The sequence below is a fragment of the Oryza glaberrima genome, chromosome 7 (genome assembly GCF_000147395.1).
Source record: "Oryza glaberrima chromosome 7, OglaRS2, whole genome shotgun sequence".
In the NCBI taxonomy this organism is placed as follows: Eukaryota; Viridiplantae; Streptophyta; class Magnoliopsida; order Poales; family Poaceae; genus Oryza; species Oryza glaberrima.
In genome coordinates, this window is record NC_068332.1 from 1169451 (window position 1) to 1290400 (window position 120950).

Sequence of the window (120950 nt, forward strand, 5' to 3'; positions counted from 1 at the left end):
TGAGATTCAACGCTTATATGATGCTGGTTTTATTCGTCCTTGCCGATATGCTAAGTAGATTTCTAGTATAGTTCCTGTTATCAAGAAAAACGGCAAGGTTAGGGTATGCATTGATTTTAGAGATTTGAATAAAGCTACCCCAAAGGACGAATATCCAATGCCAGTGGCCGATCAACTGGTTGATGCTGCATCAGGGCATAAGATTTTGAGTTTTATGGATGGAAATGCTAGATACAATCAAATATTTATGGCTGAAGAAGACATTCATAAGACAACTTTTAGGTGTCCCGGTGCAATCGGATTGTTTGAGTGGGTTGTAATGACTTTTGGCTTGAAAAGTGCTGGAGCAATGTATCAAAGAGCTATGAATTATATATACCATGATTTAATCGGCTGGTTGGTTGAGGTCTACATTGATGATGTAGTTGTTAAGTCTAAAGAGATAGAGGACCACATAGCCGATTTGAGGGAGGTTTTTGAGAGAACCAGGAAATATGGCTTGAAGATGAATCCGACAAAATGTGCTTTTGGTGTGTCGGCTGGTCAAATCTTGGGATTTCTTGTTCATGAGAGGGGAATTGAGATTACTCAAAGAAGTATCAGTGCGATTAGGAAGATTAAGCCTCCGGAGGATAAAACTGAATTGCAAGAGATGATCGGCAAGATTAATTTCGTTAGAAGGTTTATTTCTAATTTATCTGGAAGATTAGAGCCTTTTACACCATTATTACGATTAAAGGCCGATCAGCAATTTACTTGGGGGGCAGAACGGCAAAAAGCTTTGGATAATATTAAGGAATATTTGAGTTCTCCTCCAGTTTTAATTTCTCCACAGAAAGGAGTACCTTTTCGGTTATATTTGTCGGCCGGTGAGAAGTCAATCGGCTCAGTTTTGATTCAAGAGCTTGAAGGAGCAGAAAGAGTTGTGTTTTACTTAAGTCGTAGGCTCTTGGATGCTGAGACTAGATATTCTTCTGTGGAAAAGTTATGTTTGTGCCTATATTTTTCATGTACAAGGTTAAGGCATTATCTGTTGTCCAATGAATGCACTATCATATGTAAGGCCGATGTTGTTAAGTACATGTTGTCGGCTCTAATTTTGAAAGGAAGGGTTGGAAAATGGATATTTTCCTTAACTGAATTCGATCTTCGGTATGAGTCGCCGAAGGCAGTCAAAGGGCAAGCTATAGCCGATTTCATAGTTGACTATCGTGATGATTCGATCGGCTCGGTTGAGATTGTGCCCTGGACTTTATTTTTTGATGGATCGGTTTGTGCTCATGGTTGTGTTATCGGCTTAGTTATAATTTCCCCTCGGGGGACATGCTTTGAGTTTGCTTATACTATTAAACCTTACGCGACGAATAATCAAGCTGAGTATGAGGCAGTTCTTAGAGGGTTGCAATTGCTCAAGGAGGTTGAAGCCGATGCTATTGAAATCATGGGAGATTCTTTGTTGGTTATCAGTCAGTTGGCAGGAGAATATGAGTGCAAGAATGATACGTTGATAGTTTATAATGAGAAGTGCCAAGAACTGATGAAGAAGTTTCGGCTAGTGACTTTGAAGCATGTATCTCGAGAGCAGAATATGGAGGCCAATGATCTAGCTCAAGGGGCATCGGGATATAAGCCGATGATCAAAGATGTTCAGATCGAAGTTGCTGTCATAACGGCCGATGATTGGAGATATGATGTGCATCAATATTTACGAAATCCATCTCAGTCGGCTTCTAGGAAGTTAAGATATAAGGCGTTGAAATATGTTTTGTTGGATGATGAGCTTTATTATCGAACGATTGATGGAGTATTGCTTAAGTGTTTGAGCGCTGATCAGGCTAAAGTCGCAATCGGCGAAGTTCATGAGGGAATTTGTGGTACTCATCAATCGGCTCATAAGATGAAGTCGCCTGGGGATCGCCTTGCGCGTCGGAGGAATCGCCGGAGAGAAAGAGGGTAAAGTTTCGCTAAAGCGGTGAAGACGGAAGTCACGGTGTGAGATTTCTAGGGAATAACGGTTAGTATTTGAAGTGCTAGGGTAACAATCGGAAAAACGGCAGATTGCGAAACTTGCTCGGAGTCGATACACGGCAAATCCGGAACATTACCAAATATCCCGGACTTGGGGGGCATGTTACTAGAAGGCAGCCGATTAGGTTAAATAACGACGTTGGCTTAGATTATCTGAGATATCCACCACTCTATGAAACATCCAGCGGCTTGATTGTCTAGATATTGTTCTTCTTTTCATACTTAATGCTGTATCAGTTGAGTTTGATCTATTAAGTCGTGCTTAGAATTTCAATCTCTAGCCTGCCTACTGGTTGCCGATTAGGGTAGTATCGGAGTTTCAGCCGATCTTATATGATCTAATTATCCTATGTGCTCAATTAACATGTTAGATCTGTCCTTTATGTCAAGATCTTGTTGCATTTAAGTATATTAGGTTTCTTCTTAGTATATTCTATTTGCTTTAATATCTTAATATAAAGTAGTATCGGAGTATTAGCCGATACACGCTAGATCTATCTGATCGGCTATGCTATGAACATATATATAATCTCATTATTAATATATATTTCGATCTAAGTGATTTATACTGTCTCGGCAAGGTGACCAATCTATCCCAATCACTTGATTCAAGTATATATCGATATAAGGATTATATATCGTTGATATCTAGAGCCGATTGTGTAGATTTAGTTTTGATTTGTTTACTTAACAATTGCCGATCGATTTACATATGACATCGGCTCAAAGATAAATGATATGTCATCGGCATCTAGCCGATCGGCTATCATTTATGGATTTAATCACGGTTTCTTTGTCTTTGTTTCTTGTTGATTGCAGGATCAAATCAACTGGCACACTCATATATCCGAAGGCGAGTTTTGGACCTGCACTAGAGTTAAGCAGATCTCCCAGGCCTCGTGTTTTCTATCACCAACTATGTATAGATCTAATGTTCCAGTGAACTCAAACATTCTTTCGCTATTTGCTGAAACATTGTTTTTATATAAGGTGAAACAACACCCGATTTAAACGAGTGAAATATTTTCGATCTACTTAGTGAAACAATTTCGATATACCTGGTGGAACATCTTACAACATTTAAAAATAATTCAATAATAAGCTAAATTTTTTTTTGTCGGAATATATCCATGTGTGGTCTTGTTTTGAAGATTTAATTGCAATGAATTTAATAGTGTAATCAGATCATGATTTGGATAAGTAATTTAGGAGAAAAATCAGTTTAAAGTAGTTTTGCACGTAAATCAGACGCTGACGTCATGCGTCCGATTTTGCTCCGAACGGATCGGTCGCCCGAGCCGTAGGCTTGTCCAACTATAACAATAACAATTTTTCCTCCAAGAGACTCTGTTCTACTCAAAAAAAATTAGAGGATTTTATATTTAAAAAAATAGTCATCTACTTTTTTTTGTTTTTAAGAAGGCCCACCAGCCGCTAGCACATCGCCCAAAACCTGCATGCCACGAAGGACAAGAGCACCATGGTCAGAGCCATCAGGTGCATTCCTGAAGCCAGCCGGTGATCAAATTGTCCGTGCAACGACATACTATCTCGGTTTGACAATCATCTGGTCGGCAACGACGAGAGTAATTGATTTTCTGAAAATTCCTTGGCATCTCTGCTGCAGATGAAGGCGATCTAAGTGCCACATGCGTCGCCGGAGGAGTTGCTATCCCGAAACGTGACCGTCGCGGCTGTGGCGATAGATGGAAGGGAGGATCAAGCCATGAACGAACATTGGGCTGTGCTGTTTGAGGTGGAGGAGTTCCTTCTACCAGGCATTGACTCGTTGTCGATCGCCAAAGCCACAACCACGATGCGGTGGATGAATCGTCGACGCACGAGGTATTCTGGAGGTCCCACTATGGCATCACCTAACTACCTCTGCGTGGAGAAGATAGGTACCAAGATAGCAAAATGCAGGCCGACTCAATGGCTGGTCTGTGCTCCAATGTGGCGACTGGTGGGTGTTAGAAGGGGAGTGCATCCACCCACATTTGACATGCGTGTGGTAAAAAGTTTGTCTACCATACAGTACAGTACAGGCATACATATAGCGATCCAAAATGAAGACCTGATTGTAAATAACCAGATCGTTAGGAAGGAATGATAGCTGCGTAATTGCCTGGTGGGCTTTACTTGGGCCGCGATGGACTCTCTTTCGCTGACAGCTGGGCCACACCTTCGTCTCCAGTTTACCCTCCTCGCCGACCACCATCATCCGCCACGGCCATGGCCTCCGCCGCCGGACGATCCGCGTGGAGTCGTGGACCCGCGGCGCCGCCGCAAGGAGGTGAGGTCCGGGATTGGCGTTCCCTTGCTCGATCCTCTGCAACCACTGTCTCCATGGGGCGCCACATATACGAGCGCGTCCTCCGGCGATGCGGAGATGGAGGAGACCGATGTTTCCCCTCGGCGGCCGCGGCGCAATAGCTCGAGGTGAGGCTACGTCTCCCTGCATATCACTGCCTGATCACGTTTATTGCGCGAGATCTATTCAACCGGTCAAGAGGAGTAGCTGGAAGCCTGGAAGTGATTGCAGTGAGCCAGTGACAATGATTTTTTCTAAAAAACAAAAAAATGTTGCAGTGACGAAGAGAATTCATCTTTAGCTAGCCTTTCTGCAAGACTGGACAGTCAGCATTCGGAAGCATAGTTGTTGGTTAAGTCGTGCGGTGCGCCTTATTTCTTCTGACTGACTAGTCTGTGATTGAGACTAATCAATTTGTCACCAGAATCTATCGTTCAATCTTAGACTTTTCTTTTGCTAGGTTAATTCATATTATATCGGATGGATCCTTCCACAGATGAAGACTTGTCATCTCTTTTTGAAACAACTATGGCACAATTTTCTCGGCCTGAACATATGTATTACTCAAAAGTTGATTCAGTTACAGAGTATTTGGAGAAATACAGGCGGTGTGGAGGGAAGACTTGTCATCTTGCTATCACGGTCATGTTAATTAATTACCAAATTTCTATATCATGACATCAATTCCAGCACAGATGTACTCAAGGACCTTTCACTGTCCCATTGTGAATCAATTGAACTCCCCTCTTCACCACACAGATTTATGCTCTTCACAAGTCACAATCGCAGTATGTTTGAAGCACTAGTTTCAAGCAGCTTGGTGAGGTGAGTACATTCCGTGCTACATTCTTATAAACCTCTGTATCTCTAGTTCTGTTGTGAATATAATTGTAAGTTGTAACCTGATCTTTCCATCCCCTTTTACAAGCAGGCTAGGGTAATCGACAAGAACATCCTGATGTCTGAAGTAGTTGCTTCTGCGGTAGTCAGCGAGGCTGTGAGCAGGATCTCCACCTTCTTCATCGACAAGCATAAATGGAAATTAAGCGAGGAAGATGGCATGGAGAGGCTGGAGATTGCACACATCAGAATGGAGGCAGCCCTCGAGATATCCAGCAGGTGGCCTCGGGTCACAGACGCCTCGCTCCTGCGTTGGAGGAAGAAGCTAAAGCGCGCATCCGATGAGTGCAGCCAAGTCATGGACAGATGCAAGCGCCGTGCCATGGAAGACGATGAGATGGAACAGGAGGTCAGGCAGTGCGCCTTCCCTAAACGGATCGCCCATGCCACAAAATCGTTCATATCATCTTTCACTGGCCAGAAGAAAGTTGATAGCCTGATCACCACTTCAACCATTCAGAGGTTTGAAAGGTTTGCCAATGGTGCCGGCGAGTTCCTGAGATTCATGGAGTTCGGCAGCATAGGCAGGATAAACTATATGCCTGTTGATCCTCTCACTGGGCACCTTCGTGCAGGCAAAGCTCTACAGTATGAAAATTCTCATGGAAATCAGTACTACCTAGCAGCACGGCCAATGCGTTTTGCAGAGCGAGGACAAGAAGCCGGGGTATTGCTTCGGTACCAAAACCATGAGAGGCCAGAGGAAAACTTCATTCTTGGAATTATGCTACGCTTGGCAGCAAGCACAAATGTGACTGCAATTGTAGCTAGTTGCTTGGAGTTGCTACCACCCAATTTCAAGTCTGTTGCTGAAGCTGCAAAGCAGGAGCTCACTCAGTTGCACCAGCGAGGCTTCTACTGCTTCCCGTTTGTGGATTCTACTGATCCAGAGTACTGGAGCATCCACCATGCTGAGACTCACCGTGCTCGACCAAACTCTGCATGCTGCGACTGCGAAGAACACGAGCACCATGGTCGAAGCAGAAGCAGTGACATGGTTGAGCCGTCAGGTGCATTCCCGGAGCCGGTGATCAAACTGGCCGTGCAGCGCTATGTCTCTACGAGACAGATACAGAAGCAATCATCGTCTTCATCGTCATCTGGTTTTTCTGGAAATTCGGGGCCACCTCTGCTTCAGCTGACGGCCGTCTTCGCGCCACACGCGTCACCAGAGCAGCTGCTGTCTGGGGCTGAGAGCGTCACGGTTGTGGCGATCGATGGGAGGGAGGAGCAACCCGTGCACACCAATGTTGGATTGCATGAGTTGGAGGAGTTGCTGCTGCCAAACGCCGTCAATCACCTGTGCCACGAGGCGGCGGCTTCGGCGCACGAGGTGTTCTGGAGGTCTGGCCATGGTGTTGCTTACCTCTGCGTGGAGAATGTGGTAACAGAGATGGAAGGGTGCAGGCCGACTCATTGGCCGCGCTCAGCTCTGGTGCGGCAACGAAGACGGCGTGGTGGCTGGTGGCTTGTGGCGGCGGCCCGGCGGGAGGGCTGGAAGAGGGGAGTGCGAGCGCCCAACCATCGACTTGTGAGAGAGAGCTACATGTAAAATTCAGTTTTGGTGTGGTACAGCGGCAGAAGGGGGAGTGTGTACATGGAGACCTATATGTTGAAAACAAATCCTACAGGGGTTTATTTCCAAAAATATTTATCTTTAGCTAGCCTTTCTGGAAGATTGGTCAGTCAGCATTCAGTATTGAATATTGACGATTGGTCAGTCAAAGTGGGCAGAAACCAACTGGAGAACAGACTAGAGCACTAACCAAACTTGAAAGAGAACCACCTTTGGTTTGCTCGATTCTCTATCCACCGAAGACATGTACTTTCATTCTCGCCATTCATTCAAACCAGTTATCGTCTGCTAGATACTCTGTGGCTCACCTGTTTTCCCTCAAGATCTTTCCTACTAATTCAACTCAGAAGAAGGTTGGGTTCACAGATAATTCAACAATGCACTTTGTACTTATCAGGAATTCACTGATCTATCTTTTGTTTTATTTGAGCATCCTAAATGATGTATTGATCTAATATATTGACGTGCAATCCTTTTGCGATTTCGCAAAAGATTGATGTATTGATATATCTTGCTCTGTGCTGACCAGGAAGAGATTATTGAAGACTAGTAATCGTGCACGTGCAATGCACGTTCTCAGCTATATGTATCATACGATACATAGTTTACATAAAAAATACAAATTTTGCATGATATAATATAAACCAAAATACATCAGTGCATAATTGCTCCATAGACCAATCAGTATAGCTATATAGGAGACAAGCTTACCTAACCATTTCTTCAGTTACAAAATGATAAACCAGAACAAACACATCAGTGTCCTTTAGAACAAAAAAAAAGACACGTGAGGGGCAGCAATGGTCATCATTTATTTGATTAAATCCAAAATATTAGCAATATGACAATGACCATATTTACACTTGAGATACATCAGAAGTTGAGATTTAACCTACAATATTACAAAATACAAGTTTTTAAGTACTGCAGAAAAAAAAACCTTAAATATCTTAGGTATGTGCATTACATTGGTAGTCCACATTCGTCAGAAAAAAATCATTTATATCAGGCCAGTGCTCCTTTGATATCTTACTTTAGGTTGTGTGAAAATCTTATTTAAAAATAAAAGAGAACATTTTTTCAGTTTTATTATTAACTGAGTCGTTGACTGTGTAGATAGAATGTTATGGACTGGAGCTGTCCATCTGGACAAAATCAAAAGAATGAGTACCCCTTGCATCTGCCAAATCAAAAGAAAGAGTACACATTCATTAAGGAATTAATATGCATGATGGACTCGGAAAAATATTTCATCAAATATAATTTTTAATAACTCGATAGGAAATCACATCAGCTTATATCAGAAGAACTGCTTCAAATTTATTTTATCTAAATTCACAGTTACCAAGCAGGTGCATCTAACCTTTGGTTGGTAAAATCTAAGGCAATGATAGAGTTGTCATATGTGAGATCGTACGAAGCCGCCATTGTGTCCTTCCCTGAGATCGTGTTCACCAGCTTCCAACCTGCTGCTACTACTGGTCCAACGGCGGAGCAAGAGAGGATTGGACCCCCCCCCCCCCCCCCCCAATATTCATTATTAAGAGATCCACAAACAAAAGCTTATACTAAGGATCTTACTTTTGAAAATAAAAGAAAACAGAACTATACGGACAAATTAAAAGGTTCATTGTGTTTTGATAAAATCACATTAAATGTTGTCCAGAAAATTCATTCATTTTTACAATTACAAAATCAATTTTACTTTGCAATTACTCAAACCAAAATACATGATTAAATTGAGAAATGCAAAAATTGGAATGCTGAAATTCTGCAATTGAATAGTTTGTGGTAGTTGGTTATAATGATCCGCTGCTGCTTTGGAATACTGTATTATTCAAATTAACATAGCAAAATTCAAATAGCTCAATCTGAAATTTCTAGAGCGCATTGAAGATTACGTGACAATTTCTAGCCATAAGAAATGTTCCATCAGAAACTGGTTGCAAAAAAAGAAACCAGAGCAAAGAAATAGAGTGCTTAAAAATATGGATACCAGTAAGCTCAGAACATAGAAGCACTGGCCATAAGAATATGGTGCCTTATCACTGTGATGAGTGGAAACCATAAGGATTGCAAGCAAATTTAGAACCTCTAGTGACCTGAATATTTTGATCAGTGAGGCAAGGGCCTTATAATTTGAAAGCTCAGGAAGACATTAGCAAGAGACATGCTGCATGTTCGAATGGCTCCAACTCCTGGATTCCTGAGAAACCAAACAGGGCATTAGAAATTTTCTCCTTTAACCACTTTTCAAGCAAATTACTTCCAATTGAAAAGAAATAACAGAACTTGCCATAAAATTTATGCACTACATCATTAGTAACTAAGTCATTGGCATACTGCAATATTCAAAATGCTAGAGAAAACACGTCTTTAATTGAAATTATCGGAGGAGAAATAGGAAGCATCAGAATCCATGCTCATGACTTCCAGGATAATCACTGGATTCACCTAATGCACTCTTTCAGGGATATTAAGGCATGGTTTCATTGTCTGGAGCTCCAAAATTGATCACTAGTATATACAAAGGGGATATTCCAATTAATATCAAGCAGTTGGCAAAAATTATCTATTTTTGTAGGTGAGATCCTAGGTTTCCAGATGTCACTGAAGGGACTGCAGAAAAAATGATAGCTTCAGGACAGAACTCCTGAAATAAATATTGTCTGTACTTTGTATGCCTCTACCCTGAAACAATTAAAGATGGAGGACTCGCAATCCCAGCATATTCACCCCAGATAAAATTTCACTAAATATTCTTTTGAGCTATCTTAAAAACATAATTATTGCCTGCACTTTGTATGCCTCTATCCTGCAGCAATCAATCGTTAACATCATCTGAAAATTAGATCGAGGTGTTTGAGCATGATACAGGCATACATTGACATTCTCATGGAATAATTTGTTCGTTGACGAAAAAACCAAAATAATAATCTTGTAACTTCATGATTTACTGAGGAACAATGAAAGTTTTAATTAAAAACAAAATAAAATAATGATATGAGCTCTTTACCAAGATATGTAATTCCTAATTTGCCTTGAAGTAATTCAAGGTGTTTTGATTGGGTTGTAAATCATTTAATCACAAAAAAAATGTTTAAAGGTACTAACTTATGACAGTAAGCGTGAGATTTGATTACGCTACTATGTGCGGATCAACTTTACCATGGCCATCATGATATGGATAAATGGTACCAATAAAATGGTCCTCTCCTTTGTGACATGAAGCAACAACAGAACTCTGATAATCCCGCATACCTTAAAAGCATATGTACATGTGTCGCCCAATCACATTCGAGCATTTTTTTTACTGCTGCTACAGCAGGAGGAGCTTGAAATACAAATCAATTATCTGGTTCCAAATTGACCCGAACAACATGCAATGCACTTGTGTTAGGTAAAATTATAATATTGTGTTTAGTCTAAAGAACATTATAGGCAATAGCACTTACATGGCAATACCTCGAACGTTCTCATATCAGCAAGAAATATATGAAGAGATGGCTTGCCAGTCCTCACGTCTAGAACATCCCCCATGACAACATAGTACATCAGTGCAAGCATCAGTCTAAGGGGAAAATGATGCAAACAAACAAAGAAGTAATTAAACTGATTCTGATTTGAAAAGCTAAAGGTTGAGGGCAAATTACCTTGTTGCAATAGCCATTGGTATTCCGTCAATTTCATCCAAAAATAATAATTTCCAGAGGGGAAGATATGTGGTGCATTCAGATCCAATGCGGATGGGGAAGAACTCGGCTCCGGCGGCAACTGGGGACGACGCCGGCTCCGGGGAAGACCACGGCTCCGGCGGTGGCTGGGGACGACCTCGTCTCCGGCGTGGGCAGCGGGGGTGGCAGCGGAAGGGGACGACCTCGCTGCCCCGTCGCGAGGAGGGAGGATGCGCACGGAGCGAGGAGGCGGCGGGGATTCGCGGGCGCGGAGGAGAAGCTAGGAGGCGCGGGGATTCGTGGGGCGGGCGGCGAGGAGGAGCGAGGAGGCGGCGGGCTATGGCAGCGGGGGAGGAGCGAGGAGGCGGGGGCGGAGTTATCGCGGTGGGGAGGAGCGAGGGGGCGGAGGGGATTTGTGCGGCATAGTCATCGCGTGATTTCTGAATTGGTGGAATCGCTCATCGTGCGCACAGTGAGGAGGATAGCGGATGATGAGATTAGATCAGATGGCTGATGGACGGTAGGGATTGATCTGGGTGATTTGGGTGATTTGGCCTGCAGGATTGGAAGGGCTGGATTTTTCACATTTTGGTCCTTTTGAAAAACTTATTTCGCAAATAGACCTCTAGAAAAACTTATCCCAGAAATGGTCCTTTTTGGGGCGCCACGACGGCGCCAGCCTCCCCCTGCTGACGTGGCGGGGCGATGCTGATGTGGCTAGGGGGAGCGCGCCAGAGTGGCTGGCACCCCCCCTAAATTTTTTTACTTTTCTTTTATTTGTTTGATATTTTTTTCACGTTTAGGGACACACAAAAACCAACCATAGAAAAAATAAACTCAAATGGACGTAATATGTGACCTGTGCAGAGGAGAGATGTGCAACTTTTTTATTTTTATTTTATTTTTCTGATATTTTTTTCACGCTTAGGAACTCAAAAGAACCAACCGTAGAAAAAATAAACTCAAACAGACAAAATATGTGGCCCGTGGAATTTTCCCAAGCTCTACCGAAAAACTTCTCTCCTCGGAAACACAATCTTGCAAGCGGAATTTGGAGGTTTTAATATCGCCAAACCTGGCAAAGCCATGGAGAATCGGATGTAACTTTTTCTGTAGATGTCCGTGGATATATTATTTGCCAGATTCCGAGTCCGTACGAGAAAGTTACGCTAATTTTAATAGTTGACATATTTTGTCCGTTTCGGTAGAGCTTTGGAAAATTCTACGAGTCACATATTTTGTCCGTTTGAGTTTATTTTTTCTACGGTTGATTCCTATGTTCTCCTAAGTGCGAAAAAAATATCAAAAAAATAAAATAAAAATAAAAAAAATGCATCTCTCTGTACTGTTTAACTTATGGCTATCATTTCATGCGGTTATATTTTGAGTTAGATTAAGTAATTTCATATAGTGATAGAGTGTATTATGTTTAACATGTTAATCAAAGGGTTTTACTAAAGGAGTTATGGTCTAATTTTGTTGAAGGTGCAAAGTAGGCTAAGTGGTATGCTAGCTATTTTCAGACTTAGCTAAGTGGTATATTCCGTTCGAGTTTAAATTTTTTTGTGGTTGGTTGTATCGTGATCCTAAGTGTGAAAAAACATCCGAAAAAATAAAATAAAAATGACACCTTTGCAACTCCATAAAAAGAAACAGGAATAGAGGCGAGAGGTGGGGGGCGGCGCCAGCATGGCTGGCACCCTCCTCCTTAGGGCGGCGCCAGCCACGCTGGCGCCCTCCCCCTGCCACCTCAGCATCGCCCCGCCACGTCGGCAGGGGAAACGACGCCAGAGAGACTGGCGCCGTCCCGTTGGACGACAGCGCCAGCCACTCTGGCGCCCTAAAAAGGACCATTTTTGGGATAAGTTTTTCTGGGGGTCTATTTGCGAAATAAGTTTTTTAAAAGGACCAAAATGTGAAAAATCCAGATTGGAAGGGTGCAACTCCTCCTTTTTATATTAGTATATAGATAGATATAGATATAGATATAGATAGATAGAAGAGGTGGTTGTTTCTGCTGTGGTTCATGAGACAGAGGATCATCTGGGTTGATTGACAGCTGGGAGTGAAAATCAAGTACAGTGGATCATCTGGAGAGGTTGGAGATGGCACAAATCAAGTTGGAGGTTACACTTGAGACATCAAATAAGTGGCGGATTACTGGTGACCCGATATTACGTCGGCAGAAGAAGCTGTGGAAGAGTGTGATAACAAAATATGCAGGTGTAGGCAGCACGTCGAGGAAGAAGAGGCTGAACAACTAGTAAGGAATTCATCCTTTCCTATGCAAATTGTGCATGCCACCAAGTCTCTAGTATTGTCCATCTATAACGGCAATATCCATGAGCCAAATAGATCTGTTGTTCGAAGATTTGAGTGGTATGCAGATGGAGCTAATGATTTTCCGAGATCTGTGGAGTTTGGAGGGACACCATGCTATTATCTATTCTTCGACCCTCTTGTTGGGCACGTTCTTGCTGGTGAAACGCTGGAGTACAAATTAGTGCAGGGAAACAGGTACCACTTGTTTTTGATACAGGCAAATAACATTGTAGAACGAGGAGCATAAGCTAAGTTGATCTTTGTTTACAATGATAGAGACACACCTGAGGATAACTTTTTCTTTGGTTTGATGCTTCAACTTTCAGCAAGTACATACATAGTTGGCACTATAATTAAGTATGTGCAGCTGAAACAGTTAGGAGTTTATGCAAGTGAAACACAGTTTTTTAAGATCATGATTAACATGACATTGAAGCATTACCACGAATTTTCAAGGAAAAGGATTGCGGTGACGAGGATAATTTGTCTTCAATAGCTAGACTTTTTACAAGATTGGGACAGTCAACGAGGCAGCTTTTTAAGTTTTGTGTGATTGTGACAAATCAACTGTACATTCAAATCATCAGACTTGTGGTGTTGTGAAGGGAAGACTAGTCATCTTGCTATCACGGTCACATTAATTACCTAATGTCTGTCAACTTCATGACATCACTCATGGTACAGATGCTCCTTCATGACTTTTCACTGTCTAATTGGTATCGTGAAGACTCTGAACCATTTCCATCTGGATTCAGGTTTATGCTGTTCACAATCTGCAAAGCTATCAGTTTAAAGCACTAGTTTCAGTTTCAACCAGTTTGGTGTGGTAAGTATATTTTGTGCTGCAGTCCAGTATCTCTAGTTCTGTGATGAATAATTGTCACCTTACCTTTAATTCCCTTTTTAATAGAGGGCAGCAGTGATCACCAAGAACATCCTGATGTCCGAGGTCATCGCTTCTGCGGTCGTCGGTGAGGCTGTGAGCAGGATCTCCACCTTCCTCATCGACAATCATAACCGCAAATCAAGCGAGGAAGATGGCCTGGAGAGGCTGGAGATGGCACACATCAAGATGGAGGCTGCCCTGGAAGTGTCCAGCAGGTGGCCTTTGGCCATGGATTCCTCGCTCATGCGTTGGAGGAAGAAGCTGAAGCGAGCCTCCGACGAGTGCAGCCATGTCATGGACAGATGCAAGCGCCGCGCCATGGAAGACGATGAGACGGAGAAGATCAGTCGGTGCTCTTTCCCCAAACGGATCGCCCTTGCCACAAGATCATTCCTCTCCTCCTTTGCCGCTGACAAGAATGTTGATAGCCTGAACTCCACTTCAACCATACAGAGGTTTGAAAGGTTTGCCGATGGCGCCGGCGAGTTCCTGAAATTCATGGAGTTTGGCAGAATAGGCAGCATCAACTACATGCTCGTTGATCCTCTCACTGGGCATCTCCTCGCAGGCAAAGCACTGCAGTATGAAAGTTCTCATGGAAATCAGTACTACCTAATATCAAAGCCAATGAGTTTCGCAGAACGAGGGCAAGAAGCCGGTGTGTTGCTTCGCTACAACACCCATGAGAGGCCAGAGGAGAACTTTGTTCTTGGAATTCTTCTACGTTTGACAGCAAGCACGAACGTGACTGGGATTGTGGCCAGGTGCTTGGATTCACTTCTCCCTAGTTTCAAGCATGTCGCTGATGCTGCAAAGCAGGAGCTCACTCAGGTTCACCACCGAGCCTTCTACTGCTTCCCCTTTGTGGATTCTACTGATCCGTACTGGAGCATCCACCAATCCGAGACTCACCGTGCTCGTCCGAATCCGGCATGCTGCCATGGCCAGAGCAGAAGCAGTGACATGGTTGAGCCGTCGACGACAGGGACGACATTCCCGGAGCAGGTGATCAAACTGTTCGTGCAGCGGCATGTCTCGGCGCGACCATCATCATCTGGTCACGGCGGCGACGGCGAGAGGAGGAGATCCTCTGAAGATTCCGGGCCGCCGCCTCTGCTGCAGGTGACGGCCATCTTCGCGCCGCATGCCTCGCCGGAGGAGCTGCCGCCGTCAGGAGCCGAGAGCGCCGCGGTCGTGGCGATCGATGGGAGGGAGGAGCCAGCCGTGCGAACGGACATCGGATTGCGCGAGGTGGATGAGTTTCTTCTGCCTGGCGCCATCGATCGCCTGTGCCACTGCCACGACGTCCATGGCACGGTGGATGGATCGTCGGCGGCGGCGGCGTACGAGGTGTTCTGGAGGTCGGGACATGGCGTCGCCTACCTGTGCGTGGAGAAGATGGGCACGGAGATGGCAAGGTGCAGGCCGACTCAATGGCGGGAGTAAAGGTAGAGACGACGGTGGCGCTCGCCTCCTCTGCTAATATGTGGTGACTGACATGTGGGCCAGTCAGAGAAATGTTGGATCTAAAAATATATGTATAGTAATATTTTTCCACGTCATAACTGTGAGTAAAATTACAGCTGAATTTGCCATGGTTTCTGCGGTGAGGATGCATTGGTGATGCACGGAAATTTTTACTCGCAATTGTGACATGAACAAATCTCAAGCGTATATATATTTTTTTGTATTAACGATAGTTTTCAGATTGTTTACATTAAATAGTTTCTCCATTTGACCTGTGTGTAAAAAAGTTTGTGGGATTGATTTGCAAAAGGTCGGATCATTACCATATAGCGATCCCAAATGGAGACCTGATTGACTGGTTGTAAATAACCAGATCGTTAGGAATGATATAGCAAATTAGCAATCCATACACTCCGTATCATTTAAACATTGAGGGACCTGGTTGTAAAATTTTTGGGTTAATTGGATCTATGCCACTGTAATTTGCCAAATTAAAAAATTGCTACTGCTATTCGTCGTATCGGCTATATGCCACCGAAAGTTATTAAAATTAGAACCATGCCACTCCAGTCATAATTTCTGTCCTCCTCTCTTATGCCGTCTCTATTCCCGTCCTCATCCCCCTCCTCTCCACGGCTCCGCCGCCTGCGCCGGCCGGCCTCCTCCGCTCGACGCGCGGCTCTGCCGGCTCCACCGGCCCCACGTGCCGTGAGCGTGGCACGGCGCCGCCACGCTGCTCGCGCTCCCTGTCGCTGCCTGCACGCCCACCTACTGTCAGATGATGCCCTGATCATACATCCCTTGCAGCAGCAGCGGGTCTAGCTTGCCCGCCCATAGATGCATTCTGTCGTCGATGCGCTTGACGTCGGCAAAGTCCACCAACCGCGCGAGGCCGACGTCGTCGGTTTGCTTGGCGGTGCTCCATGTCGAAGAAGCGGCCAAGGAGGATGGCGAGCACGACGGCGACGTCGGAGCATAGCTGCGTCCACCATGGGGTAGAGTGTGGGTCGCCGTCGGTGACGAGGCGGTGGACGAGCGCAAGGCCACATGCGGCTCCACGGCCTCCGCGGCCATGCGTGGCCCCTCCGCCTCCGCCGTCCTTGCGCGGACCCACGCGCCTCCGCCTCCCTTGCAGGCCCCCCGTTGCCCGGTGCACCTCCACCGCCCCGCCGGCCTTGCGTGCCTTCGCGCGCCCTTGCGGCCCGACGCGGCTCCACCGCTCCCATCACCAACAACCGCCGAGAAGGCCCTGCTCCATGGCCGTCCTCCTACTGGGTTCCAATTTTAAAAATTTTCAATGACATGTAGCCGATATGACGAATAGTAGTGGTATTTTTTTAATTTGGCAAAGTTGCAATGGCATGGATATAATTAACCTAAAAATTTTTATCTCATACGGGCTGCGTAATTATTGCCTGGTGTTAGTGTGGGCTTTTTTGGAGCCGAGATCGGCTCTCTTTTGCGTAAGCAGGCGACACACGGCCGCCACCGTGGCCGGCAGCCATGGCCTCCGCCGCCGGCTGGACGATCCGCGATGAGGCAGGCTGCGCGTGGACCGGCGCCGGCGGCGCAAGGAGGTCCGGGCATGGCGTTCCCTTGCTCGATCCTCTACCACTACTGTCTCCACGTGGCGCCACATATACGATACGAGCGCGTCCGCCGGCGATGCGGGGATAGAGGAGGAGCCCTCGGCGGCCGTGGGGCACTAGTTCGAGGTAAGGCTCGATCTCCCTGCATATCACTAACTGATCATGTCTATTGCGCCAGATCTATTCAACCGGTCAAGATGAGTAGCCGCCTAGCTGGAAGTGATTGCGGTGACGATGATTTTTCTTCTTTTCACTACGTGAAATTCAAGATTTCTAGCATTTTTTTTCTGTAATGTTATTAAGAGGAGTATTTAGAAACCAAAAATAGCAAGCACGTTTCATCAACTATATACCAAGATTTTACTTTTAAAATCTTATGTAATCTGGAGGAATATTACCAAGAACAGGCTTATTACCAGCGGAATGGCAAGCAAATGCCAACTCTGGAGTTGCAAACATGTCTGCTAATTGAGGAATGCATCCTAGGCATAACTTAAAAAAATTAAATTAGCAAGCAAGCCTTGGCAACTCATTACCATGATTCCAGCTTCTGGAATGTGGAAAATTACCATTATGTTGTGGTTTCAGCTAGCCTTTCTGCAATATTGGTCAGTCAGCATTCGGAAGCATCGTTTTTGGTTTGGTTGCGGTGAATGTCTTAATAACAAAATTTACTATTGGTCAGTCAAAGAGGGCATAATCAACTGGAGAATAAGGGACCTAACGTCCACATCTTTGATTTACTTGAGTTTTCTCTACCAAGGACATGGACCTTTATGCTCACCGTTCATTCAATCCAGTTATCGTCTGCTGGCAGCTGGGTACTCTCTGGTGCATCTGTGTTCCCTCAAGTTCCTTCCTACTAATTCAACTCAGAAGGCACCTGTGTTCCCTCAAGTTTCTTCCTACTAATTCAACTCAGAAGGTTGGGTTTACATATACTTCAAAGGTATATTTTATAAGTACTTATCAGGAATTCACAGATCTATATTTTGATCGATGTATTGATATATCTTGCTCTGTGCTGATCAGGGAAGGATTACTGAAGATGGAAGAGATAGTCGGTTCTGCAATCGTTCAAGAGACGGTAAACAAGATCATATCTGGGTTGATTGACCGGTGTGAGCGAAAATCAAGTGCACAGGATCACCTGGAGAGGCTGGAGATGGCACAAATCAAGTTGGAGTTCGCACTTGAGACATCCAATAAATGGCAGATCACTAGTGGCCCGTTGATACGTTGGCAGAAGAAGCTGAAGCATGCTACTGAAGAGTGTGATGACACACTACGGAAGTGCAGGCAACATATCCAGGAAGAAGATGAGGTGGAACAACAAGTAAGGAATTCTTCCTTTCCTAGGCGAATTGCCCATGCCACCAAGACACTGGTATCTTCCATCTTTCACAGCAATAGTGATGAGCTGGGTAGATCTTCTGTCCAAAGATTCGAGTGGTTTGCAGATGGAGCTAATGATTTTCTAAGATCTGTGGAATTTGGAGGCACACCATGCCGTTACTTGTTCTTTGACCCTCTTATCGGGCACCTTATTTCAGGTGAAACGTTAGAGTACAAATCAATACAGGGAAACAAGCAGCATTGGTTTTGGGTACGGCCCAATAACTCTGCAGAGCGAGGAATAGAAGCTAAGTTGTTCTTTGCTTGCAATGATGGCAGTGCACCTGAGGACAACTTTTACCTTGATATTATTCTACAACTTTCAGAGAGTACAAACATAGTTGGTACTACAATTAAGTGCTTGCAGTTGTTTACTCCTTATTTTGAGTCTACAGCTGAAACTGTTAGGAAAGAACTTATTCAACTACCTACACAAGACTTCTCCAGGGTGTCACATTCTCACTCATACGGTTGGGAGAACATTCATAGTATAGCTACTGAATGGTTCCGCCCAAATCCACTGTGTTGCAAGCATCATGGTCAGAAAGTATGTGGTAGTGGGAACTTGCACAAGGTAGAATTAACAGATATTTCTCTAGAACCCATCATTGAAGTGAGTTTACTGTGCCAAGTTTCACCTCCTGGGTTCAGAGAACAGGGAACAATTGTTGAGGGTAAATCTTCACTTAAAGAATTTCCGCATCTGAATGTTATCCTTGTCTATACGCCCCATGGCTCTTCAGAAGACCTATTCCCAGCAGTTGATAGTACTGTGATTGAGGTGATTAATGGTAACGAGCAACATTGCTTTCACACAAATGTTCCCTTGGAACAAATGGAAGAGATCATGCTGCCAAGGGCTGTAGATTGTTTTCGTCAGAATGCAAAAGCAACAGCGTATCAGATGCTTTGGAAGTCTAAACATGGTGGTGCATTTCTTCAGGCTGTGAAGGCAACAATGAACATGCGGAGCACACGGAGAACCATTCGAGGAGCCAGGAAAGCAAAGATGTTGCGACGACATGATCGCCGGACACACAATCACAGACATGAGGTCGCTGACTTCCTCAGCCTTTGGGCTGTGCATGCACCTGTCCGGCTTCAGGGCTCACTCCTTGACTGGATTCGGAAGGAGAAGAAAGTAGCAGGTCCTCTACTGACATTTTAGATGATGTAATAGGGACTAGAAGGGAAACAGGGATAATTAAAATTAAAAGAATGGGGGAGAAAAGTGACATGTAGGGAGTTGGTTTCTAAGTACTTAGGAGTGTATTCATCTGAAATGTTCTACATATACTGCTGTTGTTTGTCCAGCTCGTCAGTTATGTTGGCAAATGGTGATAACATGATGTTCTTGCCCTAGAAGTCTAATGTACCAGCCTTGCTCATTCGATGTGTCTGGTTTCATTTGAATTTACATGAGTCTATCATGATTGTGGGCTATAAGAAAATTATCATTTCTCACTCAATTGCCTGCTTTCTCATATTCCCATGCACATTCTTTTTATTTTGTTATTTTCATCCAGTATGGCTTATTTACTGGAAATTCCCAGTTTGACAGCAATAACCTCTGGGTGGTTTAAAATTCTAATATTTTGGATAATTTCAAAATGAAACTAGAAAACACATGAATATTTATTCTAACTTTGTCATGTACTGAAACGCAGATGCAAAGGAAGATGCAAAAAAAGAGCAGCAAGGGGAACAAACTGATTGGTGACTTGGTGAGCCCGTGGATGGGGTGGGTGGTGGACATGCCAAGCCAACACAAGACTAATTCATCAAGTAGACAGATATTCCATTACAGTTGTTCAGAATGATTTCCAGTCCATTAGCAAAGCTTTACGGTTAGTTGCGGTGCACCTTATTTCTTCTGACTGACTAGTCTGCTATTGAGACTAATCAGTTTGTCACAAGAATATATCGTTCAATCTTAGACTTTTCTTTTGCTTAGTTATTTCATTTTATATATTTGATGGATCCTTCCACAGATCACAGATGAAGACTAATCTTTTTTTTTTTGAAACAACTACAGCAAGCAATTTTCTCGGCCTGAACATATGTATTACTCAAAAGTTGATTCAGGATAGAGTATTTGGAGAAATACTAGCGGTATGAAGGGAAGACTTGTCATCGCTTTCACGGTCACATTAATTAATTATCAAATGTCTATGTCACAACGTGTATTCTGGTACAGATGTTGCTTAAGGACCGTTCACTGTCCAATTGACATTGTGAAGAAAACTGTACTCCCGTCTTCACTAAACAGATTTATGCTCTTGACAAGTCACAATTGCAGTATGATCAAAGCACTAGTTTCAAGCAGCTTGTTGAGGTGAGTGAATTTTGTGCTAACTGCTAAGTTCTTGTAAACCTCTGTATCTCTAGTTCTGTAGTGAACAATTGTAAGTTGTAACCTGACCTTTCCATCCCCTTCTATAACCAGGCTGGGGTAATCAACAGAGCATCATGATGTCTGAAGTAGTTGCTTCAGCGGTAGTTGGCGAGGCTGTGAGCAGGGTCTCCACCTTCTTTATCAACAAGCATAAACGGAAAGTAAGCGAGGAAGATGGCATGGAGAGGCTGGAGATGGCACACATCAGAATGGAGGCCGCTCTGGAGATGTCCGGAAAGTGGCCACCGGTCACAGATGCCTCGCTGCTGCATTGGAGGAAGGAGCTGAAGCGCGCCTCCGATGAGTGCAGCCAAGTCATGAACAGATGCAAGCGTCGCGCCATGGAAGACGATGAGATGGAGCAGCAGATCAGGCGATGCTCTTTCCCCAGACGGATCGCCCATGCGACAAGATCATTCTTCTCCTCTTTCTCCGCCGACAAGAATGTTGATAGCCTAATCACAACCTCGACCATTCAGAGGTTTGAAAGGTTTGCCGATGGCGCCGGTGAGTTCCTGAGATTCTTGCAGTTCGGCAGCATAGGCAGCATCAACTACATGCTCGTTGATCCTCTCACAGGTCCCCTTCTTGCCGGCAAAGCTCTGCAGTTTGAAAATCCTCCTGGAAGAAGTGGATACTGCCTATCGGCACGGCCACTACGATTTGCAGAGCGAGGAGTAGTAGCCTGTGGTTTCTTCAGTACAAGAACCATGAGAGGCCAGAGGAAAACTTCCTCCTTGGAATTTTGATACGGGTGACAGCAAGCACGAATGTGGTCGGGATTATGGCCAGGTGCTCGGAGAAGCTTACCTCCAATTTCAAGCCTGTTACTGAAGCTGTGAGGCAAGAGCTCGCTCAGTTCCACCAGCGAGGCTACTACTGCTTCCCGTTTGTTGCTTCTACTGATCCAGAGTACTCGAGAATCCACCAATCCAAAACTCACCGTGCTCGCCCAAACCCGGCATGCTGCGAAGAACACGAGCACCATGGTCGCCGCAGAAGCAGTGACATGGTTGAGCCGTTAGGTGCATTTCCAGAGCCGGTGATCAAATTGGTCGTGCAACGCCATGTCTCTGGTACAGGGCAGAAGAGAACATCGTCATCTTCATGTTCATGCTCATGTGGTCATGCCAACATGGGTTGCTCGGGGCCGCCTCTGCTGCAGGTGACGGCCGTCTTCGCGCCGCACGCCTCGCCGGAGGAGCTGCCGTCCGGAGCCGAGAGTGTCGCCGTCGTGGCGATCTATGGTGGGTCGTCGGCGCACGAGGTGTTCTGGAGGTCCGGCCATGGCGTCGCCTACCTTTGCGTGGAGAAGATGGGCACGGAGATGGCAAGGTGCAGGCCGACTCAATGGCGGGTGTAAAGGTAGACGACGGTGGCCTCAAGCCCTGAATGAGTAACGATTTTGCAACGACATGACCTTGAGCTGGAGCCAAGCAGCTGTGATCTCTGAATTTCTAGAGTTGTGGGTTCAGGGTAGTCCTGTCCTGATGCAATTCTCAGTGGTGGACTGGATTCAGGCCCTACTTGCCGGAATTGGAGATTCTGAAAAAGTTGAAGTGGTGGTGAAGTGAAACCTAGATTCTGTTTACTAGTTCAAAACCTTGAAATGTAGATTCGACAGCTACTGAATCTCTCTTTGAAGCCCCAGCTACTGAATTTCTTAACCTAGAGGAAGAATATAGGCTGTTTATGGGAGTTGGAGACACCGTTGCTAGAAGCTCCTTCAAAAAGGCCTTGGAAAGAGGAGAAGGAAACACAGATGGCACCAAGACCACTCTAGAATTCCAGACTATGTAACAGAGATTGATCAGGGTAGCAAGGTGAAATAAAAGGAATGGATAGGAAATATTCCAGGTGAGAAATGAGTATGTCCAGTGTTACTTTCTTAGTTTCTTCCTAAGCCAACAAATAACTTGGTATGTAAATATGAGCTCAACATGGTGTTGAAGCTTTGATGTGTAATCGATCATTTTGTCTGAATTTTGCATGCCTCACCCTGTTACCTTTTAGTATTTCAGATCTCCATGCAACTTGTCTTTTTATTATGCAATTTGTTAGGTGATCAGACATCAATTTCATGAGAATTCTTCAAGCACGACAAAGGTTTTACATGGTCCAGCTAGTCTCCATTTGATCAAAGAGTTTAAGATACTGAAGACTTGATTATTCCCATCATGATCATCTGCTGGCAAATGAACCGAATCAAACAGCCTAACATAGAACTAGCATCTCGTAATGCTGCTTCTGTAGGATCGAGGAAGGCTGTGTTAGTTCCGAGAAGAAAGGGGAAGAAAAACTTTGTTTTTTTTTCATGTTTTCCAAATTGCTTAATGGTGTTTTTTTTAAAAAAAATCTATATAAAAGTTGTTTAAAAAATTATATTAATATTTTTTAAATTCAATTAATCAATCGCTAATGACTTATCTCATTTGGTGTATTTTTTCCTCTCCCGAGACACATCCGAAGGAAGGAGACATATAGTGTAGGCGAATGGGTTGTGCATTCGGCCCAACTGGTAGTGAAAGTACATCCTAGGGCGGCTCAAGAAGCCCATGAGTTAGTGGGCTTAAATTGGGCTTCAGTAGACTGGGCCGAGCTATCACTAATTCACTATCACTCGGGCCGCACCAAAGCCCTTCGTCTCTCCACTCTCCACTCCGACCACCACGGCAACCACCGCCGTCCACCGCGCGAGCAGGCCTCCGCCGCCGCCGCCGCCGACGACGACGAACGATCCAGGCGAGGCCATGCCGGCGCAAGGTGGTCCGGGGGAATGGCGTTGCCTTCCTCGATCCGCTGCTGCTGCTGCCAGCCTGCCACTGTGGGGGCGGCCATTTGTGCGTGCTCGTGCGGCGAGAGCCCGGCGATGCGGAGAGGAGGAGGCCAGCTTCTTCCTCGCGGCGGCCACGGCGCGGCGCGTTGAGATCGAGGTACGGCTAGGTTTCATCGCATCCCGCGATCTGTTTCGTCCAGCTTAATTTGTTGCTGTTCTGTTTAGGGGATAGGTTAGTCCACTGCACAAGCAACGTGTCGCAGATAATTCGTAGTCGCCAATAATGATTTTTTCAGACCAAAAGACGACTTCAAGTCGCCGATAATATAGTTATCGAATTCCCAGATCCCTACCAGTCAACACAAGTAAGCCGGAACTGATTTCACTAGGATTTTTTTTTTTAGGAAAAGGATCGCAGTGACGGCCTGACGGGGACAATTTTTCTTCAATAACTAGCCACGCTGCAAGATTGGACAGTCAATGAGAGCTTTCTTTTAGGAAAAGGATCGCAGTGACGAGGACAGTTTTTCTTCAATAACTAGCCACGCTGCAAGATTGAACAGTCAATGAGAGCATTGTGCTCTCAACTTTCAACAGGTGTGGTATTAGACCATACATTCAACAAGACCCGCCTAACTTCCATGAGAGCCCAGCTTTGCTTTGCTCGTATTTTCTCCCCAAAGTCATCAACTTTGATGCTCACCATTCATTCAATCTAGTTATTATCTGCTGGGTACTCTCTGGTCGCACCTGCGTGGCTTCGATTTACTTGCGACTAATTCAACTCAGATTCTCTGAAGGTTGTGCTTTACATATTTCAACGATGCGATATTGCGCTTTGCTAGTTCTTATCAGAAATTCTCTCATCTATCTTTTGATTTTAATGGGCATCATGGTTGATGTTTCGATATATCTTGCTCTATGCAGATCAGGGAGGCTAATCTCGCAGCTGAAGATGGGAGAGATAGTCAGTTCTGCGGTCGTTCATGAGACAGTGAACAAAATCATATCTGGGTTGGTTGACAAGTATGAGCGAAAATCAAGTGCAGAGGAGCAGATGGAGAGGCTGGAGATGGCGCAAATCAAGTTGGAGATTGCTCTTGAGACATCCAATAAGTGGCAGATCACTAGTGGGCCGTTATTACGGTGGCAGAAGAAGCTAAAGCGTGCTGCTGAAGAGTGTGATGACACATTACGCAAGTGTAGGCAGCGTGTCGAGGAAGAAGAGGAGGTGGAACAGCAAGTAAGGAATTCATCCTTTCCTAAGCGAATTGCCCATGCCACCAAGTCAATGATATCATCCATCTTTCACGGCAATATCGACGAGCCAACTGTATCTTCTGTTCGAAGATTCGAGTGGTTTGCAGAAGGAGCTAATGACTTTCTGAGGTCTGTGGAGTTTGGAGGGACACCACATCGTTACTCATTCTTCGACCCCCTTATTGGGCACCTTCTTGCAGGTGAAACTCTAGAGTACAAATCGGTGCAGGGAAACAAGCAGCATTTGTTTTGGATACGGCCCAACAACATTTCAGAGCGAAGAGTAGAAGCTAAGTTGATATTTATTTACAATGATTGCAGTGCACCTGAGGATAACTTTTTTCTTGGTATGATGCTGCAACTTTCAGAGAGTACAAACATAGTTGGCACTACAATTAGGTGCTTGCAGTTGTTTAGCCCTTATTTCAGTTCTTCTACAACTGAAGCTGTTAGGAAAGAACTTACTCAGCTACCTACACAAGACTTCTCCTGGGTGCCACGTTCTCGTTCAGTTCATTGGGACAGCATTCACAGAGTAGCTACTGAGTGGTTCCGCCCAAACCCACTGTGTTGCAAGCATGGTCATAAGGTATGTAGTAGTGGCTACATGGACAAGATAGAATTTTGTGATGTTTCTCTAGAACCAGTCATTGAAGTGTATTTGGAGAGCCAAATCTTCCAATATAGTTGCAACAAACAGAGGGCAGATGTACAAGGAAAAATATGTTCTCCCAGAAGACCGTCATATCTGAAACTTGGAGTATTCCTTTTGCCTCATGTTTCTTCAACCGACCTTCTGCCTGCCACTGAGAGTTTTGCAGTAGAGGTGATCAATGGTGAGGAGCAGCTTTACTGTCACAAAAATGTTACACTGGAAAAGCTTAACAGGATAATGCTACCAAAAGCAATAGATAGCTTCAATCAGAATGCAGAAGTGACAGCGCATCAGTTGCTGTGGAAGTCAAAGCATGAAGCTGCATTCTTTCATGTGTGGAACACAAGAATGAATATGTCAAGCATATTGAGTACTGCTAGGAAATCAACGTTGTTGCAACAACATGATCACCTTGAACTGGAGAGCCGAGCAGATGTGATCTCTGAGTTTCTCAAGCTGTGGGTTGATCGTGCTCCTGTCATGATGCAGTTCGCAGCTGTGGACTGGATTCAGGCCCTACTTGGGGAAGCTGGAGATTCTAAAAAGTTGCTGATGAGCATGTAGCTGTTGGGAATCTGGAGGAAGTTGGTGAAACCTAGCTTCTGGTTACTAGGTTCATAAAATCTAGATTTGGTGGCTACTTAATCTCTTAACCTGGAGGAAGAATATAAGCTGTTTAGGCGAGCTGGAGATTTGCTAGTGTTGCTATAAGCTCATTCAAACAAGGCCTTGAAGGGAAATACAGTTGCCACCAAGATTATGGAATAGAGATTGATCATGGTAACAAGGGGAAATGAAAGTAATGGATAGGAAATATTCTACTCCCTCCGGCCTGCTTTGCTGCTTGTTCGCATAACCTTTGGAAGGCCCGCAACCACAGTACCTTCAATTCTTCTCAGCAAAGCACCTCCGCAACGTTGAATCTGATAAAGGAAAATCTGCAATTATGGGAGCACCGCCTCAAGCCTTGCCTTCGAGCACACATTACTGCTTGGGTGGTCAAATTTGATTAACCACCCTCTTTTCTCCACTTTTGTATTTTTGTATTATTTTTGTATTTTCTCTTCCTGCTTTACATCTTGTATTTTCTCCTGTTTTCCTTTTTTCTTCTTTCTCCTTTTTATCCTTCTTCTCCCCCTGTAATGCTCCTGTTCTCTTATTTGGCTTTACCAGATCTCATCTGGTTTGACCACCATTAATACAATGGTTACAAGGTAGAGTCTCTACCTTTTGTGTAAAAAAAAGTGGATGTGTAATCAATATTTTTTTATGTGAAATTTGCACGTATATGCTGCAACCAAGATTGAATTTTATCTGAATTTTTCATGTCTCACCCTGTGGACTTCTATTTCAGATTTCCATGGTATATCAGGTGATCAGACAGTCATTGGCTCATTTCATGAAAAATTCTTCAAATAGACAAGGTTTTACGTGGTCTAGGTTGCTTTCATTTGATCAAGATTTTAAGATACCGAAACCTTGGTTAGTCCCATCATGATCATCTACTGGTAAATGAACCGAATTAAACAACCTAACATAGAACTAGCACTCCAGTGTTGCTTCTGCCCCAACTTCTGCAGTAGGCCAAGGTTGTTTTCTTCGCTCAATGTTCCCAACCTCTGCCTCTCATGACTCATTTTCTGCGCGCACGTTTCACAAACTACTAAACGGTGTTTTTTGCAAAAATAATTCTATAGAAAAGTTGTTGTAAAAAATCATATTAATCATGTTTTCAATTTTTTCGCTAATACTAATTAACCATGCGTTAATACTTGGGCCCTCCAAAAGAACGCAGTCGAAGGCCGCTGTGCAGCCTAAGCAGCCCATGGGCCTTTACTTGGGCCTCTGTGGGCTTGTCCGAGTTTTCACTGTCACATATGGGCCGCAGCGACACCTTCGTCTCCACGCTGAGTCGCTGACCACCATGGCAACCACCACCGTGCACGCCACTGACGCCATGGCCGGACGGGGCCTCTCCGCCGCCAGACGGGGATTGCTCTGCCGCCGAAGGGTCCGCAGCGAGGCCGCGCCCACTCGTGGATCGGCGGCGCAAGGCGGTGCCGGAATGGCGTTTCCTTCCTCGATCCGATGCCGCTGTTGCTTCCACTGTGAGCCGCCACCATACACGCGTGCTTGTGCGGCGACCCGGCGATGCGGAGAGGGAAGAAGGCCGCCGCTTCCTCGCGGCGGCCACGGCGCGCTAGATCAAGGTACGGCTCGGTTTCCTCGCCTCTCGCGACCAGCTTGATTTTAGTTACTGCTGTTCTATTCAGGGGAGAGGCACTCGCACTACACAAGCAACATAACCCGAGATTCCCAGCTATAATTCGTAGTCGCCGATAATAATTTTCTCAGACCCAACAAATTAAGTCGCCGATAATATAGTTTTACAGATTCCCAGATTCCATTCAGTCAAGAGTCAAGACAAGAAGCTGGAGTTTCTAATAAGAAAAATGATTACAGTGACGAGAGGAGAATTTTCTTCAGTAGCTAGTCCGCAAGATTGGGACAGTCAGTGAGAGCAGATTTTGATTTTAAAATTGTCTGTGTGTGACAAATCAACTTGAAAGTCACCGATAATAGTTTTCTCAACAGGTGCCATATTAGACCAGCCTAACTTCCAGAAGAACCCAACTGTAATTTGCTATTTTTCCTCCCTGAAGTCTTATACTTTCGTGCAATTCATGCAATCCAGTTATCTTCTGCCGGGTACTCTCTGGTGCACCTGTGTAGCTCCATTACTTCCTACTAGTTCAACTCAGAAAGGTTGGGCTTTGCATATGCTTCAACAATGCACTTCGTTAGTACTTATCAGGAATTCACTGATCTATCTCTTGATTTTATTAGGCATCATGATCAATGTACTGATACATCTTTGCTCTGTGCTGATCAGGGAGGCAGCTCTTGCGGATTGATCACTGAAGATGGGAGAGATAGTCAGTTCTGCCATTGTTACTGAGACAGTGAACAAAATCATATCTGGCATGATTGATAATTATGAGCAAAAATTAAGTGCGGACGAGCTGATGGAGAGGCTGGAGATGGCACAAATCAAGTTGGAGCTTGCACTTGAGACATCCAGTAAGTGGCAGATCACGAGTGAGCCGTTGCTGCGTTGGCAGAAGAAGCTGAAGCGTGCTACTGAAGAGTGTGATGACACACTACGCAAGTGCAGGCAGCATGTCCAGGAAGAAGAGGAGAAGGAACAGCAAGTAAGGAATTCCTCCTTTCCTAGGCGAATTGCCTGTGCCACCAAATCACTGATATCATCCATCTTTCACGGCAATATCGACGAGCCAAGTAGATCAACTGTTCAAAGATTTGAGTGGTTTGCTAAGGGAGCTGATGACTTTCTGAAATCTCTGGAGTTTGGAGGGACACCTCGCCGTTACTTGTTCTTTGACCCTCTTATCGGGCACCTTCTTGCTGGTGAAACACTTGAGTACAAATTTGTGCAGGGAAACAAGCAGCATTTGTTTTGGATACGGCCCAATGACATTGCAGATCGAGGAGTAGAAGCTAAGTTGATCTTTGTTTACAACGATTGCAGTGCACCTGAGAATAACTTTTTCCTCGGTATGATGCTACAAATTTCAGAGAGTACAAACATAATTGGCACTATAATTAAGTGCTTGCAATGGTTTACCCCTCATTTCAAGTCTACAACTGAAACTGTTAGGAAGGAACTTGCTCAGCTCCCTACACAAGACTTCTCCTGGGTGTCACATTATCGTTCATACCATTGGGACAACATTCATGGTATAGCTACTAAGTGGTTCCGCCCAAACCCAGTATGCTGCAAACATCAAGATCAGAGCATGTGTGGGAGTGGCAGCATGGACAAGGCAGAACTGCTAGATGTTTCTCTTCAACCAATCATTGAAGTGTATTTGGAGCGTCAAATCACACAATTTAGATGCAACAGTCAGAGGGCAGCTATACAAGGAAAAAACAACAAACAGAGAGCAGCTGTACGAGGAAAAAGATGTTATCCAAGAAGGCCTTCACATCTGAAACTTGGGGTTCTTTTTTTGCCTCATAGCTCTTCAAATGACCTTCTGCCTGCAGCTGAGAGTTCTGCAGTAGAGGTGATCAATGGCGAGGAGCAGCCTTGGTATCACAGAAACATTACCCTGGAACAGCTAGACAAGGTCATGCTGCCAAAGGCAATAGGTAGCATCAATCAGAATTCTGAAGCAACAGCACACCAGCTTCTCTGGAAGTCAAAACATGAAGCTGCATTCTTTCATTTGGGGAAGACGAGAATGAATATGCCGAGCACATTGAGCACTGCTAGGGAAGCAACTGTGTCGAGACGACAGGAACTTGATCTGGAGAGCCGGGCAGATGTGATCTCTGAGTTCCTCAAGTTGTGGGTTGAGCGTGCGCCTGTCCAGATGCAGCGCTCAATTGTAGACTGGATTCAGAAAGAGAAGGAAGTGCAGTTAGCGCCAACACCATTCTAGAATTCTAGATCATGTAAGAGAGATCGATGAGGGTAACAAGGGGAATGGATAGGAAGTTCTTCATGATGAGAAATGAGCCTTGTTCAGTCTTAATTTCTAAGCCAGCAATAACTTGGTATGTACAATGGGGTTTCATGAAAGTGAAGCACAGTCTGTTCAGCTCAGCATATAAGCAAGCTGGTAATAACATGGTGTTGAAATATTACGCGAGAAATCCGTTCACTGGATGGGTAATCGTTCTTTTTATCTGAATTTTTCTTGTCTAATCTTTTGCCATCATTGAAAGTGTGATGATGATATTGATATATAGTTTATGTCTCTAGTCTCAACCTGTTGGCTGTTACTATTTCGTACTCAACCTGTTGCCCGGCATTTCAGATTTCCATGCACAGTCAATGGCATGAAAATTCTGAAAACAAGTCCAACGTTTTACTGGTCTAGCTAGTTTCTTCTATCACTGATATTTCACGGCCCTTCTAGAAGAAAAAAAAAAGAAATTCTAAACCGAGGTACGACTTGATCAAGAGTTCATTAAGATAATAAAAGACTTGATTAGTCCCTCTCCCATCATGATGATTCCCTGGAAAATGAAACAAATTATAACTAGCACTTTCCAGTAATGTTGCTTGTGCAGGAGAAGAAAGGTTGCCGTTCTTTTTCTCGTGCTCCATGCAGATCGAGGAAGGAAACGTCATGCCCAGGCGATCTCGCCGGCGCAGCTTATCGATCCCAGATTATTCTGCGGCAGCGACCACGTCGGCGGCTCCGCCATGGATGATTGGCGAGGAAACGTGCCGACGAATGGGTCGTGTATTTTCTTAAAAAAAGAAAAAACCGAACCAAGGGGTTCGGAGATTAAAACTCCGACTCCTCTAACCCTCACCTTTTTTTTTTTAGTGGAACGATGATTTATCGCTTCATTTTTCTCTCTCCCTGCAGAGAACCGAATGTAACTAATCGATTAGAGAGCAATCCTGCATGCAATCGACCAAAACCCAATTAGCGTGGTCGAAACCATCTTGCCGACTCCGGTGGCGCAATTGGAACAGCTGCACGGGAGATGCAACGACAAGCGGCTCAATTCCCAACACACTCACTATTTCTTCTTAAAAAAATATTTGAAGTAACGTCTCTCCATCCAAATCTCGTTTTTTTTTTTTTTGGAACAGCTGCACGGCAGCAAGATTGTGATCGACCCATCATCACCCAGGGCGACCTGCAGCAGAAGAAGAGTGCCTCATTTTATTTTTTTTTCGCGCAGCTCACTTCTGCATAAGAGCACCTATAATTGTTTTTTTTTTAAAAAAAGAATTCTACTAGGAGGGTCGGAGATAAATATTCCGACAGCCAAACAAATAGAGAGCAGAGCGTGGCGAGTTCGGTGATTCCATAAGAGGGGATTGTTTTTTCTTTTCTTTTCTTTTCCTGAAGACGAACGAATGCAACCAATCGATCAGGGAGCAAATTCGCATGCAATTTACCCGATGAATCTGACCGAATCCCATGAAATTGACGAACTCCGACAGGTCGGGCACGGCAAGCCATAGAAACCTCTGTCCTCTGCACGGCGAAGATTGTGATCGACGCCACTGTTCTTGATTCCTTGTGAACATCAGAAGAGAAACCTATCTATTCTTGTAGGTTTCAGCTCGCCGACAACCTGAACCTGTACATCTAGCCATCAGGAAGTAATAGGGAAAGAGATAATCAATCAATTTGCACTGCTAGATACATATAGACTGATTAAGATCAAAGAAAGGATGAGATTAGCAGCACATTCTCTTCTGCACTATATACTGAATGAAGTACTGAAAACATTGAAGCGACGACAAGAACAATGCAATCGAAAGCATTGGTTCCATTTCTGCAAACCGATGAACAGTCAACTCAAGTGGAGAGTAGAATATTTGGCTTGGAAATCGTCCACGTAGGTGTCATCAGAAATCAAAAAGTCATGCAAGACTTCCAGATTTCCAATTCAGAGACATTCAGTGGGCTAAACTACTCCAAAACCAGAGGCATGTCCCCTGATTCGCCTTCTCTGACTTCAATTCTCCTCTCCTCTTATTATATAAATCCACCCGTCTGATGTCTCCTCCTGCTTTGCTGGTGCCGACCACGCTTTCATATCTTCCTCTTTGTCCCCCCTCCTGTACTGAAAAAGAAAGGGAGAGCCCGAGAAGAAGCTCGAATCCGGCTCAAAAGTTCCATCTTTTGTTGCTAATTCAGTTCAAAATTCGATCTCCTCAGCCTGCATCGAGACTGATGGATGCTTGGTCGTCGGAGCTGGCCGGGAGGATACGGAGCTGCAGCAAGATCCTCGAGGCCATCAGATCGGCGCCGTCGCCGTCGCCGCCAAGCGATGGATCGGTGTCAGACAAAGGGCTCGACTGCGGCGGCGGCGGCGATGGTGCCATGCCGCCGCCGGCGAGCTCGGCGGCTGGTGGTGGCGGCGGCGGCTTGGGCGCAGAGACCGCCCTGTCCATCCTCGTCGACTGCTTCGGCCACTGATTATATTCCAAATTGGAGTATTTCTTTTTAGTTCATGTTTTATACTTTTGATATGTATAATCGCTGCAGCGAACGAGATGTATACATGGATCATGGATGAGATTATTCGAGATCTCTTATAGATATAGGAATTTGAGTTAATTTGATTTGATTTCGCTATTACTTTGAGATACATGTATCAGTTCTACTCCCGTGTTGGCTCTCGTTGCAAGCAAGTTGGCAACACGTTTTTTGCGTTGACATCTTTAATTTTGTTTTTTTTCCAGTCCTAGACCATGAGCAACTTTCACATCTGATTTAGCAGCCTATTTGAATCCACCAAATTTTATTCAATAACAAAGCAAACATCAACAGAAAAAAAAAAGACATCTGAAAATTTGAGATGAACCAAAGATACAGTATTTTGGCGAAATTTGGGCATCCCTCCAGATTCCAGAACATTGCCAAACTGAATAAGGCTGTGTTCGTTTGAGCCTCTTCTCAACCCCTCTCCCTCGTTTTCCACGCGCACGCTTTTCAGACTGCTAAACGGTGTTTTTTTTGAAAAAAAAAGTTTCTATATAAAATATTAGCGTAGAAATCGATCAAATTTGCATAAAATTCTCACAAATTTTGTCCTTGGAGTCCATTCCAAATGAAACATGCGAAAGCGCATGTAGTATAGTGGTTGTAGTGACTTGAATAGCATTATAAGGTTTGAGTTCAAATTCGCCGTAAAAAAAACCCTTCTCTAAAAATAAAAAAAAACAAACGAAACGAGGATTAAAATGGCATGAACAAGATTTGGGCCTAAGTTGGAAAGCCCAACTAGGCCCACTATTGCAGCCATGTAGGCCCAAGTAGGCCCAGTCCCAATACGCGGAACCCGTTGGCGGCAACTCCTACATATCCCCGAGAATTCGCGCTTCCGACCCCAAAATTTCCCCATTTCCTTCCCCTCTCTCTCTCTCTCTCTCTCTCTCTCTCTCTCTCCACTCGCTGCTTCCGCCGCCGCCGCCGCCGCAGCCCATGGCCTCCTCGTCGGAGAACGTGGAGGCGCCGCGAGACGAGCAGCGCGACCCGCCGCCGTCACCGCCGAACCCTAGCGAGGAGGCCGGGGCGGGCGAGGAGATGGAGGCGGAGGGGGAGGGGGAGGAGGAGGTGAAAACCCTAGAGCGGGCGGAGGAGCTGTTCGAGAGGGGGTCCAAGGCCATCGAGGAGGGGGACTTCGTCGACGCCGTCGACTGCCTCAGCCGCGCCCTCGAGATCAGGTGAGGGGCTTTCTCCGCTACACCCCCTCCGCTTCTACGGTTCCATTTCCCGACCTGGCTGGTTCGATGTGGGGGAATAACGTAATATTTGGTTCAGTGATGCTGTGGATTTGATTGTGTTGTTGCTGTCATGTGGAGTTTGTTATTTTGCCTTGTGTAATTGGGGAGGTGAGTCGGGTAGGGTTTATGAGGTTCTACAGCAAGCTGTTTGTTATTTTGTCTTGTGTAATTGGGGAGGTGAGTCGGGTAGGGTTTATGAGGTTCTACAGCAAGCTGGAGGCCATGATTGGCGATTGGGTTTCTCTTGTTTAGCAACGTGGCGCAATGGATTGGGCTATCATGTTGAGGAATCAGTCAATTCTCCTCTTAGCCTCGTGTTAATTGATAGCACTAGCTAGGAGTTTGTTTTATCTCTTGTTATTGTGTGTGAATTGCGACTACCATAGCAGCAAAGTGCGATTACTCAATTCTTGATATCTCAGAAATATGTATGTATGCTGCTCCACTACTGACTAGTTGGAAATATTTCACTGAGGTCAAGTTATATTAGTTTGTGGTTGTGCTTGGTAAATAGACAGAGCAGCTACCAATCTCGAACTACTGATCCATCTCAGTTTACATTATGACTCAATGAACTTGTACTATAACTTCAGTGCTTGCGCCCTAACAAATTTATGCCTTTTGTTGTCATCAGGGTTGCACATCATGGAGAACTTGCTCCGGAATGTGTTAGCACATATTTTAAGTATGGATGTGCCTTGCTATACAAAGCTCAGGATGAGGCTGATCCTTTGGGTAATGTTCCCAAGAGTTCATCTAATAAGGAGTCCATGAAGAGTACTACTAACAAGGATGATAGTGGAAGCTCAAAGACCCCCGGCAGCAATACTGAGGATGCTCCATCCACGGATAAAGCTGATGCTGAAGAAGGTATACCATTATTGTACCATGTACCTATGTAGTTGTTATTGTACACTTATGGCCTTTTGTCTTACCCTGTTCTTATATACTATGCATAAAAACAATATCATTAATATGTTCTTGTTATAAAGTAATGGTATTTTTTGGAAAGTGTTCAGACTTATTTCCTCCATTAGTCAAATTATCATTATCATTCCATAGGAGGCCATTTGGTCACAGTGGATATATTGGTTGGTCTGAAAGGGCAATTATATTTTGTGCTATTGATAATGCGTGATTCCAGAGGCAGAAAAAATGTTTTGCGGTTTGTAAAAAACCATTATATGGCCAGGCCATATTTTGAATACACCTAGGTTTATTTATCTGTATTCCTTTCTTACTTGTGCACTTGGAATAGAAATGGCAGCTTAAACAGATTAAGCACTTCACAGGATGCTTTTGCAAATTTACGAGTTTCCTTTATTTGAGTAATTATAGTAGCGTGTAATAATGTAAATAGTTCTTCTTACTTTGCTCAAGATTAAATAATTGGTCTTGCGTTTCTATAAGAAACCTTACTAGTTTAATTTTAATTGAACAAACTTATTGGTCACTATTTGGTTGGGTGGGATCATTTGTGCATCTATATGCATCTAACTGCTCCCTGTAGCAGGTTGCTATTGTACTATAATAAATGATGGCCACACTCCATGTGCTTTTCTTCCTGGTTTCTGTGGTAAGTACTGATATAGTTGTTGGTTAGGGCAAAACTCAAATGGAAAAGGTCAAGAGGAGGAAAACGGTGACAGTGACAAGGATGATGATGAGATGGTGGGAGATGAAGATGATTCTGATTTGGATCAGGCCTGGAAAATGTTGGATATTGCAAGGGCTATAGTTGAGAAGAGCCCAGATGACACTTTGGAGAAAGCAAAAATCTTTTCTGCTCTAGCTGAAGTCTCCATGGAAAGAGGTCTGTCTCCACTATCTTAGTTACTCTCTAGTTTTGATGGTAAATGGTTTTGGTGCTAATGCCCCATATTTCATTTTCAGAGGACATTGATAACTCACTCGGTGACTACTTTAAAGCTTTAGCCATATTGGAGAAATTGTTTGAGCCTGATCATCGTCGAATTATTGATCTGTATCCTTCTTGTTTGGTAAACATAATACTACCAAATTATCTGCCTGCAACCTGCATCCTTCTGCCATATAGCAAGTATAAAACAGCATTTGCAACCCAATGCTGTAGTGCCTGCAACCTGCATCCTTCTCGACTTAAGAGTTAGGCAGCTGAAGGTGTGTTTTAAATATTGTTATACATGTATATTTTCAATGGGAGTTCCACCCAAATCTGCATGGTTACCTTCATTTTCTTACATGTACGTGTTTGTCTAAATGTGGACATGAACTGTGGTATCCAGTTCATAGGAAAGGTGACACTAGTATCTTTTATTTTCAGTTTTTATTCCTTTGCTTGCCTTAATTCAGTCCTAGAAACTTCCGCATATGTTTGGTCTATGAGTTGGTGTCGAAGATTTCAGATGCAATTCCATATTGCGCTAAGGCTGTTTCATTATGCAAGTCACGCATACAAAGCCTAAAAAATGACAAAGATGCTTTGTTGGCTGGTAAAGATGATAACGCATCAGCTGCTGATGGAGGCTCAGAAAAGTCCGCTCCTGAGGGTGAGATAGAGCAGCTCAGTGGCATTTTGAGTGAACTTGAGAAGAAGGTAAAATAAACTTGATTTTGTCTATATGAATACTCCTTTGACATTGCCATCTTATTTTCTTCTTTCATATATGAATGCTAAATACGTTCATTTGTGAAAATAAGCTTTATTATTTTCTTCATACAAATACGCCTTTCACATTGCCAACTTCATTTTGTTCTTGAATATGTATGAATTGTTTGAATTCAGCTGGAAGACTTGGAACAAGCAATGTCTACCCCAAGCTCTGTTATGGATGAGATTATGAAGAGGATTGCCTCAAAGGCAGGTGGTGAACAGAATGCTACTGACACCATGCCAGCGGCTGCTTCTTTCAATTCTTCTTCACAGATGGCTGGATCAAGCAACGGCTTTGATTCGTCAACTCTGTCTACGGCAGCTACAACCGGAAGTACTGGAAGCACTGTAACCGATCTTGGGGTTGTTGGTAGAGGTATCAAACGTGCTAATATCAAGCCAATCTCTGCTGAACCTCCTCCCAAGAGAGCTGCAGCTGATTCGCTCTCAGTAAAAGGTGATAGCAGCAACAACAACTCAGATGTTCATACCCCAGCACAAGAGGGCGATGATTCTGTATCAAAGTAATGCATTTTACCCTAGGTAGTAACTTAACGGAATCTATTCGGTGCCACAATCCTGTCTTGCTTAATATGTACTGCTGCATGTCCATTTTCTCAGAAGAACTGCCAATAGGGATTGCATGAACCTTTTACCTTTTCAGAGCTCAAACCGTGTCTTAAATTGATGGTTGACTTGATTGTTGAGTGAGTTCATGGTGGACTACCATCCAACTCAATTGGATCTGATCATAGTATTTCCCCGTTTGAAATCTGCCAGTGATACCGTATCAGCGTTGCTAAACTTGCAAGGCCTATTACGATTCGATCGCTGTCAATGTTGTTTATATTCGCTGTATTGACGATCTTTGTACACAAACAGATCAGAGGATTGCCGGCGTGAACTCATCTTATCTGATGGTATTTATGGGTATATACCACAAAAATACAGCTGAAATTCTCTTCTCTGAGATCCTGGAATTATTGGAACTCAAATATCCAATTTGCGTGCAAATCTCCTCTCAACAAATATTCAAACATTCACCAAACAATTCCCTGTGGAAAATATGAAGGAACACTGCAATTGGGTCACACTCCAACCCATCTCCTTCTTCCCTCTACTTCCCTCACCGGCCCACTACCTCCGTCACTTCTCCCCAGCCCAATCCTTTCTCCCCTTCCTTCCCCCTCCGCTTGGGCCTCAACCTCAACAGCCCAGCCCTTTCCCCTCTCTCTCACTCGGCCCAGCCAAGGGCCGCCTGCCTGGAAGAGCTAGCAAATCTCTCTCTTCTCTTCTCTATCTCTATCTCTATCTCTACTATTATAAAAAGGGAAAAGTACGGTCCCTCAACTTGTCATCGAGTTACGAAATCGTCCCCAAACCGCAAAACTGGGTATATGACATCCCTCAACTTATGAAACCGTTCACTTTAGGTCCTTCGGCAGTTTTGATCCCGGTTTTGTCTGACGTGGCGGCTGAGTCAGCGTGGGACCCACGTGGGCTCCACATGTCAGGCTGCCACGTCACACCCCCTCTCTCTCTTTCCCCTCTCCTCTCCCTTCCTCTTCCTCCTCCTCTCTCTCTCAATTTTCTCCTCAACGGAAAGCCAGCCGGCAGGTGGGAAGAGGGTCGTCGGGGCAAGGTGGGAGAGGAGGTCCGGTGGCGGGCGATGAGGCGGCGGAGGCAGGGCCGGGCGACGTGGCGGTGGGTGACGACGGGCGCCGCTGCGGGGGGCGATAGAGGCGGCGGTGGCAGGGCCGGGTGACGCGGCGGTAGGCGTCTACGGGCGCCGCGGCCGGGGGCGACAGAGGCGGCAGAGGCGGAGCCAGCCGACGCGGCAGTGGGCGTCGACGGGCGCCGCTGCGGGGGGCGACGAGGCGGGGCCGGCCGACGCAATGGTAGGCGTCGACTGGCGCCGCGGCAGGGGGCAACAGAGGCGGCGGAGGCAGAGCCGGGCGACGCGGCGGTAGGCGTCGACGGGCGTCGCTGCGGGGGGCGACGAGTCGGCGGAGGCGGGGCCAGGCGACGCAGTGGTGGGCGTCGACGGGTGCCGCTGTGGGCATTGCGGTGGTGGGCGCAGAGGCAAAGGCGAGGCCGGGCGCTGCGGCGGTGAGTGCAGACGCGGGCACCGCGGCGGTTGGCATGGAGGCGTGCGTCGCGGCAGTGGATGTGGAGGCGGGCGCCGCGGCGGTTGGCATGGAGGCGGGCGTCGCAGCGATGGTTGTGGAGGTGGAGCGGGCGCCGTGGAGGCGGCCTGGCTACGGGGATGACGGCTTCCCTGTTTTCTTCACCGAGACCAAGTGCACGTCGGCGCCCACGTGGTCCTAGCACTCTTCAATGGGTTCCTCTTCACCGCTGCACCGACGGGCTTCGCTTCGACCCTTCGCTCCTCCATGCTCGGCCGCCGCGTCCCCGACCTTGGTGGCTCATGGCGTGGCCGGTGGCCGGCAGGGGAGAAGAACGGCGGCGGCACTCGGTGTTGAAGACGGGCTGAGGTCGGGGAGACCGGAGGCCGCCGCCGCCGCCATGCTCCCCCTGTGCTCCCGCCGCCGCCACCCTACCCTTCTCCCACGTCGCCGGCCGGATGCCCATTGAGGTGAAAAGTGAGAGAGAAAGGGGGAAGGGAGAGGAGGGGAAAGAGAGAGAGGGGTGTGTGACGTGGCAGCCTGACATGTGGAGCCCACGTGGGTCCCACGCTGACTCAGCCGCCACGTCAGATAAAACCGGGATCAAAACCACCGAAAGACCTAAAGTGAACGGTTTTGTAAGTTGAGGGATGTCATATACCCGGTTTTGCGGTTTGAGGACGATTTCGTAACTCGATGACAAGTTGAGGGACCTTCGGTGTACTTTTCCCTTATAAAAATTGAACATGTTTTCGCGGTCCGTCATCCGTGTTTAAGTCGGTTATAAAAATTGAAGATTTTTCCGCGGTTCGTCATCCCTGTTTAGTCGGTTTTAATTTTATGTTTTGGTTTTAATCTATATAGAGAACTATTATAAAAATTGAAGATGTTTTTGCCGGTATTTTGGTACGTCATCCGTGTATGAGTCGGTTTTTAATTTTTTTTTGCTTTTGGAAATACATATCCGTATTTGAGTCGGTTTCTATAACGCTCCGCTTTTCGTCAGACGTTAAAAACTAATTCGGCAAAATCCTAATTGCGAAAATTTCGTTCTTTGAGTGTGAGTTTAAGTCGTGCCATGGATCTCAATTCAATCTCCATCGTTGTTCCCTCTCGTCGCCATCAAAATCGCCCACCTCAAGATTCCAATTCCGATTCAAGTCTCCAAATGAAATTCCAAAATTCAAATCCTATCTTGAAATCCTCGCCAAATACATGTCCCCGTTCCCAAAAATATCAAAATCTCATTTTGAATCTCTTCCTTGACTTCTCCGCGAGTCTCCCTTGATTCCACCCTAAACCCTCGAGTTCGAATATCAAATTTTGAATTCGAATCCAAACCCTAACCTCAACCATTCAATCCCTCTGATAAAGTCTATTTTGCCTCCCTCAAGTTTTGTGGGCCGATCATGTTCCCTCTCGGCCCATCTCCCCTCTGCCTATCTCCTCACTCCTCCTTGCACGTGCTGTGCATGTGCGCCGCCCGAGAGAGCGTCGTCTCTCTTTCTCTCTCTCTCACCTGTCGACCACCGCCGCCTTGCCGATTCCTACCGCCGCGGTTTGAACCCTCCCGCCGCTGCCATTCGATTTTCACCGCCTCCGCCGTTTCCCGCGCGCGCATGCCCTTGTGGTGGTCGTCGCCCGGACGCTGCCGCCGTCAGCCCTGCCACGCATGCGCTGCGCTGCCGCCGACCCCCACAGTCCTGCTACCGCTGTCGCACCACGCCGCGTGCTTCCAAAACCGAGAGGCAGAGCGCCTCTCTCACGCGCCCTCTCTCCTCCCTTTTGCACGCCCAAATCGGCAAGGAGCAGAGCTCCCTTTTCCCCTCCTTTTCCACTTTGACCATGCCGCGCAGCTCCTCCCGCTCCCGGGATTCGATTTTCGCCGTCCGATCCACCGCCTTCGCCGCCCAACGCATCCTCGTCGTCCACCGTTCTCGCGTCGCCCGTGATCACCAGCCGAGCACCAACCAACTCACCCATGCCTCCCAAACCGACATCGCCTCCACTATAAAACCGAGTCCCCCTCTCAATCCCTCCCGCTTCACTCTCCACCGCTACCGCGCCATCGTTGCTACCCGGCTGCTCGCCACCGTCGCCGCTCCTTCTGCCGACAAGCACGAGAAGCCGAGGCACTCCGTGGTGCCGACCGCCCCATCCTCGCGCCCCCTCTTCTTCCCCGGCCGCGCCGTCGCGGCGACCGTCCCGCCACGAGCAGACAACGCCATCCGTCCCGCCTCAGCGTCGAACCCGCCGAGGACATCCCTGCCGCCGGCGCGTTCCTTCCTTCCCGGTGAGCTCCGCTCCCCTTCTCCCCTGTAAACGGCATAAATTCTCTGGGCATGCTCATTTACACGGGAGATTATGGAGTTGGGTCGTCGCCGTTGCTCTATTTTCGCCGCCGGCCTTCCCACTCGCTTACGCGCCGCGCCGCCATGGCCGCCTCCCCTCTCACTCCCTCGCCACCCGCCTTTTTCACCGCCGCCGTGCGCAGTTGCGTTCCGCCGTCGGCCTCCCTCGTCTCCTTGATTCCCGGCGCCGCCACCATCCCCGAACCTCCTCGAACCTCCCCGGCGCGCCGCCGCGGCCGCCCGCCTCGCCGGCCGCGCCCGCGCTGTGCCACCCATCCCGCCGTCGCATGGCCGCCGTCGCGCCGCCTCTCCATGATCCACACCGTTGAACCAGTTCCCCTTGACCTCCACTTGCTTCCAGTGCACGCCGCCCCTCCAGGTTCGCCGCCACCCGCCGGTATGCGCCGCTCGCCGCCACCCGCCGGCCTCCTCCCTTGCCCATGCCAACGTGGCTGTCCACGTGGACGCCACGTCTACCTGCCCGGCCCCGCAGAGACCGATCAAGGTCTCCCGGTCCCCTGACCCACCCCGCGCCTCTCGCGTGCACCTGTTCCTCGTGGACCAGGCTGCCGCCATGTGGGCCCCATCCCTGGACCCCACGCGGTGGATCCGGTCCACCGGACCGCCTCTCTCTCCCCACCTGAGCCCCATTGGGCCGCCTCCTAGAGCCCGCGTCCGGCCCAATCAGCTCGGCCGCGCATGCAAATCCCCTTGGGCCACACCAATGCCACCCGAGGAAGTCTGATTGACATCCCTCCTTCCTTTTCGTTTCCAAAGGGATTATTAAATCCTTTTCCCTCGTTCCATAAATCAATTCTTTATTCCATGAATCATTTCCTTTGGTCCCTCATATCAATGACCATCAATAATATTCTTGAGAATATTATTTCTATAAATTCCATAAACCATTTCTCGTAATCTAGAAAATTTCGATAAATCATTTCCTTGTCCGGAAAATCCCATTCGAGCTTCCAAAATTCATATATCTCGATCCGTAACTCCGATTGACTCCGTTCAGCTTCCAGTATTTCCGTAAAGTTGAGATCTATTTAATGGCACTATTATTTAGTCTAAATAGGACCTTTATTTTGGTCTTTTGTTTAGGTTTTCGATTGTTTGCGTATAGTTGTGGTTACCGGATTTTTCGTCGATCGTGGTTTTCTCGAAGATTCGTGATGCTTCGTGAAGACCTTGAGCAAGGCAAGTCACCCTTTGATCAATTGCCCCTATAATTGAAAATTCATTATTATTTTGTTTGCAACTTGCATTATTAGAATCACACACTTAACTTGCTTGGCCTCGGTTTGCGTGCCAAACCGACGGACCTACCCAGTAGTTGCACTAATTTCCGTAGGTCGTACTACCCTGATTCCTTGTCGCTCCACCCTTGTGGTACCTCGGTATTCGTGCTCTCTGAGCACGTATACCAAATATCCCACATATAACGTTATTTGTCGAAAACTTGGGAAATGGGTTTGTGAAGCCTTCAAAACCCGACATGTGGTGTCGGTGTGTTTGAAAATAAAATGAATTGTGAAAACTCACGATGCGGGGGTTGTGCCTATGTGGCACTGTCCCGTATTCGCATCTAAGGACCGATTCCTGTGGGAAACTCATCGAACATAATCAAAGTGCAACCACAAGGTGGAATGGGACACCCTGGCTAAGTAACTAGTCGATTCAGGGAAACCTCGCATGCCAATAGTTGGGAACGCCAGGGCGGGGTCGGTTGGAGCCAAACCGGGTTCCTGGTAATGCAAGAACGAGAAGCTTGCTGAATTAAAGATCGAGGTGGTTGGAGTTTGATTTGTGAACGCCTAAAATGGCCTATGTTTATGTGAGGATTTGATCCTTCTATGTGGCATGAGGTATCCCTGGGTCGGCTTGGGAAAGGCTTTGTCGCGAACCTCTGACACCGGCCAGTGTCTGGAATAAGTTCGTGTCTTGTGGGTAAAGTGTACCCCTCTGCAGAGGTTAACTAACTGTTCGAACAGCCGTGCCCACGGTCATGGGCGGATGTGAGGTGGTTCCCGTTGCGTAGATTTGATTGCCTGTGCTTTGTGAAAAGTTGTTGTGGTGTGGGAATCATTACCAGAATCAGCCTATGTGGCAGATGGATGACCTGAGTGGTCGGAAACGAATCTGTGTGATTCAGGATGTCTGCGGGCATCATAGACTAGGCTTCCTGAGTGGAAGCGGATTGTTGTGCTGCTGGGCAGCTGGACTCTGGGAGTCCGAGAAAATGAAAAAGGCTCTAGGAGCCGCTTAATCAAGTGAAATGGCTCCGGGAGCCGAGAAGTAATGATCTGACCCAGGAGGTCGGTACATTATCAATTGCGTTGTTGAAAAGCATCTCTTAAGTCGAATCGAGATGAAAGTCTCCTTTCGACCCAAAGTTAAAAAGAAATAAATCACTTAGTGATTTCAAAAATGATTTCAAACAAAGGATTTGCAAAACAACCTTGCCTCTCTTCCAAGCTTGCATTAAACACCTAAATTCCCGTGACTTGCTGAGTACGAAAGTACTCACCCTTGCTCTATATAAATATATATATATATAGTTCCTCTGCCTTTAAGTGAAGATGAAGTGAAGTGAAGATTAGGGTTTCGTCCTGGTTCCCAGCCGTCGCCTATGGTGTTGGGTGTTAGTCCATTGGTTCCGCTGCTGCTGCTGTTGTTGGTGTTTCCTCGTCTGCGTCGTCGGTTGCATTCTCGGGCTGTTCTGAGCTGCAACCTAAGTTAAGGTAAATAAGTCCTCTATTTATTTTAAAGATTGCAATGATTCATATTTGTCACCATGGGTACCAGCGCTATGTCCTGGGACTGGTACTGAGATCGCGGTTTCGTAGGAAGCGGTTCACACCGTTTTTCCTACGACACGCTCCTGTTAGGTGCCGTTGTACGGCGATGCCAGATTGGGGTGTGACAGTTTCTAAGATCGTTTACTTTTGGTAATATAGAAGGAATCATATAAGAAATCTGTTTAAAAAAACTCGCATGCTAACTTGAGACGATCGGACTCCTAACTGTAGCTGATGATTTTCTAAAAAAATATATATCCAAGCGAACTCCTACAGTGAATTTCATCTTAACTAAACCATATAACAATAATAAAATTAGAATAGACTTCAGCCATTGCAACGCACGAGCATTTTTTCTAGTCAAATTAAAGTGATAACATGTTGTAAACCACGCGTCTATTAGCGGATCACCGGATCTGTTCCCTATCCCTTCTATAGTAGTAGAGACGTGAGATGATGTAAAACACCCGTGCCTTTCTTTTTACCCTCAAGAACATTGCAGAAGTAGACAATGAAAACATATATAGAGAAGAGCTATGTCTTCATTATATATCTCGTCTGGAGTACATGACAACTTTAGATGTCTCACTTTGTCCTTATATATATAGGGGTTCTAGGAGGAGATAAATCTTATCTCTACTCTAGTTCCGATTGATCCACCAGAATGGATCGAGAAAATATTGCATATAAAAAAAATTGCTTAAAAAAAAGATGAGATCTGTGAAAGCCTGAAAGTACAAAATTTGTCAATAGGTTCCGTTCCTCGGTATACTGATCGGATCTCCTCGCTGCGACATGTAATGGACGACGTCGTGGAAGAGATCCTCCTCCGTCTCCCGCTGGACGATCCCTCGTGCGCCGCCCGCGCGTCCGCCGTCTGCAAGCACTGGCGCCACCTCCTCGCCGACGCCGGCTTCCTCCGCCGCTACCGCGCGTTCCACCGCCGCCGAGCGCCTCCGCGGCTGGACTTCATCTACGACGCCGGCTCCCCCTTGGCCCGGTTCGCCCCGACAACCGCATTCCGCCCTGCCGATCTCGACCACGATGGCTGGAAGCCCATGGACTGCCGCCACGGCCGCGCCCTCTTCCGCACATCTGGTGCATCTCCGACTCCGGCGACGACGAGCTCACCGTCTGGGATCCCATGTCGGGCGACGTGCAGCGGCTGCGCTCGCCTGCTGACACCCTTGCCTTGCGCACCAACATCGAAGCCAGTGCGGTGCTGTGCGCCGTGTCCGGCTGCGACCACGGCGGCTGCCATGGCGGCCCCTTCGCCGTGGCCTTCGTCGCCAACTATGTCATGGAGGGGGAGGAGGAGGAGATCACGTCGCCGACGTCGGCATGGCTGTACTCGTCGGAGACCGGAACATGGAGCGCGCCTTCCACTGTTCGCCACCACAACGCCGAACCCTTCCCCAAGCCCAGCGTCCTCGCCGGCGACGGCGCCGTCTACTTCCTCACCTGGCACGGTAGGAACATCCTGCGCTACGACCTGCGCAAGCTGGACCTGACGGTGATCGCCTCGCCGGAGATAGACGACGACGACTTTGAGAATCATCTCCTCATGACGACGGAGGACGGCGGGATGGGGCTCGCCCGCTTGGTCTCAGGTCACTCCCTCCAACTCTGGTCGTGGAAGCCGGTGTCGGCGACGGCGGCGGCGGCGTGGGTGCAGCTCAGGGTGATCGACCTCGACCTCGTGATTCCCGGCGACGCCATGCGACCTCGTCTGTTGGGCTTCGCGGAGGGCACCGACATGGTGTTCGTGGACACTACGTATGATGGTGCCCAGGTTGTCCAGCAGATTGAGCTCAGCACACTCAAGGTGACGAAGGTGTTGGACGAGTGCTACGCCTCTTGTGTTCTTCCTTACATGAGCTTCTTTCTCCCAGGTACATGATCGATCGACTCATATGTTCGATTCAATGATTTTTAGCATTACTCATATTTATATAGATGTTAACGAATAGGCATATATATATATCAAGATTTATTAATATATATATATATATATGAATGTGGACAATGCTAGAAAGTTTAATTTATAATATGAAACGGAGTAAGTAGGTTTCTTTTTTAGTGATTTTGGTTAAGTATTGTCACTGTATTTTTTTTTCTTTTTCTTTTTTATTGTCAGGTCGTCAAAAAGGCAAGTTGCCACCTTCAGCAATTACACTGTAATTGATTAATCTGGCTGGCAAACAATGTCACTCACGCGCCGATAGACAATGTGTGAAAAAGGAGGGAATATATCCTGAAGAGCGGATGTTTTGAGGCTTCATCTGTTTATGTTTTCTGCTTGGATGTATTGGTGATATGAGGAAAATGCAATACTCTTGGTCAATGCAATGGCCAATGGAGAAGTTTTCAGTCCCTATTCTTCTCAAACTTCTCTATTCTTTGATAAGTCATTTTAGTATTTTTACTGTACGTCCTTGACTCCTTTGAGAGGCATCAGGAGGTATAACTAAATTTGCTAGCTCCAACTATTTGAGATATATATTAAGAGTACTAAATTAATTTTATAATTGAAAATTTACTACTCCCTCTATTTTATGGGAGTGGATTTTGATCCCTCGAAGGGATATTTTCTCGTTATTTACATGTCATTCAAATGGTTATGAAAAAATTTAAAAAGATGTATTAACATGTGATATATCACTTCGTAAACATGTAAGTTCAAATTTCAAATTCTACGTCTCGCAACGAAAAAAGCAAATTAAACTATAGCTAGTGAACTAAATTTTTTGGTGTAGTATATACAATAGTTTAGTTCTCGTTAAACATTATGAAGTTTAGTTCTCGTTTTCCTTTTTTCCATTTTGTTTGCTGGGTGATCTTCACTGCCTGGCGTATTTTCCAAATGGCTTCTTAATACTAATATTTGAGCATCACCAACGGAATAGGTAACATCAATCTCCAAAAATCTGAATTTGATAATGCTAATCAGAATTTGATACTCCCACCGTTTTTTTTAATAGGGTATATGACATCGCTGATTTTTTTATACGTTTATATGACATCGCTGATTTTTTTTATACGTTTAACTATTCGTTTTATTAAAAAAAATTATGTGCTTATCATTTATTTATTGTAATTTGATTTATCATCAAATATTCTTTAAGCGTGATTTAAATATTTTTATAACAAATAGTCAAACGTTCGTCAAAAAATCAATGACGTCATATATTAAAAAACGAAGGTAGTATGTCAAAAAAGTGATCCTTCCAAAAGATCTTATAAAATTGAATCTCTAACCCAGAAAGTGAAACCCATGGTAAACTACCAACTAAAAGTAAGTTAGGCCCTGTTTAGATTCAACCCTAAAATTTTTCACCATGTCACATCGAACATTTAAACACATACCTAAAGTATAAATATAGGCTAAAAAATAACTAATTACAGATTGCGACTAATTTACGAGACAAATCTTTGAAGCCTAATTGCTATATGATTTGACAATGTGGTGCTACACTAAACATTTGCTAATGACAAATTAATTAGGCTAAATAAATTCGTCTCGTGGTTTACTAACGGATTCTGTAGTATATTTTTTTATTAGTGCCCGAACATCCCATGCGATACCCTATATAATACAACATGTGACACGCTAAAATTTTACACCCCTAGATCTAAACACCCCCTTATTCCTCCTCATGCCTGATTGTGATTTTCTTTCCACGCCACCCGGACGCTCGCGCCACATCGCTCCCCCTCAAATGAAGAGAGCGATGGATGTGATGATATGGTTTCCAAAATATTAGCATCAAAATAGGATATCTGTTGGATTTCTTTTTTCACCAAAATCCCAAAAGAATAAGATTAGGGATTGAATAAGGGCATGGTTGGTGATGCTGTAAGAATTGCCTGTGTTGGTGTATGTACGCCGTGTTTAGTTTATTGGCCAAATTTTTTTTACGTATCCGGACATATATTTGAAGTATTAAATATAGACTAATATCAAAATAAATTATAGATTCTACCTATAAACTGCGAGACGAATTTATTAAGCCTAATTAATCCGTCATTAGCAAATGTTTACTGTAGCAACACATTGTCAAATCATGGCGTAATTAGACTCAAAAGATTCGTCTCGCAATTTACATATAAACTGTGCAATTGTTTTTTTTCACATTTAATATTTCATGCATGTGTCCAAACATTTGATATAACGTTTTTGGCCAAAAAAAAATTTTTTGAATCTAAACACAGCCGTAGTCGTAAATATCGAATTTTATAGGGTCTAAGCTGAAACATACAACCCTTCTCTTCCCCAAATCATCTGGAATCCAACGCCTGACCTCGCCGCGCGGCGGCATGGCGCCGCCGGAGTTGACGGATGACGTCGTGGAGGAGATCCTGCTCCGCCTCCCGCCGGACGATCCCTCGTGCTCCGCCCGCGCCTCCGCCGTCTGCAAGCCCTGGCGCCGTCTCCTCTCCGACCCCGTCTTCCTCCGCCGCCACCGCGCGTTCCACCGCCGACGAGCACCTCCGTTGCTGGGCTTCATCCACCACGTCTCCGACGAACCCGCCCGCCGCGTCCCCAGCTTCGCGCAGTTTGTCCCGACCACCGCGTTCCGCCCCGCCGAACTGGAGCACAAGAATTGTTGGCCACTCGACTGCCGCCACGGCCGCGCCCTCTTCCAGTCCAGCAACGTCGAGCTCACCATCTGGGACCCCATGACCGGCGAAGTGCGGCGGCAGCGCGAGCCCTACGGCACCCTCTGCACGTTCGCCACCGCCGCCGTGCTCTGCGCCGTGCCCGGCTGCGACCACCACGACTGCCACGGAGGCCCCTTCGTCTTGGTCTTCGTCGGCAACGACGAGGACGACGACGGGGAGGAGATCGCGTCGGCATCCTCCTACTCGTCCGAGACCGGGACATGGACCGCCGCTTCCACCGTCCACCATGACGATTCCCTCGAACTCGAAAGCAAGCCCAGCGTCCTCGCCGGAGACGCGGTCCACTTCCTCACCTACTTCGGCAAAGCCATCCTGCGCTACGACCTCACCAAGCTGGAACTCTCGGTGATCCTCCCGCCGGTGGCGTACGGGGACGGCGACGCTCTCCTCATGACGGCGGAGGACGGCGAGCTGGGGCTCGCCCTCTTCGACGGCGAGGCCTCCATCCACCTCTGGGCGAGGGTGGCGGGTGCAGGGTGGGTGCGGCGCAATGTGATCGACCTCTACGCTGTTCTCCCCTTCTTTGATCCTGTACACTCGCTGTCCCTGGTTGGCTTCGCGGAGGGCACCGACATCATCTTCCTCCACACCATTCATGGCGACTACAGGATGGAGCTCAAGTCACTGCAGATCAGCAAGCTGTGGGAGAAGGACAGATGCTTCAATATCTTCCCCTACATGAGCTTCTTCGTTCCAGGTACATCCTTTACCAATTTGCTAGCATTAGGATTTGGGGATCGTTCAGTTCAAAGTTTCAGAATGGAGCATGCCTCTTGCTCAATTCACCAATCGTGATTCAGGGATATCTTTTCTCTGTGTCTCAGACCTTCCGAAAGGAAAAAGGAATGTTCAGTATGTTTCTGACGGTGACATGAAAACAATGTTGAATATACTTGTTTGGCTCATAATTAGCATCAATCAGATAGTTATAAAAAGTTCTGAAAATAATTGATAACACTGATAAAAGAGAGATTCATTGATATTCAGTACTAGATTCAGTATGCTTCAGAATTCAGAGAGTGACATGAAAACATTTTTTTGGATATTTGGTTGGTTCACAAGTAATACTAGAATGGGCGACGATAATGGATTGAGAGAAGTATATGTGACACTTGGAACTTTAACTTGTTAAGGATCCACTAGAATGGGCAGATATATTATTCTGATAAACCTTTTTTGTGTGTTGACAATAACGATTATAACTTGTCTGCACCCTTTTCAGGTCGTGATAGGACAAATTGCCATCGCCAGCAATTGCAGCAGTAAACTAGTAGCAAACAATGTGTCCAAATTTTGCTAATCTGTTGGGTTCAATTAAGCGTCTTGTTGTTGGTATCCTAGAAGGTCTTGTTTATTTACTTGAAGCTAGTGATATGGAAAACTCTGGACTGAAGGTGATGCATCCCATCTTTGCTGATCTTGGCCTTAGTTCAAGTTGGTTGTTTTCACTTTATTTCATGTCAATCTTGCTGTCAAGCTGTAATAATTTGCAAAACTAGCACAATGTCTTCAGGATGTCGAAGAATGTAAGACGTTCTGGCTGTTTGCTAAAACTGATGGGATATGGTTGGTTCATAAGTAATACTAATTCAGCAACATTAACAAAACGGTGATGATAATGTGCTTGGGGAAAAGTATATGTGACACTGGGTACTTTAACTTGTCGAGGATCAACTAGAATGGGCAAGATATTTTGTTCTGTTATCATTTTCTGTCTGTTGACAATGCTTGTTTTTGGTACCTTTTGTCAGTAGTAGGAATGCTCTCTCAAAATACTTTGTGAATATTAGTTGTAAAACGATTATAACTTTTCTGCATCTTTTTCAGGTCGTGATAGAAACAAATTGCCATCTCCAACAATTATAGCATCAATTTAGCAAACAAAATGGGTCCAAATTATGCTAATACGTCAGATCGAGCCTCTAGCTGTTGGTCTCTTGGTTGATTACTTGAAGCTAGTGATGTGCAAAACTGTTGACTGAAGCTGATGCATCCCATCTTTGCTGCTTGGTTAGTAGTCATAAGAAATTTGATAGGTTGAGAGGATTCTTCAGAAATTTCTTTTGGTGTTGCTGTGAGTGCTTTATTACACTGCTAAATGAAGAGACGATTTCTTATTTTTGGTGTGTGTGTACTGTGTGTCTGTGTGGTGTGTCATTCCATTAAGGAGTTCAGACACAGACACACAAAAGCATGGTGTGTCATTCCATTAAGGAGTTCAGGCCCTGTTTAGTTCCCACGCAAAAAATTTTCACCATCTCACAATGTTTGGACACATGCATGGAGTATTAAATATAGAAAAAAACTAATTACACAGATTACGTGTATATTGCGAGACAATCTTTTAAGTCTGATTGCCCAATGATTTAACAAAGTGATGCTACAATAAACATTTTCTAATGATAGATTAATTAGGCTTAATAAATTCGTCTCGCAGTTTACAGGCGGAATCTATAATTCATTTTGTTATTAGTCTACATTTAATACTTCAAATGTGTGTCTGTATATCCAATGTGACACGCCAAAACTTTTCTCCACTGGATATAAACACAGCCTCGTAACAACGATGAGGGGAACCTCATCAAGGCACAGGGCCTGTACGAATAAAGAAGGGACAATTTCGAATAAAAATTGAAAAGATGGTTTATTGATACTACAAATGTAGAATTCTAAGTTCTCTCAGATATAGAGAGGAAAAAAAACAATAGTATTTTGTTTACGGTTGGCCTTACCAACAGTTATTCTAAGGAAGCAGTTATTTAGCCTTACCAACTGTGTTTCTTCCCTCCATCCATTTGTGCCAAGCCATGACTTTCAGAGCTATGGTTCATGTTTACTTCTAGGCTTATCGTTACACAGTTACACACCTTTCAGTTTCAGCTTTCAATCCTTGTACAGGCTTTTGGGCTAATTGTTAACATCTAAATTCATTAATATCTAAATGAATGTGAGCAATGCTAGAAAGTCTTACATTGTGAAACGGAGGAAGTACCTCACATTTTAGTTGAAATGCAAGCAAACCGTGCATATTTGAAATGAAATTTTTCACTCACATGGGAAGAACCAATCGGCTCTCTCCCATGTCCAAACATTTCCCTTGCCATTTTTACTCTGACGCAGACAACAAAATGCTGCAGAGCTCGCTGCCCATTGCCAGCACCATCCTTGTAGGTGGTCTTTGGCCGTCACGGCTGTCCCCCCTTGTGGCTCTTGCCGTTGGATTGCATACCTGTTGCCACATCGCCTTCTCTTAGTTCCAGCAACCGCTTCCTACTGAACTGAACTCTGTTTTGCTGGAGATGGACGCCTGCAAGCAGTGGCAGAGCCCAGATTTGAGTGATAAAGGTGCGAACTTAGGATACACATCTAAAAAAAAGTTCAAACTATAATAAGGAAGTTCAAAGTGACAAAAAATAAATGCTGTCAACCGAAATCATCAATATATGTTAGGGAAATGTCACAATTCAATATGGCGATCCTTCACACCTTAAAATAGGCTGATCACATCATTGTGACCAACTTGTAGAAAAACTAGTGCAGAATGAACGTAGCAAATCAAACCATTCAAGTGTGCATCACCCATGTCACTCATTAGTTTGTTATTCACATATTCACTGCAATAAAAGCTTGCTCAACAGATTATTCATTCAAATGGAAATTGGTACAATGAGCTGCGCCTCATCGATGTGATGGGATTGGTCTGCCACTTAGGATGAACACATTTTTAGGCCAAGCCAATTCTGGTGAAATATATTCCTTTATTACTCGGCCAATTTGAAAGCAAACAAACAAACTATTCCTGAATCGTGCCTAAGAAACATGTAGAAGTCGAAATTTTACATCAAGATAGAGTCAAGTACCTGGAGTGCAGAAGCTCGTATAGGGGAAGACGGCTTTGAAGTATCCTCTCTTGCAAACCTTCCTAACACACATTGATTTGAGCTCAATCATGAAGATGCCAGCATCTGTTCTAACGAAAACGATATCAGCACCATCCACAAAGCCAATCGGTGCTGGTTGTGCAAGCTCACATGCTACTGCCTCTACGCAATCGATACTTGGTAGCAAGCTCTCTAACTTGATAACCCTGTTCTTCTCCCATCTGACACCACCATCCAGGCTCACATCACTAGACCACATTGAGAGGATGGAACCCTCGATGCCGCCGAGCCCGAGCAGATTGCCCCCCATTGCCATCACCACAATGCCTCCCTTGTACACAACCGGTGGATGGATCCGAGAAAGCGAGCACTCTCCCATGTTGTACTTGATGATTCCAGAACCTTCCGCAAGGGCGAAGTGGAGCGCATCTCCGACGAGGGCGGCGGGCTTCCTGTCGACGTCGCAATTGGGGGTTAGGGTTAGGTTGAGGTAATCGGAGGTCGTTGGGCTCCACGAATCGGAATCCGACGAGTAGACGGTCGCCCACGGCCGCGAGTTCTGCTGCTCCGGCTCGTCGATGCCCACGACGACGACGAGGAAGGGGCCGCCGCCGCGGCAGTCGAGGTGGTTACATCCGACGGCGGAGCAGAGCACCGCGGCGGCGTAGGACATGAAGTAGGGGAGGTCCGGGCGGGGGAGCCGGCGCCGTCGTCCCGCCATGGGGTGCCACATGGTGAAGTCGGCGCTGAAGGGGAACTCGTCGAGGAGGGCGCGGCCGTGGCGGCAGTCGAGGGCGACCCAGCAAGGGCACGCGATGTCCGGCGGGGAGACCGGGGAGGCGGTGAAGGGGACGTACCGGTCTTCGCCGCCGCCGGCGACGTTGTGGAGGAACCCCAGCAGGGGAGGCGCGCCGTGGAAATCGCGGTAGCGGCGGAGGAAGGCCTGGTCGGTGAGGAGACGGCGCCAGGGCTTGCAGACGGCCGAGGCGCGGACGAGGCACGCCGGCTCGGACGGCCGGAGGCGGAGGAGGATCTCGGCGACGAGGTCGTCCGTCAAGTCATCGACTCCGGCGGCGCCGCCGCCGACGCAATGGTTGCTCATGTCGCTGGGGATTCGTCGAATACTATTCCTTTTTTTTTTAGAATACTTTGAGATTAATATAAGTGGGCCTTTTGGGCCATGGCTTCGCATACGATCTTGTGGGCCTAATGGGCATCATACGAAGCCTAACGGGCTGAAATTTGAACGAAGGCCGAGTGTAGCGAAGCTGATATCTTCGCGTAATTTTAGTATTTTACAGGAACATATGGAGCTCAAATCTTGATCTAAAAACATAGAGCAAATTACTGACACTGATGTGAGTGATTCTGCGATATATAAGAAGTTATTTTTGCCAGTAGTTATTAAATACTTAATTAAGCATTCACCGCAAAAGAATGATCCTCGTTAACCAGTAGATATTTTATCTTTCTTTTCGGCCTTTACTTTCATGCCGCTTAGAGTAGAAATATAAAATCCTTTTTTGCTGTCTCGTTTACTTTTCTACGGCGGTCCAGCCAAACAAATATGACATTTTTTTGTTGCGAGTGTAGTGAAGCAAAACAAAAGGTCAGCATACATGCCACACAGTCCACAGACTTCCGTTGTCGTTTGGCAGCATATTGCAAATACCACACGTGGTATTCCCCTCAACAATAAAGTATAAAACTACGTACCACACTAGTGGCAAGTAGGAGTACACTATACTCCGTAGAGTAGATGAGCATCTCCGTCTGTTTCTGCTTTTTTTTTCTTTTTTTTTAAAAAAAAAAGAACCCGTCTGTTTCTGGTTGCATTTGCACTGCAGCTGCATAGTAGTACAGCGTTTTGCGTACTCGCGTGTGTATGCGCTTTCCAGGCTGGTTGTGGTGGCGCCCGCGGCCCGATGCAGCTACCTGCCGAACTGCAAGTTGCGCTACACCTGGGCACGCCACGCCACGACCCTCCTATGGGCCCGACCACTTTGGGGCCCAATGGGCCAGGCCCGTCTCCCGCTCTCGTGGACTCTTCGATGCATCCAAATAACCAGGCCAAATTAATCAACATAATAATGCATACAGTATGATTTTTGTTTTAGATCCTGCTCTGTTTGATACTAGAGTAGTACTACTATCTTCTGGTGACAGATTTAGATCACGTATGTATGCTATCTTTTGCTTTTCTTTGCTTTGCTAGATGATTAGCACTACTACCAGCTAGATCGACTTTGCTGCTCACTCTGTCGATCTGATATGATGATGAACCAACCATTGCTAACAACTGGTAGCTACCAGATGATGCCACTAACAACAGGAAGCATGCAACTAATCTAAACCATTAGTGATCGACTGGGATACCCATATCATGCACAAGGATTAAACAACCATCATGTGTTAACTAACCTACTCCTAAAATAAATCTAGGCTGATTAATTCTTAAGGTTCCTTGTTTGTTCTTGCTTAATTATCCATGCACGCATGTACAGAACGTACGTACAGGTGGTAGGACAACATAATGTTGGATTCGATCGGGTAGCTGGCTAGCTCGAGATTAATCATATTACTCCCTCCGTCCTAAAATATAAGGGATTTTAAGTTTTTAATTGCAACGTTTGACCACTCGTCTTATTCAAAAAAAAATTTTCAAATATAAAAAACGAAAAATTGTGCTTAAAGTACTGTAGATAAAAAAGTAAGTCACAAATAAAATAAATAATAATTTCAAAAAAATGAAATAAGATGAGTGGTCAAACGTTACAAACAAAAACTCAAAATCCCTTATATTTTAGGACGGAGGGAGTAATATGATCAATCTGAACATTTTTTTTAAAAAAAAAAAGATAAAAAAAGATATTCCCGGGAGATCCAACAGCTAGCTAGCCACAAATATTCCAAACAATACAAACACGAATGATCATCTAAGTCATAACATGAGCATCTCCCCGCAAATCAAAATTAAAACAATTAAAAATTATTATTATTATTATTATTATTATTATTATTATTATTATTATTATTATTATTATTATTTTATTATTATTATTATTATTATTATTATTATTATAAGCAGCTGTTGAACGAGCTAGGACCAAATCGATATATTGTCGGAGATTTCCCTGAACCAAATCGACTGGATCTTGCTAGAATGCTACTCCGTACTAGTAAATACAAAATGGCATACATTGATACGCGTATATATACGTACTACTGTATGTACGTTCACGGAAGCTGCACGTATGTACATGCGCACGCTTGCACACAGTCACAGTATCTTTGAATGGTCAGACAGCCAGCCACGCGTAGCCAAAATGCATGAGGCAATACATGATTAGGGTGACTGATTGATATATATTGGTCGGTTGTTGCTACAGTTAATCATCCACATTACGATTTATTTTTGGGACCGCCTATGCATCACTCGGGTGATTTTTGAGAAAAATTCACTCAGATTTTTTCTTTCCTTGGATTTGCATCCAACGGATTACAAAATAAAATAATTAATACAAATTTACTTATACAACATTTTTATCAAAATTACAGTGCACTTACATGTTATATCATCTAAATTTACATATGTAATTTTAGTTATATAGGACTATAATTTTATATTTGAAATAAAGTAACTAATACAAATTTACTTACACAATATTTTTATCAAAATTACAGTGCACTTACATGTCATATCAACTAAATTTACATATGTAATTTTAGTTATATAAGACTGTAATTTTATATTTTAAATAAAATAATAAGTACATATTTACTTACACATTATTTTTATCAAAATTACAGTGCACTTACATGTCAAATCAACTAAATTTACAAATATAATTTTAGTTATATAGGATTGTAATTTTATATTTTAAAGAAAATAATAAGTACATATTTACTTACACATTATTTTTATCAAAATTACAGTGCACTTACATGTCAAATCAACTGAATTTTTAAATATAAATTTAGTTATATAGGACTGTAATTTTATATTTCACGACAACGACGAGTGGGACGATGTCTCTCGCCGATCAGTGTTAGCCGTGCTACCGGCGGCTGGCTCGCCGGTTCAGAGGCCACCGTGTCATCGTGCTTCTCCGACACGGTGGCCGACGTGCTGGTGTCCGACGCGCCGGCTGACTAGCCTGCAGAAAAACGTGAAATGTCGAAAAAAAATAGCGCGAGTGATCGTTAGCAAAATCGTTTATTTTTTGTTATGTACGTATACAAAAGGTATACGAATTGTTGTACCCGTACCAATTCAACATGACAGTACAATTACACGCTCGATCACATATATATTTCTTTCTTTTCTTTCTATTTTTTTTCTTTTTTTCCTAACGTTTGCATGCACGCATGTCCTTTGGACATATCCATCCATCCAACCCACAATTATTGTTGTTGGCACGATGCACTTCCACCCTGGGTCGGACCCAGGCCCGAGTCCCACTCTCCCGGGACGAGACGTGACCGGATCGGACCCATGCGTTCGCGTCCGGTCCATGTGACCCAGCGACGACGTGGCCGAACAGGGCCGAGACGCCCCCCGCGTCCCCCTAGCTAGACCCCCCTACTGCATGTGGGCCCCACTCGGGGAATCTGGAATTGGCGCGCATTGGGTGGTGGCGTTAATTGGCGTAGCTGCATGCACGCCGCCACGTACGTCGCCTGCTTTGCAGTCTGCTCGTCGACGTGTCACGCCGCTTTACCTGCGAATGAAATTATTGATCGATCGATCGATCTGCTTTTCTGCGAGTATTTTTTGGATAGTACTCCTATATAATACTTACTCCATTCCAAAATATATGTTTTAACTATTTATCTTACTAAAACATTATATAAAGATCATTTATTTTATTGTAACTTATTTTATCCTCAAACAAAATATAATCTTAACTTATACTTTTTATATACTCTCTCTGTTCAAAATGTTTGACACCGTTGACTTTTTAATACATGTCTGACCATTCGTCTTATTCAAAAAATTTAAGTAATTATTTATTCTTTTCATATCATTTGATTCATTGTTAAACATACTTTCATGTACACATATGAGTTTACATATTTCACAAAATTTTTTTATTAAGACGAACGGTCAAACAAGTGCTAAAGAGTCAACGGTGTCAAACATTTTGAAACGGAGGGAGTATTTATATTAGATTTTAATAAGACGAATGGTTAGATGTAATTAAAAATAATAACATCGTACATTTTAAAAAGAAACAGTATAATATAAGATACGATTAAATTTAATACAATCTCTAAAACTAATATTTAACTGTATACTATATAAGGTTTTTTAATAATATTATAACCATACAAAAGTAAATTTAAATATTAATCCGATGATATTATTTCAACAAACAAAATTTAATTTATATTATAATAATTGTTAGCCTAATGTTTTGAAAATTAAATTTTAAAATATGCGCGTGTCTGGAGGGGATATTTAATTCGTTTTCAGAATATTATTGTGTTCATTCACTTGGACACGCGTATATATACACAATATAATAGTACATGCATTTGTATCATTGTATGGTGGTGGAATTATTTGTGGCCTCTCTTGGCCTTGCAGGCAGGGGCCGACAGAGCAACAGTGGTCCTCCAGCGCGCGTACTGCGTGCTACAGTGGGTCAGCAGGGTTACAATTATTGGCACATGTTTTTCATTCCTCCGATCCGGAGCTCTCGAACTCCCTTTTTAGAATTTTTAATATATTCCGGATCGATGATGATGAATTGTACTGTACATCAGGTCTCGTCATCCACAATTGAACATTATATTGAGTATGTTATTACTGCTACTAATTGGGACACTGTTTGATGGGATCGATTAAGTCGTTGGGTGGTAGTAGTTGGATTAGTGATAGATAGATTATATAAAACATATCGGCTTCGTGCGACGCGAGCAGAGACACGCGAGCTATTGCCGATTGCAATGTAAAATAACAAAGGCACGGTCACATGGATGTTAGTATGTAGGACTAACATGGATAAGGTAGCTATAGCTAGCATAGCATTGTACATTTGTATGGATGCCCTTCATTTTTGGAGCCTCACCATGTGACCGGCGATTTTTCCTTTTTTTTTTTTTGTTGACTGAAGTTTCAACTTTGAAGATCGATCGATCGGCGACCTAACTATACACGCAGTGTCGCAGGGTATTAGCGTACATGCTGGAGTAGTTATTAGGTTAACTGTAGTGGTAGAATAAAAGGAAAACAAGAAGTCAGAATCCAAATTCTTAAAAGTTGGCATATATATATATATATCAATCAGTTGTTTTTAGAATCTTATCTATCCTAAACAGATTCTAAGTATTCTTTTCCCATGATTAAATGAATAGCTCAATTGAACATAACATTGTTTTCAGATGAGCTAGTGCAATTGCATGCTGATACGTGGCACAGCAGGAGTAGTGGTAGGCCACAGTGACCGAACTAACGTAAGTACGTGCCAGCTATAGCACGCCGAATGCAGCGCACCTCGAAGGAAAGAAAGAAGCATATGCATGCATATGCATATGCAGCAGCAGAGACCTAGCTGAATGCATCGCACATATCCATGTTATGTAACCACAATATTCGAATGCACTGAATTTTTTGTGGGCGCAGGACCAATATATACAAAAGCATTGAAAGCACAGAGACACTGATATATCGATCAGGTGCCAGCGTGGAGGGCGGGGGCCACGGGGGCAGCCACGTGACCCTGCATCTCAAGGTCCACATGCGCACCGCCACGCGTCCGTCTCAGGGCCGTCGTCCCCTCCATGGCTCCATCGCATAGTTAGATCTCGTGCATGCGGCATGCACCCTTGGGACGTGTTTGATAGGAGTACCCACTTTGGTGCATGCATGGATTATATTGGTGCGCCATGTCATATTTAGATGCATGCACACAATTTGCTTCACCGTCGTTGTCTTGTCCCCACTCGGATCCATATATGGTTGAAAAAACTGGACCAGATTTAAATAGATAATGTTATTAATTAACTTTTAAACACATATTTTATCATATGTATTATATGAAATGTTGTGCAAAGGTATAAGATATAAATCATACTAGAAAAACTCATAATAAAATAAACCAAATTTACATTTTTTTAATAAAGCTAATTGTTAAATATGTGTCAAAAAGTTAATGGTGTCATTTATTAAAAAAGACAAGGCAGTACATGTGCACTCAAAGATATTCATATAGGTTTATTTCTTCTGCTAAAAAATAAAATACATTTGATTTGCACCTTTTAAAACTCATAAAAACTAGTAAAATATAATATTATTGATTTGTCTGGTTCATCGCTTCGACCGTGGTTGAACCAAAGAACCATGAATCGATAGAGATAGATTGACCTGGTTTTCTCAACTAGCTAGCTGCATCGTCTAGTGACTTCTGCTCCCGAGGAAACAAACCACACCAGCTGCAAGCACGAACTACGTATACCTATGGTGCTTTCAGGTCACCTTTTGGCTAAGGGTATGTACGTACAGTACGTAGCTAGCTTATAGCTAGCTTCAACGCCAACGATTTTCTGCAAAACCATGTACGATATGATCGATCGACATTGATGAATGTCCTGCCTGGCCTCCAATTTGGCTATCTATCTGCTAGCTTAGCTCTCCCCATTAATTTGGTACTAGCTCGTTAGGCTCTATTGACACACGTACGGTTTTCGTGTTTATACTTTTGTATCGCGCAATTTGTTGTGCCCACTGTTTTTCTTTTTTTCCATTTCCCACTATATATATACTCCCTTCTTCCCTAAATGTTTGACGCTGTTGACTTTTTTAAACATGTTTGACCGTTCGTCTTATCAAAAACTTTTGTGAAATGTGTAAAACTATATGTATGCATAAAAGTATATTTACCAATAAATCAAGCGATAGGAAAAGAATTAATAATTACTTAAATTTTTTAAATAAGACAAACAACCAAACATTTTAAAAAAGTCAACGACGTTAAATATTTTAGAATGGAGGGAGTATGTATATGTGTCGACACCATTTTTTGTCAACTACTATCCCTAGCTAGTTATAGTTATAGAGTGTGCAACTGTGCATACACATACTTGTAGTAGTACGTACTGCTACGTACTATGACGACATCGACGAACCTTGCTTGCCCCAATAAAAATCGATCGTGATACGATTTGAGATCTGCTGATCCTTTACGAGTCAACTAGCTACGGAGTAGCAAAGCAAGTGCCATGGTATTTCCACGTTTCTTTTGTAAAGCCGGACGAGTAGCTAGCTGCTACCTCCGTTTCAGATTATAAAATTTTCTAGCATTGTCTATATTCATATAAATGTTAATTAATTTAGGCATATATATGTCTAGATTCATTAACATATATATGAATATTGACAATCCTAAAAAGTCTTATAATATAAAACGGAGGAAGTAGCATATATAGCAGTACGTAGCATGTATAGCACCACCGCAATATACTGGCGCCTTCGTTTTTACAAAAGCTAGCTAGCTAGCGCGGCTTTATCTCCCATTACTTTATTTAACACATATAGACTGTGTTTAGTTCCATGCTAAAATTTGAAGTTTGAAAAAAAATTAAAACAATGTGACGGAAAAGTTGAAAGTTTGTTGTGTAGGAAAATTCGACGTGACGGAAAAGTTAAAAGTTTAAAGAAAAAAGTTGGAATCTAAATAGGGCAATAGTTCAAACATAAAGAGTCCTACTACACATACAACTATACCTTATATATTTAGTATCCGACCTCGTCTAATCCACCAATTCATGCGTTCAATTTCTCTTCATATGAGTTTACGAAAACAACAGCCATATCTATATACTTGTTGAGTCGGACATAGATTTGGGAACGGATCCAGCCTAGCTTGACCCAAGGTCTCGGCCAACCCATTACAGTTTAGGCTAAACTTGAATGAACATGGTAAAATTTTGTATTGCATAATGTGCATTCAATCCTAGGACTCGGACCATGCATGGGCCGGATGATCCGAGGCATGGATCCGCTCCTGCATACACACGTTTCATACGTATAGCCATCTTCAAAGCATAAAAGTTGGGAGTGTCTTGTGCCAAATGCATCACTCTTTTTACTGCACGCTATCTTAATTATCAGCTGCTTAATTTGGAGGATAATTAGTACTGCCGCTATATTTACCTTTATTCACCTAAGTTAACTACCTCAGTTATTATTCGCTAACTAATCTACCTCGGTTATTCTCGACGCATATATAAAATTAAGTATAATGAATTTACTTATTTTCAGTGTAATTTAAAGCTCTCTATGTTTGGCACCCTTTGCTGCCACGCCGCCATCTACGCTACGTGGCGCCCACGCAACCTTCGTATCCACCACGTATTTACACACCGGAGCAGTAGCAGTAAAACGGTAAAAAAAACAAAAAAGGAAAAAAGGAAAAGAAAAAAAAATCCCCGATTCCTCGCGCGCGCTGGCCCCACCAGCAAACCGCCAGGCTGTCATGCTCCCCTTCTCCAAGCAACACGACAAAACCCCCTCGTCTTCCTCCTCCCCCGTGTATATAAAGCCGCGCCCCTCCACCCTCCACCTCTCCATCGCCATCTCATCTCACCCATCAATCTCCATTGCTCTCTCCTCCTCTTTCTTCCTCAACCTCCTCACACTACTTGTACTACCAACGCATCGGCATGGGGCTCTGCTTGTCGAGCGGCGTGGCGGCGGCGGTGGCCGAGGCGGGGATGGTGGCGTCGACGGCGATGGTGCTGCTGCCGACGGGCGAGCTGCGCGAGTACCCGCGCCCCGCGACGGCGGCGCGGGTGCTGGAGGATGTCGCGGCGGCGGAGGGGGAGGAGGAGGATGTGGGGCGGCGCTTCTTCCTCTGCGACGCCGACAAGATGGGCTTCGAGGGACCCGTCGCGGCCGTTGCCGCCGCCGCGGAGCTCCGCCCCGGGCAGATCTACTTCGTGCTCCCGAGCGAGGTGCGGAGGCGCGGGATGCGCCGCGAGGAGGTCGCGGCGCTCGCCGTCAAGGCATCCGCCGCGCTCGCTGCCGCCAGCAGCAGCAGCACCACATCCGGATGCGGCGGCGGCCGCCGGCGGCGTGGGTCCGTGGCGCCGCTCGTGTTCGCGCCGCCGGAGGAGGAGTACGAGTACGACGCGTCTGATTACTGCAAGAGCAATGCGTCGGCGGCGGCGGCGGGGAAGCGGCGGCCGGTGGCGGCGCGCCGCGGCGGCGGGAAGGGGAGGCAGTTCGCTACCGATCTCACCGCCATTCCCGAACTCGACATGATCACCGAGTGAGCGAGACGACGACACAATTGAACTGAATCGATCGAAACCAAATTTGGGGATTCAAATCCCCCAATTCGATCTCCAAATGCGAGCTGGATTCGATAAAATATGTCGAACCACTCCGATGGGAACAGCCAGCAAGGACGCGAACAGTGGAAAACCTCTGATGCTGCTGGTGGGCCCGGCGCTGCTCGGCCGTCGGATCCCGATCGGACGGACGAGGATATCATCGGCTGAGATGCTGCCGATCGATGAGGAAATTGATTAGCACTGCAAATTACTAGTAATTACCTCTCGAAGAATTAGCACTCGTAGTAGTAGGAATTTTGTTGGTGATAGATTTGAGTTGATGTTTGAACATAAAGAGTATGGAGATGAAAAAAAAATGTGAATAGAAATTCTCCGGCGCTTGATTTCTCCACGTGTTTGTCTCAACCTCTCAAAATACTGGTCCGTACCTAGCAATACTCCACTTTGTATGCTTTTTTTTTGAAACCCAATAATTTGTATGCTGAACAAACAAAGAAACCTGTAGTGCTACAAGACAATTGACTAAACAACGATCAATTTCGTCGTCTTGTTTGAGCTAATACTCCAAAAATTGAGGGCAGCGCATCATGACAGATTGACGGGACACGTAGAGACAAAAGTTGTGATGAAACAGGAAGTGTTTCAAATTAGTAATTGTATACGTAATATTTTTAGTATCAATTGGAGGAACCAGCGAGTCATCCAAGGAAGGACCTAGAAAGTGAGTCCAACTTTTTTCTCTTTTTGTGATGTTTTAATTATTAAGAGTAGTATCGTCTTAATTTTGAGGGGAAAAATGTGCCAAAAGAAGAGCATTGTAAATGCTGAATTGGGTGGGATAATCGATCGATCACAGAGGATCTAGTCTAGTCCAAATCGTTCGTTTTCAGAGCAGGGTTAATTAGCGCGCTGCAGCTATCAATTAATCTCCCGATCGTTTTCAGGGAGCAATTAAAGTACGTGAAAAACCATCGCGATCTGACGACCGATCACTTTCATTTGCCTGACAAATAATCCATATAAGTACACACGAAGATCGACATTTTCGGCGTCTTGGTTCCTCCACACGGTTCATTCGCGTGCTGAGTACAGCGGTGTGCAAGCAGAGCAGGAGATGAAAAGGCCGGCGTTTTCGTGTTGGAGTTGAACAGTGTGTGGTGTCCAGCTTGATGGGCATTGGTAGCTTTGCCAGATTCTTCAGCTTATTCACTCGCAACTAAGATTTAATTTCTAAAACTTAAGTTTTGAAGAGTTGATTTTTGATGTTTTTAATTATAAGTTTATCTGGTAGTGTTGGTTTTTAAATCGTTACGGCTCGTTAAGACACACTGTATCATACTCCTTCCATCCTAAAATATATTTTTGGACTTCTATACAGTCTTCGAGACGTTACTTTAACCAACAACATCTATAAAAATAAGATATTTTAAATAAAAAATATTACATGTTATGATAGTTTGTTGAATGATAAATCTAGTAACATCAATTTTACATGATTGATCTTTTTTATATTTTGCCATTAATAGTTAAAGTTAAAAATGTTTGACTTGACACAATGCTAAAAATATTTATATTTTGGGACGGAGAAAGTAAATTGTTTTTCATTCGTTATTAACCGTTTTTTCTTATAACGAGCTTCGATTTTGTGTAGAATAGTTGCTCTGCTGCTGGCTATTACAGCAAGGCTGCAGGCTGCAGCTATGGAGTCGTAGCTACTAGCCAGGAGGCGCGCGATTTGTACCGTGCAAGAGCAAGTATAATAAAGGGCTATAAGAAGACTGAATGCTGAGGTGGATGAGAGAGAAGAGGGGAGAGATGAGAAACGGGCTGTAAGTTTACAGCCGCCTTAGGTACAGGAACCAAAAAAATCTGTGAGACAGACATGTGGACCATATATTTATAGTGAAGAGTTAACCACTATATGAGTGAGTTGATAGATAGGCTATAAGTAAGCAGTTGGCTTTATTATTATCCTTGCTCTAACGCGGCTACCTGTTGCTGGTACAGCGGTAACGTCAGTGGTGAGGTCAAGTATAATAGAGGGCTATAAGAAGACTGAATGCTGAGTTGGATGAGAGAGGAGAGGGGAGAGATGAGAAGCAGGCTGTAAGTTTACAGCTGGCTTAGGCATAGAAACCAAGAAAATATGTGAGATAGACAGGTGGACCATATATTTATAGTGAAGAGTTAACCACTATATGAGTGAGCTGATAGATAGTAAGCAGTTGACTTTATTATTATTCTTGCTTTAACGCGGCTACCTGTTGCTGGTACTATACAGCGGTAACGTCAGTGGTGAGGTCACGCAAAAGCGACCCTGTAATTACAGCTGAGCGAGCATGTCTCGTCTGGTTCTTTTTTCCGTAAAAGAAAAACCAACTTAAAATTAAGATGAAGTTTAGATTTGTTGTATATTTGTATTATATTATAGTATCTTCTTCAGTTTTACATTTGGACTTTTATGGAACGAAACGAGTAGGCGCGTGCAAAGGCACACGGGGATGTGAACCGACGGACGGCCGGCCGGCCTTGTGGTGTGTGAAAGTGTGAACCACGGCCACTTTTGCAAGTTGTTGCATTGCACGGATATGGGATCTGATCGATCAGCAGGTCAATGGCGTGCATGCTGCCTATATATCACTCCCAACATTGCTATAGATCTCTTAATTTCTTTCGTGTTTGCGGTGGACATCACACGATCGATGCTGCCCGCGCCTGAATTGAAGGCTACATCGGTCGTGGCATCAATGGTTTAGCTTAGCTAGGGTGCGGCGAACAGACGATGCAGCAACCCGCTTTAATTTTTATGTCAAGTGGTTTATTTCTCACGGTTTCTCACTGCTCCCAATAAATAGTGTTCATAGCAATCACAATAAGAATATTATAGAGGCGACAGATTAAACATGATATATAGAAACTTAGCGGTCGCTATAGCGCTTAATGATTGCTACTGATTTTTTTTGGCCACTACAGTGCTTAAATGGCATTTTTCATGTATGGATTAGAGAAATTTTTATGCTTCGAATTTATAGATTTTTAGTGATACAATCTAAATTTATGATTATTTTTTAATTTTGTATGAAAATTAATCTGCTACTACCTCTATCCGAGAATATAAGAGATTTTCTCTATATAACCATTCATTATATTGTCGGACGGAGATAGTATTTATTACTAGCTTACTCCCAATTAGGCATGCACGTATAGAGTCCCAGCCTAGATCGCTAGCGAGCATCCATGGAATTCCCCATCCATCCATCAGGTGCGCTCGCCGGCCCATGTTCTAAATCTACCTATGCTACTTAGCCAGGCCCATATACTCTCTACTCACTAATCCATTGGACATCGGTTTAATTACTAGTGCTTCGCAAGTCCACATGCTTAAGGTTATAGGCAAAGCAACACGAGTTTTTACCTGCTGTTCAAAACAATGTATAACTCGATCGATCCTGTCAACTGTGCTGTAACTTGATGGAAACTCGTTCATCCATCTAGCTTAGTTCCTTCACTTGGAAATGGAATAAGTTATTTGGAAATAAAAATTAACCAAGTTCAGAAAAAAAGAACTGCCATTGCTGTTCTGCAGCTAGCATATGCGCACCAGAGTTTGTATGTAAGTACTGTAATACGCAGCTTCATTCCATTGGCAGCAAACAGCTTAATTTCCTGTGCTTCACACAGCGATTCTACTACGACACATGACAGCGAAGAGATGAGATTCCTCGAAAGGATCGTCAGAAACATGTACTACTACCTTGTTTCCTCCTGGTGAGAAATTTTGTGCTGGATTCAGATTCTTGTTGCACAGCTTCGAAGGCAGAGGTTGGCCCTTTTCGAGCCTCAATATGCCGTGCCTTCAGGACCTGACATAGACATACAATGACAGGTACTAACATACTCCCTTCGTCCTATCCTAAAATATAAAAGATTTGGTTGAATGACACACATCCTAGAATCTGAACATGCTCATAGAATATGCCACCCTCTAACCAAAATTCCTCAATTTTTGAGACGGAGAGAGTAAAATCGCCATCTATCCCTCCACCGCATCACCAATACAAGAGACAACATACACAACACATGAAACCAAACTGCTGATGACATAATACTGGTATTAACTGAGCAGCATACTGATGGAGTTCACCAACGAGGGCAATTAGCAAGACATGGACGATCATAGATAGATATAATACATAGGCTTCAATCTTTAGACAAGTGTGCTCGGCACATTCTACAGAAGATCATATAAAGGGCCTCAAAGACTAGCTAAATCCTAATATTGACAAAAGCCCAATTTCAGCCTAACCCATAGCTTGCATTTGGAGAGGCGAGGTTGGTGTCGAAAGGTATCTCGACTCTTTCCTTCACAACACAGTGAGCCCTGCCATCTTCGAGAACCATTACTTTACCAGGAGGGCATTGGACAGTAGCCTGATCTTTTCCACTGGTTGCCTCCTTACTGAACAAACCTGCCATATCCAATTTTATGCTGTGTCTTCCTATCACTGGCTCGTAACCAGCAGCCTTCATGATAGATACAGCACCTACAACCATTACTGCAGTTTTAGCAAGCCATCCAACAAAAGATCTAATTCCTCCTTGTAAATTGCCGTTTGGCATGCTACCATTCCTGTTCTCCAGCCTGTTTGTCTTTGTAACATCTTGGTTAGTCCCACCAGAACCCAATCCGTTGTGCATACACTTTAACTTGGCCAAGTAACTTGGAGGATACAGATCATCAAGAACAAACGAATTGGTGACATGATTTGAGTACGGAGGTAGCATGAGACCATCATCATGTTCAATTTTTTCACCAGCAAAAGAAGCAGCCTCATGTATTACTTCACAGTCCTGCCCCTTGTATTCTTTGAGCTTGTTAAGAAGACATCCTCGGCTGCGATCAATCTGGCTCAAAATGGTCTCTCGTTCATATCTTTGTTGGTGTTGGAGGTCCTGGGAGTGGCAGCAAGTTGTTCAGGCATTTAGTATGTACTCCCTCCGTTTCACAATATAAGTCATTCTAGCATTTCCCACATTCATATTGATGTTAATGAATCCAGACATATATATCTATCTAGATTCATTAACATCAATATGAATATGGGAAATGCTAGAATGACTTACATTGTGAAACAGAGGAAGTAGAAAGCAAAATATTTAGCAATGGAAAATGGCAATCTAGATTGTAATAGAACACATTCAAGTCCTAACAATTCAATGTGATAGAAGAAGACTTATTTAAACTTAAACTCAGATGGAAATAAATAACAGAACTAAACAAACTCATGGGGATAATTCAATGGAAGCCAATCCTAGTTCTTAGGAAATTCACTAACACAAGCAATAGTAAGGGATGCATCTTAAATAGTTAAATACCAACCTAGTGCAGCAAAGCAAGTAAACAGGATTCACAAGTTTTACAGTTAAATTTGGCCATTTGGTTATAACTAAAAGTGAAAATCTGCATCCCAACAACTCATCACACCTCTTACCAGAAGCACCCTTCTCCCCCGAAAGCAGAGAAATTCCTAGCTAAGAAATGGCAGGTTTGGTATATGAGCTTAACTAATGGACAGCAACTTCGTTCGCTCTGCACACCTTGCACAGTCACTCCAGTCATACCCTGTTCCTATGATAATATCATTTGTTTTTAATCATTTCAAACTTCAAAATGCCCTTATTTGCAAGTATGGCATTGATACCTATCTATCTTTTCCCCTCTCAGAAACCTTCTACTATGCGATTATTATAGATTTGCATCATTCGGAGTATATTATATAATGAAAAGTAATAATGCAGTACAAAATTACTAACCCACAATCTTCAATGCAAGCCTCAATCTCTACTAGAAAATGAGGATTAGCATATTTACACATGGAACGAAACACCAAGAATAGATATGAGATGAGAATGACCTGCAGAGAGGCGAGCTGCCGCTCGAGCGACTCGAGCGCGTTGCTGATACCGACCAGGCTCTCCACCTCCTCCTCCTCCTCCTCCTCCTCCTCCCCATCGCACAGCCGCTTCACCGCCTCCCCGCCCTCGCCCTCGCCCTCCGGCGGCTCCCTGGCTCCGGCCGCGGCGACGCAGGCGGAGATCCTGGAGCGGAGGTCGGAGGCGCGGGCGAGGACGAGGCCAATCTCCTCCCCTTCCATGGCCGCCGCCGCCGCAAGCGGAAAACCCTAGCTAAACCCCCGCACGGCGCTAGGAGAGCGCAGACGCGACGCGAGCTGTGGCGGCGGCGCGTCGTCTTCTCCTCCTCGTGGCTGTGGTGGTGAGGAGGCCGAGGGCGTATCCGAATCCGAAGCTTTGCATGACACATCCGCCTGCAGGTGGGCCCCGAGTCGATGCTGGCCGTTCGATCTGATACGCTCGTGATGGGCTGCTTTGCGATCTGGTCCATCGGAACATAACATTTTCATTATCATCCCTCTCTTGGATTTTTAAGGCTGTGTTTAGTTTCGAAATTTGGGGAAAGTTGGTAGTTTGGAAAAAAAGTTAAAAGTTTATGTGAGTAGAAAAGTTTTTATGCGATGTGATGTGATGGAAAGTTTAGAGTTTTAGATCACCCTAAGCTTCAGTCCCTGTATTTTTCATTTTAGTCACAAAAAGGTCCTATCCACTAAAGGCTGGGTTCTTTGCTTATCGTTGGAAGCTAATTACTCTCGCATATAAAATAGAGTGACTTATTAGTGCATGATTAATTAAGTATATGCTATTTTTTTAAAAAAATGTATTAATATGATTCTTTGCTTGGTGCATGATTAATTAAGTATCTGCTAGTTTGAAAAGCGTGCACGAGAAAAACGAAGATGAGTTGGCCACTTGAAACACAACCCAAAGAACTCAAACCTATTGTGTGGATCCGGACCCTCATATTATCCATTGCTTACTGTTTCAGCAATTCTGCAGAGGATCTGCATGTCATGTTATTGGATGTGGCGGTGACCACGAAACCCGCACAGATCGTAGAAGGAAATTGAAACGAAAGGGGGCGACTTTGATTTGCATATTCAAATCTGAATTTCTGAACTGTGTCTGGAACTGGAACTGAACTAAACGATACTTATGTTTCTCTTTCAGTTTCAGATTAAAGATTTGAACTGAACTGAACTGAACTGACACTTGGTCTCAACTTTCCTCTATTTTTTTTCCTCTCTGTATCTACAAAAATAAAAAAGAATTTTATCTTTACAAGCGCACAGATCACACTCTGCACAGCTCAATTAATCTCTCTCCCCCCCACACACAAACACAATCCTAGATAATTAGGTGTAACATCCTAGAACCAAATCTATCAACACATGAACTAATCATCTTCTTCTAATCTCACTCACTCAGACTCAGCTTGACACAGCTCAAGCCAAGCCATTCATGGCGGACGCCAAGATCGGTGAGCTAGGTGAGGTGGGGGAAGGCGAGGTCCCTGGCGAGCAGGTAGCGGAAGCTGTGGCGGTAGGGGGCCCACTCGACGACCTTGCTCGCCGGCCTGCTCTGGCGGCACCGCTGCACCGCCGCCCTCAGGCTCTCCGGCAGGCACCTCTGCACGGCGTCGACGAGCCTCTCCGGCGACAGCCTCGCGTCCCTGGCGTACGAGTCCACCAGCTTCGGCAGCGTCACCCGCTGCTCCTTCCTCACCCCGACCGTCGCCCGGATGTACTCCTCCCTCGCCGCCTCCAGCTGCTGCGACAGCCGCTTCGGGCTCAGCACCCTCACCTGCCATCGCCATGAACACACATCACCAATCATGAATTCCTCTTCTACTACTGTAGTGGAGTATGCTTACTTCGATGCAGAAATGATGATGAACAAAGTGCAGTGGATGCAGTGCTGCTGCTGCTGAAACATTCCATGGTACAAGTTTCCAGCAGCAGCAGCTGCTAGGTAATTAAGGTAGGTAGCTCATATCGAGGTGAAGAAATGAGAAAGAAAAGAGAGGAGATATACTACTTGTCAAGTTTCTTTCATGATTGTGTCATGTCAGGATTTGCTTTGCATGGATAGCTTTAACACTTTGAGAAACATGCGTACTGTACTCTACTAGGATTGTGTTCATGTTCAGAAGTTCAGAAGTTCAGATTTAGAGTGTTCAGGAAATGGCATGCCTAGCTTGGTTACTGTTTCTGTCAGGTGAAAAAATTAAGAGATGGGATGGTGTGTTCTTTTTTTTACCGCCGGATCGGAATGGCTTCCTGAACAAAGCGCAAAGCGCAAAAGAGGCTCCGATTGATGGATGGCAAAGGCTTGCCATTCCCCTCCTGCTTTGCTCGCTTTGCTTTTGATCCTTGGGTGAAGCAAAGTCCTCAGCCACTGCTTGCGTTAAAAGGATCAACAAAAATTCAGGTTAAATATTTGTGTTTAAACATCTCATCAAGTACTATGTAGGAACATTCTGTTCTTCACTAGGTTCTTGACCAAATGATGTCCACACACACATACCTGTCCTGGACAGTGAGTGCTACATCCAAGAACCAACCCCTGGATGACTGCTGCATTGATGGTTCTCCCGGCAATCTTGCATTCAGCCTGAAGGAAGCATTTCGAGACAGTCTCAGAACAAGATCAAGAAGGAAAAAAAACTTTTACTTGTTCTCGAGGCCATTTTGATGATTCTGCCAGGAGTGAGGTCCCACTTTACCTTGACAAGAAGTGATGTCTTCTTCAGATGGTTCTGTGGGATGCCATACTTGAGATATGCCTGTGGAAGTTAGTGCCAATTGTCATTATATTCAGACTTCAGAGAATGAGTAGGCAGAACAGTAGCAGTTACAATTCACTGTGCATAATTTGAAATGAGAAGGAACATTACATGCATCAACAATGCGTTGTGTATGTTGATCCAGAAAGCAATCTTTTCATCATTTGTCATTCTTCTCAGATCAATGGTCTCCAACCGATACAAAATTAACCTGAAGAACCAATGCTAATTATAAGTGTATAGTACTACAGATATCACAGTTCAGAGTACTGAACCCACTTGAGGATTGAGAGTAAAAAAGCAACGTGAACCATTTTCAAGAACCACTCACTTGTAAGTTTGGAGCAAATCTTCTACTTCTCTTAATCTTCGACGATCACGGGAAATCGATGGAACTTCAACCATGGTGTTGTACGGTCCACTGAACTCTTTCTGCCCCTCGACGCGAAACGGGTTGATCAACCGGGAGTCGAGAGTTGCTTCTTTCCTGCAATTGGGGCTCCACATGTCCCCAAGATACTGTGGGGAAACCACACTGGTTGAGGAGAATGATGATGCCGGAGACGACGATGCGCGGTGGTGCACCAGAGGAGGATCAGCAAGCTTGCAGTACACCCCTGCCATGCACCTGACCATCTCCTCAGAGAGGTTGTTTGGAGTTTCAGGGATATGATCAGCTACATTTGTCCCCAGATAGTCAGCTAAGCTTACCACTCCTGATGGTGCTGCTTCTCCTTCCTGCTTATGAACACAAACACTGTCAGTTAATAGCAGAATTCAGATTCTTAAAATGTTACAGTGCTAATACTGAACACTAGTCTCACATATTCAGTTTCAGTGAAGTTTCTGCTAATACTTTTGTTAATCTTAGTACTTCTGAACACTAGACTGTAAAATTAGTTTCTGAAAGAAATGCAGTAATCTAATAAGTGCAATCTGAATCCCATGGCATCCTAGAATTATCAAGATAATTTCTTGCAGAATTTCTTTAAAAAAAATGTTTGCAGACTAAACAATCAGTGAAGTTAATTTCTGAAATAAATGCAGTAATAATAATCTAACAAGTGCAATCTAAGCAAATTTCACGGCATCCTTCCTGCTCATGAACACAAGCACTGTCAGTTAATATCAGAATTCAGGATCTTACAATGTAACAAAATTCAGTGCTAATACTGAATGCTAGTTTTACACATTCAGTTTCAGTGAAGTTTCTGCTAATACTTTTGTTAATCTTAGTACTTCTGAACAATAAGCTGTAAAATTAGTTGCTGAAAGAAATGCAGCAATCAAACAAGTGCAATCTGAGCAAATTTCATGAATTATCAAAGAAATTCTTACAGACTGAACAGTCAGTGAAGTTCCTGCTGATATTTTCTTGTGTAAAAAAAAAAAAACTTCTGAACACTCTGTAAAGTTGATTTCTGAAAGAAATGCAGTAATCTAACAAGAGCAATCTGAGAAATTTTCATTGCATCCTAAGAAGAGAGAAAAAGGAATCACCTCCAAGAATGAGAAAGGCTGAGAGTGGCAGGAGCGAAGAGCCCTCGCGAGGCTGTCCTCGGACGGCGAGATCCTGGACGAACACACTCCCCGGAACGACAGCGCGGACTGGCTGCGGAGGCCATGGTACTGGTCGGACGAATCCGTCGTCTTCCTCGGGCACGTCGACGGCGAGCAGTCGTCCGCCGAGCCGCCGCCATTATTCCACCTCTTGCTCACCGGCGCCGGCGGGCAGCTGTAATGGATCGCATCGCCGCCTCTCCTGCCTGGAGCCGCCGCCGCCGCCGCCTTCGCCTTGGGCGTCTCCTCCAGAAGCTGCGAGCACCGCGAGCTCACCGACAGCCTCGCCGCATCTGAACACGCCACTGTCGCTGCTTGCTGCTGCTGCTGATCAAATGCTTTCCTGTACAGTGTCAGGAGATACTGCTCCAGGTGCTTGATCTCTAGCTCCAATGTCGCGACCTCCCTAATCAGCTCGTTCGCAGGTTGAACCTGAAACATCACCATGATCCGATGAACATGCTGTTCATGGCTGGATGGATCAAGCTAAAAGAGAATGGGAGATAGTAAACACAGGTAATGATTTCACCTGTAGCATTGGGCTCTCGAGCGAGAGATTGACAGGAGCAGGATGATCAGGATCAGGGCCCAGTGCTTTCTCCAGTGCGCCGCGCACCACCTGCTGATCCTTGAGGTGACTCTCCAGCTGCAGAATCTGCATCAGAAAAAAATTCAGTAAAAAAATTAAGATGGAGATTAACCAAATGTCCTTGCAAAGACTTGACTTAGGATTTGGTTTTTTCAGAGAGATAAGTACAGGCAGGTCAACATTGGAAGTCCTGGAGTGAACTGTTCTTGATGTGAGTACAACAACCAATAATAATGGATAGGTTCAATGAAGAACAGTAAATTTTTTCTTGTCCTTGCCTCTTTTCTCAAGGAGTTTTGTGCCTCACTCCTGGATGGCTGAATTCCCTTCTTGGTTTCACTCTTCAGATGAGGGTTTGAGTTTCTACCAGGCTGGGGAAAAATAATAGAAAACCTCAGAAATGGCTCAAATTTACAGCAACAAGTAACAGAAGGAATCTTGCAATAAACACAAGAACCTACCAGCTTAGGTTGATTGCATGCTTTCAGTGAAGAACACAACGCATCTTTAGCATTCTTATCCTCCAAATCACTGACATTACAAGAACCATAAAATTTTCTTGATTAACATTTATTGTTGGTAAGATAACAACAACAAAAAAGCGAGAAACTTTCAGAAGCAAGTTCATATGTCCAACCTCTTTGAACGATTGTGCTTTGCTGTGGTATTGGAGGGCTTCATTGCTTTGGGCAAGGATTTACGCCCTTTCTTCTCCAGTATCTCCATCTCTGTTCTTCAAAAGAACACCTTCTGGAACCAATCAAGAACTGAAACCAACATGGAAAACCAAACCATGGCAGTAAGAAACAACTGATCAAGAAAAGCCCAGAAACCAAGTGGAGAGAAGCATTCAGGAAGAACACAAGAATAACTTACACAATTATTCCCAGCTTGCTCAAAACTTTGAGGAGAGTTTAAGAGAGAGAAGAAGGGAAGAAGAGAGAGCTCCCAGTGATGCAGGTGAGCAGAATGGTGGATTCAGAGAGCAGAAGCCACACTAAAATCCAAGAAGCCTTGCAACTGTACACAGCCACCACTGCCAATGTGCCATCTATCTACCACCACCAACTCCTCCTCTCCAGGTCAAAGTGTTAGGCTAGGTAGACATTTTGCAAAGGGAAAAAAGGCCTCTTTAACTGCATCTTCAGTTACAGAAACCCCCCAAAACAGCATCCACAACTGGCTTGTTATAGTGTAGTGTGTTAGCCTGCAAAAAGGCATTGACCATGACACCTAATTAAAAGAACATAAGCTTTTGCCTTTGCTTCCTTGTTGTGAGTAGTAGATGGTACAGTAATAGTAGTAGATGATACCATATTAACTACTGCACCTTTTTGCCTTGGTCAGAAAATTTTACTCCTGCCATGCAATGCAGGCTCTTAATACTAGTAGTTTTTGTTACGCAGCTATGGAAAACTAGGGAAAAAGGTTGCACTTTTTAAACTTGTGCTTGGTTAATTGTGTGCTGTTATTTTTAATCACTGCTCCTGACCTGGACATAACAATAGTTTCAGGTACAGTGGAGCACAGATATAACAATTAGGTTAGTGGAAGATTGTTGTCTCCTCTTCCCTAATGGAGCCAATGCTTTCTGACAAATGACAACGCAAACGATAGAATTAGGGACGCGGATCATCTCTCTTTTCCTACCAAACTAATCAAGATTTCAACTTCAAAATAGTGAGCAGGACTAAATGGTCACATGGTGACATGAAGCTATGGAAAATAAAGGCAAGAACATTGATAAAGTATAGCATATTAAACTCTTGCCTATGATTAATTCTGGTACTTGTTGTACAAATTTTCACTGGTAGGTTTGCGGATGTGACAAACAGAAGTAGAATTTCATTCATATTCCAGTATTATTTCATTTCCCTTTCACATTGAAAACTTTGTGACATTGATGGACAAGAGAACAAGAGTAGGATATGAATGCAGGGCTTGAGTATGAGTACTAGGTCTTTGACTGTGGCATTTAAGTAACCTAACCACCTCATATAGCTTCAAGATTTTTGCACTATTCTCTCTTTTTTGTTAAAAAAACGTTCACAATTTCAATGTAGTACTGTATGTTTACATCAAGAGCAAAACAAGTGCCAAAAAATGTCTTCTGAACTTTGGTGGATTTAATATATGAATTTAAAACTATGAATCCAAATATATTTTTTTTACATTTTATTCATTTATTTATTCAAAATATTTCTTTTTTGCCTTATTGGTGAAGGAGTCCATCTAGAACTGTTAAATAAAGACACAATAATATGAAAATGGTAGTAGGCCAACACTACTTAAGAGAAATCAGTCATTAAAGACAAAACCATGTTTTGTCCAAAGAATGTTTAAACCTTCTTCAGGTGCATAAAACTAAAAGAATGGAAGAAAAGGTGCAGGGGGTAGCCTCAAAAGTGATGAAAGTGGGGATAAAGGGGGCAATGTAGCTGTGCCCCAAGGAAAACAAGCCTTGCCCTGTTGGGTGCTTCCTCTTGTTTTGGACTAGAAACCACTAGTGCTCACCTCACTCACTAAGCTTTCTCTCCTCTTCTCTTCTCAAAAGAAAGCCCCAATACAACTAAGTACTTGTCCTCTGCCCTAAGGGACCTTCTTGCTTGTCACAAGAATAATCCTTGTTGTGGAATGTTGTCTCTGCATGTCTCATTTGGTTGAGTTTGTGGGGCTCTCAATTTGCATTTCACTTTCAGACATGCATGGGCTAAGTAGGACAAATAATTTCGGCTATGTTTGGCTGGTTGGCCTGGACTTACCTGAACCTAAATTAAGTTTTTAATATAGCAAGGTTAATTCCACTTGTCTGACTGTATAGTAGTAGTACTAGATTCAGTAATAATCTCAATCAATTTACAACCAAACATATAACCCAAGTGTTTATGTCCTGCGAAATCTCAGCATATCTAATTTTTCAACAAATATATAACCCAAGGACCATAATATACAATTTCTGGAGAAGGGAGTGGGAATATTTATAATATAATAGTATATATTAGAATTCAGATCGACAGAATGGAACAACAATTCGAGTTATCATTCATGTTACCGGTTTATGTCCATTAGCATCACCAGTGTCCTTTAACTGTTCTAATGATTATAAGATGATGCGAAAGAAATATTTATTTGCCAGCCAACCACAAGAAGATAACAAGATCGACAGACAGGAAAACAGCCGGACATATGCCCTCAGACAGACGAGGCTTGGAATCTGTAGAATTATAAATTTACATCGTCAAATCACACATGGATCTTGTTCAGATCTGAGGTTTGATACCTAAACTGAAGGGCTATACCTAATTCTGTTTCATAAACTTGGGGTCAGATGCTAAACAATCCTTAATTCTTCAGGTGACTCTTAATTAAAGAAAAATATCTTGAGGTGAAGGACCAAAAAGGAAAATATTTACTGATCTGAAAATATAGCCAAAGAAGTAATACAACTTTAAATGGATCAGCTCAGATTTAACCAATCTATGTCCAAACTCCAAAAACTGAAAATATTTGTTTACTATAAGCAAAAGAAGATTCCTCTGTGGTTCTCTGCACACTATGTTTGATAAGCTTGATCTTATCTAAGTGCAACTGCGTTCAAGTGTGCAAATTTTTAGTCTTCCCAAGGTCTCCTTCTAGGTTTTTGCACCATTTTTCTTCTTGTTTACTTCGAAGTCAAATGACGGGCGAATCCAATGTCTTCTATCAAAGTCCACACTAATGCCATACAACCAAGTTGCTAGCTAATAGTAACGTAATTACCATCCCAAATGAAAGCCCTTCTTAAGTATCTTCTATAGAACACATGAAAAGGGGATGGCTTTGGCTGATAGCTTTTCTCCACATTGCAGTTGCAGTGGCAGTGGCAGTTGTTGTGGATGAGTTTGGTTATTTTATTTGTTTCAATTACACTGAAGACGCGTATACACACGTCACTACAAATACACAACTGCGAATGCGTCTCCCCAATACTCGCTCAAAGAGTTGGAAACCAGCGGCAAATCCTCACTGAAGTTCTATTAGGAGTTTAGCACTCCATTTGGAACACGGAAATTTACGCCGAAATTACAAATAGGGAGTTATACTCCATTTTAACGATTTTAACCCGTGTAAAAAAACATAATTTAACACAGTAACCACAAACTGACCATGTCTTAGTTACCATGAGTCATGACAACAATATTCCATTAATCGGAAATACTTCCAATACTAATGGTAGCAAAACAATTAAACGACATTGGTCTTAGGGCAAGTACAAATGTAGAGACCGGTATGGTCTCTAGGTTAATTAGAGGCTATCACGCTACAATAGTTAAGACAATACGGTCTCTAACCATTAATGTACCAAAATACTTTCTTACTAGTCGTCTTTCCTTTATTAGACTCAATGCAACAAAAAAATTTCCTAATAAATACTAAGAGTCGACCCTATGCCGTTGTCATGCGTAACAAACATCTTTCTCTTTCCTTTTTTCTCTCTCTTCTACGTCACCAAATATGCTTGCATGACAATAAAGAGAGACCGCTAATAAAGACCATTATACATGCTCTTATGCTTAGCAAGAACTTTTGGTCTCTCAATCCGTACAATTAGCAGCATGCTTCAAGGGCCTCGAAATAACCACTGTAATTAACCCTACAATTAGGAAGCCTAAGTGAATCTTAACTAGTACTATTAGCATTAGCATATATAGGTCTCACCGAGAATCGTGCACCCTACAGTGTGCATGCATGCACGTAAAAGCAGAAAAGGCCAATGATACGTGCGCCCAAACTTTTTTCTTGTGCACACACTGTCTCACAGAGACACATGAGAAAAAAAAAACACCAAGAGGAGAAAAAAAATCAAAATGAATGGCCCATGCAACAAAAGCCAAAAGGGATCAAGAGGCTTAAAGGGAGAAAGTGAAAAAAGAAGAGTTTCAATACATATACCCACAAGGCAGACAGAAAAGAAAATTTTGTAAAAAAGGCAAAAAGAAGGAACAATGTGAGGGAAAAAGGCCCAATTTTTTCAATCATCTTTTCACCAAAAGATGAGACATGCTTCAATATTAGCGGGCGAGGGTTGCATGGTGAGATTTAAAAACTTCAAGTGTCAGGACAGTAGTACATGACCTTAATTTGCTCTTCGGCTTATTAGCTGTATACAAAATTTGAATTTTAAATCTTATTTTTAGAGCTAATTTTGATGTTTTTATCTTAGTTTATTTTTCAATATTGACTATTAAGTCACATAAAAACACATGACAACATATCCTATGCACACATGCCCTCACGTGTACACACGTGCACACCAACTAACAAATGTCACCAAAAAATCTAGAAAAAATCATACACATACTTTCAATTGTATTACACCTAGGGTTAAAATCTTAACGTCAAATTCATTATATTTTAGCCGTAAAAAAAAACAAAAAATCTGACAGTTTTAAAGGTTGCAATTTTATCAGAATTTTATCTTTTTTTGTTATTCTCTATGTAGAATGAATTTGAAGATGCGACTTTGCATGTAGATGTAATACTATTGAAAGTACATGTATGAGTTTTCCTAGAATTTTTTGTGATAATTTTTAGTTGGTGTACACGGTGTGTACACGCGAGGACCTGTGTGCATAGGATACGCTCCCAAAACACATATATGAATATTTATCCATAAATTATTTTTTGTCGCTAATAAGCTTTACGGCTTATAATCAGTTATTATGCCAAACGATGTCACTCACCAAATGTGCATCATTTAAGCATGAGAAAGTTGATTTGTTAAAGCATAATGTGAAACTATTAGGAGATCTTTTTTTTAAAATAGAAAAATACTAATGGATAGTAGAAGAAAGCATAATGTGAAATTATTGGGAGCTCTTCTTTTTTTAAAAAAAAATGTATTAATGGATAGTGAAAGCTAATTCTGAATTTTAACAATGGATAGCATAGCAACGGCCAATAGATAGTGGTGTGTGAGTGTTTTATGTCATGACTAATCCCTGTTTTGTTGGTTCTTAATCTGCGGCCGGCACAGGTGAGGTCGGTGGCTCACGGATGTGAAATTTGTCGTCAGTTTTGTTGCAAGTTACAGAGTTACAGCGTGGTCGGTGAGATAATTGCCAAAAGAGTGAGGCGTGTTGCTGCAGGTATGCACGTACCAGTGCATCACTAATTGCTACTCTCCTTTTGCTGAATAATTACTACAAAGTTCTTGTATCAGAAAGCAACAATTTCTAAGGAAATACAGTTATTTATAACATAAAGTCCACCGAGTGGAACAACGGTTATGTATATTCTCATCAACCATAGACAGAAGTTTGTGTTATCTCTTATCTTTAGGCTAGTGTTATAAGTAGTTTTTTTTTAATACGCAAAAGGATTGCACACTTTTGTATCAAGAGAAATAAAATGTACACAAAAGGCAAAACAAAGAAAAGAAGGGGGGTTTGGGAAGAAAAGAAGGGAAAAGGAGGAAAACAAGGACTTAAGCATATTCTCGCGATTACAATGGGACGACCAAACGACCTAGCACATTACAATGGGACGACCAAACGACCTAGCACGTTAAGAAGGAGGCGTTGGCGATAGGGGATGGGCAAGATGCCAAAGGGCGGCCTCTTGCACTATGCCTACGACCACCTTGGACCAGGGTCGAGAACAGTTGTTGAACACGCGGTTGTTCCGTTCCTTCCAAATGGACCACGCGCCAAGGGTCACGATAGTGTCGAATCCACGACGATGCACCCTCCGAACTTTGAGTCGGCAGGAGCAGTGCCACTCGTGGAAGGAAACATCGCCAGAGGGAAAGCATTGTGGGAGCCCGAGGCTCGAGAGGACGATCCACTACAACTGGAGGGACTTGGGGCACCCAATTAGAATGTGATCAATTGTCTCATCCTGCTGGTCACAAAAGACACAACAGGTAAGGTGCGGCAAGCCACGCTTCTCCAAGCGGTCAGCCGTCCAGCAACGGCGATGAGCGACCAACCACAGGAAGTAGTGACATCGAGGAGGGGCGAGAGAGTGCCAGATAGGTAGATGCTGGAATAGAATCCTTCCTGAGAAGAGGGCAAGGTAGGCCGAGCGGGTGGAATACGACCCCGAGTTTTCCCACCTCCAAATGAAGGAATCAGGCTGGCCCTCCAAGAGAATTGTTGACCACACCATCGACCAAACTGTGAAATCATTGTCATGATTAATATTTGTGATGAATAATTGGCTATGCAGATGATTTAATCAATGAATCAGTTTGAGAGTTTATATGAATGTTGGTGTGATTGCGTGTGACTAATGTGGGTCAGGTTGTGATATTTGTGCCCAGAAACGGTTGTTTTGTCTGATTGTTTGCAGGTGACTTGAGGTCACTCTTGGTCAATGGTGATGACCGGGACTATGCTCAGGAAGGAGCAGAGGTCTAGTGCGGTCGGGATATCATGTGAGAAGGTGACTAGAGTCAGGATTCTTGAAGGTCAACTTCGGTCAATGGTGGGGATCGGGACTAAACTCAGGGAGGAGTTGAGGTCCAGACGGTCAAGGATACCGGGTGACGAAGTTGGATACGAGATGGCATACGGTGGATGGACATCGTGTGGGAGAGATCTTCGCAACGGGCTTCACGAGTTGTGCGTGCAAGCGTCGGTGTTCGCGAAGGAAATTGAGTGATAATATTTGGAGTATTTGGTTGCTACAGTACTCGTGGTACTGTAGCGTGGTGCATATGCATGCCGTTGCATGCATGTGTGTGTGTTGCCTGTACGGTGCTGTACATGTGCAGCTTGCTGCTTGCTGGTTGGCTCGGCCTGGGAGGACAAGCCGCAGGAGCGAGTTAGCTGGGACGAGCGTAGGAGACCGAGTCCGGCTCGGTTGACGGCGCTGAGATTTGCTATACGGCTGGGATTCTATGTGGATTGGATTCCGGTTTTGGTGAGTTTGGAAATTAAGGTTTGAGTCCTATTGTGAATAAGAGTCCTACGTCTACTCTGAGTAGGAGGGTTTTTCATGTATAAATATAGAGGGGAGCGTGAGGCTTCCCGGTATCGCTTTTCGGTATCGCTTTAGAGAGCAATTGAGTTGCTAGTTTAGCTAGGGTTTCGAGTTTAGTCGAGATTTCTGTAAGGAGTGCTGTTGTTGCACTTTGTAAACACAGAGAGAAGCAATAAAATTGTCATCTACTTTAAGAGTTCTTCGATTTGTGTTTCTTCGGGTTCGGCAGTCTAACCGGCGACATACCGGCGGTCAGACCGGCGGCAGGCGGTGGTCAGACCGACGGAGGAGAGACGGTCAGACCGGCGGCGGCTACAGGAGCTGGCGATTGATCTCGGTGGTTCGACCGGTGTTACTACCTCGGTCAGACCGACTGAAAGTGTCAATTAGGCCTAGAGGGGGGGTGAATAGGCTAATTCAAAAATCAACTAAAAAGCGGAAGTAGTAATTATCGGATATTTCCGAAATTTTCGGATATATCCGAAAATTTTCGGAGTCAGCACAAACAGCAAAGTAAATCCTAGATCTAGTTGCCTACAACAAGAATATGCTAGCACAAACAGCAACTAGACCTATAGCGGCTCAAACAAGCAAAGCTAGTGGAGAGGGAGGAAGTAAAGTCACCAAAGATGAAGCTCACGAGATTGTTCCCGAAGTTCGAATCCTTGAGGGGATTCTACTCTCCGTTGAGGAGCTCACTAAGAGTCGGGTCTTAGCTAACCCTTTCCTCAAGAGGTTGCACTAAGCACTCCTCCTTCCACTAAGGGTATCTCTTCCCTTTCGGAGGTGAGATCCGACCTTCACAAACTTCTCCCGGCCAACCACAAGTAGATCGGTGGCTCGGGAGCGACACCTAGCCGCCTAGGAGTCCTCAACCTCCAAGAGTAACAAATGAAACAAAGAACTCCCGGAGATGATGCAAGTGCTCACAAATCTTCACGAAGTCAACAACAAGAACTCACACAAACTTGAATCCACAACTCTCACACTCACACCAAATCCAAATCGAACACGGGTGAGAGGGGAAACAAGAAAGCAAGGCTCAAAAGTGCTAGAGAGAGAGAGCAAGCCAAGGGCACAAATGATTGGAATGGAACCAGCAGCCCTCACAAGTGAGGGGAGGGGGCTATTTATAGCCACAGCCCAGATTCTGCCCGTTATGCACAATAATTGAGATTTTCGGATATTCCGAAAGATTTTCGGACATGTCCGAAAATTCCAGCCCAGCACCAACAGCAAAGTCAACGAAGGATTTTTCGGACATTCCGAAAACTTTTCGGACAAGTCCGAAAATTTCCAGTACCAACAACATCGTTCTAGATGTTTTCGGAAAAGTCCGAAAATAACTTTCGGACAAGTACGAAAATATACATAAGCGAAAATGACTCTACTGAAGAATTTCGGAAAATCCGAAAATTAGTTTCGGACAAGTCCGAAAATATACAGAACCACTTTTGCCTTCACAGTCTTTTTCGGAAAGTCCGAAAATCACTTTCGGACATATCCGAAAATTTCCAGAAGCGAAAAACTGGTTCTGTGTGTTTTCGGAAAGTCCGAAAATGAGTTTCGGAAAACTCCGAAAAAATCCAGAACACACCAAACTGAGGAGAAACACTTTTTTTTTTAAAAAAAAGATTTTGAGCACTTTGATCACTCCTCGTATGTAAATGCATCATCCCTCTTAATAGTGCGGCTTTCCTATTAACTCAAGAAAAACGAAAACGTACAAAATGCCATTTGCTCATTTGCCGCATCACATCACATCAATGTATTCGGCGGGATATGCATTACGCTAACTCATTGAGGACATAACAACCTTCACATTTGCTTAAATAAAAATGTTAGTCCTCTCTAATCGCATTGTAATTAATCACCAAAATCATTAGGGGCCTAGATGCACTTTCACCGACGATATCCAGGCGGTCAGACCGGTGCATCTACTTCGGTCAGACCGCGATCCATCGATTTCGAGGGTAACTTTTATTTCCGCTAAAAGTTTTTGGTTTTTGGGTATACCAACCATTCACCCCCCTCTGGTTGGCTTAGTTCTTGTGATTCGATCCTACACAAACCTGCAGGTATTGCAGGATTGCCTAAACACCCAAGGAGCCACGAAGGTCGCGGATCCATCGGTTGTTGGCCAACGCATCAGTGATCGAGAGTTTCTGGCGGACACGCACCGGGATGTAACTGTAGAGATCCGGTGCCCAAGAGTGAAGACTCGAACCCTGCAGCCATCTGTCCTCCCAGAAGAGAATCGATTTGCCATCACCGAGCACGCAAGTCATGGAAGCAACCGCAAACTCGCGCTCTTTCCTGGAACACGGGACTTGCAGCCCCTGCCAGGACAAGGACTGGGAGGCACGCTGAGCCCATAGCCACCTGGCACGAAGTGCAATCCCCATGAGCTTCAGGTTGTGGATGCATAGTCCCCCATATTCCAATGGTGCGCAGACACGAGACCAAGCTAGCCTACAGTGGTCGCCCAATGCATTTGCACGACCACACCAAAGGAAACCGCGCCGGATCTTGTCGATAGCCTTCAGCACCCATTTCGGGGGGGCGATTGCAATGAGCAGATAGATCGGGATCGCACTCAGCACAGCTTTGACGAGCGCCAGGCGCCCAGCTGGCTGCAACCAATCAGATCTCCAAAGCAGCAGTCGCTGAGCAATTTTATCGACCAGAGGCTGAAGGTCCTCGCGGCGCAGCTTGCTGATGGAAAGAGGCAACCCCAAATATTTGCACCGGAACTCCTCAACCGGGCAAGGGAGAGAGTCACCGAGCACTACGACCTCTTCCTCCGAGCAGCTAATCGGGATTGCGGAACACTTGGCGTAGTTGGTGCGAAGACCAGAGGCCTCACCAAAGAGAGTCAGGATCCCTTGTGCTGTAGCGAGCTCCCCTTCAACCCGACGGAGGAATGCGACCACATCATCAGCATACAAGGAGATCCGGTGGGGGATACCTAGGGTTATAAGTAGTTTTCTTGTTGTTAATCAAGTAGGAGTAGTTAATTTTGTCATTCACCTACATATATAATAATTGGATATAGTTTCTTTGAAGTAAAGGTTGGGATAAATTTCATTATCTGAAATAACATCACAGTCCTCCATGATCACATAGTAGCACTATCTTAACACTGTTCTGAACATGCATGCTAATGCAGCTGAAAGGATGACATGTTTCTGCAAACACAGTTCTAAGCATGCAAGCATATACTGCAGTTCAAAGGTGACATTGCCCTCTTGGCACTTGCTGATTGTACATTTGGTGGCTGACGTGGATGGATGCAGTCACTGATGACGAACAAGGAGACCTGTCAGACTTGCCCTGATGGCAATTTTAACACAATGTCAGAGTGACAGTAGTAAAGAGGGAACAGAGGGATCTCCGGGTGGTTAATGCTGAAGATCAAGCATTCATTCATTCATTTTTGGCTCACCAACCTTCAGGATTCAGTGAAGTGAATGCTCGCATGCATGAGCTTGAATGGCACGCGTATCTGGCAACCTGATCAAATTGCACAGGAGATTCAGAGAAGCCGATGCAGAAGCAGAGTGCCAATGGCCACAGTCAAAATGTATTCAGGCAATAACTGTACAGTGTAGACACAGATGTGATTGCAAATTGATGGGAGAAAAATTGGACAGTAGCTAGCCTATTCTCTGAGACATTGCAATAGTTCAGTTTTCAGGCTGACAGAGTAGTGAGTGCACAAGTTTATTTTGCCTGATTTTGCTATTCATGGCCAAAATGCGTAGCAGACAAACTGGTTGTACTCAACAAGAACATCAAGCAACTTAAGACATAATAATTCACATGCAAGATAGTAGTAGTATTGCTCACAATTAGTAGATCATACAGCAGGATTGATTCCTGTAACAAGAAATCAGAGAGCTGTCACATTTCAATGCATTACAACACATGAAAGATAGTAGTATTGCTCACAATTAGTAAATCATACAGGATTTATTCCTGTAACAAAGGAATCAGAGAGCTGTCACATTTCAAGGCATTACAACACAAGAACAATCAGCAATTCAGCACACACACCCTCAGTTCAGTTAAAAGAGCACCTGCACTACTACTAATCCTAAACATTTTTCTTCTTCCCTTACCGATGTTCTCCTAACTAACAACACCACCAAGTTCTTACACATATTGTGTAACGTGTAAGCAACATCACTCTCCATTTTTCATCAGCTTCGTCGCGATTGCGACGAAGAACTCGCTTGCTGATCAGTGTAAGGCCTGACAAAGGTCCTCCTCCACCACACCTCGAATGCTCTCTGAAGATTTGGGCAGCTATCTCCAACCTTGAGAAATCTTCCAAGCCAGGTGAGCAGAATGCTCTGCTGATCCTCCAATGGCAGCGTCAGGATGGTCTGCCCTATCCCTTCCTCGACGACCTTCCGATCAAACCACCTGCAGCCATGCTGCAACCAGTTGTAATCATCCATCAGAGGCTGGAGCCACACATCAAGGAGGAGCTGCCTCGTCTCCTTAGACGGTAACGCCTCGCCTTTCCCTACCGCGACGAAGAGCCTTGCAGTGACACAGCTGATGAGATGCCGGTGCATCACTGGTATCCTGCAATGCAGCTTGGCCAGCTCTCCCTGGCTTGCCCAAATTGATGTCAGCTCATCAGCTGCATTTCTGTCAGCTAAGATCTCAGCTAACCAGAGGAGGTTATCAGCCTCTAGAGTGATCTGTCTAAAGATCACCTCTTTACTGTCTGAAGATTGCTCAGAAAATTCAGGTTTAGAAGCTTGGCGAAACAAGTTCGATAGTGATTCCAAGCAATTCCGGCAAGAACTGTAGAATGTCACTACACAGGAATCCGATGAACCGTTGGTCCAGATGTTATTCTCCTTCAAAAGCTTCAGGACCAAAGATTTCATCTCGCGCCGCCCTCTGTCATCGCTGCTTTTCAGCACCAACTCAATGATATGTGCAAGGGTGTCACTAGGTGGATTTGTTAGGTCAGATGCTACTCTTTTCAGGAGGGGGCTAACTCCATAATTCTCACAGTGAAGTTGCCGTATCGATGATACCACATTTTCTTCCTCATCACCAACCCAAGGCACTGCTTCCAAATAATTTAAGCATGACATGATGCATGTTGGGAAACCTAGTGATTCTGCAACCTGTACAGGAAAAACCCACATAAATGACACACTACAAGCAGAGGAAGTAGTGTTTGCTCTGAAAAAATCCAATCAGTTAATCCTTAACAAAAGTGACCATGTATTTAGAGACAGACAGGGTACAAAAGACCATGGTCAAATTTGGTGAACATGTTTTCCTCCGATTTCTATTTGTCCCACAAGATAATGAATGACAGCCTACCTAAATTGGCACTATCCAACTATCAACTGATCACTGAGCTAGATGATATTTCAAAGTTGTCAAATATTCAGTCCTTCTCAGATTCTATGGGTTATGTGATGATACCACAGTATTACTATTGTTGCTCAGAAAGATAAGATGCACTCAATTCAACAATATGAAATGGACCTCGAGATATAATCAGGTGCACCTTGTAGAGATACTTTGTTGCAAAAATCAGTTCGAGTATAATGAGTTAATAAGGAACGACAGCCTACCTAAATTGGCACTGATCAACTATCAAGTGCAGTCCTTGTCAGATTCTATGGGTTATGAAATGGTACAGTATTATCATTGAGAAGATAAGATGCACTCAATTCAACAACATGAAATGGACATCGAAATATAATCAGTTGTACCTTATAGAGGTACTTTTGTGCAACAATGTCAGTTCGAGTATAATGAGTTCAGAAACACGAGTTACTACTTTCAGTTAACACAAGGGATGCTATTTCTGTAGTTTGGAACCATACAAAAATACTTAGGAATAAAAGCGTATATAAGACCAGAGCAAATACTACCTTTTCTAGCTGATGCATATCTTTGTATCAATGTGCAATGTTCCAAAAGGTTACTAAAATAAGTTGTGAAATGTTCATATAAAAATGCCACAGATTAAGCTAACTTAGTGACATAACTAGGTTCTTGGTGAGAAGAACAACAATGCATAATGGTAAGGCATTTAAATTAAGGAAGGCGATTCCAGATTCATTCTTGGTTGTCAACTGATTTCTTATGATCAACACAATCCTAAATGTAAATGAGCACACATTTTAAATAGTTTAGTTGGGTGAGCAATTGATAGTACACCAGTTTAAATTATCAACTATCTTGATCTAGCTGTAAATGCTAACAATATTTGCACATGTTTAACCTGGATATCAATAATATGAAATTGGTAACTAAAGAAAGTATCAGAGCCTCAAAGGAGAAACCTTCAAGATTCGAAGAACCCGCGCAACAGCTTGCTTGATCAGTCTCTGTTTAACATCCTTGCAATACATCAACCCAACAGTCTCAACAAAAATCTCCACATCCTCGCAATCCGATACCTCAATGCATGACACTGGAGATTGCCTAGAGAGCTTATCAGCAAAGAAAGTACTATTTTCAGCAAGGATGTTCTTGTGAACAATCATTTTTACAGCAACCCCTTCCCTGCCATAAAGCATAACCTTCAAATCACTTGTGTGAAGCTGACCGAATCCGACCGATATCTTGTGTTGCTTATTATGTCTCTTGTCTGGCACTGGTGATACCTTTGGTTGATCAGGGACAGCATCATCTGCTGGAGGCAGTACCTGCTCATCTGAATTGGTTCTAGACCTAGTAGGAGTAGAGTGTGTTCTTTTCTCCAAAGAAATAGTTGGAGTCCTCTGAACTGAGGATGCCTTGGACACAGATGGGGATGCTCCTCCCTTTGGTCTGGCATGCTGATTTTGGTTCTTCATCGACTTCTGGAGGACGGCCTGCGACGGGCAGCACCAGAATCCTTCAGGTGTGACAGCAATGGGGACATTTCTGATCTTTGCTGGCTGACCATCAAGCCTTCCAAACCTGAATTCTTCCATGCTTGTCTTCAGAAGAAGCCTGTATCTTCAGAGAAGATTGATTCAGAAAGTTTTTTTAACAGAACTATGTGATCTTCTTTTGACCTTATGATTGGCACTATTGCACACCCCTGAACAAATACATACAATAATTAACTGAAGAGTCAAAATTCACCTGAATAACTGAAATAGGGGATGCAGTCAAAAAGATCTCCAGTAAGCAAACAACAGAACATGGCATGATTCATTGCACTTGCAGGCTTTCTTTTCTTGATTCCTTTTTCATGTTTTTTTTTCCTTACCTAATAGAACATAGCTAATTTTCTCCCATTCACATTTTCCCCAATGAAATAGAGCCGGAATTTAAACTTTACCCAGTACATTAACTCTCATTTCATTCCTAGTATTAGGTACATATTCATCACATATAAAAAAATGAACTACCTTTGGAATCAGAATGAAGGAATAGCCAAATTTGCAACTTTCAACCACTAAAATAAGACTCTCCAACCCATTCAAACCACAAAATCTGAAGCAAAGCATCATGAAGAACGGAGGGGCAAACAAGCACATGAACCAAGAAGAACTACTCTTCCACACTCCTAAAAATTCACATTAAAATTCACACCAAACCCCTCATCTTTTGCCATCCTAAGACAAAACTGACCAAAAAAATAGCAACAGAAAATCCCACATTCTCACAAATCACAATCCCTCCAACTTAAGAACTAGCAGAACACTGTGCAGGGCAACAAACTGCAAGAAACAAAATACTAGAACAGGGTGTACCTCACATTACAACCTTGCTCATGCTGCACCAAACAATCAATCAAGATTCAAGAAGAAGGGCAGCCTCACAATCACACACACCATTCTTCTCCCCAGAGCTGGTGGCAAAGAGGAGAAGCAAGCAAGCAAGCAAGAAGCCAAGAAGGGCAAAGCAAAGAGCACCACAAAGGCAGGCAGAGAAGCTAGCTCCTTTTACCTCTGGACCAATGAGTAGTGTCCTCGCTTTACCCCTCTACCACACCACACCAGCAATCATGGCATTGCAAATGGCATGCCTCGCATGGCATCCTCCTCCTCCTATTCCCTCAAAACCCCTCTCTTTCTTGAACTTGAAACCTTTTTCTTGATTCTTGAAGCTTTTCTTGCTTGTTCTTCAACCCCCACCCCACCCTACCCCCTTCTTGTTCCTTGGCCCCGTCGCAATGCGAATGAATCAATCAATCAGTGAATGCGATGTGAGAGCTTTTTGACAGCACTACTCGCCATGTTGCAGCTGCAGACTTGCAGAGCTGAAATGAATCTGGCTGCGACTGTAGCGAGCAGCAGCTGCTGCAGCCTGCAATAGTACTGCACTGGATGCACTGATGAAGCGTCGCTTTGGGCGTTTTGCTCTTTTGATTCGGATGAAATGAGAGCAAGATGCGTCGTCGTCGAGCTCGCAGCCTCGCACTCACACTACCTCTAGTAGTAGTACTCCTGTATCTAGTCTTCGTTTGTTTTGTTATTAGTCTACCTTTAATACTTTAAACGTGTGTCCGTATACTTAAAAAAAACTTTACACCCTGAGTAAGATTCTTCTGTAACCGGGAAAAAGTTTAGCTGAACTTACCGAACCTTTTTACCTGCTACCACAGCTTTTATTTACCTCTACCCTGCGGAGTTTTGACTCTGGTCTGCGTGCAGGAGTTGCTCGAATCTTGGACTCTCGGTTGGTTGGATGTACGTAGCCATGTTAGATTCAGGTGTAAACTTTGTACTCATGCGAAAATGAAGCATTTCTTTTTCTGAAATTTCCGTGAACTTCATACATTCCAAATAAAGCCTTTAGACAATCCAAACGTACGAAATTGGTAACTGTTACTCATTTCGATCCAAAACATATACCCCTCCGTCCAAAAAAAGACCGATCCTACCAACGATTCTGGACACACATATGTCCAAGTTCGTAGTTAGGAATTCGTTTTTTTGACAAAGTAGTAAGCATTTGTAGCTATATCAATAACCCTAGCTCAGTCCTGGTAAATTGTAAAAAAAATGCTTATATTTTAGAATAGAGGATGTACAGTAATATTATATCGTTTTAATCAGTTAAATTCTTGTGACCCAAACAATGAAAAATGCTAAAAAAACAATTGACTGTTTGAGACGACTTTGACAAAGAAACACGTACTACTAGACTACCTAGTGCAGAAACATTTCTTTCTTGATATTGGTGTGTAATTGATGAGTAAAGGTTGGACCTAGTTCTCAAAAAAAAAAAAGGTTGGACCTTTTCGATGTAAAGTTCGAAATGGAAGAGAGAATGTTGGGACATTTGCATCATTGATCGATGCTGAAGAGCATGGGAGCGTATCCTATGCACACAGGCCCTCGCGTGTACACATCGTGTACACCAACTAAAAATTATCACAAAAAAATCTAGGAAAATTCATACATGTACTTTCAATAGTATTACATCTACGTGCAAAGTCGCATCTTCAAATTCATTCTACATAGAGAATAACAAAAAAAGATAAAATTCTGACAAAATTGTAACCTTAAAACAGTCAGATTTTTTGTTTTTTTTGTTACGGCTAAAATATAATGAATTTGACGTTAAGATTTTAACCCTAGGTGTAATACAATTGAAAGTATGTGTATGATTTTTTCTAAATTTTTTAGTGACATTTTTTAGTTGGTGTGCACGTGTGTACACGTGAGGGCCTGTGTGCATAGGATATGTTTCCGAAGAGCATTATGTTTTTGGAAGCTATGGGCGAACCATATATATATCCCAGTGATTAACAACTACCAAAACGTTATGGAGAAGAGGGCGCAGGATAGTACGCATGTTCTTCACACACGATGCGTTTGTAGTTGTAGTCACTCGTTTGCCGTTTTCTGCAGCATTTGCACGCCTGATTGCTTGAGATTGGTGATGATGCTTGTGTTGTGTGCCGCTAGATTTCAAGGCTTTTATTTTTCCTCCTCTAGGTTCTTTGGCACTTGGTAGTGCTCCATGATTGGAGCAACTACTCAAAGATTGCATCTTTCAAGGTGGAGTAGTTTGATTTGAAATTAGAAAACTTGAACCAATTATCATACGCTAAAACCGAGGTGAGATCTAGTGATTGTTCGCTATGCTCGGTTTCTTTGGGGCTATTCATTATTGAGAAAACAATTTGTTACAAGATTGATTTGATCCAACCAACATTCTTTTTCTAGTTCCACTAAAAAAACATTTTTTTTCCCTAGTGATTGCATGACCAAGGGCCCAAACTTAAAGAAGACTTATTTTGTTTTTTTGAAAGAAGAATTATTTTGTTTTTTTGAAACAACCTCTTGTGGGATAGCCCCCCACACATATGATAGTGTAAGACTCAATATGGGAAACAAAAATATCCATCTAGAATTTTACATTTTCAATAATGAAAGAGTGCACGACTGCTTTGTTCTCTACATCAAGGAAGCACGCAACCAACTCTAGAATTTTGCATGAATTAGAAAAAAAAAGCATACATCATCCCTTAGAAAGAGAAAATTCTCACAATTCAAGCAGGTCGTCGTAACTCAATTATCATAATTAAGACGGATCGATCTAATCCCGTAGAATGCCTCTCAACCAGGGTTTCCTTACTGCCGGTTATTCGTGGTAACCAGGTCTACTGTCGCTGTTTAGTAACGATAAGGACCTAATTTTAAAAACTGAACATAAATTAGTTTTTTAGGAAATGTTATCCGGTTTTTTCAGTATTTAGTAATTGGGCTTAACGAATACTCCCTCAATAAAAAAAACAACCTAGAATATGATGTGACCTAGGATTATCCACGGTTGGTCCTCTCCTACCCTGGTAAGATAAACCTTGCTCTCAACCGTGTAATCGCGTAAAGCATTTGCCTAAACAATGCTGACGAAGTAAAGCACAAGACATTATCGTGCCTTAATGTCGTGGTTTTTCTTTAAAGCCTCTCAATCGCTTTGATCAAATTTATACAAGGGATCGTCCATCAGTGTATCTTTGACCATAACTTCAACACATGCTTTTGAGAAAAAGTTCATGTACACAAAAGCTCATTCATGTTCCTGTAGTCCTTTTCACTTCTTTTTGCCTTTTTACAAAAGTTGATAGGTGAAATGGTACCCGAAAAAAACACACAAGCTTTTCTTAGCTTGAATTAGGTTATTGATGATGCAATGCCAACTTTTAGTTCTTGACCGTGAGGACCAATATCGAAGCACCCACTGACCCACATAATGTTAGCTCGAGAGGTGTATTTTGAATAAATTTGTTTGATGGAATCAATTCTTCAAAAATCCATTGTCGTCTAGTCCGGTTAGGATACCTGGCTTTCACCCAGGCGACCCGGGTTCAAATCCCGGCAATGGAAACTTTTTTCTTACTTTTTTTGTTTAACTACCTAAATTCTTATTTTGTTTAACTACCTAAAGTGGTTTATGTTTTGTATTTACTGATGATTTTGTAATAGTAGCAACACGATCTACAGGCAAATAAGTAAGACAAATATTGTTCCCTGCTCGGATTTCTTGTTTTTTTGTTTAACTACCTAAAGTGGTTTATGTTTTGTATTTACTGATGATGATGTAACAGTAGCAACACGATTTACAGGCAAATAGGTAAGACAAATATTGTTCTCTGCTAGGATGTTTTAAGGTATTGAATGGACGTTCCAGCAAAAATAATAATAATAATTAAGTTATCAAAGTGATCTTTTTTTAAGGGAATCCAACGGAATTTTAGGTTGTATAATGCATACAAATATACAATGGTTAGACTTGAATCGAAGGAACAATGAAGCAATAAAGCCTACCGCCGTTTTTTCTATCTACTACAATCTCGTTTTTTTCATATGCCCAGAAAACAAATTAAGGTCAAACCTAATCTCGACTCCCTTTGGGCTTGGTATCCTTATTTCAATTTTGGGATTAGATAAATGTGAGGAAAAAAAAGGTCAAGTGAGGGGTCGGTGATTAAAATTCTGACCCCTTAGATCAGTTTTTTTTTTTTAAAAAAAAAAAGTGACAGGCCTGCAAAAACTACAAGATCACGAACCCCCGTTTTGTTTTTTTTTTTTTTTACTTCTTTGATAGGCACGTAAAAAAATAAAGGTCAAAAGGGGTCGGAGTTTTAGTCTCTGATCCCCCTTGGGTCTACGCAGTCTGCACCATTTGCATCACGTACTTCACCGGTGGCTTAATTGGCTTCAGTTCCATTGTCATTAGCGGAAGAAAAACACTGTTTAGCAAGAAGTGGCTTAAGAAGTGAAACCATATAGTTTAACACGGTGTTAAACAACGCATAGGAAAAACGACAATGGGAGATTTTTTTTTTCCCTGACTACACTTGTAAGATGCACAAACTACGCATCTCGTCATGTAAAAACTCTCGAGACTTTTGTGAGAACTTGCATTTGACATTCGCTATTGCAACAAAGTACAATTACAGTAAGAGGTTGTCGGTGATATGGGCCCGGGGGTATCATGTTTAGAGGGAGGAGGCTGCCCCCAAGGCCACTTGGCCCTCCCCCGAGGGGAGTCAGGCTCGAGGTGGGGTGGCGGTCACTCCTTCACAAAGACTAGTCGGAGTAGGCTGCCCCCCAATGCCACGTGGCCCTCCCCCAAGGGGAGTCAGGCCCGAGGTGGGGTGGCGGCCACTCCCTTCCAGAGATTGGACGGAGGAGGCTGCCCCCCAATGCCACGTGGCCCTCCCCCGAGGGGGATCGGGCCCGAGGTAGGGCGGCGGCCACTCCCTGGCCGAGACTAGAGGGAGAAGGCTGCCCCAGGCGCCACGTGGCCCTCCCCCGAGGGGGGATCGGGCCCGAGGTCGGGCGGCGGCCGCCCCCTCCCATGACTAGGGGTCGGGGGAGCCCGACCCCCTCTCTAGGTCACCATGTACGGTGGGTTAAGTGTCCGGCTCCAAGTGCCCACTTACCCGCATTTATGGCAGCCCGAGTAGTCGCGCCACGCCGCATTTAATGCGGTGTGCAATGCACTCAACCGGTCTGTGACCGGTCGAATGACCGATGGGACTGGGGTAGTGTGCCTGTGCGCTGCTCGTGTGTCAGGCGACGTGCAGCCCGACATGTCCCATCAAATAATGATGGTAAGAGGTTCTCATCCTCTTATCCCAGCCGAAGTTTGTCCTCCCGCTCTGGTCAAAGCAAGGCTCCCGTTTCCCGGTGTAATAGGAGCCCAGAAGTCCTCACCCATTAAATGGTGACTGACAGGGGCACCCCCTGTGTCAGGCGGCAAGATTTGACAGGCCTCATCATCAAGATGACGTGCGCTTGCTTCCCAAGTCAAGAGACATGACATGCATTTAATGCAAAGATTGTAATTCTTCTCTACTAAGTTATGTTTTTGGGCCCATATGGTAACCCCTTGAAAGATAAAAGGAGGTCAGACCTAGTAGGAGGGGGGGCTGGAGCCCTTGATGATCAACACCTTCTACCCCAACAAGGAGATCTTGTAATTTCTCACAAGATCAGCTAAGCACAGGAGTAGGGTATTACGCTTCTCAGCGGCCCGAACCTATATAAACCCCTTTTGTCTCATCGTCTTTGGGGGATTGAACCCCTCAAGATCACACAGCTTCGCTCACCGAATCCTCGAATCTCACCCACTGCCCCCGGCCAAATTCACAAAGGGAGGCCTCATGGTTCCCTAGTGGAGGAGTTCATTCTCCGACAGAGGTAGTCCAGTAACTTCAAGACAAAAGGTGCACAGCCCAGAACAAGCGCCCTTGATAACAACACAGATGAGGAAAGTTTAAACCAGGTTTGTGAAAGAATTGAATTGGGATTGCCGTTTCTGGATAAAAGTGTATAGGTGCAGCTATCTAATCATAAACCCACGTAAAAACATCGGCTTAAAAACAAACCTTTTGCTCAGGCCGGGTGATTCAAGCTCAAAAACACAAGCTGTTTGTTACAAGAAGGCGCAACGAGCAACCGAGTTGCAAACCTGACCCCCACGACCGGCGCCACCAGGTGCACGGGCTAAACACTAAACTGCCTCCCTGCACGAGTGACGGCTCCATGGTGACTGATGAGCAGTATCATGAACAATGTCGCCTCCAGCAAGGGGGGACGTACTACCAACCGTCTGCGAGTCTTCGGCCATCTTATCATCTTGTCAGAAGCTCGATGTCGGCTCCAACTTCAGCGATCTTCGAGTCCTTTGAAGCTCTTGCGGTGTTCGCAACACTCTTAACATCAAGATCAAGAGCAATGGACTTCACAAGGCCATTCAACATCTGGGGTAAGGTTAAGGACAACACGGCCACAACATATTTTTGTACTGTTGTGAAAGAAAGAAAGAAAGCTATTGAAAACATTTAATACTCCTCCGTTTCACAATACTAGATTCATTAACATCTACTCCCTCCGTTTCACAATGCAAGTCATTCTAGCATTTCCCACATTCATATTGATGTTCTGTCTAGATTCATTAACATCAATATGAATGTGAGAAATGCTAGAATGACTTACATTGTGAAACGGATGAAGCATATGAATGTGGACAATACTAGAAAGTGTTACATTGTGAAACGGAGGGAGTACTAAGCATTGTGTTGTGTATCATTGAGAAGGATACGAGAGAGCCGATTGCAACAAGGGCCCGGTATTTCGAATCAGCATCTTGGGTGTCGTCTTCAGCGATCTGTTGAATTTTCAAATAAAGATGTAACAATGGGTGGACTGAAAACACTGTAACGATCACATAATTACAAAGTTCAGATAAGAGAAACTCACTTCAAGGGCAGCAGAAAGTATCTGTGCCTGACTTTGTTCATCCCTTGATTCGATTGAAAGAACAGCATAACTGGGAGAAAGATGTAGGAAATCAAACATCAACATTTTGTGCATGCTTATTAGTCCCCCCGCTCATGCAAACTTTCTCAAAATTTTGAGCATTAATGTTTCATAAAGTACATTCATAACAGCTTTATTGGACCTTACAAAATATCATACATAGATATTCAAAATTACATCTCAAGAGCATGTCAATGTCCAAAACAACATGTTTTCATGACCAGAATAGGTATTATCCAAAATTATGACAAAATAGAATCTGTAAGCATGACTACACGGAATTCAACTTGTGACTTACTTGAGTAGAAGTGTGGAATATGCCAGGTGAGCATTCTTGCTAAAAGTTGTCTTACAGCTTGATACTGAATCAATAATCTGAAATTAGCAAACAAAAAATATCAGTCTCCTAAAAATAGATTGAATAATAATTCCTAGAGTCTGAGCAGAAAAACAACAAACTCTTGTCAATCTAAGTGTCTACCAAAGCTAGTTATGTTTTGCGGACTAGTGATCCCACAAAGGAGACGCTTGCATTGGTCACTAGATGTTGTGATTATAATACAACAAATAAACTGAACTAATGGTTATATTTATGCATTACACATACAAAGATAGAACAAAATGACCGTACGTAGTTCAAGAACTGACCTCCATGCCATGGATTCTCAACCATTGGTGCAAGCATGGCTTGTCAAATAAGTTAGTAACTGCTTTAAGGGTTGTAAGCACATTTGGTGGCTGCACAGGTGGCGTTACAACCTTATGGAAAGTCTCGGCAAGTACATCTGGCAGTTCATGAGTAACTGTAGTTAATACTTGGAGTAATACTAACAAAACGATGAATTTCATAATAGTATGAAAGAAAACATTAGTTGGCAGCAATCATAAAGAGATGTAATGAAGATAACAAAGATAATCTAAGCTCGAAGGGTAAAGATAGTTCAGACAAGGCAAATAAAACATTCACAGACAGGATATATCCAAGCTGTACCATTTCCACTTTCAATAGCCTTGAGAAGTAGAGTGGCTCCATCAGGATGCAACACAAACATCCTCAGAAAATCAATAACTGCAAGATAGAGATGGACAAATATTTCAGATGGATTGCAAGCTAAATCCTACAAAAGTCAACAAACGTGATCCCAAGCAACTGAATAGCCTAGAATAAATCTTCACTCGATGTTATATTGTCTAAAGTATATGCGGTACATGGTTTATGGCATGAACAGAACTACTTCTGTTCTGTATAAGAGAAAAGGGGGTGTAACATTCCTATTTTTACCTGTACTTTGTTTCTGCATTGGAAAGGTCAATAGAAGGACTTAACTAAATACATTTCCTTGATTGGTTTGTATTTTATGGTGCTTGGACTAAGATTAAGAGATTAAGATGCTTGATTCTCATTAGTGGGTATGACTATTGGCTTCACTTGTTTCTAACACCCACACATACACAATTTTGTTAATAAGAGACATCCAACTTTAGATCTTCTAAACACTTTTGATGGTTGCAATACGACCACTAAAGGAGTCACTACTTTTACAATTGGAAAAACGTATATGTTATAGTTTTAAGCAGTAACTAAATTCCTATTGTAATGGTTACAGAAATTCCCAGTCAAAGGAAAACCTTAACAGAAATTCTGTAATAATTTATCTAAACTGCTTCCTTCTTATTACAGTTCATAATGATTTTCTTCTATTCATTTTCCTTTAATTAAATGCAAATTTCAAGGATTTGTTTCAGTGATCATCAGTTGAAAATTTCAAGAGAAAAGCATGTACCTGGAAACATCATTTGTGTAGGCCAAGACTTCAACATTTTCAGCAGCAAGGTCATGTCAGCATCTGCAAGCTTACTTGTATGATAAAATGATGTTTCTTTCAATACTTTTGCTATGGCAGCTAATCTGGACAACTCGATCTCAGACAAAGATAGTTCCTTCTGTTCCTGAATTGAAAGAAGTCAATGATTAAGTTCAAAGAAGGCACTAAGTTGAAATAAAGGAGTTTCGTAGGAAACATTTCTGTCCCTGCAAGAATTGAGGACATTCCCGCACTCCAAACAGGCTAGGTACACAGCTAGAAAAAAAAAGAGACTCAAACGGTGGGAATGGTCTGTATCAATGCTTAAAACTCATTGCCTACGAACTAAAGCATTAAAACACCAACATAGTTCTAAACTTCAGAATAGTACACAGGATGACAGGATGGTATAAACCAAGCTAAACTTCCCAGGTTCTGGGAGAAAATACTAAATTATCAGAAGAAACAAATTCACCAACAAATGATTTTTGAAATTACCAAATTAGATGAAAGTGTTGCATTGAATTCAGAGAGTTTCTTTAGAATTCCCTCAAACTGAGCCGTCTCAAATGTCAGCATTCCATTCTGCAAAGCATAAGCAAATTTTGAGTAAAATTGCAACAGGTTACAGGTTGCAACACAAAATGATAGTAGCAGCTAATTCCACTAAGGCACTAAGCACCAACCAATTTAACACAAATAATCAATATATCAGATGTGTACGAGCCCATGTGCTTACAAAATAACAAGTTACAAGATCTTGGTACAGGGTGCTAATTCATATGTAATGTGTTAACTGTTCAGTCACTACATTAAGTTATTAACAATAACAGTAAATCCACAATCAACAATGACAAAGGTGAGTATTACCTTTGGTATGTGCTTGAAAGTTGGTTTAGGAGCACTAACTGAAAACAAGTTTGAACATTATGTCAGGACTTGTGAAGAAGCAAAAAAAGGAGAGTGGGGAAAGGGAGCAAAGCCATTATCACTGAATACAACAAAAGTAATAAAATAGATCAGTTAGATCTCTATTTTCATATCAGTGGACACATACCAGTTGAAGACGCTGATTGCCCAGGTACATATGCATTAGCTGAACCATAAACAACTCAAATGTCAACAGCAACACCATAACTGGCAAATAAAGAAATATAAATAAAACAATGGAAAAAAACATATACCTCCAGTGTAGGGGTCCCGAAAAGATGGATCTGGAACAAAATTATTCTGGCCAGAATTCTGTAGTATAAATTCTACCACTTGTTGGCGATATGTCAAAGGGAGATTCTCCTTCAGGAGCCATTTGTCCGCAACTGCATACGGATCATCTGCAAGAAAGTGCATACATGTTACACTGTAGTAGGTATTTAAAACGCGAGTGTCAGAGTGATGTCAAGAGAGTCTCTAAAGGTAAATGCACATGCAAGCAAAGGACCTTGCATTTAGTGGACACTTAAATGGTAAAACTCTCTTTTGTAAAGTAAGCATATGAATTATAATACTAATTGGGTTACTCTAGAACCAGTAGCAGACAAAAGCATTAAAAAAAAGAGGCATACCTGATCGATTATAGGGTAGCTTTCGCATAGGCTCTCCATCTCCAATGTCAACATTAAAAACTGCATGGATTTCAGATGAACATAAGTAAATGATGAGGTTAGCACAAAAATATATCCAACAGAAGGCAACTTACCAAAATCATAACGAACACCATCATGAAACTGGCCTGGTGCAGCTGCAGCATCCCCAGGTCCATCCACTACTTCACCAATCTAGCATGATTTTTTAATAACAAAGTAAAATCACATATAAAATCAAAACAAAGTGCAGGTCAAGCATGGGCATGGAAAAATATAAACAGAGAGCATCATTTATGACACCTGTTACGCAGTAAATGTGTTAAGCTCCCTATAATGCTAATACCTCATAGGTATGTCAAATTGCATAGGTTGCATTTAAGTTAAATATATTTATCAACATCAAACAGCAAATAATGAAAAGACACCTTCAACATTCATATTATCTCATGTGAAGGAATGGCAACTTAGGGGGGACACAATGGAGATACTAAAAGCACAAAAGTGCTTACTTTGTCCCATTTTAGCTCTTTTGAATTCCAAGAATAAGCAACACCATTGTCCCCTTCTCTAACAATCAGTGTCTGACCATCAGAGTTTCCTGCTTACAAGCAAACAAGTTCAAAAATGATGATACTATTATGCAAAGATAAAGAAAGATGAACTTTTCATTCCTTCAACTTGAACATCACAAAGTTACTAAAGAATTGGTAGACAATTGAGTTTCACAACTGCAATATTTTATCAAAATACTCTAGACATTTCCAAAAGTCTAATTTAGCATAAACCCACAAAGTACTTTCAAGTACAAAACTTCATTTAGAGATCAAGTCTAATTCTTATGCTTCTTAACTCTAGTAGCATGCTGTTTTGATTTTTTTTTTTTTTAAAAAAAGGCAAACAGCTTAAGAATTTTCTATGTATATTTAAGCAACGTAGGAATATCAACAATAATCTAAAAAAATTGATAAGAAATGAGGTATGTGACCTGGAACTTGCAGTGCCTCAATTCCTGGTAGATCCGACAACTTCAATCCACCGACAGTCTTTCTATACAAGCAAAATAAAAGGCACAAAAACTATCGGTCAAATTAAAACTTGATATTGCATGAATAAACATCAGGTTCTATTATTCAAATAAAAAGATTAAAAGAATCATGTCTAAACTGTAAATAGACTACATTATGCATCCTTTATGCATACCGATAAGGTTACAATTAGGTCACGTTGATACCCAAGAGGGGGGGGGGGGGGCACGTTGAGAAGATGTCAATACTTCACATAGAACATAAATAGAATAATTCAAGAAGCAAAGCGAACCAACCTACTAAGTGTGTACTGAGAAATAAGATCTGTAAAAGCTGCAAGCTCCTCATCACTGCAAAACCTATTATTGTCAGTTGTCCATATCCTCACGATTCCATCAGAGCATGCAGTTACAATATCTCCGTTTTCCAAGAATTTAGCACCCCATATGCAACCTGGGTGTTCAATGCTTTGAACACAGATCCCATCTGCATTATACAACTAGCAAAATCATTTGATCAAGTACATGAGGTGCTTAATGTGCATTCTGCTACATACTTATAACAACCATACAAAACACCCTTTTTTTTTGAAAAAGCATGCATGATCCCTGCTTAGAAAAACATACACTTCACTGGGTTTCACCTCAAAGATCGTTTCCTTTGTTACAAAAGCAAGAAATGTGAATACAAACATGTACTACCAACTACCATACCAAGGTGTCATATACAAAACTAGTTAAGATCAGATCTGGAGCAGAGGAAGCTGAATCTTACATAATGATTTTAACTACAAAGTTACATTTCTTTAGACAAAGGAGTTTGTAAAACGGATTGCACTTCACAATGGAAAAATCAGTTCAGAAATTGTTCGGAACAAATGTTTATGGTAGGACTCATGAGTTGACTATGCAAGTATAATCAATCCAATGAAAAAATACTACTGAATTTTAACATGAACTCAGTCTAAGAAGAACGCAGAACAAATCACCTTTCCATATCTTGGCAGATCGATCTTCACTGCCACTAACAATTACCCCAGATGAATGTGCATCCACAGAATACACAAGAGAAGTGTGTCCAATCATCTCCAACAGGGGCTGGCCAGTTAATGCCCACACCTTAATAGTGCTGTGACCAAACAAAATATCATTTGCGAGCGTGCGTGATAAAATACAGTGATGCACATGTGTGTGATAAAATTTTTAAAAAAAGGATTAAGGGGTGGCTAAATTTTTTTAGTAAACCAAAGGGCCCCTGCATGAGAAGTAGGCCTTAGAAGAAGCAACAGCAATAACAATGATCAAACAATAATGTAAATGTGCTGCTTTTCTAGTTCGAGACAAACCGACAGTTTGTATCTCTCTATTTGTAAGTGAAGCTGGTTACTCACCCATCATGTGAGGCAGAGAGGATCCCGAGCCCTGGCATTTGTGCTAAACATCGAACAGTATCTGCCGTAACAATGTTACACAAAATGAGGTCAAATAAACATGGGTGAGCTAGCAACAAAACACAAAAACAAACTTATGCTTATATATTGAGAAGGGCTCCGACAATCAATTCATAAATGATATTTTTCTCTTTGCATAAAAAAAATGCATAACATTTTGCTCCAGTGCAACCAGAATCAATTCTAAAGTGAGAAAAAAAATTGACCAGAGTAAAATTGACAACTCTCAGCTATCTGGTGAACCACACTATTACAGTAGAAGCACCCTTGCACCCATATACATTTGTGTCAATGTCCAAGAAAGTATAAACAATAAACAGAGTATTATGCATTAGGAACAGGCAAATAACCTGCATGTCCTGTGAATGTATGTAGACATGTCCTTCCTTTCCAAAACTTAATTGTCGAATCACTTGAGCCTGTACGAAGGAGGAAAAGCATCAATAGATCATTTGACGAATTTTTGGTCACATTTGTTCAGAACAAGTCCCAGGAAACCCATTTTCCTTCGCCTCTAAGGTAGCGGTTGCTAGACACATAGCTACTTAGTACATCCAATAAGAATTACTATTATAAGTACTTTCGAAAAGCCAAAACAATTCCAGATGAACCATTGCTTTCGGAATATTTCCAGTAAACCATCAGATTCCAAAAGTTTGATAGGAAGCTTAAACCAATCACATTGGATCAGTTATGAACAAGGTGCCAGTGCACAAATACAGAAAATAAACAAGTACCAAGTAAAAACGAAATAAATGTGAAGGCATAACAGATGCTCTACCAGTAAATAGTTCTCCAGATGGCAGCATCAGAACAGTTTGCACGGCAACCTTGTGAGCTTCCCAAACCTCTACTGCACTGCCATTTCTCCACCGTCTTACAGTGCTGTATGGACAATTGGCAATACATATATCAGGGAGGACAACAATAAACCACTCTAATAAGGACCCTTAATTGTTTATTAGTATTAGGCCATCCTGTCATTAGAACAAACAATTTAAGAAAGAGTAAATAGCAGATGCGTGTGCCTAAAATACCAAATACTTAGAGGCAGCTTTTGACACAAATTATTAGTAGTAACATTTGCAACAGAGCCTCAAAGGAAAAGGAAACAGAAGTAGAAACATGAATTGGCACAAAATGAAAGAAAATGAGTGATCCATAAATAAGAAGGTGCCAAAGCTATACAAATTATCATAGCATGTTACATTATGCCATTGACAACATACATTTTTTTTAATGAAATTAGCATAGGATAGTAATTAGCAAGCAGAAACAGAACCAAGCCATACAAGAAAGCAGCATAGAATTATATTGATTTCTCAGAGAAAACCTACCAATCCATGGATGAAGAGATGATGTCGCCATTGTTGTCTACAGCAAGTCCAGTAACTTGTGAAGTGTGACCCTTCATAGTCTCAACAACTTCTCCTTTATGCAAATCCCAGAGCAAAACAAGAGTATCCATTCCACCAGAAACAAGTCCTCCTTCAGGAAAGCGGTCTGAAGGAGGGATCCAAGCCAATGGTCCCACAAAACTGGAATGTCCAACAAGAGTCTTCGAGAGAACGTATTCATGCTTCTTTTCTGGGTGCTGTGTCCAGAATCTCACTGTCCGGTCTCTTGAGGATGTTGCAATCCCAGCATCCCCACAGATACAAATGCCACGAACCTGTTGAGGAGTAAATCGCAATAAGCAGACCATGAAACAAGTGTGCTTGCAAATGTAAAATTAGAAGAATGTGTTGTTAATGTGGAAGGGCACAATAAGCATTGAACTATATTGCTCTGAAATTGAAAAACCTAAGGATTGCACAAAGAAAAGCTGCAATTAGCTCATGTCATATAAGATACGCATTCTACAGGCACAGACATGCATAACAAAACATGCTTTGTAATGAAAAAAAAAGGACGAAAATGTTGTCAAATTGACAAGGAACATTCTGGATGGGACTGAATTACTGAGATCGGGTGGAGCAGGGAACAGGAAGTTCTACTGTGATACGAAATGAAGAGAATCACATCAAATTTGAGACCAAGCAACTGATCACTCACGAGTTCACCAATCTACTAATTACCCAAAGTACAATAATCACTGGCGAGGACATCCACGATAACCCTCCACTAAACCCCCAAAATCCACAGTAACACAGTGAATTCACATGCGATAGATTGGGTAGAACTTGCCGACCGAACTAGCAATCAAAACAGCAGTTGGCTCTGACACTAAGCAAGCTTGCCGACCGAACTAAACTAAACTAGCAATGCACGAGCGTTTGAAATCTACGAACCCAAGTAAGGCACTGAACAAACAGGAGGAGAGCGCGAGAGCTAGAACAGCGAGCGCAACCAAGCTAGGTCGAGCTACCCCCAATTCGGAGCCGCAAGCAGCACCGCCGTCCCCGCAACAAAACGCGCCATCGCCCTACTATAGCAGATCGATACCGCAGCCCGCGGCGTCCGCGAGCGGACCCGAGCCCCCCACCGGCGAGCGCTCGGATCGGGGAACGGCGGCGGAATCGCGCAGACTTGCGGGAGAAGCAAAGCGGAGACGAGGCGACAAGCGACGCCGAGAGGTGCGGGAGGGAGGGAGGAGGGGACGCTTACGTCATCCTCGTGGCCGCGTAGCTGCGCGCTGAGGTGGTACTGCGCCATGGAGGCGGCGCGCGGCAGAGGAGGCGAGGCGGAGAGAGAGATCGGCGACGGCGAAGGGAGGAGGCGAGCCGACGAGTCGAGACTGACACGATGGTATCATCGTTTCGTTCTTATAGAAGATGGGCCGGATAGCTTGTGGGCTCTCAAATGGGCCAAAATGTTTCTTGCTGCCACGTTTCGGACCAACACTTCTTGGATATTCCTTTCCGGCCCAACTAGGCTTCAGCTTCGTGGTTTTGCGACAGTGTTCGGCGCGGCTGGGCCAAGCCCAACAGTAAGAATAGTTGTGGTGTAGAAGTTTGATGTTTATGGTTAAGTTCGAAGAAAATTTTGAAAAATTGAAACTTAGTGACTTTTACTTAGTTTAAAAATATGGTAGGGCTAGGTATATATAGGTGGTGTGTTCTATGTGATTCCTTTTAAAGAAAATCTAGTACTCCTTTGGAACGCAATATTCTAATAGCATCACCAAGAGATTGACAATAATCAATTCTCAAAGCTAAGTTTTTTTAAGCTTCTAAAATGAATATAGGAAGTGAGAAAACTAATCAGTAACCCCTCCCTCCCTTTAACTACCAATAGAGAAAATTAGTTTTTTCTGCTGCTCCTTATGCGCGCACCGCGTGGCCAGCTTCTCCTTCATCTCGCAATACCCTGATCCCTATGCGCGCACCGCGTGGCCAGCTCCTCCTTCATCTCGCAATACCCAGAGTTGGGAACCTGGATTATTGGGAGATTCTGTTGGATGCGATTTAAATCTGAGGATATGGAATAGAATAAGTAAGTTGTTGGTCATACTCTAAATTACAAAAACACGCGTGTTACAATGTCACGCGCTACCAAATCTCATGGAGATATAAAAATGCACAGGAATTTGGTGGATTCGAGAGAGGAAGTAGAGAGACAAAAGGAGAAGTGTCATTTGGGTTAAATCTGAGGATATGGAATAGAATAAGTTGTTGGTCATACTCTAAATTACAAAAACACATGTGTTACAATGTCACGCGCTACCAAATCTCATGGAGATATAAAAATGCACAGGAATTTGGTGGATACGAGAGAGAAAGTAGAGAGACAAAAGGAGAAGTGTCATTTGGGGCATAAGAATTAAGAAATTAATCCATAGGAATTTGATAATCTCAAAATGCTCTATAAGGCGTGTATAAGAAATTTTCTTAGATATTCCAATCCTTTGGTCCCCATCGGTTGCTCACATCTTATTATAAGCCATAACAGCTTATTAGTGATTAAAAAAATGATATGTAAGTAAAACTTTTGTATGTATGTTTTTAGTGATTGAAAAGCCAAAGTTGAAAAAAAAACTATGTTGAAAAAACATTAAAATCAAATTCAAAATCAAGTTTTAAAATTCAAATTTTGGCTTTGGCTTATAAACTATAGGGCAACAGATGAGGCCCTTTGTTTTGATACGTTCCTTCAAGCAACCGTTACATCTCAAACAAAAAATTAAAGATAATCCTGCATTGGATAATAGAGAACCAAAATAGTGACAGAGCTTTCACCATTTCGGTTTCCGAATGGTTGGTGTACCGTTGACTGGTTAAAACGGGATTTGACTCCGCATACTACTCCAGATGAATTATTCAACACCAATCGACACAAGGATAGGATCGCATGGGCTGCCGACGAAATCTACCTCAAGATTTCTGATGCAGATATCTTCGAATCTATCTCCCTAGCTTGAAAATTCACCCGAAATTCAAAGATATCTGATATATCTTTGAATCCATCTCGCCTAGGGTGAAAATCACCTTAAAAATCCTCTCAGTTTTTTACCTCGGTCGACCAAGCCAACCAAACGAGTAATTTAATTCTGTTCTTCTTAATGGGATGTTTACAGATGAACAAGAACAATATAAAAAAATGAAGATCAATAGTGGCAAACAACAAGAATTACAGATCGCAGCTGCAAATTTTGGAGCAGAAGAAAAAGAAAACATCGAAATTTGAACAAGAACACGTCGTGTGTTCGTGTCCTTCGCTTTCGTTCTACGCCTCACCGCACGCAAGAATCGCCGGCGGCGATCGGCGGCGGTGGTTCATGCCACGGCAGCTACCCTCCCCCTCCGCCCACCGACGCGGCCGGCGCCCACGGCGCAGCTCTGGCTCCGGGGGAACACCAGCCCAACTCCGGCGAACTCGCACGGCCGGTCCTCGTCGATCCTCGCCATGGCCACGCTCTGGCTCCGCGGCACGGTCGCCGGCTCCGCGGCCGCGGCGGCGCGCTCCGCCGCCAGCCTCTGCGACGCGGCGCGGACGAGCTCGCGCATGTCGTCGTCGCCGCCGCCGCCGGCGGAGTAGCGGGAGGAGGCGAAGCTGCTGTTCCTCGACATGGTCGGCGTCGTCGGGGCGGCGAACGTCGGGTAGCCGTAGCCGAAGGCGGCGTCCGGCGGGAGGTGGCCGGCGCAGCCGGTGATGCTCCGCACGTAGAAGTCCCGCGCGCGGCACAGCGCCCGGCGCGGCGCCCGCCATAGCCAGCTCACCAGCTTGCCGCCGCCGCCGCCGCTCCCGCCACTTCTCATCGCTGCTCCCGCCAAATTAATCACGCCACTAATACCCTACCCTTTTACTACTAATCTTGAGAAATTAATTAACAGGAGATAGAAGCCAACAAGTAGGAGAAGAAATGGAAGAGGAAATGAGGAAGAGGCTTTTTATAGAGGGAGAGAAGAGAGAAAGGTCTTGGCCGGATTAGCGAATGGTCATAATTAAATAAATCTTGTTTGTTCAAAGTGGATAGTGCTATTAGTTTTGTGGGACAAAATAAACGAATTCATCAAAATAGGTTGTGTTCTTAGCGATTTAAAAACCAGTGCTAAAAATAAATTACAATGAAAAAAATCTCAAAACCAACTCAAAATAAATTTAAGTTTTACATTTGAATTTGGATGTATCTGATAAACCAACCAGCAAATTAAGCTCACGTGGCATTTCGTCAACTTGCCAATTGACCAGGATACCGATGGATCGACAGAACAATGGTTCGCCGAAATGAATGGTAAAAGGAAAAATGCATTGGGTTTTTTTTTAAAAATCTTATCCGTATATAGCTGGATCTACATGCATCAAAGGCCACGGCATGCATGGCTCCAATACATTCGGATCATCACCGTAACTCCGAGCAAATAGGGGAGAAATCCGTTCAATCTAATCACTAATCACCACGGGGGAAATGAGAACTTACCGTATGACATGGTACCATCAGTTGACTAATAACTGTTAATTAACTAACTGAAATGGTGATAAGTACTACTATCATTTGGGAAGAAAATTGATTTGTCAGTTGAGATCATGTTTGACATAATCATACTACCATCATTATGGAAGAAATTTGATTTGTTGGTTAAGATCATGTTTGTGGAATTCGACTTTAATTCGTCGGTGGCAACTAACAATGTTTTCCTCCAATGTGTTATAAGTATCATAAATTTAGCTATTGACTAATAAGGTGGATGTTTTTTTTTTTTTGCGCTGTTCTCAACTTCTCATTCATTCGTGTATAGGGCTAATATAGATGAGCACGCAATCAATAGATCGATAAGCTTTATATATATATATATATATATATATATATATATATATATATATACCTAATTGCGTAGGAGAAACAGAGTGACGTTTCCGATCATACTAAAAATTACTAAATTAGTGTGTGCTACTGCTACCACGTATCACTCGGTCCCAGTACCAAATAGATGAAATATGGAGTATGATATTGTTATCAGCTTTTCTTGGTTAAAATAATTAGGTATTATTGACTTGTCCAAGCAAAAATGCTTGACGTATGTATGGCCTGGCTGGCTCTCTTTTAGTGATCACACGCTCAAACCGTTCTTAATTATATAATCATGAGTGGCAATGACGACTAATCGCTCTTAATTAAATTTCCTGACGTTTATCTCTCTTCCTTTATGCAAACACTATCAGATTGTAACGACTCCATCGTTGCTCTCCTGTTTATATCTACCGCAATTAGAATTAAATTTTAAATCATAATTTTAAAGATCATTTTATTGTTCTTTTACTTTACTTTTCATCCTTGGATTTTGATTGGATTTTAAGTTGTTAAGAACTAATGTGCATCATGGATTCATGGCTTATAATCAGCAAGGGATAAAAGGATGGGGCTGTGAACCAGGTGCAAGCAGGCAGGTTCACGAATCCACTTATAATATACTCTATTTGTTCTATAATATAAGAGATTTTAAAGGATGTGACATTCGTATTAATACAATGTGTCAATGGGATGGAGTAAATTAGTGGATAACTAGATAGGTTACTGTTTATTTATATTATAAGTGGGTTCGTGGACTTGCCCACTTACATCATGGAACCATCCATGACAATTAATTCAGCTATGAGTTATAGATAACAACAGCAGTAGCAGCATGAAACAGTTATGTATAATACTACTTCCGTTTCAAAATGTTTGACACCGTTGACTTTTTAGTACGTGTTTGACCATTCGTTTTATTTAAAAAATTAATTATTCTTTTCATATTATTTGATTCATTGTTAAATATACTTTCACGTGCACATAAGTTTTACATATTTCATGAATTTTTTAATAAGACGAATAGTCAAATATGTGCTAAAAAGTCAACGGTGTTAAATATTTTGAAACGGAGAGAGTATCATCGTTCTGTTCTATGGTCGTTGGAACATGAGATATCTCCATCATCTCCTCATCTCCTGGCCCATCCAGGCCACAATACGGGTTCTGAATTTTTTTAGGACATCCGGTTCTGAAATTCTGATCAGAAAACAACAGCAGCAACATATATCTCCCATGCAAATCCACGTGCATCTACAGGAAAGTCTTCGAACAAAAGCACGCGTTGATTTACTTCAATGGTCATTGGTCCTAGTATAGTTTTTGGTAATCTGTCACGTTGGTAATTGCCCATGCTGATAAGCTGATTAAACTTTAACAAAATTGAGAATATGTAGGTACCAATCGGTGGCTGCTTGAAACTTCACAAGCATTATCTTCATTTCGAAATGCATGACACCATTAACTTTTCTCATAATATTTGATCATTTGTCTTATTTTAAAAATTAATATAAATATATAAAATTATAAGTTAATTTATAGTTTCTTCAGTGATAAAACATGTCACAATAAAATAAATAATATTTATATATTATTTTAATAATAAAATAAATGGTTAAACGTTATACGATAAGTCCACGGCATCATATATTTTGGGATGGAGATACTATTTTGGACCAAGGAGGAAGATGACTTTTCATGAAATATACATCTACCATCTTCTTACATAATTATAAGCATTTTAGATATCAATGCAATATCTAATGTGCTACCTTGACCAATAATACCTCTAAAACGTATTAGAGTTGTATATTATGATGGTTTTTTTTAAGGATAAATCTACATAATATCATTTTTACATCGTTAGTATTTATGACTTTTATATTAACGATTAAATTTAAAAATATTTAACTTATCACTGTTTTGAAAAATAGTTTTATATTCGTGGACAGAGGAGACAAACAAAATTGGGAAGAAAAAAGAAATCCCCAAATGGATAGTCAGAACACGCGATCCTGATGACTGACAAGTGACGGCAACTGATTAGATTAAGACTAAAATATAGAAAAACAGATGCTTTCAACATACGCGAGATGGGCAAAAGGTTTAGGATTTTTACGCCGAATTTTCACCGGTCAGCAAGTCAGACACGAGCCGTCGGTAGAGGGAAGAAATTTTGGCGTATTTTTAGTTAGCATCGCCATCTATCCCCCATTGGATTAGTAAGAGTCTTTCTTTCTTCTCGGAATCATTAATTCGTGCGTGTTATCAGTCAGACTTTCGGTTTTGGACTTCAGAAGTTCAGACTTTCAGAGTTGAGATAGTTTGGTGTGTGTTTTTTTTTTTTTTTTTTTTTTGCCTGGTTTGTCGTAATTTGTTCTTTGGTTTGGAGGCTTCAGGAGGTCGAGGAAAGGTGAAAAGTCGTGTGATCATATGATGCCGGCATCCCATGGGATCAACGTGCAATAAAACAGCATGTTTTCCAGCATACGACCAAGATAATAACAAGAAAAATATTCAGAACAGGACAGACGACAATTGGATATACATATATATATAGATGGAAGGTGTTCCTTTTTCCCCTTCCTTCCATGAAGATGCTAGTAGAACGAACACACTGCACAAAATATTGAATCTTTTATTGTGACTCTAAGGTGGTGTTTGAACTTACAAATACAAAGATTAAGTTGACGTACGTAAAACAGGAAAATCATTAGCACATGATTAATTAAATTCAATTATTAAAAACTTGATAAATAGATATATTTGATATTTTAAAGCAACTTCTATATATAAAGTTTTCGTAAAAAACCTACTGTTAGTAGTTTGAAAAGTGTACTAATTAAGACCGAGATAAAATCTGGATCTTAATCAGAAAAGAACAGGACCAGTATGTACTCTGAACTAATGAAATGCACTCTCTCACCTCTGTGAACCAAACAAGCTGTATTGAGAAGAGAAAAATACCCATGACTAATCTCGTCATGAAAGACATAAACCCAACCATTTCTTGATGAGATAATGAGCAAGACAAATGGGGGAAGGCGGCCCAACTACTAATAGGGCTGCCCAGTTGAAAGTAATCCAGCAAATTTTCCTGGAGGGCCTGGCCCAATTGAAAAGTGAACCAACTCCAAATCCATTAGCCCAGCCCGCGCGGCCGCGCCCATGACCCATCTATCCACATGAGAAGCCCACGGAAGGCAAACGTACCAAAATCCAGAGCAAGTGATGGGCTGGCCTAGGCTATGGATGGGCTGTTGGCCCAGCTCAACTATCCATCTTTGACTACACATTTTCATTCTGTTCACATCAGCTCCAACTTTAACTTGGTGACGGAATTCATGCATTTTCTTCTTCTCATTGTTGTTGTTGATTTGACTCTGCAACGAAATGAAACTTCTTGAAGCGTGTTTTTTTAAAAAAAGAAAAACTAGCTGGTTTCATTTTTGATAGGGAAATCAACGAGAGCAGCTGGTAGTTCTACGTCGAAATCATCTCCGCCTGTAATCAGTCCGGAAAACCGAACTAATGTATCAGTCGGCTCAGCATCAACCTTCTCGTAGATTTTGATTAAGAGGCTCTTTGGATTGGAAGATTTATTTTTGTTGGAAAACAATTTAATCCTGTACCTGTAATAAGTAGGAAAAAAAATTCCTTCACTATGGACTGCTTGACAATTCTACGGACGATGTGAAGGACAAGAAGAAGAGACGAAGTGCTGATCGTTAAAGTTCGCTACTACTATTGCTGCTCAGCTCAGCTCAAATCAAATTCATACGGTCAAAGAATCGATGAATTCCTCTCGTTTTATTCATCATTATCATCAAGAACACCACACACACACCTGAATACTTACAGACTCTCGCAGCTCACCAAAATATATTCCATTACATTCCATTCCATTCAGTAAGTAGCTAATTAACAAAACTCTAATGACTGACGATTAATTCAACACCCCATACCATACACATCCATCAGTTTCAGTAGAGAGGGCCATCGATTCTTCGCCATCCATGGATCATTCGGTTTGATTAATTAGCAGGTGGCCTCGCACTTGTTGCAATCGAAGCTGCACCCGCCGCCGCCGCCGCCGCCGCCGCCGTGCTTGTCCTTGAAGCTGAAGGACTTGAAGCACTTGTCCGGGCAGGTGAGCCGCTTCTTGTAGCAGGCGCCCTTCTCCATGCACACCGTCGACGGCCGCGCCATCTCGTGTCCTCCGGCGCCGCCGTAGCCGGCTCCCCACGCCCCCCACCCGCCTCCCCCCGGCGGGCCGAACCACGGCACCTCGAAGAACCCGCCTCCCCCTCCTCCTCCTCCTCCAGCTTCGGCTCCTCCGTCGTGGTGGTGGTGGTGGTGGAACGCGGTGGCCGAGGCGAGGATGACGGATAGCGCGAGGACGAGCAGGAGGAGGGTCTTGGGCGGCGGCGTCGCCATGGATGTCATGCGACTTGTTGGGGCTTCGATGATCTCTTGTTGTTGGGGGGTGATGGTGTTGGGTTTGGGGATTCCGATTCCGGGTGCGATGCTGCTGATACTTATGGCGGCATGGAGATGGGGGAGAGAGAGAGAGGGGAGGGAAGAGGAAGACTTTGGGGAAAGCGAAGTTTGACGAGGAGATGAGCTGAGACGAGGGGCGGTGGTGCAAGTGGTGTTGCTGCGTGGCGAATCGATGTGGTTGAGCTGCCTGTCAGTCACTAAGAGCAGGGAAAGGATAATAATAGAGCTCACTTCTTACTATTAATTAATTTTAAAGCCAACACATATAATATATTAGTTGTAAGGTTGGCTACAATTTTTTTCTCCTCTCTCTATCTCTCACTTATACATTAATTATATTTGTCTTGGAGCTTGTATTAAGCTAGCTCTTGCATGAGAGCCAACACCCTTAATTTTTTTATTACATCTCTCCTTCACATAAGCTTATAGTAGGAGCAAGTATAATAGTATAGCCAACAACTAACTCCAATTCATCTATAGCCAATCTAATAGCTCATCCATACAATAGTTATATACTACACTATTAATACATGGTCCCACCTGTCATGTACACACTGCATCTTGGAGTCCGTGCTACAGCTGGCTACAAATCTATAACCCGCTGCTCTTCTCTCTTTTTATTTATGTCCTTAAAATATGTTTGCAGCTGGCTTATAGCCTGCTATTGTACCTGCTCTAAGTGGGTTCAATCTTAACCTGATCAGACACCCTCCATCCCAAAATATATAAGGCATAACTACAATAAAAACATGTATGCGTATAATCAATTAACTAGCATCTTATCTTCACTAAATTATTATTTTTATCATTTATCTTTAAATCTAAATTTTATTGGATCCATACATTATGGTTCGGTTTACGTTGATGTCATTTTCAACCATACCATTTTTTTTAAAGTTGTCAAAAAAAATGTCTACGTTTAATTTGTTACTAAATTTGCTAAATACATAAGAAATCCTGTCAAAATTTTGGTATCTTACTAAAATTTTGATATTGCAAAAATTTGGTAAGGTTTATTTTGGCTACAATCTAAATAGGTTCTATATTTATAACGATAAGATGATAATAGTTATTTCTTTATCTTTGGATCAATGGTAGTTGTGTCTTATATTTTAGAATTGAGGGAGCAGGACTCTAGTAGCTATCTGGTTCTGATGGACACTTAGCAGGTAACTCCACTACTAGTAGCGTTATTGTGGATGTTGATAACTGGTGAGCTGTTGAGTCTGATGCAAAATGATAAACTGCTCATCTCTCCTGGCCTGACCTGACCTTAACATGCATTTTTTTCTTGGTTTGGAAGACGCTGTCAGAGACGATAAAACAAAGAGCTCAATTTGCTGGTCCCGTGTAAATGCGGCGTTGCTGGAATCTGGACCTGCCTGACTGGCTGTCTAATTTCGCTCGCTTATTCAGAGGCATTGTGTTTTCGAGGTTTACGAGTGATAGATAAATTCCAAAGTTTAACCTTCCTGTTGGCGAGATCTTTTGTTTTGACTCTGCCGGCCGACCATCTGCCTACGCTGCCGCCGGGCGGCCGGTTCGGGACTCCAAAACAAGCCCTTCGTCGTCGCTGCCGCTCACCTCGGACATGGCGATCGATCGCCTGCCGTTAATACTGCTGATTCGATTGACTAATCGTGCACTAATTACCGTCATTTCTACTGCATTTTCGCATACAAATTACTACTCCATCTAGAGGGTTTGAACCTGCCTGCAGTAACGGAGTTACGGAGAGGAGAAAATTGCAGGCTTATGTTATGTCAGACCCTTCAACATTAAGCATAAAGCATTATGTTTCTTTTTTTTTTTCATTCTCATTCAGAAACCACGAACATGTCTGTCAGATTCAGAAGTGGATTGCTGCGCACCGGCTAAACTAGCTAATCGAGGAAACAACAAAAATCCATCGGAAACAACAGAACAACTCGAAACTGTTTTTGACTTTTGGCACATACATATCTCAGAAAAAAAGAAGAATAAGAAAATCTCTCGCATGGATGATGATGATGTGTATCTTCCGTTGAATACTGCAAAAAGTATACTACAAACTTCAGTGTACGAACCAGTATACTGAATGAATCCACGCGTTGTTCCATGCACAAAAGAAGAAGAGATTAAGTTGACAAAGCAGATAGTGACGGAGACTTTACTAGCTGCAGCTGCCATCCACCCACAGAACCCACTTGCATTATCCATCTCTGTTGATGCGTTCACCAAACCAATCCCCTGCGTCCACGTGTACATCTTAGTGCATGATGTGTTTAACCCGATCTCTTGCCATCTCATACTCCTATACAGTGCTTGACAAAAATTGCATACAGAATAGTACTATTTATTTATTTATTTTGGAATGAGTACTATTAAAAATTACAAATACTCTTATTAAGAATCCAAAAATGGACGGGCCGAATTGGATTAGATACACTTCTCATCTGTCACTACTCTAAACTGTCACGGGCCAAATTAGGTACGAAATCCCCGTGTGCGGTCAAAATTCGGCCTAACCACTTTGCAATTTTCGTTCTAGACTTTAAAAACTCGAATGGGCCCACCAAGATGGGCCTAAATGGAATAATAGAAGTTTGTATTGGGCCAAATTGGATCCAAATTTATTTTCCACGATCCAATTTGCGAGTCTACTATCCCTCTAAAAAATAAAAAAGAAAAAAAAAAAAGAAAATGCGAGCTACCCATCACCACACGCCACGTACTCATGGAGCCCTTGAGCAGAGTTCCCCATCCGAAACCCAACTCCGGCCGCCGCCGCCGCCGCGCCATGGACCGCCTCCTCGCCTTCTCCCGCCGCCGCCGCCGCTGGCTCGCGTGGGCAGGCGCCGCCGCGGGGGCCTACCTGGTATACCACCACCCGGCCGTCGCCGCGCGGCGCCGCCGCATCGCCCGCGTCGCCTCCGCCCTCGCGTCCCTCGCCGACGCCGTCGCCGACGTGGCTTCCGACCTCGCCGCCTTCCTCCGCTCCGACTCCGACTCCATCCCCCCCACGGTCAGGCAGCTCTCCAAGCTCGCTTCCTCTCCCGAGGCCTCCGCCTCCGCCTCCGCGCTCTCCGGGGCCCTCACCACCGGCGTGCTCCGCGGCTACGCCACCGCCGCCGCCTCCTCCTCCTCCGGTGATGAGGCGGCCTTCTCGGACCGCCTGCTCGACAGGATCCTATCCCCTTCCGGCGAGCGCCTCGCGTCGGCCGTCGCCGGCAGCTTCGGGAGCCAGCTCGTGCTCGCCTACTACTCCGCCCCGTCCGATCCTTCGTCGGGCTCGTCGTCGCCGAGCTGGGTCGATGTGGTCACCACCGGGAGTTGCCGGAGAGCGATCCGCAGCTGGGTCGAGGTCTTCACGGCCACCGCCGTGGGGGTGTTCATAGACAAGACCATCCACATCAACACCTACGACCAGCTCTTCGCCGCCGCCACGAACCCCTCCTATGGCGCCAGGCTACAGCAGCTTCTCGTCGCACTCTGCAATGCCTCCATGGAGACACTGGTAAAAACATCCCATAGTGTACTATCTAACCCTAACCCCAATGCCAATTCCAATCAAAATGGTAGTAACAATGGTAGTGGTAGTGGTAGTGGCAATGGTGGGGATGGGGAAGGATGGGTGGAGACTGTGTCGACCGTGCTTGCGGTGCCGAGCAACCGGAGGCTCGTGCTGGATTTGACTGGGAGGGCAACATTTGAGGCAGTGCGATCGTTTCTCGACTTTGTGATGTGGAGACTTCATGAAGGCGCGAGGGCTGGGGGTGATGCCGCGATTGGGGCTGGATTGTGTGCCTTGAGGCACATGAGCGAAAGGTCCATGGTTATCGCTGCAATCTGCATAGCATTGTGCTTGCATTTGTTGAACGGCGCATGGCTCATGACCCGGCCTGAGCCTGCTTCTGTTGATCAGTTATGATGTTTATGGCTGTAAGATTTTCATCTATTGTTGTGTACAGAAAAAATGGAGTATAGGATATACTGAAGCTGTAAATGTAAAAGGGAGTACGGGGAGCAGAGAGGATTCAGTTGATAACGTTATGTAACAATTCTGACCTTCATACAGCTAATAAAATTTCTGAAAGAGTAACTTTGCTTGTATTATTGCTGATATCTTTTGGTGAGATATATTTTCTTTTGCACAAACATGTTTAGTTGTGTTTGACTATATTGTGTATGATGCTTGAGATAGGCTAGTTTATGTTTCGCTCAACTGCTGCTGTGCATATTATTGTAAACTGTCCCCACTTCTCATTTAGCTACGTATAATCTGCATAGATCAGCAAACTATTCGAGTGAAAGTGAAGAGATGGGAATTGTTTTAGTTGGTCAGACCTAATTCAGTACATCATCTGTCATTTGATTGCTTGTTCAGCTGATGTGGATTGCATAGACAATGTATTGTAATGGAAGTTTGTAACTTATTATCCTTCCTTTTTTTTACACTAGGTTGTAACTCTTTCCTTTTTGGCCAAAACTTACAGCTTGCTTGACAGTGAGTCATATGTGTTAGTACTTCCTGGATTTATCTCTGCTTTTTATTGAGGAATATACTACTGTATTTTCGGTTAGGTGAGTTGGGCTTGAGGCCCCTTTTAACATTTTTTATCTGTTGCAATTTGTAATTGTTGTACAGCTCCATACTAATTCACTACATCTGTTTATGTTTCTCTAAGGCTGTGTTTAGTGTAGGTTGGGAGCTAATCATCCACACACGGAAATGGAGCAGCAGATTAGCACATGATTAGTTAAGTATTAGCTTAAAAGAACTTAAAAATGGATTAATATGATTTTTTAAAGTAACTTTACTATAGAATTATTTTTTTGGCAAAAAATGCACAGTTTGCGTGGAAAATGATGGAGGTAAAGTTGGAAACCTTGACTAAAGAACACACCCTAAGTCATGGCCCTTGGTTTGGATTTCTGGAAGTTCATGCCAAACCTGATTTTGTAGCGGTAACAGGTTTCTTGAACTGGAATGAACCTAGAGAACCTTTTGGAGTGCATCATTTCTTTTTTAAATTGTTAGAGTGGACTTCTTTCCTTAGAAGCTTGAGTTAATGTTTGCTGCAGGCACATGATTGACAGAGAGCTCTGCTTTCCGATTCCAAATTAGTTTCACACTTACATTTCTTTCCCTCCTCTCTGAGCTGCATCTAATTCGTATTGCTTTTCTCAGTCTTCTAGAATCTAGATCGCATCTGTCAGTTTGTTGCTGAGTTGTGGAGTAACAGCCAGCAAGGTGCCAAACATGTCATGTTTTCAAATTGTATTGTCCAACTACGTGAACTGATGCATTGAAAATTCTAGTGGCTGCAGGTTAGCAAAGAACTTTCAGAGGTGTTGGAACCTATCCTACAACTGATTGCTATGTCAAATTTGGAGAGCTTCAGAATTTTCTCAAATCAGGTTTGAATCCTTGAACACAGCTTGGCATGTCGTTTTCTATGCTGGCTTTTTTTATTTCAGGTCCGCGCCATTCTCTAGAACACCAAATCCGTGCAGAATCGACAGGCTAGCTACAGGTAATGATGCTCCTCAACTTCAGACCCTACATTTCGGTTTGCAAGAAATTGTACAGTACCAACCTCATTTTCAAAATAAAAGATTGTTTGACTGCCATAGTGCCATTTGCATTTTCTTTCATAAACCTTGGATGAACCAGGTTGCCTGTTCCTACCTGCATACCCATCAGCTGTGCCGTTGTGTCTCATGCAGGCTGTCATGATCCGCACAAGTGTTGGGAGTATCAGTCAGAGATAAGGGAAGGTGGATGCAGGTCAAGATCAATCTTTCATCCACCAAGCTGCAGTTCTTGAGTTGCTATGGAAAAATGGATGTGTGCCGTTCTAGAGACCGGATACGGCCATCACACGCACAAGTAGTCAAGTCATCTCCATTGTCACTGTCATGCAGGTAATCCGATGGCTCGTGCAATCAATTACAAACTAACAATCTCTCTTACAGACGATGCTTCTAATCTGACTTGACAATCCCTTACAATTTAGACGACGTACGGAAGCTAACACCCAGGTTGATGATAATAATATCAATAATTCCTTTTGGTGCAGCAGGAAAAAGGAACAAGTCTGATTGAGACATGAACATGTAAGCATCGGATTAATAAATTAGACAAGCAAGTGTAGCACAGGAGGCAATCAATCCAATCCAATGCTTGTATGTATATATACTACGTATCTAAGCAGGCAGTGTGTCGTCAACGTCATGTAATACTATACTGAATTATATTGCAACAGCAGTGTGACCTCTTCTGGGTATGAGCAATGTCAATGGCTCTTCTTGTCATGGAGTTCATTTGGCCAGAATCTAATGGCAGAGTTAGCTATTGTACAAAAACTCCTTTTGAGTTATTTGAAGCTGATGATCTTGTCAGCGAGGTCGCCGCTGCCGGTCCTACTGTTTCAGGCATCCATCCAGAATATGTAGTGCCGGTGACCCGGCCTGCATCAGCAGAGTAGTACTGCAACTCTGCAGGAGACTTGTTTACTTGTGAGTAATTGGAGCATCTGATATCATGCTTTATAAATGGCCGTACATTAGTATTTTGAAATGGTTTTGTTTTTTGCTTTGTTTTGTTGCAGGCTGGGAAACAGTTGGCGCTGTAAGTTGAGACTCTCTCATGTAGTGGTTAAGTGAGTCCACCCGTGAACCCACTTAGAGCATGATCAACAATATCCCTAAGTGAAACCCAATTTTAAAATTAGAGTTTCTTTCATGAAAAATTACTCCTACAGATCTCTAGATATACATCAAAAATTGGAATCCATTTTTCCTTCTTTCTCCTCTCGACACGTCAGGAGATGCTCTCGCTCCCAATCTCTAGATATGCATTCAAAGATTGGAATTCATTATTTTTGAATGCATATCTAGATACGCGGGAAGAGGATAGTGCATGGGAAGGGGATGGGCGGAGCGATTTGTTTTTCGGTTAGTTAGATGCGGGTCCACATTTTATTATTGGAACTTAACTTAAGATATCCGTTGGATGTAAAAAACTATCTACATATTAAAATCAAATTAGGAATTTCAAAAACAAAATTTTAGAGATAGATTTTTTTATGTTTGTTGGCCTATAAGTGGGGTTTGTGAATCGTGAGTTGACCCACTAGTCGCACCCTTACTTGAGAGTGGAAATGGACTAGAATAGCCAAATTGTTGCAAAGGGACTCCCTAACATACATGAGTCCGCTAGTCGTGGGGCCCAGAACTTATTAATTTCTTAAAGTCAAGGGACACTAAGTTTGTGATCTACATAGGGGTAGAAATTAATTAAGTACATGCGGACATAAATACCATGATAGTACTCCCTTTGTCCTAGAATATAAGAAGTTTTAGAGTTAGACACAATACAATGATCTCTAGGGAAATCCATAACTAACCGAATGAAAGTGATACTATTTACCGAGTAAAACTAATGTATCATGATACCGATGCACCAGTAAATCGTAATTTTTTTACAGTATCCACTTTTAGAGTACTTACTTACATAGTTACGATCGTACTTTCAAATTACGAAGGTTATACAATTTTTTATAATGGATTAATTAAAATGTGGCCTCTACACTCAACAAGCATCTACATGGCGCAAAAAAAAAAACCCTACAAGCTTATATATACGTGCTGTCTCTATATACTACTCCCTCCGTCCCACAAAGACTTTATTTTTGCTTTGTTTTGTTGCAGTCTGGAAAACAGTTGGTGCTGTAAGTTGAGACTTTCAGGTAGTGGTTCAAGTGAATCTACCCGTGAACTCACTTAGAGCATGATCAACAATATCCCCGAGTGAGTTGGGTTTTCTTTTGTGAAAACTTACTCCTACAGTTTGGTGCTGTAAGTTGAGACTTTCTGGTAGTGGTTCAAGTGAATCTACCCGTGAACTCACTTAGAGCATGATCAACAATATCCCCGAGTGAGTTGGGTTTTCTTTTGTGAAAACTTACTCCTACAGTTCTCTTGGTATGTATTCAGAAATTGGAATCTATTTTTCCTTCTTTGTCCTCTTCACATGTCAGGAGATACTCTCGCTCCCAATTTCCATATATAAAAGGAGAGGGCAACACGTGACAAGAGGATTGCACGTGGGCACGTGATGAGGGGATGGGCAGAGCGATTTGTTTTTTCTGTTAGTTAGGGTAGGTACACTTTTTATTGTCGGGACTTAATTTAAGACATCTCTTGGTGATAAAAATCTATCTACATATTAAAATCAAATTAGAAATTTCAAAAACAAAATTTTAGAAATATACTTTTGGGTATTTATTGGCATATAATTGGGATTGTGAATCGTGAGTCGACCCACTAGTTGCACCTGTACTTGAGAGTGGAAATGGGCTAGAATAGCCAAATCATTGCGAATGGACTCCCCAGACATACGATCCTCTAAGATGAGTCCGCTAATCATGGGGTCCACATATGCTAATCTCTCGAAGTCATAAGGCAGTAAGTCTGTGATCTACATAGGGGTGGAAGTAAGTGTGC

At 43.3% G+C, this 120950-nt stretch overlaps 17 protein-coding genes, 1 long non-coding RNA gene, 1 other non-coding gene and 2 pseudogenes across 36 annotated transcripts; 13 read left to right on the top strand and 8 right to left on the bottom strand.

Moving 5' to 3' along the window:
* The first annotated feature begins 4160 nt into the window (after positions 1-4160).
* On the top strand, positions 4161-7480 carry LOC127779554 (uncharacterized). 2 transcript variants are annotated; one of them, XM_052306364.1, is made up of 3 exons: positions 4161-4981; positions 5099-5164; positions 5271-7480. In XM_052306364.1, exon 3 carries the CDS (start codon positions 5298-5300, stop codon positions 6789-6791), a length of 1494 nt encoding a protein of 497 aa, XP_052162324.1. In that variant the 5' UTR covers positions 4161-4981; positions 5099-5164; positions 5271-5297; the 3' UTR covers positions 6792-7480. The 2 variants fall into 2 exon arrangements, with proteins under 2 accessions (XP_052162324.1, XP_052162323.1); XM_052306363.1 differs by having other exon boundaries at positions 4161-4467; positions 4800-5164.
* A 127-nt stretch (positions 7481-7607) lies between these two features.
* Positions 7608-10932, bottom strand: LOC127779556 (uncharacterized). Of its 6 annotated transcripts, none has more exons than XR_008018684.1 (5): positions 10469-10932; positions 10271-10339; positions 10077-10170; positions 8179-9434; positions 7608-7995 (listed from the first exon to the last, which is right to left on the bottom strand). It is a non-coding gene; the product is annotated as an uncharacterized LOC127779556 (long non-coding RNA). The 6 variants fall into 6 exon arrangements; XR_008018683.1 differs by having other exon boundaries at positions 9984-10170; XR_008018682.1 differs by having other exon boundaries at positions 8179-9021; positions 9984-10170; positions 10469-10931.
* Positions 10933-12178: 1246 nt separating this feature from the next.
* LOC127779245 (uncharacterized) lies at positions 12179-13307 on the top strand (annotated as a pseudogene).
* Positions 13308-13507: 200 nt separating this feature from the next.
* LOC127779947 (uncharacterized) lies at positions 13508-15385 on the top strand. Its single transcript, XM_052306880.1, has 2 exons — positions 13508-13637; positions 13722-15385. The coding sequence occupies exon 2, from the start codon at positions 13752-13754 to the stop codon at positions 15141-15143; it is 1392 nt and encodes a 463-aa protein (XP_052162840.1). The 5' UTR covers positions 13508-13637; positions 13722-13751; the 3' UTR covers positions 15144-15385.
* A 1198-nt stretch (positions 15386-16583) lies between these two features.
* On the top strand, positions 16584-22710 carry LOC127779933 (uncharacterized; annotated as a pseudogene).
* Positions 16876-19795, top strand: LOC127779932 (uncharacterized). Its single transcript, XM_052306866.1, has 2 exons — positions 16876-17702; positions 17786-19795. The coding sequence occupies exon 2, from the start codon at positions 17802-17804 to the stop codon at positions 19314-19316; it is 1515 nt and encodes a 504-aa protein (XP_052162826.1). The 5' UTR covers positions 16876-17702; positions 17786-17801; the 3' UTR covers positions 19317-19795.
* A 497-nt stretch (positions 22711-23207) lies between the features above and the next one.
* Positions 23208-26528, top strand: LOC127778356 (uncharacterized). Of its 3 annotated transcripts, none has more exons than XM_052304939.1 (3): positions 23341-23476; positions 23724-24119; positions 24247-26528. In XM_052304939.1, the coding sequence occupies exon 3, from the start codon at positions 24275-24277 to the stop codon at positions 25796-25798; it is 1524 nt and encodes a 507-aa protein (XP_052160899.1). In that variant the 5' UTR covers positions 23341-23476; positions 23724-24119; positions 24247-24274; the 3' UTR covers positions 25799-26528. The 3 variants fall into 3 exon arrangements, with proteins under 3 accessions (XP_052160901.1, XP_052160899.1, XP_052160900.1); XM_052304940.1 differs by having other exon boundaries at positions 23724-23916; XM_052304941.1 differs by lacking the exon at positions 23724-24119 and having other exon boundaries at positions 23208-23476.
* Positions 26529-27155: 627 nt separating this feature from the next.
* On the top strand, positions 27156-30555 carry LOC127778581 (uncharacterized). 2 transcript variants are annotated; one of them, XM_052305199.1, is made up of 2 exons: positions 27156-27444; positions 28128-30554. In XM_052305199.1, the coding sequence occupies exon 2, from the start codon at positions 28159-28161 to the stop codon at positions 29698-29700; it is 1542 nt and encodes a 513-aa protein (XP_052161159.1). In that variant the 5' UTR covers positions 27156-27444; positions 28128-28158; the 3' UTR covers positions 29701-30554. The 2 variants fall into 2 exon arrangements, with proteins under 2 accessions (XP_052161159.1, XP_052161160.1); XM_052305200.1 differs by lacking the exon at positions 27156-27444 and adding an exon at positions 27467-28000 and having other exon boundaries at positions 28128-30555.
* Positions 30556-33140: 2585 nt separating this feature from the next.
* Positions 33141-36905, top strand: LOC127780793 (uncharacterized). The gene is made up of 6 exons (XM_052307763.1): positions 33141-33461; positions 34156-34391; positions 35125-35334; positions 35415-35505; positions 35859-36096; positions 36286-36905. Exons 1-6 carry the CDS (start codon positions 33220-33222, stop codon positions 36679-36681), a joined length of 1413 nt encoding a protein of 470 aa, XP_052163723.1. The 5' UTR covers positions 33141-33219; the 3' UTR covers positions 36682-36905.
* Positions 36906-40124: 3219 nt separating this feature from the next.
* LOC127779246 (uncharacterized) lies at positions 40125-45758 on the top strand. Its single transcript, XM_052305980.1, has 4 exons — positions 40125-40572; positions 44185-44529; positions 44643-45323; positions 45569-45758. The coding sequence occupies exons 1-4, from the start codon at positions 40125-40127 to the stop codon at positions 45610-45612; spliced, it is 1518 nt and encodes a 505-aa protein (XP_052161940.1). The 3' UTR covers positions 45613-45758.
* Positions 45759-47685: 1927 nt separating this feature from the next.
* LOC127780638 (uncharacterized) lies at positions 47686-50231 on the top strand. 2 transcript variants are annotated; one of them, XR_008018799.1, is made up of 3 exons: positions 47686-48811; positions 49337-49508; positions 49942-50231. XR_008018799.1 is itself a non-coding variant. In XM_052307572.1 (2 exons), exons 1-2 carry the CDS (start codon positions 47749-47751, stop codon positions 49989-49991), a joined length of 1113 nt encoding a protein of 370 aa, XP_052163532.1. In that variant the 5' UTR covers positions 47686-47748; the 3' UTR covers positions 49992-50231. The 2 variants fall into 2 exon arrangements, 1 of the variants encoding a protein (XP_052163532.1); XM_052307572.1 differs by lacking the exon at positions 49337-49508.
* Positions 50232-50447: 216 nt separating this feature from the next.
* Positions 50448-53106, bottom strand: LOC127780636 (uncharacterized). The gene is made up of 2 exons (XM_052307571.1): positions 51975-53106; positions 50448-51421 (listed from the first exon to the last, which is right to left on the bottom strand). The coding sequence occupies exons 1-2, from the start codon at positions 53095-53097 to the stop codon at positions 51300-51302; spliced, it is 1245 nt and encodes a 414-aa protein (XP_052163531.1). The 5' UTR covers positions 53098-53106; the 3' UTR covers positions 50448-51299.
* An 8476-nt stretch (positions 53107-61582) lies between these two features.
* On the top strand, positions 61583-62828 carry LOC127779991 (uncharacterized). Its single transcript, XM_052306934.1, has one exon. The coding sequence runs from the start codon at positions 61662-61664 to the stop codon at positions 62271-62273; it is 612 nt and encodes a 203-aa protein (XP_052162894.1). The 5' UTR covers positions 61583-61661; the 3' UTR covers positions 62274-62828.
* A 3547-nt stretch (positions 62829-66375) lies between these two features.
* Positions 66376-68568, bottom strand: LOC127778399 (plastid division protein PDV2). Its single transcript, XM_052304994.1, has 2 exons — positions 68210-68568; positions 66376-67247 (listed from the first exon to the last, which is right to left on the bottom strand). The coding sequence occupies exons 1-2, from the start codon at positions 68447-68449 to the stop codon at positions 66591-66593; spliced, it is 897 nt and encodes a 298-aa protein (XP_052160954.1). The 5' UTR covers positions 68450-68568; the 3' UTR covers positions 66376-66590.
* A 1124-nt stretch (positions 68569-69692) lies between these two features.
* LOC127778295 (uncharacterized) lies at positions 69693-74310 on the bottom strand. Its single transcript, XM_052304875.1, has 12 exons — positions 74018-74310; positions 73779-73908; positions 73603-73672; positions 73420-73512; positions 73082-73207; positions 72493-72984; positions 71324-71730; positions 71104-71203; positions 70933-70992; positions 70734-70820; positions 70467-70604; positions 69693-70010 (listed from the first exon to the last, which is right to left on the bottom strand). The coding sequence occupies exons 2-12, from the start codon at positions 73865-73867 to the stop codon at positions 69693-69695; spliced, it is 1980 nt and encodes a 659-aa protein (XP_052160835.1). The 5' UTR covers positions 73868-73908; positions 74018-74310.
* Positions 74311-84911: 10601 nt separating this feature from the next.
* On the bottom strand, positions 84912-89202 carry LOC127778265 (BTB/POZ domain-containing protein At3g50780-like). 8 transcript variants are annotated; one of them, XM_052304842.1, is made up of 3 exons: positions 89033-89202; positions 87433-88087; positions 84912-86256 (listed from the first exon to the last, which is right to left on the bottom strand). In XM_052304842.1, the coding sequence occupies exons 2-3, from the start codon at positions 88066-88068 to the stop codon at positions 85309-85311; spliced, it is 1584 nt and encodes a 527-aa protein (XP_052160802.1). In that variant the 5' UTR covers positions 88069-88087; positions 89033-89202; the 3' UTR covers positions 84912-85308. The 8 variants fall into 8 exon arrangements, with proteins under 8 accessions (XP_052160802.1, XP_052160804.1, XP_052160798.1 ...); XM_052304844.1 differs by having other exon boundaries at positions 87433-88093; XM_052304838.1 differs by having other exon boundaries at positions 87433-88178.
* Positions 89203-92350: 3148 nt separating this feature from the next.
* Positions 92351-92424, top strand: TRNAE-UUC (transfer RNA glutamic acid (anticodon UUC)). Its single transcript has one exon. It is a non-coding gene; the product is annotated as a tRNA-Glu (tRNA).
* Positions 92425-94775: 2351 nt separating this feature from the next.
* LOC127779726 (uncharacterized) lies at positions 94776-104461 on the bottom strand. The gene is made up of 22 exons (XM_052306617.1): positions 104339-104461; positions 103069-103403; positions 102513-102616; positions 102082-102150; positions 101672-101732; positions 101270-101409; positions 100578-100767; positions 100242-100303; positions 99766-99854; positions 99370-99448; positions 99236-99295; positions 98858-99004; positions 98731-98769; positions 98544-98581; positions 98172-98258; positions 97653-97818; positions 96860-96937; positions 96517-96653; positions 96167-96243; positions 95809-95878; positions 95651-95716; positions 94776-95309 (listed from the first exon to the last, which is right to left on the bottom strand). The coding sequence occupies exons 1-22, from the start codon at positions 104384-104386 to the stop codon at positions 95181-95183; spliced, it is 2271 nt and encodes a 756-aa protein (XP_052162577.1). The 5' UTR covers positions 104387-104461; the 3' UTR covers positions 94776-95180.
* Positions 104462-106188: 1727 nt separating this feature from the next.
* LOC127780543 (uncharacterized) lies at positions 106189-107009 on the bottom strand. The gene has a single exon (XM_052307461.1). It carries the CDS (start codon positions 106927-106929, stop codon positions 106447-106449), a length of 483 nt encoding a protein of 160 aa, XP_052163421.1. The 5' UTR covers positions 106930-107009; the 3' UTR covers positions 106189-106446.
* Positions 107010-111748: 4739 nt separating this feature from the next.
* Positions 111749-112623, bottom strand: LOC127778864 (uncharacterized). Its single transcript, XM_052305505.1, has one exon. The coding sequence runs from the start codon at positions 112404-112406 to the stop codon at positions 111999-112001; it is 408 nt and encodes a 135-aa protein (XP_052161465.1). The 5' UTR covers positions 112407-112623; the 3' UTR covers positions 111749-111998.
* A 2537-nt stretch (positions 112624-115160) lies between these two features.
* Positions 115161-116555, top strand: LOC127778372 (protein PHLOEM PROTEIN 2-LIKE A10-like). Its single transcript, XM_052304958.1, has one exon. The coding sequence runs from the start codon at positions 115177-115179 to the stop codon at positions 116368-116370; it is 1194 nt and encodes a 397-aa protein (XP_052160918.1). The 5' UTR covers positions 115161-115176; the 3' UTR covers positions 116371-116555.
* The last annotated feature ends 4395 nt before the right edge of the window (positions 116556-120950 follow it).

Coding starts and splice junctions, on each gene's coding strand:
- LOC127778399 (XM_052304994.1), bottom strand. CDS start 68,449: ATGGAAGGGGAGGAGATTGGCCTCGTCCTCGCCCGCGCCTCCGACCTC. Junction 67,248..68,209: donor GGCAGCTCGCCTCTCTGCAG/GTCATTCTCATC, acceptor TGCCACTCCCAG/GACCTCCAACACCAACAAAG.
- LOC127779991 (XM_052306934.1), top strand. CDS start 61,662: ATGGGGCTCTGCTTGTCGAGCGGCGTGGCGGCGGCGGTGGCCGAGGCG.
- LOC127778864 (XM_052305505.1), bottom strand. CDS start 112,406: ATGACATCCATGGCGACGCCGCCGCCCAAGACCCTCCTCCTGCTCGTC.
- LOC127778265 (XM_052304842.1), bottom strand. CDS start 88,068: ATGGAAGAATTCAGGTTTGGAAGGCTTGATGGTCAGCCAGCAAAGATC. Junction 86,257..87,432: donor GGGTTCTTCGAATCTTGAAG/GTTTCTCCTTTG, acceptor TTTCCTGTACAG/GTTGCAGAATCACTAGGTTT.
- LOC127779726 (XM_052306617.1), bottom strand. CDS start 104,386: ATGGCGCAGTACCACCTCAGCGCGCAGCTACGCGGCCACGAGGATGAC. Junction 100,768..101,269: donor ATCTGCCAAGATATGGAAAG/GTGATTTGTTCT, acceptor TGTATAATGCAG/ATGGGATCTGTGTTCAAAGC. Junction 95,310..95,650: donor TTGTTGCAATCGGCTCTCTC/GTATCCTTCTCA, acceptor ACCTTACCCCAG/ATGTTGAATGGCCTTGTGAA.
- LOC127778356 (XM_052304941.1), top strand. CDS start 24,275: ATGGGAGAGATAGTCAGTTCTGCGGTCGTTCATGAGACAGTGAACAAA.
- LOC127779947 (XM_052306880.1), top strand. CDS start 13,752: ATGTCCGAGGTCATCGCTTCTGCGGTCGTCGGTGAGGCTGTGAGCAGG.
- LOC127780638 (XM_052307572.1), top strand. CDS start 47,749: ATGGCGCCGCCGGAGTTGACGGATGACGTCGTGGAGGAGATCCTGCTC. Junction 48,812..49,941: donor CATGAGCTTCTTCGTTCCAG/GTACATCCTTTA, acceptor CATCTTTTTCAG/GTCGTGATAGAAACAAATTG.
- LOC127779246 (XM_052305980.1), top strand. CDS start 40,125: ATGCCGCGCAGCTCCTCCCGCTCCCGGGATTCGATTTTCGCCGTCCGA. Junction 44,530..44,642: donor CGCCCTCTTCCGCACATCTG/GTGCATCTCCGA, acceptor CCAACATCGAAG/CCAGTGCGGTGCTGTGCGCC. Junction 45,324..45,568: donor CATGAGCTTCTTTCTCCCAG/GTACATGATCGA, acceptor TTTTATTGTCAG/GTCGTCAAAAAGGCAAGTTG.
- LOC127780793 (XM_052307763.1), top strand. CDS start 33,220: ATGGCCTCCTCGTCGGAGAACGTGGAGGCGCCGCGAGACGAGCAGCGC. Junction 33,462..34,155: donor AGCCGCGCCCTCGAGATCAG/GTGAGGGGCTTT, acceptor TGTTGTCATCAG/GGTTGCACATCATGGAGAAC. Junction 35,335..35,414: donor TGAAGTCTCCATGGAAAGAG/GTCTGTCTCCAC, acceptor TTTCATTTTCAG/AGGACATTGATAACTCACTC.
- LOC127778295 (XM_052304875.1), bottom strand. CDS start 73,867: ATGGAGATACTGGAGAAGAAAGGGCGTAAATCCTTGCCCAAAGCAATG. Junction 73,673..73,778: donor AAGCACAATCGTTCAAAGAG/GTTGGACATATG, acceptor TTGTAATGTCAG/TGATTTGGAGGATAAGAATG. Junction 73,513..73,602: donor CATGCAATCAACCTAAGCTG/GTAGGTTCTTGT, acceptor ATTTTTCCCCAG/CCTGGTAGAAACTCAAACCC.
- LOC127779554 (XM_052306364.1), top strand. CDS start 5,298: ATGTCTGAAGTAGTTGCTTCTGCGGTAGTCAGCGAGGCTGTGAGCAGG.
- LOC127780543 (XM_052307461.1), bottom strand. CDS start 106,929: ATGAGAAGTGGCGGGAGCGGCGGCGGCGGCGGCAAGCTGGTGAGCTGG.
- LOC127779932 (XM_052306866.1), top strand. CDS start 17,802: ATGGAAGAGATAGTCGGTTCTGCAATCGTTCAAGAGACGGTAAACAAG.
- LOC127778372 (XM_052304958.1), top strand. CDS start 115,177: ATGGAGCCCTTGAGCAGAGTTCCCCATCCGAAACCCAACTCCGGCCGC.
- LOC127778581 (XM_052305199.1), top strand. CDS start 28,159: ATGGGAGAGATAGTCAGTTCTGCCATTGTTACTGAGACAGTGAACAAA.
- LOC127780636 (XM_052307571.1), bottom strand. CDS start 53,097: ATGAGCAACCATTGCGTCGGCGGCGGCGCCGCCGGAGTCGATGACTTG. Junction 51,422..51,974: donor TACGAGCTTCTGCACTCCAG/GTACTTGACTCT, acceptor CACTGCTTGCAG/GCGTCCATCTCCAGCAAAAC.